The sequence below is a fragment of the Anolis sagrei genome, chromosome Y, assembly GCF_037176765.1.
Source record: "Anolis sagrei isolate rAnoSag1 chromosome Y, rAnoSag1.mat, whole genome shotgun sequence".
Lineage (NCBI taxonomy): Eukaryota > Metazoa > Chordata > Lepidosauria > Squamata > Dactyloidae > Anolis > Anolis sagrei.
Genome location: NC_090035.1, coordinates 74216045 through 74360223, shown reverse-complemented (window position 1 = coordinate 74360223; position 144179 = coordinate 74216045). Strand labels below are relative to the sequence as shown.

At 42.7% G+C, this 144179-nt stretch overlaps 1 protein-coding gene across 1 annotated transcript; it reads left to right on the top strand.

Annotated features, from left to right (window-relative positions):
* Positions 1–63835: 63835 nt before the first annotated feature.
* Positions 63836–143422, top strand: LOC132780610 (homeobox protein meis3). Its single transcript, XM_067461838.1, has 13 exons — positions 63836–65236; positions 74180–74418; positions 91165–91312; positions 97233–97283; positions 100193–100243; positions 107529–107678; positions 118157–118268; positions 130574–130719; positions 136808–136884; positions 138821–138879; positions 140744–140830; positions 140970–141045; positions 142488–143422. The coding sequence occupies exons 1-12, from the start codon at positions 65225–65227 to the stop codon at positions 141017–141019; spliced, it is 1182 nt and encodes a 393-aa protein (XP_067317939.1). The 5' UTR covers positions 63836–65224; the 3' UTR covers positions 141020–141045; positions 142488–143422.
* The last annotated feature ends 757 nt before the right edge of the window (positions 143423–144179 follow it).

Here is a 144179-nt window from a genome sequence, read left to right as displayed (position 1 = left end):
GACAGCCCGGAAAACTCACAGCAACCCATTTTCCCCTAGAGATTGACATCTATAAGCATTGCCTTATTTTATTGCCATTTTATCGGCATCCTCCACTTCACATCTCTAATATCTTTGGTTAAGAGGCAGCGTAAAAGTAAACTTGAGTAACAACAACAATAACAACAACAACAACAGAAGAATACACCTTGGCAAAGTACAAAGCCCAGAGTGTTTGTTGCAAGTTAGCTCTGGTGTCTCTCCTGCCTCCCTCTGGGGAACCGCATGCTCTCAGGCCGTTGTTTTGATATGTTGTTAATCTCTTCGAAAGCACACCCGTCACCTCTGGGTATTGGGAATGTATCGATTGCAATTAAACCCCAATGAACACCTTCCAGAGCTTGTTTATCCCAGACAGGTGGGTTGCATTGGTTCCTAATTAGTGTATTGATCCCACGGCTTGTAATGAGAGCATGCCTTAGCACATGGCAACCCAACTCCTGAGCAGAAGAGGCTGGCTGCGCAAAGAGAAACCAAGGGCCTGCTGGTTGGAGTCTGAACACAGAGTAAGTTCAGGAAAGTAAAGTGATTCTATGATTCTATGATTCTAAGTGGGTGGGTTGATAATCTGCTTGAATGAGAGAAAGAGAGAGGAGGAGGAAAGAGGTGAAGGAGGGAGGAAGGTCACCAGGAGAACATCAGATGCCTTGATATTCTGGGTTATGTGTCTTGGTGGTGGGTCTATAGGTGGTTGTGGAGCCCTATTCATGATCCACATCTTCTTCCGCAGTGAGGACATGGGTTTCCAGGTGGAAGGTGGTCCCGGTCAGGGTTGGCTTGATATGCCTTCCTCTTGGCACATGTCTCCCTTTCGCCCTCCATTCATGCCTCTTCAGATTTTGCAGCACTGCTGATCATAGCTGACTTCCAGTTAGAGCGCTCAAGGGCCTCTTGGATAGACTGCATCAGCTCTAGTTTCTTTGGTATTGTTATTGTGATTTTCTAGAGGTCTTGGTGGTGGGTCCGTAGGTGGCTGTAGAGCCCTATTCATGATCTGCATCTTCTTCCGCAGTGAGGACATGGGTTTCAAGATGGAAGGTGGTCCTGGTCAGGGTTAGCTTTACGTCCCTTCCTCTTGGCACATTCCTCCCTTTTGCCCTCCATTCATGTCTCTTCAAATTCTGCAGCACTGCTGGTCGCAGCTGACCTCCTGTTAGAGCGCTTAAGGGCCAGGCCTTCCCAGTTCTCGGTGTCTATGCCACAGTAAATCTCTTTTCCTGCCCACCAACATTCCGTTTTCCATTCTTGAGTTGGGAGTAGAGTAACTGCTTTGGGAGATGGTGATTGGGCATTCAGACAAGGTGGCCAGTCCAGCAGAGTTGATGGTGGAGGACCATCACTTCAATGCTGGTGGTCTTTGCTTCTTCCACCATGCTGACATTTGTCCGCCTGTCTTCTCAAGAGATTTGCAGGATTTTTCGGAGGCAGCGCTGATGGAATTGTTCCAGGAGTTGCATGTGGTGTCTGTAGACAGTCCATGTTTCGCAGGCATAGAGCAGGGTTAGGAGGACAATAGCTTTATAAACAAGCACTTTGGTATCCCTACGGATGTCCCTGTCCACAAACACTCTCTGCTTCATTCGGAAAAATGCTGCACTCGCAGAGCTCAGACGGTGTTGTATTTCGTTGTCGATGTTGACTTTTGTGGAGAGGTGGCTGCCAAGGTAGTGGAAATGATTAACATTTTCTAATTTACACCATTAAGCTGTATTTCCAGCATTGGAGAGGGATTAGCTGGTGATTGCTGGAAAGCACTTGGGTTTTCTTGATATGCAATGACAGGCTGAGCTTGTCGTATGCTTCTGCAAAGCTGCTTAGAGTGGCTTGTAAATCTTCTTCTGAATGCGCATTATCATCAGCATATTGGAATTCCAATGTTACACCATAAAGCTGTATTTCCAGCATTGGAGAGGGATTGGCTGGTGATTGCTGGAAAGCACTTGGGTTTTCTCAGTATTCAATGACAGGCTGAGCTTCTCATATGCTTCTGCAAAGAGTGGCTTCTAAGTCTTCTTCTGAATGCGCACAGACTATGTTATCATCAGCATATTGGAATTCCAATGTTACACCATAAAGCTGTATTTCCAGCATTGGAGAGGGATTGGAGAGAGAGAGAAGGAGGAAAGAGGTGGTTACCAAGGAAGGTTACCAAGTGAACATCAGATGCCTTGATATTCTTGGTTATATGGCTATGTGGAAGGGCTCTGAGAAGAGAATCTAGTCCCTAATGTCCTCCTCTTTAAATCCAATTCTGCTTCACAGAAACCAGAGCATCAGTTACTTACTTTCTTTCCTTTCGAAATCAAGGTTGCCAGAATGAAAACTGGAAAAGATCTCCTGTTTCCATTCACGGTAAATGATTTTATTTGAAGGTGGAAGTTCAACAGGTGTTGCTTGTTACCTGGTTGTATGAAAAGCAAAACCTGCTGAAATCTCCCCTTAAAAGTGGAGGAGACCTTTCTCGTTTCCTCCCCGGCAACTCTTGCCCTCCAACTCTTGTTGAGTGATAGGAAACACAATGGACACAAAGCCGCTGTAAGCAAGACCCAAATCTGGGCTGGGCCGAGTGTATTGGCAGCCATGCAATTTCCCCAATCCATCTCCACGGCCCTCTTAGCTAATAATAAATCAATCAGGGTGATGGATCACCTTTGCTGCCAACCCTATTATTAATAGATCTGGGGAGGCATCCTTCAACTGGTCGGTGGCTGGAATGGGATCAAACTCCCACCGCCGAGCCCCAGGCAATTCCAATGCTTTTTTATTATGATTATGGTCAGAGCGGAAATGTCTAAAGTTTGCTTAAATGGGAGTCAGGGGCGGGGAGCCAACAAAACAGGCTGTGTTTTCCAATAACCTTTTTTCCACAGCAAGTTCCCCAACATCAGTCAACAACCAGGAAATCTTGGAGCTTAACATCCCTGTTAACATTGCTTTTGGTGTAGCAGCAAAACCTTATTTATTCGACCCCATTGACTTTTGTGTCCCATTTTAGTCAAGTACACTATGACCCATATCCACAGGATTGGTATCAATGGTTTCATTTATTCACATGCAACAAAATATGGCCTCCCAAGGCACTTTCTAGGTCCTCCGGCATGACTCAGTGGCCAGCTTGGTCCCTCCAGGTGATTTGGACTTCAACTCCCACAATTCCTAACAGTCTCAGGCCCCTTCCTTAAGCGGCTGAGGGGGAAAAGGAAAGGGCCTGAGGCTGTTAGGAATTGTGGGAGTTGAAGTCCAAAACACCTGGAGGGACCAAATTTTCCTATGCCTGCTCTATAGCATTATTGGGCCAGAAAGCCATAATAGTTCGGTATTATCTGTAGGTAAAGGTAAAGGTAGTCCCCTGACATTAAGTCCAGTCATGTCTGAGTCTGGGGTGTGGTGCTCATCTCCATTTCTAAGCCGAAGAGCCACCGTTGTCGGTAGACACCTCCAAGGTCATGTGGCCAGCATGACTGCATGGAGCGCCGTTACCTTCCCGCCGGAGCGGTACCAATTGATCTACTCACATTTGCATGTTTTCGAACTGCTAGGTTATCTGTAGGTTTCATATAAAAGGTAAAGGTTTTCATCTGACATTAAGTCCAGTCGTGTCCAACTCTGGGGATTGGTGCTTATCTGCATTTCAAAGCCAAAGTGCTGGCGTTGTCCATAGACACCTCCAAGGTCATGTGGCCGGCATGACTGCATGGAGTGCTGCTACTTTCCCACCAGAGCTGTACCTATTGATCTACACACATTTGCATGTTTTTGAACTGCTTGGTTGGCAGAAGCTGGGGCTAACAGCGGGAGCTCACCCTGCTTCCCAGATTTGAAACATCGACCTTTTGGTTAGTGAGTTCAGCAGCTCAGCAGTTTAACCCACTGTGCCACCAGAAGCTCCAATAACAACAACAACAACGGGTTGTTGTAGGTTTTTCCGGGCTATATGGCCATGTTCTGGAGGCAATTTTTCTCCTGACGTTTCGCCTGCATATATGGCAAGCATCCTCGGAGGTAGTGAGGTTTGTTAGAAGTAGGAAAAATGGGTTTATATATCTGTGGAATGACCAAGGTAATGTTTCAGCTGATCACCTTGATTTGCATTCAATAGCCTGGAAGCACCTGGGGGGAATCTCTTGTTGAGAGTTATTTTATGTGCCTGTTTGTTTCCCCTCTGTTGTTTTGCTGTTGTAATTTTTGAGTTTTTTAATACTGGTAGCCAGATTTTGTTCATCTTCATGGTTTCCTCCTTTCTGTTGAAATTGTCCACATGCTTGTGGATTTCAATGGCTTCTCTGTGTAGTCTGACATAGTGGTTGTGAGAGTGGTCCAGCACTTCTGTGTTCTCAAATAATATGCTGTGTCCAGGTTGGTTCATCAGGTGCTCTGCTATGGCTGATTTCTCTGGTTGGAGTAGTTTGTAACAACAACAACAATAACAACAACAAGGTTTCACATATCCATGTGAAATCTGAGGCTAGATCTACACTGCCCTATATCTGTTCCAAACTGGATTATATGAGTATACACTGTGGTGTAATGTAAAATAAACCATGTGTAGTTCACGTTTGATCACCTCACACACTGCTTTATCTTTCTCTGTCCATGTGGATAAACTTCTTCAACAGCTCATGAAGCGTGAGCTCACTCCAAACTCTCTGCTTTTCTCTTCTTTTCTCTCTGCACTTGCATAGCTCAAGCCTGAACAAAAAAGCTTTAGAGCTGGCGTTGTCTGTAGACGCCCCCAAGGTCTTGTGGTCAGCATGAGTGCATGGAGCGCTGTTATCTTCCTGCGGAAGCAGTAACTATTGATCTACTCACATTTGCATGTTTTTGAACTGTTAGGTTGGCAGAAGCTGGGGCCAACAGCAGGAGCTCACCCTGCTCCCCAAATTCAAAATGCTGACCTTTTGGTCAGTAAGTTCAGCAGCTCAGCGGTTTAACCTGCTGCACCACCAGGGAGCCCTATCCCTGCATATATATAGATAAATAATGGATCTTGATGAATACCTGATTTGGGAAACGGCCAGAGGGATTTGCCCAACCTTCTTGTTCTCATGGAAATACCTCAGCAGGGTTATGGAGAAAGGACTGTCTCTGGGCTACATCATGTTACATTTTATAAGGAAGTGTATATACATTTTATATAAAAGAAAGAGATACAGTACACGGAAAGATACAAGTTACACAGAAAGTAAAGAATCATCTAATGGAGTTTGAAACTAGTAGTATAGATGAGATCTGGGTCCAAAAGGGCAAAAGTCGTTTACATTCAATAAAATCAGTAGTTTAGGGGATGGGAAAAGAGAAGGAATCTTGCCTTCCCAATAATTCTATTTTAATATTTATATATTGCTTTTAAACTCCATTGTTTTTAATGTTGTAAGCTGCTTTGGATCTTGATTAAGCGAGGAAAGTGGAATGATTATAATGATGGCAGACAAAAGCAAACTGTTGCAACCTCTCTTAGCTGCTCAATCTTTCCTAACTCACAATTTCTGCCTTCTTGAGCATACTCTAATGTTGCTTATATCCTGGTTTTCGATAGTGAAATGTTTAAGGCTGCATCTACACTGTATAATGAATGCAGTTTGATGCCACTTGAGCTGCCAAGGCTCAGTGCTATAGAATCTTGGGATTTGTGGTATGGTAAGGCACCAGCACTCTTTGGTAGGGCCTTTCTACACTGTCCTATAATCCAAATGATCAAAGCAGGTAATCCAGATTATCTGCTTTGAACTGGATTATATGAGTCTATACTGCCATATAATCCAGTTCAAAGCAGATAATCTGGATTTTATATGGCAGTGTAGAAGGGACTGTAGCGTAATGCAAAATAAACCATGTGTAGTTCACATTCGATCATCTCACACACTGCTTTGTCTTTCTCTGCCCATGTGGATAAACTTCTTCAACAGCTCATGAAGCGAGAGTACACTCTAAACTGCCTCTCTCTGCTCTTCTCTTCTCTCTCTGCACTTGCATAGCTCAAGCCTGAACAAAAATGTAACAGTATCCAAAAGTCCCAGGCTCAGCCATCTCCCTGGACAATCAGCTTCATGCATCTTATTTTACATCTTATATGAGTCTACACTGCCATATAATCCAGTTCAAAGCAGATAATCTGGATTTTATATGGCAGTGTAGAAGGGACTGTAGAAAAGGCAAGGTTTATATGAGTGTACACTGTGGTGCAATGTAAAATAAACCATGTGCAGTTCACATTTGATCAGCTCACACACTGCTTTGTCTTTCTTTGTCCATGTGGATAAACTTCTTCAACAGCTCATAAAGTGAGAGAACACTCCAAACTGACTCTCTCTGTATTAAAAAAACTCTAAAATTACAACAGCACAACTGTTGGGGTTCAGCCTGAGTTTGAACTTGAACCTGATTCTCTGTTTGTTCCTCCTGATGCTAATGAAAGTATATTTACTGATGCTAGTGGAAATGTACCTTTTGATGCCAATGCTCCTGAAATTAGTGAGGAAGAAACTGCTGTAGGTTTGGAAAATGCCAGTGTTCCTGAAATTAGTGAGGAAGGAACTTCTGTAGATTTGGAAAATGAAAGTACCAGTGTTCATGAGAATGTTTCAGAGGGAGACCTTGAACTTTCCTTCCCTTCTGCACCTGTTAACTGTAATGACAACAGAAGGGGCCAAATTTGGGAAGACAGAAGTAAAACACTCAGTTTGTGTCGATCCTCCCGAATTCAAGAATTAAAAATATTGGCTTCAAAACAGAAGGGCGGTTCACGGAACCGATTCTTGAGTTTTGATTGCAATACGCCAGGCTGATTGCCTCAGTTCAGGCATCGTTTCAGAATTGATGAAGACCTGGGCAGTTCTCCCGGTTCCCTGGCCATAGTTTGGGAAGATTTCTAGGATATCAAGTACGGTTAGTGGATTGCCAACAGATTCCAGTATTTCCCAGTGAGGCTTTTGGTTTTGCTTTGTCCATTTAAATTCATGTTTGCTGATTTTGCTGTGGCTTTTGACTTGCATTTTTTCTTTATTTTGTAACCATTTTTCTTCAATAAAAAAGGATTGTTTTTCACAGCCAAGTGTGGTGGATAGTTATCTTAGGGCCTCGTTCCCTGCTCTGGATTGCAACAACAACAGAGAGGAAACAAACAAGGACATCTAATCACCTCTCAACAAAAGTTTGCTTCAGGTACTGTCAGGCCATTATATGCTAATCAAGGTGGTCAGTTGAAACATTCACAACTAGCTCCAGCAGACAAAAGCCCTTTGTCCCACCCTGGTCATTCCACATTCCTTTTTCCTGGTTCCAACAGACCTCACTACCTCTGAGGATGCTTGCCACAGATGCAGGCGGAACGTCAGGAGATAATGCCTCTAGACCATGGCCATATAGCCCAAAAAAACCTACAACAACCCAGTGATTCTCTCTGCTTTTCCATTCTTATCTCTCTGCACTTGCATAGCCTAAGCCTGAACAAAAATGTAACAGTATCCAAAAGTCCCAGGCTCAGCCATCTTCTTGGGCATTGCTTGACCAATCAGCTTAATGCAACTTATTTTACATCTTATATGAGTCTACACTGCCATATAATCCAGTTCAAAGCAGATAATCTGGATTTTATATGGTAGTGTAGAAGGGTCCGCAGAGAAGGCAAAGGTATTGAGCCATGGCAGTTCAAAGTGGTATCCAACTGCATTTATTCTACAGTGTAGATGCACCCTAAGAGTTTGCCACTCTGCCGGTGCAATGGAAGCCTTTAACCCCTGGCTCTTTTGAAGCAACATTTTCAAAACTTTTTGAGGTTCTTTGTGTGTGTGATGGTGGTTTAACATACTGACACATCTGGGATTCTGTTGAACTGAATCAGCCCATTTGCTAGAATGGCTTGGCATATGGGAGAAAGACGAAATCTGCCAGTCCCAACACTCCAACCACCCCATTACCAATTAGGGAGCAAGTGATAAATTCAACCCAGCTGGAGGCTTGTTTTGCCAATTCTTTGTTGAAATGTACAAAAACCAGATTTCCCATGGTTTGGGGCTCCAGATCAGGCCCGAAAGAAACCACAAAATGGAAAGCAGTTCCCAGCTGTCAATGGGCAGGTAGGATTTAGCTTTAAAAAAGATAGGGAAACTTTTTTTCTCTCTTCTTGGATATCTTTTGTCTTTTCAAGAAAGTTGTAAAGTTTCTACAATTTTTTTTTAAAAAAAGGAATGGAAGAAGAAAAGATGGAAAATAATGTAAATTTGGAAAAGAATGCGTTTGAATGATGTTACTAAGAAATCTGTCACTCGTAATGCAAAGACGGCAGTGGAGGATGTCTTCCCTAAGGTTCTGATGGGCGAAAAATACACTTTCCGACTCTGGAATTAAAATTAGAAGCAAGAAAGGGTTTCCTATTTTTTTTTCAGAGCGGCCTGCATGAATCAGTGCTCCAAATAAGATTGCAATAGCCCTGAGCTTCCCATTCTTTTGGGGCACCACCAGCGAGAGAAGCGAGTGCGAATTCTCCCAGTTTTGTGAGGATTCGCTCTGGATAGAAGGCAAAAGCTCTTTGAGTGAAACTTTCTTAACCTAGAAGAGCAGACTCTCATGACAATTTGCAAGGCTCAATTGTAAAGGAAGTGTATGTATTTATGTAGCACAGTGGTACTCAACCTTCCTAATGCTATGACCCCTTAATACAGTTCCTCATGTTGTGGCGACCCCCAAACATAAAATTATATTCATTGCGACAACTCCAGATCCATCATTGTTTGAGTCCTCAGTGCTCTCTGGAGGTAGGTGAACTACAACTCCCAAACTCAAGGTCAACGCCCACCAAACCCTTCTAGTATTTTCTATTGGTCATGGGAGTCCTGTGTGCCTCATTTGGTTCAATTCCATCATTGGTGGAGTTCAGAATGCTCTTTGATTGTAGGTGAGCTATAAATCCCAGCAACTACAACTCCCAAAAGACAAAATCAAATTTTTTTTTGAGTGATGATCACTCCTTGGGTTAGTAGATATCTTGTGTCCAAATTTGGCGGCAATTTTCCCCGTGGTTTTTGAGTTATGTTCATCCCACAAACGAACATTACATTTTTATTTATATAGATTAGTATTAGTATTATATTTGTATCACATTATAATATTAGCCTCATATAATGTAGACTCATATAATCCAGTTGAAATATAGTGTAGACTCATATAATCCAGTTGAAAGCAGATATGGTGGATTATCTGCCTTGATATTCTGGATTATATGGCTGTTTGGAAGGGGCCTTGGAAATGACTTGACAGGTTACAACAAAGATCCTATCTACACTGCCATATAATACAGTTGTTTTATGTGGTCAGTGTAGACTTGAATTACATAATGTAACATGATGTTTGTTCCTAGGTTATAACTGGCATTTCTTAATTGGATCAATCAAAAATATGGCAAAAAGTGTATTAAACTGCCAAAATGTTGTTTTTGCGGGAGGGACATCCTACAGCACATTTTGCTCTAGTGTTGTTGTTGTTGTTCATTCGTTCAGTCGTCTCCGACTCTTCGTGACCTCATGGACCAGCCTATGCCAGAGCTCCCTGTCGGCCGTTACCACCCCCAGCTCCCTCAAGGTCAGTCCAGTCACTTCAAGGATACCATCCATCCATCTTGCCCTTGGTCGGCCCCTCTTCCTTTTGCCTTCCACTTTCCCCAGCATAATTGTCTTCTCTAGGCTTTGCTGTCTCCTCATGATGTGGCCAAAGTACTTCAACTTTGTCTCTAGTATCTTTCCCTCCAGTGAGCAGTTGGGCTTTATTTCCTGGAGGATGGACTGGTTGGATCTTCTCGCAGTCCAAGGCACTCTCAGCACTTTCCTCCAACACCACAGCTCAAAAGCATCGATCTTCCTTCGCTCAGCCTTCCTTTTGATCCAGCTCTCACATCCGTAGGTGACTACAGGGAATACCATGGCTTTGACTAGGCGGATCTTTGTTGCCAGTCTGATGTCTCTATTCTTTACTATTTTATCGAGACTGGACATTGCTCTCCTCCTGAGAAGTAAGCGTCTTCTGATTTCCTGGCCACAGTCTGCATCTGCAGTAATCTTTGCACCTAGAAATACAAAGTCTGTCACGGCCTCCACGGTTTCTCCCTCTATTTTCCAGTTGTCAATCATTCTTGTTGCCATAATCTTGGTTTTTTTGACGTTTAGCTGCAACCCGGCTTTTGCGCTTTCTTCTTTCACCTTGATTAGAAGGCTCCTCAGTTCCTCCTCGCTTTCGGCCATCAGGGTGGTGTCATCTGCATATCTGAGGTTGTTAATGTTTCTTCCAGCAATTTTCACCCCAGCTTTGCATTCATCCAGCCCCGCACATCGCATGATGTGTTCTGCATACAAGTTAAAAAGGTTGGGTGAGAGTATGCAGCCTTGCCGGACGCCTTTCCCAATCTTGAACCAGTCTCCTGTTCCGTGGTCAGTTCTGACTGTTGCTACTTGGTCCTTGTACAGATTCCTCAGGAGAGAGGGAAGGGGGCTTGGGATGCCCATCCCACCAAGAACTTGCCACAATTTATTATGATCTAGTAGTTCAATGCATATCTCATCGAGCCTCAGCCTGTTCAACCTAGTTTGTGGCAGCCACAAAAACAAAGTTTCTGGAGTGTAACAACTACTTTCAAAGTAAGTACTACACAATTCAACAGGAAATAACATTTTCAAACCAGGAACAGAAAATTGCGTTACATAGTGTAATGTAAAGTTGAGTTATATGTGTTTATGCTTGTATATACTGAGGTTTCAGACTGCTTTATATAGCAGTGTAGATGTGGTGCCCTTTTACACTGATATATAAACCTCAAAGCCATGATATTCCCTGTAGTCACCTTCGGATGTGAGAGCTGGACCTTAGAGAAGGCTGAGCGAAGGAAGATCGATGCTTTTGAGCTGTGGTGTTGGAGGAAAGTGCTTAGAGTGCCTTGGATTGCGAGAAGATCCAACCAGTCCATCCTCCAGGAAATAAAGCCCAACTGCTCACTGGAGGGAAGGAGACTAGAGACAAAGTTGAAGTACTTTGGCCACATCATGAGGAGACAGCAAAGCCTAGAGAAGGGAATGATGCTGGGGAAAGTGGAAGGCAAAAGGAAGAGGAGCTGACCAAGGGCAAGATGGATGGATGGCATCCTTGAAGTGACTGGCTTGACCTTGAAGGAGCTGGGGGTGGTGGCGGCCGACAGGGAGCTCTGGCGTGGGCTGGTCCATGAGGTCACAAAGAGTCGGAGACGACTGAACGAATGAACAACAACATAAACCTCAGTCTACACTGCCATATAATCCAATTTAAAGCAGATATAGGTTTTATACAGCTGTGCAGAAGGGGCCGTGATCAAAGAGGGGTCTGTGAATTTCTGATGCTGGATCTACACTGCCAAATAATCCAGTTTCTGATCCCAGATAATCTGTGTTGAACTGTATTATATGAGTCTACACAGCCAGGTCGAATACATTTTCAATGGTTTTTGTATTCTGTTGATTTTATTTTGATTTTATAATGCTGTTTTAAATGTTTTAAATGTATATTGTGGATTGTTATGACAACAAATTGCTGCCAATTTGTAAGCCGCCTTGAGTTGCCTCCGTGCTTGAGAAAGGCAAGATAGAAATATCGTAAATAAATAAATAAATAAATAAAATCTGGGATCGGAAACCAGACTATACAGCAGTGTAGACAGAGACTGAGGCCTCGCTTTGTGGTCCCCGAAAGCATTCTTGTTCTGCATTGCAAAATTTATCTCGGAGGCCTTGCTTACTGTTGATTTTTTCTTTTTTTTAAATCATCATGTTTTTTTAACAGCTTAATATTTTTTAGTATAACAGACACCATGAATAATATGTGAAGCGAATGTCTTGATTGCTTTCCAGCCATATAAAAACCCACAGGATTTTGGGTGGGGGGAAAGCCTCTGAAATCTGTCTTGTATCCTATCAGAAGTTGGTCTCCCAAAAGCAGTTGCTAAACTCCCAACTCAAGAATGGGAAACATAATGTCGGTGCACAGGAAAAGAGATTTAAAGATGGGCTTAAAGCCAACCTAAAAACTGAGGCATAGACAACGAGAACTGGGAAGCCCTGGCCTTTGAGCGCTGTAACTGGAGATCAGCTGTGACCAGCAGTGCTGCGGAATTCAAAGAGGTGTGAAAGGAGGGCGAAAGGGAGAAACGTGCCAAGAGGAAGGCATATAAAGCCAACCCTAACCGGAACCGCCTTCCACCTGGATACCGATGTCCTCATAGTGGGAGAAGATGCAGATCAAGTATAGGGCTCCACAGCCACCTACGAATCCACCACCAAGATACCAGACTTGGAGGACCATGATCCTTGGGCTACGAGGGATCGCCTAAGTGAAGTGGTCCAAATACTTCAACCAGAGAAGTCAGCCATAGCAGAGCACCTGATGAACCAACCTGGACACAGCATATTATTTGAGAAGACAGAAATGCTGGACCACTCTCACAACCACCATGTCAGGCTCCACAGAGAGGCCACTGAAATCCACAAGCATGTGGACAATTTCAACAGAAGGGAAGAACAATGAAAATGAACAAAATCTGCCTATCAGCATTAAAAAAAAACCTCTAAAATTATAACAGTAAATAAAGAACAAAACTCAAACATAGTGGAACTCCAGACAAGAAACAATTTGGAACACCTAATCACTTCTTAACAAAGGATTCCCCCACGGAGTAACAAGGCACACCTAAAAACTGTCAGGCCTTCAAATGCTAATCAAGGTGGTCAATTGAGACATTCACTCCTAGCTCCAATAAACAAGAGTTCTTTCTAAAACCTGGACTTTCCACAGATATATAAACCCAATTTTCCTAGCTGGAGCTGACAGAGGAAACTCATCCGGACTCTCCCTAGATTAAAACCTGTGACCTGTCGGTCTTCAGTCCTGCTGGCACAAAGGTTTAACCCACTGCACCATAAGGGCCATTCAGCTAACACCTCCCAACAATGGATCCCCCCAGGCAGCAACCAGCCAGGCTTTGAAGCTGCAAGACTATTCAATGCTAATCAAGCTGACCAATTGCAACATTCACAATTGCTTAGACCAGACAAGAGTTCTTTCTCCTACCCTGGACATTATTCTACAGATATATAAACCTCACTTGCCAAGTTTCCAACAGACTTCACAACCTCTGAGGATGTCTGTCATAGATGCAGGTGAAACGTCAGGAGAGAATGCTTCTAGAACAAAACCAGACAGCCCAAAAAACCTAAACAACCCAGTGATTCTGGCTATAAAAGCCTTTGACGATACATTGGTCCAAATACACATAATCCAAGTACCTAAACATCGACGGCAATTGTGTTTATAATAATAATAATAATAATACTTTATTTGTACCCCTCTACCATCTACCAAGGGACTCGGTGCTGCCACTTTTGGACTCTCGCTTGCTGGGGTGTTCCAGAGAGTGTCTCTGTAGATCTTAGATCTACCAAGGGACTCGGTGCGGCTTACATGAGGCCGAGCCCACAATACAACAGTTTCAATTCTTTCCGGCAAGATTTCAGGTGACATCATACATCCCTGACTCTTTCCTCCCAAAATTAGAACTTTGGAAAAGAACCAAAAATTGGAAATCGGAAGGAGAATTCTTATATTCCCTTCCTACCAACATGGAAGATGTTTAAAAACCATGGCATGTGTTGTAGGAGGGTTTTCGCCTTATCTTCCTTCCTTCCTTCTTTTTCTTCTCTCCCTCTCTCTCTTTCTCTGCAGTTCTATCCATCTTTTGCGAGAGATAGTTTATTTTCCTATAGTAACCCTGACACTAATTGTCTTCCTAAATAAACCGGCCTGATAAATATTTAACAGGGTGGCAAACGCCTACACGCCAAGCAAAATGAATGCGTTGGGTTTTTGCAGATAGGGGTTAAAAATATCCTTTGCCGATCTCGCTGGGGAAATGGTGTTATTTTTATTTTATTTTTTCATTTATTCCAAAGGGAAGGAGATTCTGCACAGCGTCATGTCTTGCTAACCAAGTAGCTAAAACTGGTTGAAATGTCACTTTTTTCCTTTTGGAAAAGCCAATTGTCACTGTTTTCAAACTTCATTGCAAAGCACGGAAGCAGCAAGAGGCATTCAAATTTGGAGTGTATTGGATATTTGTGCCAAATTTAGTCCAGTGAATGAAAATATATCCTGCATATCAGAGATTTACATTACGATTCATAACAGTAGCACAATTACAGTTAGGAAGTAGCAACGAAAATAATTTTATGGTTGGAAGGTCACCGCAACATGAGGAACTCTTCGTTCATCTGGGGAGGCCCTGCTCTCGCTCCCACCTCCCTCGCAGGCACAATTGGTGGGGACGAGGGAGAGGGCCTTCTCTATGGTGGCCCCCTGACTCTGGAACTCACTCCCCAAGGATATCAGACAAGCCCCCACATTGGCAGTCTTTAGGAGGAGCCTGAAAACGTGGCTGTTCCAGTGTGCCTTCCATGAATAAAGGAAACAATTCCCTGCAAAATACCTTGAGGAGCACTTTAATTACCCGTTGGGTTGTTCTCCACTTTTGGTTTAAAACCCTCCAAATAGATACATCCTCTGTTCATGTCCAGCATTTATTTTTAAAGTTTTAATTATTGCATCTGGCCTAGCCATAGGTTTTTAAATTCTTGTGTGTGATTTATTTTATTTTTTATTTATTGTGTCATCAGCAACCAGACATTTGTATTACATTTTTAACAAAAACAAACAAACAGACAGACAAAGCTCAGAATTTGCAAGCTTGGTAGTTGATTAAATGTCCTTTGACCAGTAGCTGGCCACTTGGATGCCTCTGGTGTTGCCGCAAGGAGGTCCTCCATTGTGCATGTGGCTGGGCTCAGGTTGCATTGCAGCAGGTGGTCAGTAGTTTGCTCTTCTCCACACTCACATGTTGTGGATTACACTTTGTAGCCCCATTTCTTAAGGTTGGCTCTGCATCTCGTGGTGCCAGAGCGCAGTCTGTTCAGCGCCTTCCAAGTCGCCCAGTCTTCTGTGTGCCCAGTGGGGAGTCTCTCATTTGGTATCAGCCATTGATTGAGGTTCTGGGTTTGAGCCTGCCACTTTTGGACTCTTGCTTGCTGGGGTGTTCCAGTGAGTGTCTCTGTAGATCTTAGAAAACTATTTCTTGATTTAAGTTGTTGACGTGCTGACTGATACCCAAACAAGGGATGAGCTGGAGATGTCACTGCCTTGGTCCTTTCACTATTGGCTGCTACTTCCTGGCGGATGTCAGGTGGTGCAATACCGGCTAAGCAGTGTAATTTCTCCAGTGGTGTAGGGCGCAGACACCCCATGATAATGCGGCATGTCTCATTAAGAGCCACATCCACTGTTTTAGCATGGTGAGATGTGTTCCACACTGGGCATGCATACTCAGCAGCAGAGTACATAGCACAAGGGCAGATGTCTTCACTGTGTCTGGTTGTGATCCCCAGGTTGTGCCAGTCAGCTTTCGTATGATATTGTTTCTAGCACCCACTTTTTGCTTGATGTTCAGGCAGTGCTTCTTGTAGGTCAGAGCACGGTCCAGAGTGACTTCCAGGTATTTGGGTGCGCTGCAATGCTCCAGTGGGATTCCTTCCCATGTGATCCTCAGAGCTCGGGATGCTTGTCTGTTCTTAAGGTGAAAAGCACATGTCTGTATTTTAGATGGATTAGGGATCAGCTGGTTTTCCCTGCAATAGGCAGTAAGAGCACATAGAGCTTCAGAGAGCTTCTGTTCAACCATCTCAAAGCTCCCTGCTTGAGCAGTAATGGCACGATTACTGTGTATTATTGTCTGCTTATGAGTTATATTAACTGTATTGTTTATTTTTGTTTATTGATTGTTGTTTTATTACTGCTTGTTGTTTTTGATGTGTTGCTGTGCTTGGCCCCATGTAAGCCACTCCGAGTCCCTTGGGGAGATGGTGGCAGGGTATAAATAAATTATTATTATTAGTAGTAGTAGTAGTATTGTTTTTACGGGGTTGCAGCATTTGGAAGGTTGAGAAACATGGTATTAGCTGAAGATGCCTGCCATAGATGTGGGCAAAATGTCAGGAGAGAATGCTTCTGGAACATGGCCATACAGCCCGGAAAACTCACAACAACCCAGTGATTGCGGCCATGAAAGCCATCAACAATACATGCAATCGAAAGTTAGTAATTCAGTCTCACCCAATGAGAGGAAAGTATAGGTGTATTTGTTGTTGTTTTTAGACTCATAGGTGTTTCATTCCAGACTTGTACAAAACCAGCGTTATTCCTAGATGTCTAGTTTCCGGATGGTTGGGCTTTCTGTTCCTCCTGCTCTATATTCTCCCTTTGCCTTCTCTCTGCACCGCCGACATTTAGCTGTGATTTATTTATCTCCATTCTCTTCCTCCTGTTTGCATTTACTTGTCCCTCCTTTGCGCAGAGGCCACAGGGCCAGGGGAATATTTGCATCTCCCTTCAGTAAATGGTTTCTGCAAGAAAGTCCTGGCACCTTAAATCCAGTTCTTTAACGCCTTTGAAGGAGAAAGAAAAATCTCAAGAGCGAATAAAGGATTTTTTTATTTGGAGTAGCAGAAATACTGGAATTGGGCAAAAGCATCTAGACGCAGCGGATGGAGTAAAGATATTTTCTTCCTTCCTTTGTTCCAACGTATTTTGTGAAATATAAAATAAGTCAGAGAAGGGAAGCTCAGGCTGGATCTACAGTGCCATATAATACAGATTATCAAAGTAGATAATCCACATTATCTACTTTGAACTGGATTATATGAATCCACATTGCCATATAATCCTGTTGAAAGCAGATTCCAGTAATCCGGATTTTGTACGACAGTGTAGATCAGTGGTTCTTGACCCCTTAATACAGTTCCTCAATTTGTGGTGACCCCCAATCATAACATTATTTTCGTTGCTACTTCATAACTATAATTTTGCTACTGTTGTGAATCATAATGTAAACATGTGATACGCAGGATGTATTTTCATTCGCTAGACCAAATTTGGCACAAATACCCGATACACTCATATTTGAATACTGGTGGGGTTGGGTGGTGGTGGTGTTGATTTTGTCATTTGGGAGTTGTAGTTGCTGGGATTTATAGTTCTCCTACAATCAAAGAGAACTTTGAACTCCAGCAATGATGGAACTGAACCAAACTTGGCACTCCCATAACCAAGAGAAAATACTGGAAGAGTTTGGTGGGCATTACCCTTGAGTTTTGGAGTTATAGTTCACCTACATCCGGAGGACACTGAGGACTCAAACAATGAGGGATCTGGACCAAACTTGGCACGAATACTCAATATGCCCAAATATGAACACTGGTGGAGTTTGGAGAAAATAGATCTTGATATCTGGGACTTTTACTTGCTGGGATTTATAGTTCGCCCACAATCAAAGAGCATTCTGAACCCCACCAACGATAGAATTGGACCAAATTTCCCACACAGAACCCCCATGATCAACAGAAAATATTACTCTCTGGATGTAGGATGAGTTTTGGAGTTATAGTTCACCTACATCCAGAGAGCAATATTTTATGTTGAAGAAGTCTGTGCGCTTTCATTTCAGGCACCAGCATCCTGGGTACCCATCGTGCACAGATGTTCCGATGGCCAAGCAAAGCAATAATGTGACCCATATATTCTTGTGAAATGCCAATTATGCTTGAAATTTCTCTCTGAGTGATACGACAATCTTTCTGAATCAATCTGCCAACCTTTTGCTTGTGAAACTCAGTGGTTGCTGTCACAGGACGTCCAATTCTTTGTTTGTCATGCAAGTCAGATGTTCCCACCTCAACATCTTTAAACTTACTCGCCCAACGATGCACAGTACTCACATCAACACAATCACCATAAACAGCTAGCCTTCTCTGATGAATCTCCTTTGGGGTGACACCTTCTGCTGTCAAGAATTTATTTATTTATTTGACTTTTATACCGCTACTCCCAATTTGGCTCGGAGCGGTATACAGCAGTAGATTAAAACAATACAATTAACTTTAAAATATAATAAAAACAAGAACAGACATAGTCCCGAGTTATTCACCCATCGAAAGCTTGTTGGAAGAGAAAGGTTTTACAGGCTTTCCGAAAAGCAAGCAGGTCTCGGATAGTTTGGGTTTCAACTGGCAAGGCATTCCATAAATAAGGGGCCACAATCGAGAAGGCTCTCTGCCTAGTAGAGGACAGATGATAAGTCTGGATGTTGGGGACGTCAAGCAAATTTTGGTCTTCGGACCGAAGTAATCTCTGGGGTTGGTAGGGGGATAAGCGGAATTCAATGACTGCACATTGCTTAAGTCGCATTGACCGACCGTCTCTGCAGGGTTCCATACTTTGCACTTTAACAACACAACCATTCAATGCTGAGGCTTCCCATCAAAATGGAACTGTAGAGGAGAGTCTACTGAACAAGCCAGTACCTGCCGCATACCAGTACTACCATCCGTTGAGGAGTTACAAAGGTGGAGGCATTACTTTTCATTCAACCCTTCTATATCAGGCATGGGCGAACTTCAGCCCTCCAGGTGTTTTGAACTTCAACTCCCACCATTCATAACAGGCTGTTAGGAATTGTGGGAGTTGAAGTCCTAAACACTTGGAGGGCCGAAGTTTGTCCATGCTTGTTCTATATCCTTCCCATAAGGAAGAAACTGGTCCCATGGAAGACTGAGTATTGGGTTAGGTGTCTTCTTTGGGCTTCCTTTTCTTCTAGTTCTCTTACGCATCTCTTCTTTTTAGTGTCTTCTCTTTCGATTTCTTTGAGAATCCTGGACCCCTCCTTCCTCGCTCCCCCCCCCCTTTCCCTTTGCAGATTTCAAAGTACATGGACTTGTTTGTTTAATTGCCAGCCTGTAACTTCCCATTGCCTTATCAGCCCCGGATCTGAAGGAATTAATTGAGTGTTAACGCATTTTATCTTTGAACAAACGAGGCCCCCAAATCTCTTGCACTAATTGCCTTGGCCTGGCTGAGAGGCGGTAATTATCTCTACATTAGCTGGAAATTTCTCCCCTGACTTCGGAAAAGAGCAAGGAGGGGAGGAGAAAATAACTGTGCAGCAGCAAAAGTGGGGGGAGCAAGGAAATCCAATACATTACTCTATTGAATTTCATATCGAGACAAGCAAGAGCCCTGCTGGACGAGACCAGAACCCCATTTTGTCCAAAATCCCTTTTTACAACCCCATATTCTTGAGAAACCCATTGTTATCATTGTGAAAGTTAATGGGCATTCCATTTCTGGCATATTTTAACTCACAGATAGACTACTCCTGCCTCTGGAGGTTCTACGCATCCTATAATATGTGTAAATAATGGCAATGGGGGGGGGTTGCTTTGAATGATTTAAAGAACTAAATGGAAAATATATCTTTCAGAAGCAGTTGCATTGGCTTTTGGGCAACATATAGAAAATTTGTGCGGAAAATCACACACTGTAATGCAGTGTTTCTCAACATGGGGTTCAGGACCCCTGGGGAGGGTCGCGAGGGGGGTGTCAGAAGAAACGTCAAAGAACATCAGAAAACACAGTTTCTGTTGGGTCATAGGAGCTCTGTGTTGGAGGGAAGTTTGGCCCAATTCTATCACTAGTGAGGTTCAGAATGCTCTTTGATTGTAAGTGAACTATAAACCCCAGCAACTACAACTCCAATATGTCAAGACTTATTTTCCCAAACTTCACCAGGGTTCACATTTGGCCATATTGAGTATTCGTGCCAAGTTTGGTCCAGATTCATCATTGTTTGGTTCAGTTCCATCGGAATTGAACCAAACTTGGCACACATAACTCCCATCACCAACAGAAAACACTGGAAGGGTCTGGTGGACATTGACCTTGAATTTTGGAGTTGTAGTTCATCTACATCTATAGAGCACTGTAAACTACAACTCCAAAACTCAAGGTCAATGTCCACCAGATCCTTCCAGTGTTTTCTGTTGGTGATGGGAGTTCTGTATGCCAAGTCTGGTTCAATTCCAGTATTGGTGGAGTTCAGAATGCTATTTGATTCTAGGCAAACTATAAATCCCGAAATGTCAAGGTCTGTTTTCTCCAAACTTCACCAGTGTTAACAATTGGCCATACTGAGTATCCATGCCAAGTTTGGTCCAGATCCATCATTGATTGAGTCCACAGTGCTCTCTTGATGTAGGTGAATTACAACTCCAAAAGTCAAGAATAATGTTGACCAAACCCTTCCAGTATTATCTTTTGGTCATGGGAGAACTGTGTGCCAAGTTTGGGTCAATTCCATCATTGGTGGAGTTCAGAATGCTCTTTGATTGTAGGTGAACTATAAATCCCAGCAACTACAACTCCCAAATAACAAAATCAATCCAACCCCACCCCCCAACCGGACCAGTATTCAAATTTTAGTGTATCAGTTATTTGTGCCAAATTTAGTCCATATTAGATATTTACATGACGATTCATAACAGAAGCAAAATTACAGTTATGAAGTAGCAACAAAAATAATGTTATGGTTGTCTGTATTCCTTGTCAGTTTCCCATCCAAATAATAACCAGGAATGACCCACATTAGCAGATATTATGGTATTTAGGTCATTTCCTCCTTTACATTGGCTACTGATTTGCTTCTCTGCTCCAAATCCTGATGGAATATCCTTTGAACTGAATCAGATTCTTCCAAACATCCCTAAGTTTGGGGAGGAAGATAACTATTGGGAACTACAACTCCCAAGGTTGTTCTTACCCAAGATGAAGAGGGAAAGAAACACTTGGAATGAGGCTGGACCCATGTGGAGGACCAGCTCTTTCTCGGAAGAGTGTTAAAGAGCCAATGGCTCTGTGAACAAAGGGTTTGTAATGTGTGAATGAGGCCATTTGGGGCCATTTGGCAAAGCAGTCCTGATTTAGCACCTTGTTTGGGGCAAATGACTCTTCCTTCTCATTCCGAACTCTTTGACACTTAGACCTTGTTTGCCAGGGGCTTCGAAAGGGAAGAAGGGGAAGAAGGATACCGGCTTGGATGGAGTCATATTGCAAAGAAATGCATAAAATTCGATGAAGGTATTGAATAGTGCATACATTTTTTCCCTATGCAACGTAAATTCCCTCCCATCTATTACCATTATTGTTTTCATATTTTCTCCCTACTGATCTTATTGTTTTTCCAAGAAAAAGAAAGCATAAGTAAGGTTGCTTCTATACTGTAGAATTAATAATAATAATAATAATAATAATAATAATAATAATAATAGGTAAAGGTTTCCCAGACATTAAGTCCAGTCGTGTCTGACTCTAGAGGTTGGTGCTCATCTCCATTACTAAGCCTAAGAGCCAGCGTTGTCCGTAGACACCTTCAAGGTCATGTGGCCAGCATGACTGCATGGAGCACCATTACCTTCTCACCGGAGTGGTACCTATTGATCTACTCACATTTGAATGTTTTCAAACTACTAGGTTGGCAGAAGCTGGGGCTAACAACAGGAGCTCATGCCCCTCCACAGGTTCGAACCTGTGACCTTTCCAATAATAATAATAATAATAATAATAATAATCCAGAGTAGAAGAGAAAACTGGCGAAAGAAGGCTCTCCATGGACAGTTCCTGGGAAAAATTGAGAGCCAAATTGACAAAGAAAAAACATAGATGTGGCTCACAAATGGAACTCTGAAAAAGGAGACAAAGGAGGGCCTGATTCTGGCAGCCCATGGAAAAATGGAACATGAGCACCTCCCCATGGCCGAAGTGGAGTATTGCCTCCAGGCGCCAGAGATGGAAAAAAGGGGAAGGCCTTTACCTTTCCATTTTTCCATGCATGCCAAGAAAAGCCTGTTATCCATAGATATCTCCGATTGTGTTGCTGGCTTGTCTGCTTATCTGCACGGGGTGCCTTTTTATCTTCCTGCCAAGGCAGTACCTATTGATATACTCACATTGCATGCTTTCGAACTGCTAGGTTGGCAGAAGCTAGAGCTGACAGCTGGGAGCTCACCCCGACTCGCAGCTTCGAACTGTCAACCTTCTTGTCTGTAGCTTTCCTTCAGCTAGCAGTTTAACCTACTTTGCTACCCGTCACCTTAGTTCGCTATTACTTAACTATAGGTGTTCTGGTTTTCCATCTGTGAAATATTGATGGAAATGCCTTTTAACATTTCACAAATGAAATCACAGATATGTAGCTGAGCAACATCAGTGTGTGGCCAGGTATTATTATTACTATTATTATTACAAACATTAATGAAGACTACGACACTAATCTACTGCGTTAAGTTTAGAAATCCTGGAATTTAGGTACTGAGTGTTACCTGTCAAAACCCACCCCACAAAAATGAATGCATTTTGAACTCAGCTTGAAGCAATGGAAGTAAGCTGAGGACAAAGGCGGAAAGTGGAAGGAGGAGAGAAACCGGGACATTTTGAAAGCAGCTGAAAAAATGGGAAGGCAGAGGATTAATTGGGACTTTCCCTGCCAAACTTCAGTACAGTGATAGGGTTTGCAAGAGACGTGATTAGAAAGTATATTTAATTACTATTGATACTGTTAATAATTACACCTATTGACCAATGTTGATTAATCCAGCGCCATTAAAAACATTGCATTTCAATGTATTTGCACATTACCAGTTCCTGAACATAGGTTGAATGGAACGTTGATATAAGTGTGAGATAATTTTGAAATTCAATAGATGAAAGTCTTTTGCTATTTTATTTTCCATTCCTTTAGGCAACAACACAAAAGCAACAGAATAGTTTCGCCAAACAAGGCTCCTTTTTCCTTCTCTGTTCCACTGATGAATTCCAGTCTTACTAAATCGATTAAAGTGAATTAAAATGCCCCTTCAGCAGTCTTGGCAGGTGATTAATATACCATTCAACCTATTAAGGCCTTGTAACTCAAACAATATTAAGAAACTGATGGACTTTGAACATGTGCAGAGTGCCTTTAGTGCAGGCATGCACAACGTTGGGCCCTCCAGGTGTTTTGGACTTCAACTCCCATAATTCCTAACACCCTCCGTCCCTTTGCTTCCCCCCTCAGCTGCTTAAGGATTCCTCCAGGTAGGAAGTACCCAGGCTTTGAAGCTGCAAGGCCATTCAGCTTAAGCAACTGAGGGGGAAAAGGAAGGGGCCTGAGAATGTTAGGAATTATGGGAGTTGAAGTCCAAAACACCTGGAGGACCAAAGTTTGCCCAGCATAGATTGGCTTTGCAGTATTGTTATATACGAGTGATATAACATTATTATATTTATAGATATGGCCGATACAAAGATCTATACCTATTCCAAATGTGTATACACCTTTAACATCTTATAATTCTGGAAAGGTTTTTTGCACACACCCCCCCCCCCCAAAACCCCCCAAAACAAATGTACCTTTCATAAAATTACAAGACACATTTTAATTGAGGTTTACAACTTTGTGCTTCCACAACGTTGCTGTGCAAGGACGATGCTTTGCACGCTTTGCATAAAATCTTAATTTAAGATGGAATTTATAACTCTGATTAAATCGTTATTATAGCATCCATTCTGCATAATAAATGTATTTATTTAGCTTTCAAATAATCCCCCGAGTTACTATGTGCTGGGTGTATACATTCTTGGGATACCGTGTGTGCGTGTATACATCAAGATATATATTAATCCAGGAAATAGTTCTTACTTTGCTTTCGGCATACACTCCATCTCTGCCTTTTTTTTCCTCCTCTTCTTTTGGCATTTTCCTTTAAAAGACATAGTTCTACTATATTCAAATTCCTGCTAAGTCAAAGAAATCCTTTGGTTGTACTTGGACAAGTCACAATCTCTCATCCTCTGAGGAAGGCAATAGCAGCAAACTGCAAGTTGCTTCTGGTGTGAGAGAACCAACTGTCTGCAAGGACATTGCCCAGAGGATGCCTGGATGTTTTACCATACTGGATGAGGGTTCTCTCATGTCCCTGCATGGGAAGCTGGAGCTGACCGATGGGAGCTCACCCTGCTCCTTGGATTCAAACCACCAAGATTTCATCTGAATGGGAGAAAGAACATCTTGAAAGTTGGAGAGTATAGGCAGTATAATTAATTGCTTAAGAACAGACAAGCATCCCGAGCTCTGAGGATTACCTGGGAAGGAATCCCACTGGAGCATTGCAACGCACCCAAGTACCTGGGAGTCACTCTGGACCATTCTCTGACCTACAAGAAGCACTGCCTGAACATCAAACAAAAAGTGGGCGCTAGAAACAACATCATACGAAAGCTGACTGGCACAACCTGGGGATCACAACCAGACACAGTGAAGACATCTGCCCTTGCTCTATGCTACTCTGCTGCTGAGTATGCATGCCCAGTGTGGAACACATCTCACCACACTAAAACAGTAGATGTGGCTCTTAATGAGACATGCCGCATTATCACAGGGTGTCTGTGCCCCACACCACTGGAGAAATTACACTGCTTAGCCGGTATTGCACCACCTGACATCCGCCGGGAAGTAGCAGCCAATAGTGAAAGGACCAAGGCAGAGACATCTCCAGCTCATCCCCTGTTTGGGTATCAGCCAGCACGTCAACGACTTAAATCAAGACATAGTTTTCTTAGATCTACAGAGACACTCGCTGGAACACTCCAGCAAGCGAGAGTCCAAAAGTGGCAGGCCCAAACCCAGCACCTCAATTCATGGGTGATACCAGATGAGAGACTCCCCCCTGGGCACTCAGAAGACTGGGCGACTTGGAAGGCGCTGAACAGACTGCGCTCTGGCACCACGAGATGCAGAGCCAACCTTAAGAAATGGGGCCACAAAGTGGAATCCTCGACATGAGGGTGCGGAGAAGAACAAACCACTGACCACCTGCTGCAATGCACCCTGAGCCCTGCCACATGCACAATGGAGGACCTTCTTGCGGCAACCCCAGAGGCACTCCAAGTGGCCAGATACTGGTCAAAGGACATTTAACCAAATACCAAATTTGCGAAATCTGTGTTTTTTTTCCCCTTTTTCTTTTTAATCTGAGTGTTTGTTTTGCTCTGTTAGAATTGTAATACAATGGTTGCTGATGACACGATAAATAAATAAATAAATAAATAAATAAATTGCTGTGAAAGATTGCTATGTATTCCTTCTCTGGCACTCAGAAAAAGATGGGAAATTACCAATTGGGGATAAAGTCCTGCACTGAGCAGGAGGTTGGACTTGATGGGCTCTAGGGCCCCTTCCCACTGTATTATTTTTTATGGAGCCTCATCTGTTTTATTGGGGGAAATAGGCGTTGTAGTTACTGGCTTCATAAAGAGAAAGTTGTGTTGGGATCCAATTGCAACTTGTTTGGATGGGATTTAGGAAAGAAATGACTTAATGTATTGTCGAAGGCTTTCATGGCCGGAATCACTGGTTGTTGTAGGTTTTTTCGGGCTATATGGCCATGTTCTAGAGGCATTTCTCCTCACGTTTCGCCTGCATCTATGGCAAGCATCCTCACTACCTCTGAGGATGCTTGCCATAGATGCAGGCGAAAAGTCAGGAGAAATGCCTCTAGAACATGGCCATGTAACCCGAAAAAACCTACAACAACCCAGAAATGACTTACGTTGTTACAATCAGAAGTTTATTACGGATTCCATCGTGTTTCCAGATGGAAAACTGGAGAGGGCTCTTCAGCTTTGAATGCTTTTGTAGACAAGAGGATTTGGGCAGGTCTTGCTTGTATGTCAAGAGAGACCTGCTGAGATTCCCTCTTATCCTCAACCATTAAAGGTCAGAAGCACTCTTTGTTTTTTACTTTGGCCACCATAACTTCAGATCCTCCAACATTTAAACATTTTTGTCGTGTCAGGAGCGACTTGAGAAACTGCAAGTTGATTCTGGTGTGAGAATTGGCCATCTGCAAGGATGTTGCCCAGGGGACGCCCGGATGATTTGATGTTCTTATCATCCTTGCGGGAGGCTTCTCTCATGTCCCCGCATGAGGAGCTGGAGCTGATAGAGGGAGCTCATCCGCTTCTCCCCAGATTCGAATCTGCGACCTGTCAGTTTTCAGTCCTGCCAGCACAGGGGTTTAACCCACTGCGCCACTGGGGGCTTCTTTCACAGGTGAATGACATCAAAGTGCAGGGAGGAGGAAGGTGATGAAAAAAACTCATTACAAGACGCTACTTTGCTGGCTTGCAACTCATTAGGTAAAGGTAAAGGTTGTCCCCTGACATTAAGTCCAGTCATGTCTGACTCTAACACCCCAGAATCATGTCTGACTCCGGGGTGTTAGAAATCTCCCTTTCTAAGCCGAAGAGCCGGCATTGTCCATAGACACCTCCAAGGTCATGTGGCCAGCATGACCACATGGAGCACCGTTACCTTCCCGCCGGAGCGGTACCTATTGATCTACTCACATTTGCATGTTTTCGAACTGCTAGGTTGGCAGAAGCTAGGGCTGACAGCGGAAGCTCACGTCGCTCCCTGGAATCGAACCTGCGACCTTTTGGTCAACAAGCTAAGGTCTTGCAAGTCTAAGGAGTTGTGAGTCCTCTCCAACTTTTGGTCTGAAGTTTAACGGAACTTTGCTGAATCTGAATGCAGGGAGACGTTTCAGCACCATGGAAAGTTCTTTTGGGATGTATCATTTTGTCCAATCTTGGGAAATGTTTCCTCTTATCACTTTCTGGAAACATTGACTTGTGTTGGGTCCAATGACCTAAACACAAAGCCAGTCCCTGCTGGAGGAGATCCATTGAATGAATGAAATTTTCCAATTACACTTTGTAACAATATTAGAAACATTTTCTTCTCCCGGGTTGAAAGTGTTATTTCCTGTTTGATTGTCTGGTACTTACTTTAAAAGTATATGGAGCCCCCAGTTTAACAGTGGGTTAAACCCCTGTGCCGGCAGGACTGAAGACTGACAGGTAGCAGGTTCGAATCCGGGGAGAGGCGGATGAGCTCCCTCTGTCAGCTCCAGTTCTTCATGCGGGGACATGAGAGATGCCTCCCACAAGGATGATAAAACATCAAATCATCCGGGCGTCCCCTGGGTGACATCCTTGCAGACAGCCAATTCTCTCACACCAGAAGCAATTTGCAGTTTCTCAGATTGCTCCTGATACAAAAACAAGAACAACTTTAAAAGTAGTTGTTATCCTCCATAAACTTCATTTTTGTGGCTCCCACAAACTAGGTTGAATTGGTTGAGACTTGATGAGACATTGATTGAAAAACTATAGCAACGTGTGCTGCAAGGTGTGCTGTAAAGACAAAGTTTTTGCAGTTTAAAAAACTTTTCCCATGTTTTTTGTGACAGAACCAATTAGGAATAATAATAATAATAATACACTTTATTTATATTGGGACTCCTGGTGGTGCAGCAGGTTAAACCACTGAACTGCTGAACTTGCTGACCAAAAGGTCAACAGTTCAAATCCAGGGAGCAGGGTGAGCTCCCACTGTTAGCCCCAGCTTCTGCCAGGCTTTCCCATGACATTAAGTCCAGTCGTGTCCAACTCTGGGGTGTGGTACTCATCTCCATATCTAAGCTAAAGAGCCAGCATTGTCCGTAGATACCTCCAAGGTCATGTGGCCGGCATGACTGCAAGGAGTGCTGTTATCGCCCCGCGGAGCGGTAGCTGTTTGGTTGTGCATTTAAGTAATCAGATCTAATTGCCAAATAGTCACTGTTAAATGTTGAATATTTTTATATTGTGGAAACGCTATTTTAGACTGTAAGTCGCTCGGAGCACCTTGATGGAGAGCGACTAATTAAGAAATAAAGTGAAGTGAAGTGAAGTGAAGTGAAGCTATTGATCTACTCACATTTGCATGTTTTCAAACTGCTAGGTTGGCAGAAGCTGGGGCTAACAGCGGGTGCTCATGCTCTGCCAGCCTAGCAGTTTGAAAACATGCAAATGTGAGTAAATCAATAGGTACCACTCCAATGGGAAGGTAATGGCACTCCATGCAGTCATGCTGGCAACATAATCTTGGAGGCATCTATGGACAACGCCGGCTCTTCAGCTTAGAAATGGCGATGAGCACTACACCCCAGAGTCGGACACGATTTTGGGTATTAAAGGGAAACCTTTACCTTTAAATACCCATAATCCCAACCCATTTCCTTTCCCAGGTGATTTTAGGTGTAATCCAGAAAGTAACTTTTCCACTGTACCTCAATGTGAAAAAAAATGCTAGCTTTCAACAAACCATTCAAAAAAAGAGAAAGACTTTGTGCAAACTCCAGCTGTTTTGGGAGGGTGGAATAATACTGCTTGAAGTAATTTTCCCCTTGAGTGCCATGGAGAGGTATTGATGGGGGGGAAGAAAAGAAGAAACTCCAGAGAATTGGAAATTAAGCCCTCTTTTTTTTTCTCTCTCTCTCCTTTCCCCACCCCCTGCTCAACATCTTTCTTAAAGCAAATCTCCAGAGGAAGGCCTTTTGGGTATTTTAAGGATTGGATTCCAAAAAGAGAGAGAGAGAGAAAGAGAGAGAGAAAGTCTTGGTATTGGATAATAAAAGTTCAAAGGCTCCTGTCTTTAGTATGGTAAATAGATCATGCAGAGGAATAATCACCTTCCTCGGAGAACAAGGCCACTTTGGGGGGAGCGAAGGAGAGCAGGGGAGGGGATGGAGTTTCATGATCGAACATGTTCCCCATCATGAGATATCTCTGACCTTCGCTCCTCTTTCCTCCTTCCTGGTCTTAAGCGCATTTACTTTGAACTAAGTCCCATTGATTTCAATTATCATGTATTTATTTCGCCAGAGCCTCGGGTGTAATGGGGCGAAGGAGTGAGAGAGGAACATTAGGGGAAGGTGGACAACTTGGGGGGGGGGGGGGGAATGGTTGGAGTGTCGGATCTGGGTTCGAATCCCTACACAGCCATGGCCACACATGAGGTACCGTTGGCAAATCAGCCTCAAGATCGTTGGTGGGGTCCAGAATGCTCTTTGATTGTAGGTGAACTATAAATCCCAGCAGCTACAACTTCCACATGACAAAGTCTATTTGCTCCAAACTCTACCAGTGTTCACATTTGACCAGAGGACGGCGACTAAAATGATAAAGGGTCTGGAGAACAAGCCCTATGAGGAGCGGCTTAAGGAGCTGGGCATGTTTAGCCTGAAGAAGAGAAGGCTGAGAGGGGATATGATAGCCATGTATAAATATGTGAGAGGAAGCCACAGGGAGGAGTGAGCAAGCTTGTTTTCTGCTTCCTTGGAGACTAGGACGCAATGGAACAATGGCTTCAAACTACAAGAGATGAGATTCCATCTGAACATGAGGAAGAACTTCCTGATTGTGAGAGCCGTTCAGCAGTAGAACTCTCTGCCCCGGAGTGTGGTGGAGGCTCCTTCTTTGGAAGCTTTTAAACAGAGGCCGGTTGGCCATCTGTCAGGGGTGATTTGAATGCAATATTCCAGCTTCTTGGCAGAATGGGGTTTGGACTGGATGGTCCATGAGGTCTCTTCCAACTCTTTGATTCTATGATTCTATATTGAGTATCCGTGTCAACTTTGGTCCAGATCCCTCATTGTTTGAGTCCATAGTGCCCTCCAGATGTATGTGAACTACAACTCCAAAACTCAAGGTCAATGCCTACAAAACCCTTCCAGTATTTTTTGTTGGTCATGGGAGTTCTGTGTGTCAAGTTTGACCCAAGTCCATCGTTGGTGGGGTTCAGAATGCTCTTTGATTGTAGGTGAACTATAAATCCCAGCAACTACAATTCCCATATGATAAAATTAATCCCTCCCTCAACCCCACCATTATTCAAATGTGGGTGTATCGGGGGGCGTATTGTTTGAGTCCATAGTGCCCTTGAGATGTACGTGAACTATAACTCCCTGTATGCCGCTCCAGTTATTAACCTGGCCACCTCTACAACTCCAAAACTCAAGGTCAATGCCCACAAAACCCATCCAGTATTTTCTGCTGGTCATGGGAGTTCTGTGTCCCAAGTTTGGTTCAATTCCATAGTTGCTGGAGTTCAGAATGCTCTCTGATTATAGGTGAACTATAAATCCCAGCAACTACAACTCCCAAATGACAACATCAACCCCCCCTCCACCCCACCAGTATTCAAATTTGAGCGTATTGGGTATTTGTGCCAAAGTTGGTCCAATGAATGAAAATACATTCTGCGTATCAGATATTTACATTACGATTCATAATAGTAGCAAAATCACAGTTATGAAATAGCAATGAAAATAATTTTACGTTTGGGGGTCCCACAACATGAGGAACTGTATTAAGGGGTTAGGACGGTTGAGAACTATTGAACCAAAGGTTTAGTTGAGGGATGAGTTGGTTCCACCTTCAGTTCAAACGATAGGGAACGAAAGCAACAAAAAATAAACTCCTTTTAGCCCTCGCCGCTCAACCCAAGCCTCCGCCTTTGCTAATTAAGTGGGAGGTGATGTTACACCGCTGGCATTATGTCAAGGAGGCACCTACACTGAGATCTTGGCAATATGCAAATATGTCGAAAACATCGACTTCGATCAATTCATTAAATTGGGTAAAGGCCGGGGATTAATTGGCTAAAATGGTTTAATGACTAGGGCAGATCAGACCCTTGAAGCAATCAGCAGAGATGACAATACGGGGTTGAAAATAGAGAAATGAAAGGAGATGCTTGCACATCTTGTCTCCAAACAGAAGGGAGCAAGGGCCCTATAATTTTGGGAATAGAGCTACAGGGGCAAGAGGGCAGAATGAGGACACAGCCATGCCTAATTATAATTCTTACCCTTCAAATAAGATTTTTGCGCCCCCAAATTTCCACCTTGACAGAAGTAATCCCCATTAATGGATAATTCCCCTTAATCTTCTGTTATCCCATGTTCAGCTTCACTTTAAATGGGGTTTATATGTCTGAGGAATAATGTCTAGGGTGGGAGAAAGAACTTTTGTCTGTTCTAGGCAAGTATGAATGTTGCAATTGGTCTTGAATGGCATTGCAGCTTCAATGCCTGGCTGGTTGCTGCCTGGGGGAATTCTTTGTTGGGAGGTGTTGGCTGGCCCCTGATTGTTTCCTGCCTGGAATCCCCATTTGAAAGTTGAGAAACACTGCTGTAGACCACTGGTTGTAAGGCCAACTAAGGACAGCTTCAATATGCCCAAATGTGTAGTTGCTGGGATTTTTAGTTCACCTACAATCAAGGACCATTCTGAGTTTGGGAATTGTAGTTCTCCTGCATCCAGAGAGCACTGTGGACTCAAACAATGATGAATCTGGACCAAACTTGGCACAAATATTCAATATGCCCAGATGTGAACATTGGTGGAGTTTGGGGGAAATGGACTTTGACATTTGGAAGTTGTAGTTGCTGTGATTTATAGTTCACCTACAATCAAAGAGTATGTCGAACCCCATCAACAATAGAATTGGACCAAACTTCTCATACAGAACTCCCATGACCAGCAGAAAATACTGTTTTCTGATGGTCTTTGGGGACCCCTCTGACACCCCCCTAGGCTCCCAACCCCCAGGTTGAGAAACACTGCTTTAGTTGGTTAATGCATCCAACCACCAATTAAACTTTGCAGCAATTCTATTATGTCTGCAAATGCATGTATTTTATTCTACTGCAATCTTTGGTTCATCAACCTTGTTTGTCTGTGTCTGGTGGCATCTTCCCTACATTCCAAGTCTGGATTATATGCAATGCCTTTATAGAATCGTAGAATCATAGAGTTGGAAGAGACCTCCTGGGCCATCCAGCCTCCCACAAGGATGGTAAAACATAAAAACAGCCTGGTGTCCCCTAGGCAACCTCCTTGCAGATGGCCAATTCTCAAACAGCAGAAGCAACTTGCAGTTTCTCAAGTCGCTCCTGACACAAAATAAAAGGTGTTAGCTGGCCCTGATTGTCAGATGCATTCATTTATTTATTTGCGGTATTTATATCCTGCCCTCCTCAACCCTGAAGGGGACTCAGGGCAGTTCACAGTGTTCAATGTATTGTTGAAGGCTTTCATGGCCGGAATCACTGGGTTGTTGTAGGTTTTTTCGGGCTATATGGCCATGGTCCAGAGGCATTCTCTCCTGACGTTTCGCCTGCATCTATGGCAAGCACCCTTAGAGGTAATGAGGTCTGTTGGAACTAGGAAAAAGGGTTTATATATCTGTGGAATGACCAAAGGACTCTTGTCTGCTGGAGCTAGGTGTGAATGTTTCAACTGACCACATTGATTAGCATATAATGGCTTGACAGTGCCTAGAGCAAACTTTTCTTGAGAGGTGATTAGATGTCCTTATTTGTTTCACAAGTTCACAGTGTTGGCAACAATTCAATGTCATTAATAAAGTACAGTATAAAACATCAAAATTGACCCTCTCCTAATAAAACATTAAACATTATTAAATATTATAAAATTACATATCACACAAGCCATTGAAATGCACAATTTCAACAGAATGGAGGAAACCATGAAAATGAACAAAATCTGGCTAACAGTATTAAAACCCCCAAAATCAGGACAGTAAAGGCTAGCTAACACTTCCTAACAAAGGATTCCCCCCAAGCAGGAAGCATCCAGGCTTTGAAGCTGCAAGGCCATTCGATGCTAATCAACCTGGCCAATTGCAACATTCACATTTAAATAATAATAAAAAATGGAATAAAATTGAGCTGAATTTGAATGGATGTTTCGCCAATGACAACAATTTTTGCCCTGCAAAGACAAAATAGCTACTTTGCCTTCCATGCACTTAGCTTTTTGAACCAGGCCAAATAATCCTTGAAAAATGCCATTCTCTGTGCTTTTTTTACTTTCATTTTCGAGCCCATCACTTCCAGTTACATATGGAAATGTATAACGTTCCCCCTCCGAATCATAAACTTTACAAAAATGGAAATTACGGCCATAAACCTTTGCCAAAAAGCCACTCTTGGAGGCTGTTAGCCTTTAAAGGTTTCTGTAGCTTGAACAACCTTCCTGCGCTTTTAACCAATTCATCAACTAATTTGCCAGTTCAAATAAATATTACATTATCTCTAGTGATCCTTTAAGGGTGATTTATGATCCCCGGTGGGTTGGTGGAGACCTTGATGATCCGGAGGGATCTTCGGGTTCTTCAGGAAAATATTATGGAAAGGAAAGACCAGAGAAGGGTCCAGAAAGGCATGGACTCTGTTTATCGTATTTATGCAAACACAATGGATCCCTTTGCAACCGATTTGGAAATTTCCATTCTTCATTTACAAGGAGAATAAACACTATCAGGACCTCACTACCTCTGAGGATGCTTGCCATAGATGCAGGCGAAACGTCAGGAGAGAATGCCTCTAGACCATGGCCATATAGCCTGGAAAAACCTACAACAACCCAACGCTTGTCTGTTTGAGGTAGGTGTTAATGTTTCAATTGGCCACCTTGATTAGCATTCAATGGCCCAGTAGTTTCAAGGTCTGGCTTCTGACTGCCTGGGGGAGTCCTTTGTTGGGAGGTGATTAGCTAGTCCTGATTGTTTCTTGTCTGGAATTCCCTGTTTTGAGTGTTTTTCTTTACTGCCCTGGGGTCTCGGGGGGGGGGGGGGGAGGGGTCACAAGGGGGTATCAGAGGGGTCACTAAAGACCATCAGAAAGTACAATATTTTCTGTTGGTCATGGGGGTTCTGTGTGCCAAGTTTGGCCCAATTCTACCATTGGCAAGGATCAGATTGCTCTTTGAGTGTAGGTGAACTATAAATCCCTGCAACTACAATTCACAAATGTCAAGGTCTATTTTCCCCAAACTCCACCAGTGTTCACATTTGGGCATATTGAGTATTTGTGCCAAGTTTAGTCCAGATTCATCATTGTTTGAGTCCACAGTGCTCTTTAGATGTAGGTGAACTACAACTCTAAAACTCAAGGTCAATGCCCACCAAACCCTTACAGTACTTTCTCTTGGTCATGGGAGTGCCAAGTTTGGTTCAATTCCATCATTGGTGGAGTTTAGAATGCTCTTTGATTGTAGGTGAACTGTAAATCTCTGCAACTACAACTCACAAACGCCAAGAGCTAGTTTCCGCAAACTTCACCAGTGTTCACATTTTGGCAAATTGAAAATTTGTGCCAAGTTTGGTCCAGATGCATCATTAAGTCTACAGTGATTTCTGGATGTAGGTGAACTACATCTCCAAAATTCAAGGTCAATGCCCACCAAACCCTTCCAGTCATGGTAGTGCCAAGTTTGGTTCAATTCCATCATTTGTGGAGTTCAGAATGCTCTTTGATTGTAGATGAACTATAAATCCCAGCAGCTACAACTCCCAAATGTCAGTGTCTCTTTTCCCCAGACTCCACCAGTGTTCCCATTTGGGCATATTGAGTATTCATGCCAATTTTGGTCCAGATCCATCATCGTTTGAGTCCATAGCGCTCTCTGGATGTAGGTGAACTACAACTCTAAAACTCAAGGTCAATGCCCACCAAACCATTACAGTCATGGCAATGCCAAGTTTGATTAAATTCCATTGCTGTTGGAGTTCAGAATGTTCTTTGATTGTAGGTGAACTATAAATCCCAGCAACTACAACTCCCAAATATCAATGTCTCTTTTCCCCAAACTCCACCAGTATTCACATTTGGGCATATTGAATATTTGTGCGAACCACAAAATTATTTTCGTTGCTACTTCACAACTGTAATTGTGCTACTGTTATGAATCATAATGTAACTATTGATATACAGGATGTATTTTCATTCACTGGACCAAATTTGGCACAAATAATTGATATGTCCAAATTTGAATAATTGTGGAGTTGGGGAGGGATTGATTTTGTTATTTGGGAGTTGTAGTTGCTGGGATTTATAGTTTACCTACAATCAAAGAGCATTCTGAACTCCACCAACTATGGAATTGAACCAAACTTGGCACACAGAACTCCTATTTACCAACAGAAAATAATGGAAGGGTCTGGTGGGCATTGGCCTTGAGTTTGGCAGTTGTAGTTCACCTACATCCAGACAGCACTGTGGACTCAAACAATGATGGATCTGGACCAAACCAGGCATGAATACTCAATATGGTCAAATGTGAACACTGGTGGAGTTTGGGGAAAATAGACCTTGATACTTGGGAGTTGTAGTTGCTGGGATTTATAGTTCACCTACAATCAAAGAGCATTCTGAACTCCACCGACAATAGAATTGGACCAAATTTCCCACACAGAACCCCCATGACCAACAGAAAATATTGTGTTTTCTGTTGGTCTTTGGCGACCCCTCTGACACCCCCTCATGATCCCCAGATTGAGGAACACTGGTTTGGAGGATTCACTTTTGTTCTTGTTACTTGAGATCAACTTGACTGACTTATGGCAACTCTATGAGCTTGAGAGTTCAGTGGTTACCCCTAAATGGCTCCAAGAGCAAATCAGGCCTGAAGTCTCCTTGGAAGCCAACACAACTACATTAGGGCCATTACATTTTGGGCATCTCATGAGAAGAGAAGGTTCAAGAGTTGCGAAGGAGGAAGGCAGGAGAAAAAGGCCACGTTCCCAATGGATAGACTCAAATTGAAGAAACCACATCTGGTTTTGATTTGTAAACACTGAGTAGGACTGTGGATGATAGGATGGCTTCAAGGTCTCTCTTTCATGGACTCCTCTGAAGTCAAAACCAGTTGGGTTGCTGTGAGTTTTCCGGGATGTATGGCCATGTTCCAGAAGCATTCTCTCCTGATATTTCACCCACATCTATGGCAGGCTTTTTCAGAAGTTGTGAGGTCTGTTGGAAACTAGGCAAGTGGGGTTTATATATATGTGGAATGTCCAAAGTGGGAGAAAGAACTCTTGTCTTAAGTGGCTCTTAAGGGGGGGGGGGGGGGATGAACGGGACTGAGGCTGTTAGGAATTGTGGGAGTTGAAGTCCAAAACACACGGAGGGGCCAAGTTTGCCTGGAAGAGTTCCTTTTTGGAGTACAAACTGTGAAAGGGGGAAAACGTGACCCCGCCAATAAAATTCCACCCCAGGCCATGACAAACCTTCTTTGGAACTGCCTAATTAATTGGATAGGATTCCTCTTTTAATCCGCCGCGTAGTTTGAAATCTATTAATCTAATTTATTAATTGATGGAACCGTTACAGATTGAATCAAATAGAATATATCAACAGCTCATGCGGTCGCCACGTTTGCAGCATGACTTTTGCCCCTTTTGCCGCAAACAGCAGAAGCCTGATTGACAGAAAAATGACCGGCCTAGCTATTCCTTCCCATCGAGTGACTTTGGGCAGGTCACACTCTCTCAGCCTCAAAGGACGCCCATGGCAAACCTCTTTGGGATGGAGAAAAAAGAGTTTTTTCTCCCACTCTGGGCATTGCACAGATGTATAAACTTCACTTGCCTAGTTTCCAACAGACTTCACAACCTCTGAGGATGCCTGCCAGAGATGCAGGTGAAATGTCAGGAGAGAATGCTTCTGGAACATGGCCAAAACATCCCAAGAATCATAGAGTTGGAAGAGCCTGTATGGGCCATCTAGTCCAACCTGCTGCTATGCAGGAACAACACAATCAAAACAATCCCGACAGATGGCCATCCAGCCTTTGTTTAAAAACCTCCAAAAAGGAGCTTCCACTTCACTCTGAGGCAGTGAGTTCCACTGCTGAACATCTCTTTCTTGGAATGTTATTTTGTTCTTGTTGTAATTTTGCTGATGGTGCTTGTTGTTTATGTTCTGGTTTTATTTTGCTGTAACATGTTGTCCGAGCTTGACCCCATGTAAGCCGCTCTGAGTCCTCATTGGGGAGATGGTGGTGGGGTATAAATAAAGATTATTATTATTATTACTATTATTATTATTATTATTATTCTGCCATCTCTCACCCCAAAGAGGACTCAAAGTGGCTTATGACATGGCAGTATTCAGTGCCGCATATACAATCAGATAAAAAGCAATACATCATATCCCAAAATGCAATAAAAACATATAAACAACCGTACAACTAATCAAAAGCCATGATACCAAATCCAAGTGTCATCATTTCCGTTGCCAATTCTCTATTGCAGTGGTTCTTGACCTTCCTAATTCTACTTTTGTAATCTTGCTACTGTTATGAATCGTAATGTAAGTATCTGAGATGCAGGATGTATTTTCATTCCCTAGACGAAATTTGGCACAAATACCCAATATTCCCTAATTTGAATACTGGTGGTGTGTGTGTGTGTGGGGGGGGGGGGGGGGTTTGATTGCGTCAGAGTTTGTCCCAAGCCTAGTCTACACTGACCATATTAAGCATGCTGCAAGTTGCTTCTGGAGTGAGGGAATCAGCCGTCTACGAAGACGATGCCTAGGGGACGCCCGGATGTCTTGCAATCCTGCGAGGAGGCTTCTCTCATGACTGTGCTCTGACCTACAAGAAGCATTGCTTGAATATCAAGCAAAAAGTGGGCGCTAGAAATAATATACAAAAGCTGACTGGCACAACCTGGGGATCACAACCAGACACAATGAAGACATCTGCCCTTGCGCTATGCTACGCTGCTGCTGAGTATGCATGCCCAGTGTGGAATTGCACCACCTGACATCCGCCAGGAAGTAGCAGCCAATAGTGAAAGGACCAAGGCAGAGACATCTCCAGATCATCACCTGTTTGGGTATCAGCCAGCACGTGAATGTCTTAAATCAAGAAATAGTTTTCTAAGATCTACAGAGACACTCGTTGGAACACCTCAGCAAGCGAGAGTCCAAAAGTGGCAGGCTTAAACCCAGAACCTCAATCAATGGCTGATACCCAATGAGAGACCCCCCCCCCCCCCCTGGGCACACAGAAGACTGGGTGACTTGGAAGGCACTGAACAGACTGCGCTCTGGCACCACGAGATGCAGAGCCAACCTTAAGAAATGGGGCCACAAATTGGAATCCTCGACATGCGAGTGTGGAGAAGAGCAAACCACTGAACACCTGCTTCAATGCAACCTGAGTCCTGCTACATGCACAATGGAGGACCTCCTTGCGGCAACACCAGCAGCACTCCAAGTAGCCAGATACTGGTCAAAGGACATTTAATCAACTACCAAGCTTTCAAATTCTGTGCTTTGTCTGTTTGTTTTTGTTAAAAATGTAATACAAATGTCTGGTTGCTGATGACACGATAAATAAATATATAAATAATCATCATAATAACAATAACAATAATAATTGTTTTTAGTGTTAGCCACTTTGGATCTGCATTATATGGATCTAGACCAGACCTGGGCAAACTTTGGTCCTCCAGGTGTTTTGGACTTCAACTCTCATAATTCCTAACAGCCTACTGGCTGTTAGGAATTGTGGGAGTTGAAGTCCAAAACACATGGAGGACCAAAGTTTGCCCAGGCCTGGTGTACACTGACCATATAATAAAGTTCCAAATTAGAATAATAGAATAATAGAATCATAGAGTTGGAAGAGATCTCATGGGCCATCCAGTCCAACCCCCTGCCAAGAAGCAGGAATGTTGCATTCAAATCACCCCTGACAGATGGCCATCCAGCCTCTGTTTAAAAGCTTCCAAAGAAGGAGCCTCCACCACACTCTGGGGCAGAGAGTTCCACTGCTGAACGGCTCTCACAGTCAGGAAGTTCTTCCTCATGTTCAGATGGAATCTCCTCTCTTGTAGTTTGAAGCCATTGTTCCGCATCCTAATCTCCAGGGAAGCAGAAAACAAGCTTGCTCCCTCCTCCCTGTGGCTTCCTCTCACATATTTATACATGGCTATCATATCTCCTCTCAGCCTTCTCTTCTTCAGGCTAAACATGCCCAGCTCCTTAAGCCGCTCCTCATAGGACTTGTTCTCCAGACCCTTGATCATTTTAGTCGCCCTCCTCTGGACACATTCCAGCTTGTCAATATCTCTCTTGAATTGTGGTGCTCGGAATTGGACACACTATTCCAGGTGTGGTCTAACCAAAGCAGAATAGAGGGGTAGCATTACTTCCCTAGATCTAGACCAGTGGTTCTCAACCTTGGGTCCCCAGATGTTTTTGGCCTTCAACTCCCAGAAATCGCAAAAACTGGTAAACTGGCTGGGATTTCTGGGAGTTGTAGGCCAAAAACATCTGGGGACCCCATTTTGAGAACCACTGATCTAGACACTATGCTCCTATTGATGCAGGCCAAAATCCCATTGGCTTTTTTTGCTGCCACATCCCATTGTTGGCTCATGTTTAACTTGTTGTCCACAAGGACTCCAAGATCTTTTTCACACGTACTGCTCTCGAGCCAGGCATCATTTATTTATTTGCTATACTTGTATACCGCCGTTTCTCAGCCTAGCCGGCGACTCAACGCGGTTTACAACAACTTATAACAAACAACAGTATACAGTTTAAAAAGCATAAATACATAATCCACAATACATATATCAATAAACAATCCAATACATCTCTTGACTAAAAACGTGATCCAGTTTCGTCGTCCAAATTGCCAGTCCTTCAATCATTACACTTATTGCACTGGGTTAACCGAACGCCTGCTCGAACATCCAGGTTTTTAGTCTTTTCCGGAATACCATCAATGAGGGGGCTGATCTTACCTCCATGGGAAGGGCGTTCCAAAGCCGCGGGGCCACCACAGAAAAGGCCCTGTCTCATCCCCCATTCTGCATTATATGACGGAGATCCAGCCTAAGAGATGCTCAACCTGTATCCTTTATTGGTCTCCCATCCAAGTACCAACCCGGGGTGACCCAGCTTAGCAGATGGGCTCTGTTGCCTTTGTGGTATTTAGGCCATTCTACCTTTTTACATTGACTCGATTGGGAGTGGGAACAAAGCAAAGTGTATGGCAGAAGAAGGAGGCGTAGAGATGCCTTGAACCCCCTTCTCTTTTTCAGCCCAGGAATGAATTATTGGATCAAGCCAAAAGAGGAGGCGGCAGCGGCGGGGAAGCAGAGAAAAGATTTCTTTTAACTGAAAATTGTATGTAACGAGAGGTCATAAATGTGAGCGCTGCACCTTTAAATTCACAGCTGCCATGCCGTAAATATATTTTACGTGGTGGGGCATTTCAAAGGCGGCATTCCTGGCATGTTTTCTGGCCTATAATGGAAGGGCTGCTTTAACACACCAACATAAACACTCCGGGTCCTGTTGATTTTATGGACTAGCAGCGCTGGTAATTTATGATAAAGTATCCCAGCTCTAGGCAGCTCTGGATGGCTTTCGAAAGGGGGGACATGTTGCCTTGAATAGGAAAGGGGGAGAAAAAAGCAGGGGAGATAAAAGGGGGGCGAGAGTACAAAGGCCCATTACTTGAAATCTGAAACAAAATGAAAGGCTTAAAAAATATCACATACGCAACACCATAATGCGGCCGGGGATAAAATTAAATCATGGTCCTGCGTGGCGAATGCGTGAAACTCTCCGAGGAAGGGATCATTCTGGGATAATTTCGCTCTCAGAAAAGAGCAATTTGGGCCGCTTTCTACCTGCGGCGAGAAAGTCTTTGGCAACTCTGCGGATTTCGAAGTTTGGGATTCGATTCTGTGCCCAATTGGCACATTTTTGTGCAGAAAATCAATTTTTTTCATGCAGAAAATAGGGTAAATCCCCGGTGGCGCAGTGGGTTAAAGCACTGAGCTGCTGAGCTTGTTGATCGAAAGGTCGCAGGTTCGATTCTGGGGAGCGGCGTGAGCTTCCGCTGTCAGCCCTAGCTTCTGCCAACCTAGCAGTTCGAAAACATGCAAATGTGAGTAGATCAATAGGTACCGCTCTGGCGGGAAGGTAACGGCGCTCCATGCAGTCATGCCGGCCGCATGACCTTGGAGGTGTCTACGGACAACGCTGGCTCTTCGGCTTAGAAATGGAGATGAGCACCACATCCCAGAGTCAGACATGACTGGACTTAATGTCAGGGGACAACCTTTACCTTTACCTTTACCTAAATCCCAAACTGTGAAGATTGTCAGTCCAGGATTGTTTTAGAACAACTTCTTCCAATATGAATTCTCAACCTCCATTACACACACACACACACGAGAGTTGAATGAAAAATAATGGCTCCACTTTCGTTACTTGGGTTTGGATGGGAATATTTTAATAAATCAAACACAGAAAATCAAACACAGAAATAATCCAATATGAATTCTCAACTCCCATTATATATATATATATATATATATATATATATATACACACACACACACACACACACACACACACACACACACAACAACAACAACAATAACACACACACACACACTCGAGGGTTGAATGAAAAGTTACTTGGGTTTGGATGGAAATATTTTAATAAATCAAACACAGAAATAATCCAATATGAATTCTCAACTCCCATTACACACACACCACACGCACACATGAGGTTTGAATGAAAAGTAATGCCTACACCTTCGTTACTTGGGTTTGGATGGGAATATTTTAATAAATCAAACACAGAAATAATCCAATATGAGTGGGTTGTTGTAGGTTTTTCCGGGCTATATGGCCATGTTCTAGAGGCATTTTCTCCTGATGTTTCGCCTGCATCTATGGCAAGCATCCTCAGAGGTAGTAAGGTCTGTTGGAAGTAGGAAAATGGGTTTATATATCTGTGACATGACCAGGGTGGGACAAAGGACTTTTGTCTGCTGGAGCTAAGTGTGAATGTTTCAACTGACCACCTTGATTAGCATTTAATGGCTTGGAAGTGCCTGGGGGGAATCTTTTGTTGAGAGGTGATTAGATGTGCCTGATTGTTTCCTCTCTGTTGTTTTTCTGTTGTAATTTTTGAGTTTTTTTAATACTGGTAGCCAGATTTTGTTCATTTTCATGGTTTCTTCCTTTCTGTTGAAATTGTCCACATGCTTGTGGATTTCAATGGCTTCTCTGTGTAGTCTGACATGGTGGTTGTGAGAGTGCAACAGCACTTCTGTGTTCTCAAATAATATGCTGTGTCCAGGTTGGTTCAACAGGTGCTCTGCTATGGCGGATTTCTCTGGTTGAAGTAGTCTGCAGTGCCTTTCATGTTCCTTGATTCGTGTCTGGGCAACGCTGCTGTGTTTGGTGTTCCCTCTGTAGACTTGTCCACAGCTGCATGGAATACGGTAGACTCCTGCAGAGGTGAGAGGATCCCTCTTGTCCTTTGCTGAACGGAGTATTTCTTGGATTTTCTTGGTGGGTCTGTAGATAGTTTGTATGTTGTGTTTCCTCATCAGCTTCCCTATGCGGTCAGTGGTTCCCTTGATGTATGGCAAGAACACTTTTCTCAACTCCCATTATACACACACACACACACACACGGGCTGAATGAAAAGTAATGCCTCCACCTTTGTTACTTGAGTTTGGATGGGAATATTTTCATAAATGAAACGCAGAAATAATCCTTAGAATGTGCTCTTTAACTATCACTATTCACTTTTCCACATAATCACCAGACAATTGGATACATTTCTGCCAACAATGAACAAGTTTTCTGAAGCTGTCATGGAAGAAGTCGACACTCTGTTTCCTCAACCAGCGTCTCATAGTTCTCTCAACGTCTTCATCAGAAGCATAATGATGTCCTCGCAGATCTTCTTTCATTATCGGGAACAGATGGAAGTCAGACAGTACTAAATCTGAACTGTATGGAGGATGCCGTATGGTGGTGAGGTATAGTCTCTGAAGTTTCAAGTCTGTGCGCTTTCATTTCAGGCATCAGCATCCTGGGTATCCATCATGCACAGATCTTCTGATAGCCAAGTAAAGCAATAATGTGACCCACACGTTCTAGTGAAATGCAGATTATGCTTGAAATTTCTCTCTGAGTGATACGACGATCGTCCTGAATCAATCTGTCAACCTTTTGCTTGTGGAACTCGGTGGTTGCTGTCACAGGACGTCCAACTCTTTGTTTGTCACGCAAGTCAGATGTTCCCACCTCAACATCTTTAACCTTACTCGCCCAATGACGCACAGTACTCACATCAACACAATCACCATAAAGAGCTTGCATTCTCTGATGAATCTCCTTTGGGATGACACCTTCTGCTGTCAAGAATTCAATGACTGCATGTTGCTTAAGTTGCATTGATCGACTGTCTGCGCAGAGTTCCATACTTTGCACTTTAACAACACAACTGCTCAATGCTGAGGCTTCCCGCCAAAATGGAACTCTAGAGGAGAGTCTACTGAACAAGCCAGTACCTGCCGCATACCAGTACTGCCATTTGTTGAGGAGTTACGAAGGTGGAGGCATTACTTTTCATTCAACCCACGTACAATGGCATAGGCAAAGATCCGCCAATATATAAAATGGCAAAAGATTTTCCGATTTTAGGGGGAATATTTCAAGTCCTGGATGGTTGAATCTGTGGAAAGAAGGATCTGTGTATTAAATGGGTTTCTAAGGCCTCTTCTACATTACCATATAAAATCCAGATTATCTGTAATGTGGATTGTCTGCTTTGATAATCTGGATTATATCGTAGTGTAGATTTATATAATCCAGTTCAGATAATGTGGATTACCTGCTTTGATAATCTGGATTTTATACTCTGGGTTGTTGTAGATTTTTTCAGGCTATATGGCCATGTTAAATACTCGTTTTAGTGAACCTTCTTCTTAGTGTTAAATATCCACAAGTATTCATGCAAGGTAAATTAGGCTTCTCAGTTGTTAGACTGAAATACCTGATTATTAAAGAACAACAACTCTGGCAATAAGAAGAGTTAAATACTTGTTTGAGTTTACCTTGCATGAATACTAGTGGATATTTAACACTAAAGAGAAGCCTTAGTGTTAAATATCCACAAGTATTTATGCAAGGTAAATAAGGCTTCTCAGTTGTTAGACTGAAATACCTGGTTATTAAAGAATAACAACAACAACAACTCAAAGAACTGCAAAGACTCTGGTACAAGCCAGTAAAGATGGTCCCAGTGGTGACCAACTCACTGGGTGCAGTGCCTAGAAACCTTGGCCTGCACTTAAAAACAATCGGTGCTGAAAAATTTACCATCTGTCAGCTGCAAAAGGGAGCCCCCGGTGGTGCAGTGGGTTAAACCCCTGTGCCAGCAGGACTGAAGACCGACAGGTGGCAGGTTCAAATCCGGGGAGAGGCAGATGAGCTCCCTCTATCAGCTCCAGCTCCTCATGCGGGGACATGAGAGAAGCCTCCCACAAGGATGATAAAAACATCAAATCATCCAGGCGTCCCCTGATCAACGTCCTTGCAGACAGCCAATTCTCTCACACCAGAAGCGACTTGCAGTTTCTCAAGTCGCTCCTGACATGACAAAAAAAAAAAAGAAAAAAGCTACAAAAGGTCACCCTACTCAGATCTACACGCATTATTCACCAATACATCACACAGTCCTAGACGCTTGGGAAGGGTCCGACGTGTGATTCAATACAACAGCCAGCATAGTGTGCTGTGTACTAATCTTGTTGTGTATATAATAATAATAATAATAATAATAATAATAATAATAATAATTTATTTGTAACCCACCCTATCTCACCGAGGGTACTCTGCTTTGATAATCTCGATTATATGGTAGTGTAGAAGGGGCCCATGACTACACTGCCATACTTACTTACTTACTTACTTAGGCGATCCCTCATTGTCTGAGTAGGATAGTCTTCCAGGTTCAGTGTCCTGGTGGTAGATCCGTAGGTGACTTGGTGCCCTATTCTTGACCTCTATGTTCTCCCGCAGTGAGGGCATCGGTTTCCAGGTGGCAGGCGGTCTCGGTTGGGGTTGGCTTGACGCGCCTACTTCTTGACGTTTTTCTCTATCGCCCTCCATTCGTGCCTCTTCAAATTCTACAGGACTGCTGGTCGCAGCTGACCACCAGCTGGAGCGCTCAAGGGCCAGGGCTTCCCAGTTTTCAGTGTCTATTTATTTATTTATTTATTATTTATTTATTAGCTGCATTTGTTGACCGCCGTTCTCAGCCCTTTAGGGCGACTCACGGCGGTGTACAACATATAAAAGGCAATTTACGAAAGGCAATAACAAAATAACAACATATCCATAATACAACAGTTATATTAGTTACACTAAAAAATCCGCTCTGTCTCAAGTAGAATCGTAACCAATCTCATAATCCATATTCCGTTCCAGTCGTCCAGACTATGCCAGAGTTTTAAAGGTTGGCTTTGAGCCCATCTTCAAATCTCTTTTCCTGCCATATAATCCAGTTCAAAGCAGATAATCTGGATTTGATATGGCAGTGTAGAAGGGTCCATTGTCCCACATTATTCGTTTTTGGTCAGACCTCACCTGGAATAAAAATATATGGAGTTCATCAACACTCATTGGCAGAAAAGGCTACAGACCTTGCAAACTACAACTCCCATGATTGCATAGCCTTAAGCCATGACAGTGAACGGTGATGCCAAACTGCATTACTTCTACAACAATGTAGATGCACCCCTAGTCTAGAGCAACGCACACAAACGTCACGAAAGTGCATGAGCATTACATGGGAATGGGGGTCTTCTTCCTATCTGGTTGTTGCTCCTCTGGGCTGTTTGGAAAGGCTCCCTCTTCCTCCCCCTCCCCAACCGCATCCCTTCTCCTCCTCCCCTCCAGATGTGATCCCAGCAGCTGGCAGAGCTTCAGGAGGGAGGGAGAGGCTGGGATGCTCTCTCATAGCAACAGGGGTGAGGGGTGCAAGGGAGGGTCATTAATCATTTTTGCAGGGAAAAGCCCAACAGCCGTCTGCTCACCGCCTGGCACCAGGAGCAAGGGAGGGGAGGAAGGGAGGAAGGGAGGAGGAGTAGGAGGAGGAGGAGGAGGAGGAGGTAGGCCTGTTTTGGTGATGTGGCAAAGAAGACTCAGGCCTCCTCCACACTGTCATATACAATACAGATTGTTGGCTTTGGGCTGGATTATATGGCAATGTAGAACCAGATAATGTAGATTATCTGGTTTGATAATCTGGATTATATGGCAGTGTAGACCTCCCCCCCCCAGTCAAAGGTAAAAGGTAAATGTTGTCCCCTGACATTAAGTCTAATCATGTCTGACTCTGGAGGTTGGTGCTCATCTCCATTTCTATGCCGAAGAGCCGGCGTTGTCCATAGACACTTCCAAGGTCATGTGGCCAGCATGACTGCATGGAGCGCCATTACCTTCCCACCAGAGTGGTACTTATTGGTACTTATCCACAGAGAATGACCTTCTGAACAAGTGAGTGGATCCAAGAGCAAACCAAGTCCCCCTAAAATATGACAAATCTGTGGCAATCATTCTTTAGACATATCATAAGACCTACAATAAAAGATGATAATGCTTGGTAGGGTTGACAATAGTATTTACTTACTTACTTACTTACTTAGGTGATCCCTCGTAGTCCAAAGATGTTGGTCCTCCAAATGATGTGTCTTGGCGGTGGATCCGTAGGTGACTGTGGAGCCCTATTCTTCATCTGCATTATCTTCCGCAGTGAGGGCATTGGTTTCCAGGTGGAAGGCGGTCCCGGTCAGGTTGGCTTAACATGCCTTCCTCTTAGCACATTTCTCTCTTTCGCCCTCCATTCGTGCCTCTTCAAATTCTACAGCACTGCTGGCCACAGCTTACCTCCAGTTGGAGCACTCAAGGGCCAGGGCTTCCCAGTTCTCAGTGTCTATGCCTCAGTTTTAAGGTTGGCTTTGAGCCCATCTTTGAATCTCTTTTCCTGTGCTCCAACATTTCATTTTCTATTCTTGAGTTCGGAGTAGAGTAACTGCTTTGGGACAGTGGTTGGGCATCCAGACAATGTGGCTGGTCCAGCGGAGTTCATGGTGCAAGAGCATCACTTCAATGCTGGTGGTCTTTGCTTCTTCCAGCGCGCTGACATTTATCCACCTGTCTTTCCAAGAGATTTGCAGAATCTCTTGGGAACGCTGATGGAATCATTTCAGGAGTTTCATGTGACGTCTGTAGACAGTCCTCATTTCGCAGGCATATAGCAGTGTCAGGAGGGCAATAGCTTTATAAACAAGCAGCTTGGTGTCCTTACGGATGTCCCGGTCCTCAAACACTCTGCTTCATTTGGAAAAATGCTGCACTCACAGAGCTCAGGCGGTGTTGTATTTCAGTGTCAATGTTGATTTTTGTGGAGAGGTGGCTGCCAAGGGAGCAGAAATGGTCAATATTTTCTAATGTTGCACTATTAAGTTGTATTACTAGCATTGCAGATGGGTTGGTTGGTGACTCTTGGAAGAATACTTTGGTTTTCTCAATGTTCAAAGGTGTTTAGAGTCATTTGTAGGTCTTATTCTGAATGCGCACAGACTATGTTATCATCAGCATATTGGAGTTCTATAACAGATGTTGCTGTGACCTTGGTTTTGGCTTTCAGTGTGGATGGGGCTTGAGACATAAGTCCCATCTCCAAGAAATCCCAAACGTTACACCATTAAGCTGTATTTCTGGCATTGCAGATGGGTTGGTTGGTGAGTGTTGGAAGAGCACTTTGGTTTTCTCATGTTCAATGACAGGCCGAGCTTCTTGTATGCTTTGACAATAGTAGGAAAAGACACATTGCACATGGGTTGATTTCATCAAAGAAGCCCCGGCCCTGACTTTGCAAGACCTGAGAAGATATGACCGAAGTTCTTAGGAGTCTCTCATTCGTAGGATTTGAATGAGAAGAAGTTGACTTGACTGCAATTAACAACAAGAAAGGCAACTAATCACTTTCTAGAAACATTTGCAATGTCTTATCATAATGAATTATTTGGATATAATAAGCACAAATTACTTCTGATCTTGGAAGCCAGACAAGAGTCAGCCCTGGCCATTACTTGGATATAATATCAGGTTATATTTCTGGGAAAGGCAATGGTAGACCATCTCTGGGTTTTCCAATGATATTGATGGTGTTGCTATAGGCTAACAGGCGACTTGAAGGTCATGATTAGTCCTCTGTCATCCCATTTTGCAGTTAAAATGCAGTTAAAATTTCACCTTCTCCTGTTGTGGTGGCTATGTGCCTTCAAGTCTTTTCCAATTTATGGTAACCTGGCAGGAAGGTAACAGCACTCCATGCAGTCATGCTGGCCACATCACCTTGGAGGTGTCTATGGACAACGCCGGCTGTACGGCTTGGAAACGGATATGAGCACCAACTCCCAGAGTTGGACACGACTGGACTTAATGTCAGGGGAAAACCTTTACCTTTTTAAAACAAACAGGGTGGCACAGTGGGTTAAACCACTAAGCTGCAGAACTTGCTGACCAGAAGGTCGGCGATTCGAATCCACAGACAGGGCAAGCTCCTGTTGTTAGCCCCAGCTTCTGCCAGCCTAGCCATTCAAAAACATGCAAACTTGAGTAGATGAATAGGTACTGCTTCTGCTGGAAGGTAATGGCGCTCCATGCAGTCATGCTGGCCACATGACCTTGGAGGTGTCTACGGACAATGCTGGCTCTTCAGCTTAGAAATAGAGATGAGCATCACCTCCCCAGAGTCGGACCCTACTAGAGTTAATGTCAGTGGAAACCTTTACCTTAAAGTAAACATATTACAGGGTTTGGTTGTTGTTGTTTTTTCGGGCTATAGGGCCATATTCTAGAAGCATTCTCGCCTGACGTTTCACCTACATCTATGGCAAGCATCCTCAGAGGTTGTGGGATTGACATAACTCAAAAACCACTGGATGAATTGACACCAAATTTGGACATAATACACCTATCAGGTCAAAGAGTGACCATCACTCATAATAACACTGAAAAACACAGCAGAAGGGACTTAAAAGCCAAAAAACACAAAGATTACATTACAACGCATGCACAAAACCACATATATATATGCAAACATACATATACACAAATATATACACACATATATACACACACAAAACACATATACACAGACTGGGCCACAGCAACGTGTGGCAGGGGACAGCTAGTGTAGAATAAATGCAGCTTGACACTCCTTTAATGCTATGTAAACATTGGAATGGTAGGTAAAGGTTGTCCCCTGACATGAAGTCCAGTCATGTCCGACTCTGGGGATTGGTGCTCATCTCCATTTCTAAGCCGACGAACTGGCGTTGTCCATAGACACCTCCAAGGTCATGTGGCTAGCATAACTGCATGGAGTGCTGTTACCTTCCCACCAGAGTGGTACCTATTGATCTACTCATATTTGCATGTTTTTGAACTGCTAGGTTGGCAGAAGTTGGGGCTAACAATGGGAGCTCACCCTGCTCCTTGGATTCGAACTTGCAACCTTTCTACCTTTGGAATGGTAGACGAAGCTGGGTTGTTGTAGGTTTTTTCAGGCTATATGGCCATGTTCTAGAGGCATTCTCTCCTGATGTTTCGCCTGCATCTATGGCAAGCATCCTCAGAGGTAGTGAGGTCTGTTGGAAGTAGGAAAATGGGTTTATATATCTGTGGAAAGACCAGGGTGGGACAAAGGACTCTTGTCTGCTGGAGCTAGGTGTGAATCTATGGCAAGCATCCTCAGAGGTAGTGAGGTCTGTTGGAAGTAGGAAAATGGGTTTATATATCTGTGGAAAGACCAGGGTGGGACAAAGGACTCTTGTCTGCTGGAGCTAGGTGTGAATGTTTCAATTGACCACCTTGATTAGCATTTGATAGCCCGGAAGTGTCTGGAGCAATCTTTTGTTGAGAGGTGATTAGATGTTACTGATTGTTTTCCCTCTGCTGTTTTGCCTTCTCTGCCAATGAGTGTCTCGCCAAGCTACAACTCTCTGGATTCCATGGCAAGTAATGTGGTGCCAAACCGCATTAATTCGACAGTGTAGATGCACCTTTGAGAGAGCTTGCAATGCCAGGGAACCTGCTGCTGGAAAGGAACCAAAGCCAAGAAAGTTACAGGTTTCTTCCTTCGGCACATTCTTTCTCTCTCTCTCTCTCTTCAGGAATGGCTTTTAATTGGCACTTTTGTTACGTAAGGCTTCATTAGGGGGGAAAGCCAAGGCAAGGTAATTTGTCACTAATTGCTCAATTATCTTCCCTGAGAGGAGGCTTAAGAAGAAAGCATTTGAAGTACTCCTTTTTTTTCCTTCTTTTTTGGTGCAAACTTTAAGGTTAAAATATTATTAATCCAGGGAAAGGAGAGAGGAGTTAAACATCAATTTTCCTAAGTTTGACAAGAGAACAAGAAAAACGAGGAACGAAATTTAAGACGAGGCAAGGCTCGAAAAATCTGTAATTGGAGGGGCTTCTTGGAGGGGTTGACGAACAGAATTCCCGGAATCGGCTTCTTTTTTCTTTTCTTTTCATAGAATCCTAGAGTTGGAAGAGACCTCATGGGTCATCTAGTCCAACCCTATTCTGACTGTGAGAGCCGTTCAGCAGTGGAACTCTCTGCCCCGGAGTGTGGCGGAGGCTCCTTCTTTGGAAGTTTTTAAACAGAGGTTGGATGGCCATCTGTCAGGGATGATTTGAATGCAATATTCCTGCTTCTTGGCAAGGGGTTGGACTGGATGGCCCATGAGGTCTCTTACAACTCTTTGATTCTATGATTCTATTCTGCCAAGAAGCAGGAAAATTGCATTCAAAGCACCCCCGACAGATGGCCATCCAGCCTCTGCTTAAAAGCTTCCAAAGAAGGAGCCTCTATTTTTTTATTTTTTTATTTAAAACTTTTATATCCCTATCTCAACTTCCGTAGAGGGACTCAGACCGGCTTACAGCAAGGATTCAATGCTAATAGTACAATATAAAAACATCAAATAATAACAAGTTAAAATACATATTGATTAAAGTTACAAATAAGCCAAATCACCATTATAAAATAATGTCCAACTCAATAACTTTGTTCTGTAGCCCGTTTCAACCATTACTCTGGGAATGCTTCCTTCCATAGCCAGGATTTCACCAGCCTCCTGAAGGATAGGAGGGAGGGGGCAGATCTGATCTCAATCGGGAGAGAGTTCCATAGCCGAGAGGCCACCACAGGAAAGGCCCTGTCTCTCGTTCCTGCCAGATGCGATTGCAAAAGTGGCGGGACCGAGAGCAGGGCCCTACCAGAAGATCTTAATTGTCTTGGTGGTTCATATATCTGTGTCAAAGAGAACTCACAACTTCCGAGGATGCCTGCCGTAGAAGCAGACGAAACGTCAGGAGAGAATGCTTCTGGAACACGGCCAAAAACTTACGGGAATGCTTCCTTCCATAGCCAGGATTTCACCAGCCTCCTGAAGGACAGGAGGGAGGGGGCAGATCCGATCTCAATCGGGAGAGAGTTCCATAGCCGAGGGGCCACCACAGAAAAGGCCCTGTCTCTCGTTCCCGCCAGATGCGATTGCGAAAGTGGTGGAACCGAGAGCAGGGCCCCACCAGAAGATCTTAATTGTCTTGGTGGTTCATAGGGGAGAATACATTCGGACAGGTAAACCGGGCTGGAACCATATAGGTTAAAACCAGCACTTTGAATTGTGCTCGGAAGCTAATTGGCAGCCAGTACAGGTGGACTAATTGCAGCTTCCGGGCAGTTTTCAGAGGCAACCCCACGTAGAGAGCATCGCAGTAGTCAATACGGGCTGTAACTAGAGCGTGGACCACCGTGGCCACACTTTGAGGCAGAGAGTTCCACTGTTGAACAGCTCTCAGTCAGAAAGTTCTTCCTAATGTTCAGATGAAATCTCCTTTCTTGTAGTTTGAAGCCATTGTTCAGCGTCCTAGTCTCCAGGGAAGCAGAAAACAAGTTCGCTCCCTCCTCCCTATGACTTCCTCTCATGTATTTATCCATGGCCCTCATCATGTCTCCTCTCAGCCTTCTCTTCTTCAGGCTAAACATGCCCAGCTCTTTAAGCCACTCCTCATAGGGCTTGTTCTCCAGACCCATGATCATTTGAGTCGCCCTCCTCTGGACACATTCCAGCTTGTCAATATCTCTCTTGAATTGTGGTGCCCAGAATTGACACAATATTCCAGGTGTGGTCTAACCAAGGCAAAAGAGCATGGGTAGCATGACTTCCCTGGATCTAGACACTAGACTCCTATTGGTGCAGGCCAAAATCCCATTGGCAGAGTCTCGCTTATCCAACCTTTGCTCATCCAACACTCTGTATTATCCAGCGCAGTCTGCCTCTCGCCCGGATCCACAGCTGTTTCAATACATTGCAATGTTTTGGTGCTAAATTCGTAAATAGAGTAATTACTACATCTAATCACCTCTCAACAAAAGATTGCTCCAGGCACTGCCAGGCAATCAAATGCTCATCAAGGTGTTCAGTTGAAACATTCACACCTAGCTCCAGCAGACAAGAGTCCTTTGTCCCACCCTGGTCATTCCACAGATATATAAACCCATTTTCCTAGTTCCAACAGACGTCACTACCCCTGAGGATGCTTGCCATAGATGCAGGCGAAACGTCAGGAGAGAATGCCTCTAGAACATGTCCATATAGCCCGAAAAAACCGACAACAACCCAGTGATTCCGGCTATGAAAGTCTTCGACAATACATGACCATATAGCCCGGAAAACTCAAAGCAACACAGTGATTCCAGCCATAATAATTCAATTTTTTTCTTAGTTAAGACGAGGAAAGAGCAGGAGGATTTTAATATCTGAACGAGGGAGGAAGCAAATCTGATAGATCTCCAAAAGAAAAGCGCCTTTCGATAATTTAAACGGGAGGTGATTCAAGCCTGGATTGCTATTGCTAGACATTTATGATAGGGAAGCACCGTAAAAGGTTCCTGTATGCGCGAGAGAGAAAATGAAGGGGAATGGATATGGATATGCTCTTGCACACATCAAGGCACCCATATCCACAAAATTATGTGTTTCGATTCCCACTCCGAAGGCCTGATTTAAATGCCGCCGATCCATCCGTTCACTTACTAATAACGGAGTATCGGGTGATCAAGTGATTTTGTAGATAATATACATATAATATATATCCTAGGAAAGAGATTTCCATGGCCTCACGCAGGTGTCTCCCATGCTTTTCCTCCAACGATGTTTGGATGAAAGACCCAAGTTTGATTACTGTTATCCATCACGGAGCCTTCAAGCCCCAAACTAACAATCTTGGATAATCATCGCATCAACCCCAGGCTAATTTCGCCTTGACAAACCTTCCTGTCTCCCTCGCCCAAAGGACAAAAAAGGAGAAAAGGGGAAGAAGGAAAGGGGGAGAGATCTCTTTTCATTCACATAACAAGATAATATTTGTTGGGAAAAGGGATTTGGTTGACACGTCTTGCCATTTTTTTGTATGTGGCAAGAATAGAAAAAGGTCCTGTCCTCTGTTTCCCAAATGATAGGTTTGATGGTTATTTCTAATGCAATATTTCAATGAGTGAGGATTGAGAAAGAAAGAGAGAGAGAAAGAGAAAAGGAAAGAAAGAGAGAGAGAAAGTGAGAAAGAAAGAAAGAAAGAAAGAAAGGGAGAAAGAAAGAATGAAAGAAAGAAGGAAAGAAAGAAAGGGAGAGAGAAAGAAAGAAAGAAAGAGGAAAAGAAGGAAATAGAGAAGAAAGAAAGAAAGAAGAAAAGAAAAGGAGAGAGAAAGAAAGAGGAAAGGAAGGAAATAAAGAAGAAAGGAAAGAAAGTGAGAAAGAAAGAAGGAAAGAAAGAAAGAATAAAAGGAAAGAAAGAAGGAAGGAAAGAAAGAGAGAAAGTGAGAAAGAAAGAAGAAAGAAGGAAGGAAAGAAAGAGAGAAAGTGAGAAAGAAAGAAGAAAAGAAAGGGAGAGAGAAAGAAAGAAGGAAAGAAAGAGAGAAAGAAAAAGGAAAAGAAGGAAACAAGGAAGGAAAGAAGAAAAGAAGTAAAGAAAGAGAGAGAGAAGGAAAAAGAGAGAGAGAGAGAGAAGAAAAGAAGTAAAGAAAGAGAGAGAGAAGGAAAAAGAGAGAGAGAAAGTGAGAAAGGAAGGAAAGAAAGAAAGAAGAAAAGAAGTAAAGAAAGAGAGAAAAAGAAAGAAGGAAGGAAAGAGAGAGAGAGAAAGTGAGAAAGAAAGAAAGAAAGAAAGAAAGAAAGAGGAAAAGAAGGAAATAAGGAAGGAAGGAAGGAAAGAAGGAAGGAAGAAAAGAAAGAAAATATGAAAGGGTGAATATCCAATCTGGAAACTCTTTGAGGGCAGGTTCCTGCACATATAGTCATTGTATTTTATGGGTTGGTAGTATTTTATTGATTGATTGATTATGTTGTCAAAGGCTTTCATGGCTGGAATTGGGTTGCTGTGAGTTTTCCGGGGTTTAGGGCCATGTTCCAGAACCATTCTCTCCTGACATTTTCCCACATCTATCGCAGGCATCCTCAGAGCTGCAAGTCGCTTCTGGTGCAAGAGAATCAGCCATCTATAAAGACATTGCCCAGGGGATGCCGGAATGTGTTGCAATCTTTATAAAGATCTACAGAGATACTTTCAGGGAACACCCCAGCAAGCGAGAGTTCAAAAGTGGCAGGCTAAAACCCGGAACCTCAAGCCATGGCTGATACCAAATGAGAGACTCCCTCCTGGGCACACAGAAAACTGGTTGACTTGGAAGGCACTGAACAGACTGTGCTCTGGCACCACGAGATGTAGAGCCAACTTTAAGAAATGGGGCCACAAAGTGGAGTCCACGACATGCGAGTGTGGAGAAGAGCAAACCACTGACCACCTGCTGCAATGCAACCTGAGCCCTGCCACATGCACAATGGAGGACCTTCTTGCGGCAACAACAGAGGCACTCCAAGTGGCCAGATACTGGTCAAAGGACATTTAGTATAATGCCACGTTTTTAAAAATGTGTTGTTGACGGCTTTCATGGCTGGAATCACTGGGTTGTTGTAGGTTTTTTTGGGCTATATGGCCATGTTCTAGAAGCATTCTCTCCTGACGTTTCGCCTGCATCTATGGCAAGCATCCTCAGAGGTAGTTTGTGTTTTTAAATACATTACGAGTGTACCCTTGGTTCGCTTCTGATACAATAAATAAATAAATATCCTCACAACCTCTGAGGATGCCTGCCATAGATGTGGGCGAAACGTCAGGAGAGAATGCTTCCGGAATATGGCCATACAGTCCGGAAAACTCGCAGCAACCAAGAATATTGATTGTGATGAAATACATGCGGTGACATATGCAACCATTAATTTTATTCCTCTTACTACACTGTAATTGCATGAGGGAAAATAAATCCAAATTCTTCCCTTGGTTCCCCTTCTCCTCCGCATTTATTCTTCTGATGGATTTGTCATGTTTAAATGTCGGATTTTGGTGCAAAATACCATGCACATTAATGTTCTCTCTCTTTCTTTCTCATAGATCTTAACAAGCGCCAAATCCAACATGGAATTCAAAGAAAGCCAGGTAGCTTGACCATGCAAAATCCAATTAGACTGACAAGGTAGGCAGCATTTTTTACAGTATTCTCACCTGAAGAGTTGTCCGCAAACACCCGCCACCTATTATAGACAGAGAAAAGAAAAATACTTGCATTTATTTATTTATTTCACAGTTATAGAAACCTCACTTGCCTAGTTTCCAACAGACCTCACAACCTCTGAGCACGCCTGCCATAGATGTAGGCGAAACGTCAGGAGAGAATGCTTCTGGAACATGGCCAGACAGCCTGGAAAACTCACAGCAACCCATTATTGTTCTTGATTAGCAAAAAGGAAAGATTGGCACAACTCATAAGAAACGCATTGTATTGAAATTATTGTATATACTTGAATATAAGCCTAGTTTTTCAGCCCTTTTTTAGGCTGAAAAAGCCCTCCTCAGCTAATATTCAAGTCAAAGCTATTTATTATTTTACTCTGTTGTTATTATTATTATTACATTTATTATTTTACTCTATTTATTATTACATTGACATTATTTTACTCTATTTTTATTAAATAAAATTATTTTATTCTATTATTATTACATTTGTTATTTTGCTCTATTTATTATTATGTGACTCTATTTATTATTGTTATTATTACATTTATTTGTTTACTCTTATTTATTATTACATTTATTTTTTACTCTATTATTATTTTACTCTATTTATTATTGTTATTACATTTATTCTTTTATTCTATTTAATATTATTATATTTATTATTTTACTGTATTATTATTTTTATTACATCTATTCTTTTACTCTATTTATTATTGTTGTTATTATATTTATTCTTTTACTCTATTTAATATTAATATATTTATTTTACTCTATTTATTCTTCTTCTTATTACATTTACATTTTTACTCTATTATTATTTTATTACATTTATTATTTTACTCTATTTAATATTAATATATTTATAATTTTACTCTATTATATTTATAATTTTACTCTATTTTTCTTCTTATTATTACATTTACATTATTTTACTCTATTATTATTTTATTACATTTATTCTTTTACTCTATTTAATATTATTATATTGATTATTTTACTTCATTATTATGTTTATTATTTTACTCTATTTATTATTGTTGTTATTACATTTACATTATTTTACTGTATTATTATTTTTATTACATCTATTCTTTTACTCTATTTATTATTGTTGTTATTACATTTATTCTTTTACTCTATTTATTATTATAGCTTATTTTTTTACTCTATTTAATATTAATATATTTATTATTTTACTCTATTATTATATTTATTCTTTTACTCTATTTATTCTTATTATTACATTTACATTATTTTACTCTATTTTTATTAAATAAAATTATTTTACTCTATTATTATATTTATTATTTTGTTCTATTTATTATTATTTGACTCTATTTATTATTATTACATTTAGTCTTTTACTCTATTTATTTTTATTATTACATTTATTCTTTTGCTCTATTATTATTATTTTTCTGTATTTACTATTATTATTACATTTATTCTTTTACTATATTTAATATTACTATATTGATTATTTTACTCTATTATTATTTTTATTACATTTACATTATATTACTCTGTTATTATTTTATCACATTTATTCTTTTACTCTATTATTATTACATTTATTATTTTACTCTATTTATTCTTCTTATTATTACATTTACATTATTTTACTCTATTATTGTCACTACATTTATTCTTTTACTCTATTTAATATTAATCTATTTATTATTTTACTCTATTTATTCTTCTTATTATTACATTTACATTATTTTACTCTATTTTTATTAAATAAAATTATTTTCCTCTATTATTATATTTAATATTTTGCTCTATTTATTATTATTTTCCTCTATTATTATATTTATAATTTTCCTCTATTTATTTTTCTTATTATTATTACATTTACATTACTTCGTTCTATTATTGTTTTATTACATTTATTCTTTTACTCTATATTATTCTATGTTATTATTACATTTTTACTCTATTTATTATTATTATTATATTTATTATTTTACTCTATTTATTATTATGCTGCAAGTCGCTTCTGGTTGCAAACCACAGACCACCTACGGCAATGCAACCTGAGCCCTGCCCCATACACAATGGCCAAAGGACATTTAATAGGATACCAAGTCTGCAAACTTTGTGTTTTGTTTGTTTGTTTGGAGTCCAAAGCACCTGGAGGGCCCAAGTTTGCCCAGGCCTACTTTAGAATATTTCCAAGCTTTGTGGATATTTCAATGGTATAGATGTAAATAATTTGTAACATTCGCAGTGAAAATATAATGCAAAAGGAACTTTACAATTGAACATTAAGGGGGGGAAAAAAACATCCACAGATTATTTGCAGAACTCTTAAAGTGAACGATGAAGTCATCAAAATAACCCTAAGATTTGGAAAGGAGTTAGGCGAGATTCTCAGATTTAAAGATATACCATCAAATAGCAAATTTGGAATTATCCAGGATGTAATATTTCCAATTTCCAGTAAGTGTGTTTGGGAAGAGAATCGATGCATTTGGCTTCAAACTACAAGAGAGGAGATTCATCTGAACATTAGGAAGAACTTCCTGACTGTGAGAGCCGTTCAGCAGTGGAACTCTCTGCCCCGGAGTGTGGTGGAGGCTCCTTCTTTGGAAGCTTTTAAGCAGAGGCTGGATGGCCATTTGTCAGGGGTGATTTGAATGCAATATTCCTGCTTCTTGCCAGGGGGTTGGACTGGATGGCCCATGAGGTCTCTTCCAACTCTTTGATTCTATGATTCTATGACTGAACCAAAATAACTAAACCGAGGCTGTCATACTTTGGCCATTTCATGAGACAACATAGGAGACCCTAGTGGCACAATGGGTTAAACCCTTGTGCCAGCAGGACTGCTGACTGAAAGGTTGGTGGTTTGAGTCCAGGGAGCGGGGTGAGCTCCTGTCCTGCAGCTCCAGCTTCCCATGAAGGGAAATGAGAGAAGCATCCCCTGGGCAGCATCATTGCAGATGGCCAATTCTCTCACACCAGAAGCGACTGGCAATTTCTCATGAAAAAAAAGGTTGGAGGTTCGAATCTGGAAAGACCATGGATGAGCTCCCTCTGTCAGCTCCAGCTCCCCATGCTGGGACATGAGAGAAGCCTCCCACAAGGATGGTAAAACACCAAAACATCCGGGCATCCCCTGGGCAATGCCCTTGCAGCTGGCCAATTCCCTCACACCAGAAGCGACTTGCAATTTCTCATGAAAATAAAGGTTGGAGGTTCAAATCTGGGAAGAGTGCGGATGAGCTCCCTCTCTCAGCTCCAGCTCCTCATAAGGGGACATAATAGAAGCCTCCTACAAGGATGGTAAAACATCAAAACATTAGCGCATCCCATGGGCAAAGTCCTTGCAGACGGCCAATTCTCTCACACCAGAAGCGATTTGCAGTTTCTCAAGTTGCTCCTGACATGAAAAAAGGTCAGAGGTTCAAATCCAGGGAGAATGTGGATGAGCTCCCTCTGTCAGCTCTAGCTTCCCATGCGGGGATAGGAAAGAAGATTCCCACAAGAATGGCAAAACATCAAAACATCTGGGCATTGGCTAGGCAACGTCCTTGCAGACAGCCAATTCTCTCACACCAGAAGCGACTTGCAGTTTCTCAAGTCACTCAAGAGGCAACATGACCCACAAGGAAAAAATATCCTGCAAGTTCAAAGAAAAGGACGAACAAACACAATCCTGGAAGCTACGGCTCTGTGTTTCCAAGGCCTGAGCAGAGCTGTTCATAACAGAGTGTCTTGGAGGTCTCTCATTTGCATCCGAAATTAGAGCAATTAATAACAACGCATTACAACGATGACAACATATTAGCCTGCGCAGAGCCAAAGAGGCTTACGTTATTTAGTGGCTAAAATTACCAAAATTTGGTGCATTTCAGGAACAGTAACAGAAACAATGAGCAGTATCATAAAGTGGGTTGTTGTAGGTTTTTCCGGGCTATATGGCCATGGTCTAGAGGCATTCTCTCCTGACGTTTCGCCTGCATCTATCATAAAGTCTTTATCAGGGTTCATTTGACAAACTAACAAATTGCTAGAGTCAAAGAAAAAGTATACCAAATAAAACATTTTAAGCTTTTAGAGGCATTAAGGTTCTTATTTTATGGGATGCACAGCAGGAATCTAAGCCATGGATATAAGAATATAACCTACTGTTTCCTGTCATTCCCAACCAGAATCCCATATGCCTGGCTCTGGAGGATTTTCCTTCTTAGCTAGAGGTAGACTGCCCCTGAATAAGGAGTTTCCATTGAGCCATTCCTAGGAATGGGGCATCTATAAACCTGACCATAAACAGAGCTGTTCAGCAGTGGAACTGACTGCCGCAGAGTGAAGTGGAAGCTCCTTTTTAGAGGCTTTTAAACAGAGGCTGGATGGCCACCTGTCGGGATTGTTTTGAGACTAGATGGCCAATACGGGCTCTTCCAACTCTATGATTCTTGGGGTGCTGTGAGTTTTCTGGCCATGTTCTAGAAGCATTCTCTCCTGATGTTTCGCCTGCATCTATGACAGGCATCCTCAGAGGTTGTGAGGTCTCTTGGAAACTAGGAAAATAGGGTTTATATATCTGTGGGAAGTCCAGGGTGGGAGAAAGAACTCTTGTCTGTTGGAAGCAAGTGTGAATGTTGCAGTTGGCCCCCCTGATTAGCATTGAATGGCCTTAGAAGCATTCTCTCCTGATGTTTTGCCTACATTTATGGCAGGCATCCTCAGAGGTCTGTTGGAAACTAGAAAAATAGGGTTTATATATCTCTGGAATGTCCAGGGTGGGAGAAAGAACTCTTGTCTGTTGGAAGCAAGTGTGAATGTTGCAGTTGGCCCCCCTGATTAGCACTGAATGGCCTTAGAAGCATTCTCTCCTGATGTTTTGCCTGCATTTATGGCAAGCATCCTCAGAGGTCTGTTGGAAACTAGAAAAATTGGGTTTATATATCTTTGGAATGTCCTGGGTGGGAGAAAGAACTCTTGTCTGTTGGAAACAAATGTGAATGTTGCAATTGGCCCCCCTGATTAGCATTGAATGGCCTTAGAAGCATTCTCTCCTGATGTTTTGCTGCATTTATGGCAAGCATCCTCAGAGGTCTGTTGGAAACTAGAAAAATTGGGTTTATATATCTCTGGAATGTCCAGGGTGGGAGAAAGAACTCTTGTCTGTTGGAAGCAAGTGTGAATGTTGCAATTGACCACTCTCATTAGCATTGAATGGCCTTAGAAGCATTCTCTCCTGATGTTTTGCTGCATTTATGGCAAGCATCCTCAGAGGTCTGTTGGAAACTAGAAAAATTGGGTTTATATATCTCTGGAATGTCCAGGGTGGGAGAAAGAACTCTTGTCTGTTGGAAGCAAGTGTGAATGTTGCAATTGACCACTCTCATTAGCATTGAATGGCCTTAGAAGCATTCTCTCCTGATATTTTGCCTGCATTTATGGCAGGCATCCTCAGAGGTCTGTTGGAAACTAGGAAAATAGGGTTTATATATCTCAGGAATGTCCAGGGTGGGAGAAAGAACTCTTGTCTGTTGGAAGCAAGTGTGAATGTTGGAAGCTTTTAAAAAGAGGCTGGATGGCCATCTGTCAGGTGTGATTTGAATGCAATATTCCTGCTTCTTGGCAGGGGGTTGGACTGGATGGCCCATGAGGTCTCTTCCAACTCTTTGATTCTGTGTTTCTATAATTGGCCCCCCTGATTAGCATTGAATGGCCTTGACGCTTCAAAGCCAGTTACTTCCTGTCTAAGGGAATCCTTTGTTGGGAGGTGTTAGCTGGCCCTGATTGTTTCTTGTATGGAATCCCCCTGTTTTATGGTCTTGTAGCTTTCAGTACACCTGAGGTTCCTTAATATTGGGGACATTGAAGTATCTAAACCACCAGTTTGTATATCTATATGTATATATGCATATATGTAAACACACCTTCACATGCATATATGAGCACATAAATAATGAGAGAGGAATAGAGAATTGGAATATCCATTTCTGACTCAATCGCCTTTGGTTTTAACATCCATAACTAACATGACTATTGATGGGAGAAAGAATGCTTGTCTGTTTGAGGTAGTTGTGAATGTTTCAATTGGCCACCTTGATTAGCATTCAATGGCTCAGTAGTTTCAAGGTCTGGCTTCTGACTGCCTGGGGGAATCCTTTGTTGGGAGGTGATTAGCAATAACACCAGTATAAAACATAAATGCATAAAAAGTTAAAAACAGTAACAATTAGTTATATCATCACCCAATCACATAGTCACACATCCAATTCCAAATTATCATAACTGTCATCAAGTCCAGTTCCATGTTCAAAGTGCTGCTACACCCAGTAGCCAAAGGCCTGGTTCCATAACCACGATTTTAGTTTTTTTCCTGAAGGAAAGGAGGGAGGACGCTGATCTAATCTCGCTGGGGAGCGAATTCCACAAGCGGGGGGTCACCACCGAGAAGGCCCTGTCCCTCGTACCCACCAGACGCATTTGCGAAGCCGGTGGGACCGAGAGCAGGGCCTCCCCAGCAGATCTTAGACTATGAGGTGGAACGTAGAGGGAAATACATTCGGATAAGTAAGCTGGGCAGCGGATTCCACAGGCAGGGGGGTTACCACCGAGAAGGCCCTATCCCTCGTGTTCACCAAACGCGTTTGCGAAGCTGGTGGGACCGAGAGCAGGGCCTCCCCAGCAGATCTTGGACTATGAGGTGGAACGTAGAGGGAGATATGTTCAGATAAGTAAGATGGGCAGTGAATTCCACAGGCAGGGGGGCACCACCGAGAAGGCCCTATCCCTCGTCCTCACCAGACGCGTTTGCGAAGCTGGTGGGAATGAGAGCAGGGCCTCCCCAGCAAATCTTAGACTACGAGGTGGAATGTAGAGGGAGATATGTTCAGATAAGTAAGATGGGCAGTGAATTCTACAGGCAGGGGGGCACCACCGAGAAGGCCCTATCCCTCGTCCTCACCAGACGCGTTTGCGAAGCTGGTGGGAATGAGAGCAGGGCCTCCCCAGCAGATCTTAGACTACGAGGTGGAACATAGAGGGAGATACGTTCGGATAAGTAAGCTGGGCAGCGAATTCCACAGGCAGGGGGTCACCACCAAGAAGGCCCTATCCCTCATCCTCACCAGACGCGTTTGCGAAGCTGGTGGGACCGAGAGCAGGTCCTCCCCAGCAGATCTCAGACTACGAGGTGGAACGTAGAGGGAGATACGTTCGGATAAGTAAGCTGGGCAGCGAATTCCACAGGCAGGGGGTCACCACCGAGAAGGCCCTATCCCTCGTCCTCACCAGATGCGTTTGCGAAGCTGGTGGGATTGAGAGCAGGGCCTCCCCAGCAGATCTTAGACTACGAGGTGGAACGTAGAGGGAGATACGTTCGGATAAGTAAGCTGGGCAGCGAATTCCACAGGCAGGGGATCACCACCGAGAAGGCCCTATCCCTCGTACTCACCAGATGCGTTTGCGAAGCTGGTGGGATTGAGAGCAGGGCCTCCCCAGCAGATCTCAGACCAAGAGGTGGAACGTAGAGGGAGATACATTCGGATAAGTAAGCTGGGCAGCGAATTCCACAGGCAGGGGGTCACCACCGAGAAGGCCCTATCCCTCGTCCTCCCCAGACGCGTTTACGAAGCTGGTGGGATTGAGAGCAGGGCCTCCCCAGCAGATCTTAGACTACAAGGTGGAACATAGAGGGCGATACGTTTGGATAAGTAAGCTGGGACGGAACTGTACAGGGCTTTATAGGCCAAGACCAGTAACAATTAGTTATATCATCACCTGATCTAAACTCGCTGGGGAGCGAATTCCACAAGCGGGGGGTCACCACCAAGAAGGCCCTGTCCCTCGTCCCCACCAGATGCGTTTGCGAAGCCGGTGGGACCGAGAGAAGGACCTCCCCAGCAGACCTTGTGGAACGTAGAGGGTGGAACGTAGAGGGAGATACATTTGGATAAGTAAGCTGGGACGGAACCATATAGGGCTTTATAGGCCAAGACCATCACTTTGAATTGTGCTTGGAAGTGGACCGGCAACTAGTGGAGCTGACATATCAGGAGGGGTGGTGTCACCAAAACAATGACAGCAAATCAGGAGGGAGGATGCTGAACTAATCTTGCTGGGGAGCGAATTTCACAAGCAGGGGGTCACCACCGAGAAGGCGCTATCCCTCGTCCCCACCAGAAACATTTGCGAAGCTGGTGGGACCAAGAGTAGGGCCTTAGACTACGAAGTGGAACGTAGAAGGAGATACCTTCGGATAGGTAAACTGAGCCGGAACCGTATAGGGCTCTATAGGCCAAGACCATCACTTTGAATTATGCTTGGAAGTGGATCGGCAACTAGTGGAGCTGACATAACAGGGGGGGGGGGGGGTGTCACCAAAACAATGACAGCAAATCAAGAGTGACACAGAAACAGATGCCGGAGAAGAAGCCCGGAGATGAGGACAATGCTGGGTGGTGCGAGGGATGGAGGAAGAAGCCAGGCCAGGGATGCGATGCTGGCAGAAGGTCTCCATCACCATCGTCTTCTGCCCCAGTCCATGCATCCGATGCCTTCACCTCCAAGCCTGGACTCCCTAAGAGCCAGGCAGGGAATGGGTTAATGTGTAGACCCTTCTACTTCCGGATGTGTTCATAGCTCAGGGCTGTGGAGCTGGAAGAGGAGAGCATCTTTCTTTCTCTGCCTCCCCTCCTCCTCCTCCTCATCTTCATCTCCCCATCTAGATAGAATAGAAAGGAGAGCATCCAAACAGAAAGAGAGAGAGAGAGAGGGTGCCCAGAGAGGAGGATAAACACACACTAAATACAATATTATCCAAATGATGGGTATTGTCATCTTCGCCCCAATCTTTATTTTTTTTTTTCAACCGCTCTCCATAAAGAATTAGGTTGACAGGTCACTTGGGTCCCTTGACTCCCCACATCCAGGCCCCCCATCCCTCTCCTGTCCAAGACCTACGGCTGCTTTAAGAGGAGGAGGAGACCAGGAGAAACTGACAAGCCCATCTTGTGTGTGTCTCTCTCTGTGTGCGCCTCCTCCTCCTCCTCCTCCTCTGTCTCTCTTCCCCCCCATCCCTGACTGGCCGGCCCTCTCTGTTTGCCAAGGAGAAGGGGGCTCCATAGGGGTGGGTGGGAAGGCAGGCAGGCGAGAAACCCTCCTGGGTGAGGGGGGGCTTTGGGGACCCTCGGAGGAGCCCCCCCACACCTCCTTTCCCACCTTCTCTCTTTTCTCTCCTCCTCTTTTCCACCCCCCTCTTTGCTTCTTTTTGTGTATGTGTGTGTGTATGTGTGTGTATACATCCCTTGCATCTTGGCTTTGATAGGATTGAAACCACAACCATTTAAAAGCAAGGAGGAGGAGGAAAGGGGGAGATAGTGGATGTGATGTCCATGTTTTGAAGGAGGGGGGAAAAAAAGAAAGAGAAAGAAATCAAGGCGGAAGAGACAAGAGTGTGAGAGTGTTTTGGAAGAAGGGGTGGCACTGGGTCATCATCACACATCCCTTCTCTCTCCTCCTTTCTAATTACTATATATATATATATTCTACAAGGACCATCACTTATATCCGTTCAGCACTTGATGGACAGCCCAAATCTGGAAGATAAGAAGGTCTACTTGGAAGAAAAGAGATTTCTACAAGCAAGGAAAGAATAATCCCTTCTTTTTCTTTTACACACACACATATCACATTCATGGGAATCTCATGCCGGCATCAAACTCGCTTTCCTGCTTAGCTTTCTCTTTGGCTGAATTATTTGTTCTTGTTTTTGTTTACATTTTCCGAAATTGTTCTTCTATGGACCGTTTGAACTCTTGAGCAAACTGTTCTTCCTTTTGGAAGGATTTTTAATATTTTTTTGGCCATAGTTTTTTTTTCTTTTGGTCCTCCCTCTCTCTTCGATTTGGCTGAAATGATGGGAAGCAGAATGAAAGACCCCTTCTTTGGGAAAGAGTGAAGTTTTCCTGGAGTCCCCAAGAGGAGCCGTCTCCCCCCAAAGCGGGGGAGAAGCCCAAGGAAAAGGAAACCTGGAGGGAAAACTTTGGAAGATCTGATGGCACAAAGGGTAAGGTGATGATGCTCCAGATGCCTCTTGTTTCCCCCCTCTTTTCCCATGCCTCTTGTTGTCGTTGTGACTTGGAGTTTTCTTTAAAAATGACATTGTAAACAAAGAATCCCTGACTTGTTAACTTCCAAAGTCAACTCTCTTTCAGGCTCTTTTTGGTCCTATTTTGGAGAATGAATTCTTTTCCTGCGTGTCTTGATTCTTAAGTTTTACAGAAAACTCTTCTACTTTAGGTTTTGAATTTGTTTTGCTTCCTAAACTCCATTTCCCCTTCCATCCGCAAAACATAAACAATTCACTGGGTTGTTGTGTGTTTTCTGAGCTGAATGGCCATGTTCCAGAAGCATTCTCTCCTGATGTTTCGCCTGCATCTATGGCAGGCATCCTCAGAGATTGTGAGGTCTGTTGGAAACTAGGAAAGTTAGGTTTATATATCTATTCTTTCTCCCACCCTGGACATCCTTCCACAGATATATACTAGTTTCCAACAGACCTCACAACCTCTGAGGATGCCTGCCATAGATGCAGGCAAAATGTCAGGAGAGAATGCTTCTGAAACATTATACAGCCCAGAAAACACATAACAACCCAGTTGATTCCAGCCATGAAAGCCTTCGATAATACAATAAATAATTCAGCTCAAACTTTTGCTTTGTCAATATGTTATTGTACTTTCTTCCCAACTTCATCATCCGAACCATTCTGATTTGTAAATATTTTTCTTTCTTTCCCATTCAAACCTTTTAGTTGGCAAGTGTCAAGTGGAATTGGGAAAGTGGGCATACAGTGGAAGGAGAGAGACAAAAAATATGCCTTTCCCCCCAAAACTTTGAAATTATCCCCTTCTTCCGAGGAGAAATAATAGCTCTTGTGTCCGTTTCCCCCCAAATACTATTTGGTCCTATTTTGGAGAGCAAAACAAACAAACAAACAAGAATGAATTATTTCCCTGTGTGTCTTGATTCTTAAGTTTTACACAAAACTCTTCTACTTTGGGTTTTGGATTTGTTTTGCTTCCCAAAGTCCCTTTCCCCTTCCATCCGCTAAACATAAACAATTCAGCCCAAACTTCTGCTTTGTCAATGTGTTATTGTACCCTTTTATTTCCCACTTCATCATCCGAACCATTCTGATTTGTAAATATTTTTCTTTTTGTCCCATTGACACCCTTTAGTTGGCAAGTGTCAAGTGGAATTGGGAAAGTGGGCAAACAATGGAAGGAGGGAGAGAAAAAAAATATGCCTTTCCCCCCCAAAAAACTTGAAATTACCCCTTCTTTCAAAGAGGAATAATAGCTCTTTAAGAATGTTTGTGTCCGTTCCCCCCAAAATACTATTTGGTCCTGTTTTGGAGAGGAAAACAACAATAGCTTTTTAAGAATTTGTTCTGGTCAGTGACCGTAATAAAGTTTTGTATTGGATTGTAAGGTTTGTGTCCCGTCTCCCCCAAATACTATTTAAAATGATACAGATTTGGCTCAAAATCCAACCCCATATTTAGGAGATTTGTGAAAGTCTCCATAGCAAAATAGAGGCACAGGGTGTCTTTGAGGAGGGACAAAACCCCTCCCCAAAAGTCTCTCTTTTAGGGCAAACTCTTCCTTGACTTTCCTCGGCCCTTTGGCTTTGATTCGGGGCTGCTCATTTCAAAGCCTCAATGGGGCTGCTTTGTGGCATTTTGTGATGCCTTTCTAAAGTTTTTCCACTCCCTTATTCTCCTTTGACCCCCCTCCATGGAGCCGCAGAAAGGGACTGGCCCCCTTGAAAGGCCGGGGTTAATGTGTCTTGAATGTGGCCGGTTGTAAGAAATCCCCAAAACTTTCTTTTCTTTCTCTCTCTATGGGACGCTAAATTCCCAGCCATCACCATGTAGTTATATACATATATATACACATATAGAGAGTTGCAATTTTTTTTTAAAAAAATGTTGCAACAAACCTATTTTGAAATCCAGCTTTGCAAAATGCAATGCAACGACGAGATTCCCGAGCGACACAAAATTTTGTAAATGTTTTTTTCTGCAAGGAAATTGTTTTCTGATGCAAAGTTTTGTAAGCCGTTGGGAGATAATTTTCCCAACTTTTTTTCCCCATTGAAAGGCAGTGTTTGCCTATAATGTAATATAATATAATATAATATAATATAATATAATATAATATAATATAGATAATTTCCCCAACTTTTTTCCCCATTGAAAGGCAGTGTTTGCCTATAATATAATATAATATAATATAATATAATATAATATAATAATATAATATAATATTATAATATAATATAATATAATATAGAAAGTTTTTTTAATTATAGATATATTGGTAGAAACATACAATCTTCAAAAATACAAGTATTTTTCCTCAATCCCACCATCTCTCCATTCCCTCCTGAGAACTTCTACTCTTGATTTCTCATTTCATAATACAAAGGTACAGAAATACTATTAAATATTTATATCTCAGGATGTTTTTCTATTATTATTATTATTATTATTATATATTATATTATTATAATCAATTAATTCCTCAAAGTCAAAGCAAAAGGATGGGAAGCGCTTTCAAACTTCTTGTGCTAAATTGACATGATGCAAAACTTTATTAGAATTCGAACTTAATGGAAATGTGTTTTTTTTCTGCATCCAAGGAGTTTAGCAATCCTTTTTGAGAACCTCCAAAAAAAACCCCACTTATCTCTCCCCAAATAATTAAGAAATTGTTTTAAATCTGTAGTTTTGAAAACTACACTTTTGTCAAAAAAAAGAAAGATCTATGGAGCTGAAAAGTGAGGTTTCGCAGATGAAGGCAGAGAGAGGTTAAATGCTTCTGTCCTTCTGTATACAAAGCAGCCGAGATAAAGGCGAGATTTAAATAAGAATAGTTGGCCGGGTAGGAAAATGTCACACTTTTTTTCCTGGGGGGGGGGGGGGGGGGGGGGAAGAGAGGGAGATGTGGGGCCAGCAAAGGTTTTCTTTAATCTCAGAGTTGAATGTGCTTAGTGGAAGTTGGATGAATGATTGTAATTAATGTAATATTTAAAATACTAATAATACTTTATTTATATACCACCTTATCTCCCCAAGAGGATTCAGGACGATTTCCAACATAAGGCAAAACATTCAATTGCCATACAACACAATTAAATATCATAAAGCATAAACATCAAAATTCTACAATCAACCAAAATGTAAAATCCAGTTTCAATATATAATATTTGTTTCACAAATTTCCTTTAAAACCAAGGGAAAAGAATGGAGGAAGAAAGAAATGCCAAAGACATGGATGAATGGTGACTCTTTTAGTTTGGGAAAGTCTGAAGAAGGCTGGGAGGAAGTTAATTCATATATTTTAGAGGAAGGAAACTGGCCAATCCAGCTCCTTTAGAGACCCCGATGCATTTCATGGTGTCGCCATAAGTCCACAGGCAACTTGAAAGCACATACGCATGATACCCATTTTCTTTTTCCAAAACCAGAACCCCAGTTTCAGAAGTATTGCAATTGAACTTGCTTGAGAGGCCATCGAGATGTGCAGCGTCCGAATCCCAGCTTGGAAAACCTAATGTGTGTGTTTAATCCCTCTGTCTGGAAAGTTCAGCGCCTTTCCAAATTCCCATGGCTTTCGAAGTTTGCCGAGCTCTCTCTTTCTCTTGTTCGTTGACCAAAAACACAACACATTTAATAAATTAACTGATGGGATCATTTTGAAGAGGAAGAGAAGTTTTGCAGATGGGTTTCCAAAAATCAGGAGCAAGATCAGCAACTCTGCCGGTTGGTTAGCAAGGAATTGTGTGCATGTTAGGAAAGAGAGAGAGAGATTAAATGATGAGGATGTTTAGATTCCCTTTTGGATTTTTATCTCTCTTCACACAAGGCAGCAAATATTGTTCTGATGAAGAAGGGGGGAGTTTGAAATTGACGAGTCGGAATGGTGTGAAATTGCCTTAAGTGGCAAAAAGTTTGCCCAAAAAGGAAGAAAGAAAGAAAAACAGGAAGACAGACAGAGAGAGAGAGAGAGAAGGAAGGAAGGAAGGAAGGAAAGAGAGGGAGGGAGGAAAGAAAGAAAGAAAGATGAAGGAAAAAAAGGAAGGAAGGAAAAAAGAAAGAAGGGGAAAGAAAGAAAGAAAGAAAGAAAGAGGAAGGAAGGAAGGAAGGAAGGAAGGAAGGAAGGAAGGAAGGAAAAAGAAAGGAAGGAAAGAAGGAAGGAAGGAAGGAAGAGGGAGAAAGAAAGAAAGAAAGAAAGAAAGAAAGAAAGAAAGAAAGAGAAAGAAAGGAAGAAAGACAGGAAGAAAAAGACAGGAAGGACAGGAAAGAAGGAAGGAAGGAAGACAGGAAGAAAGAAAGAAAAAAAGAAGGAAGGAAGAAGGAAAAAGAAAGAGGGAGAAAGAAAGAAAGAAAGAAAGAAAGAAAGAAAGAAAGAAAGAAAGGAGGGAGGGGGGAAGGAAAGACAGAAAGAAAGAAAAAAGGAAAGAAGGAAAGAAGAAAAGGGAGAGAGAATGAGAGAATGAGAGAAAGAAAGAAAGAAAGAAAGAAAGAAAGGAATTAAAAAGGAAGGAAGGAAGGAAGGAAGGAAGGAAGGAAGGAAGGAAGGAAGGAAGGTAGGATGGAAGGAAGGAAAAGAAAAGAAAAAAAGAAGGATGGAAGGAAGGAAGGAAGGAAGGAAGGAAGGAAGGAAGGAAGGAAGGAAGGAAGGAAGGAAGGAGAAGATGGAAAATGTCAACTAAAGAGGATGCTGAAGTTTGGGGTTAGGGTGTTGAATGGTTACAAAAAGAAATAGTGACCATTGTCCTTATATTATGGGTTTTCCAAGCCAGGATGTGGATGGAGATAGATAGAAATTAACATTATCTGGAGTTTGAGGTTTGTGGGAGAAGAAGGACGAGCAAACCAAACCAGGATGCGGGAAAGAGGAACCAGAGATGGCCGCGTTAGGGACAACTGTAATAGGCTAGAGGGCCAATTTTTTGACCACCAATTCATTTAAAAAATAAGAATATACTCCTGGTTTTGAAAAAATAATTCAACACTTTGGGGGAACCCTGTGATTCATCTGAATTGATGTTCTTACAGAGTCCTGACAAAGTCTATTTTTGAGCAGGAAACAAAATTTAAAAAGAAGGAAATCTAGATGATGATGATGATGATGATGATTGTGTTTATTTATATCCCACTTTTTCTTTCCTCCATGAGACTCAAAGATTGGGAAAAATGTGTCGCATATGGCCTGTGATCCCCTTACTTTATCCATCTGTGTCCTATAACTTTATTTGCTCTGTGCGGACACATGTTTATCACCAGGAGCGGGGAGAGCGTCCCAAGCAGTCTATAACTTACTGTTTTATTTCCGCTTCCTCGGGCACAATTTCCCACAATTTCTCATCTCATACCAGGACCACAGAACTTTTTTGAATGTGAAGAGTAACCCCGAAATTTGTAGGAAGATCATAATGAATATTGTATTGTCAAAGGCTTTCATGGTCGGAATCACTGGGTTGTTGTGAGTTTGACCATGTTCCAGAAGCATTCTCTCCTGATGTTTCACCCACATCTGTGGCAGGCATCCTCAGAGGTTGTGAGGTCTCACAATCCCTGAGGATGCCTGCCATAGATGCAGGTGAAATGTCAGGAGAGAATGCTTCTGGAACATGGTCATACAGCCCGGAAAACTCACATCAACCCATTATGAATATTACTTCCATGCCTATTTTTACCAAACAGATGTATAGAGTATAGTGAATCATAATAACAATAGTAATATAATACAGCTTTGTCAACTAATGCAGCCAACAGTATCGGAAAGGCAAGGGCCAAAGAGTCAACACACAGGAATATTATTAAGGAAAAAACAGAAGAGTTACGGAATCAATTCATAAATGGACACTTGTGATTGGTCGTTCCTCTGGGAGATCAACTACACTTGAGTTTTTGGCGTCCTGAAAGCATCGACCTCTAAATAAGTATTCTTCCCCATGACATATCCCTTCGTTGCGTGAATTCCCAGCAATGCGGAAAGTGAGGCATTAAAAACCATTCATTCCCCTTTAGAACTATAACTCTTCCTATCTTTGCTCAGTTCTCCTTGGTTGGGTCCCTTTGCCCCCTTTCCGTGAGATGCCGGCTTCAGTGTCTAAACCCTGAAGTGGCTGTAAGGGTGAGGCGTTTGGGGGGATATTCCACAGGATTCTTATTTAGGGGTGCAAGACCCCCATGTCACCCTCCTTGTCTGTATACCCCTTTCCTAGGGTCAGATTTAAATAAAATACCCCTGATTTTGGTGATATGCTTGTAGTGGAAATGGACAGATTGGGGCATCTATATAGGACGGCAGGGAAGGAAGGGGCACGACCCTCATTTCCTCCTGATTACCTTATGATTTGCGTGTGCGTGTGTGTGTGTGTGTGTCAAATCATAGCATCATAGTATCCTGGAATCATGATATCATGGAATCGTGGAATTATAGCATCATAGAATGGAATCATAGTATCCTGGAATCATATTATCATGGAATTATAGTATCATAGAATTGTGGTACCATGGAATCATAGAATCACAGAATCATGGAATTATAGTATCATAGAATTGTGGTATCATGTTATCCTGGAATCATATTATTATGGGATTATAGTATCATAGAACTGTGGTATCATGATATCCTGGAATCATATTATCATGGAATTATAGTATCATACAATTGTCGTAACATGGTATCCTGGAATCATATTATCATGGAATCATATTATCATGGAATTATAGTATCATAGAATTGCGGTATCATGGAATTATAGTACCATAGAATCATAATATAACGGAATCACGGCATCATGTTGTCATAGAATCAGAGAATTATAGTATCATGGAATCACAACATCATGGAAGCATAGAATCACAGAAACATGGAATTATAGTATCATAGAATCATGGCATCATGCTATCCTCGAATCATATTATCATGGGATTATAATATCCTAGAATTGTGGTATCATGATATCCTGGAATCATATTATCATGGAATTATAGTATCCTAGAATTGTGGTATCATGGTATCCTAGAATCATATTATCATGGAATTATAGTATCCTAGAATTGTGGTATCATGGAATCACAGAATCATGGAATTATAGTACCAATAGAATCATAATATAATGGAATCATGGCATCATGTTGTCATAGAATCAGAGAATTATAGTATCATGGAATCATAACATCATGGAAGCATAGAATCACAGAATCATGGAATTATAGTATCCTAGAATTGTGGTATCATGGTATCCTGGAATCATATTACCATGGGATTACTACCCTGTGTCGCCTTCGGGCTGAAATGGGCGGGATAGAAATAATGTAAATAAATAAATAAATAAATAAATTATAGTATCATAGAATTGTGGTATCATGGAATCATAGAATCACAGAATCATGGAATTATAGTATCATAGAATCATAATATAACAGAATCATGGCATCATGTTGTCATAGAATCCGAGATAGTATCATGGAATCATAACATCATGGAAGCATAGAATCACAGAATCATGGAATTATAGTATCATAGAATCATGGCATCATGCTATCCTGGAATCATATTATCATGGTATTATAGTATCATAGAATCGTGGTATCATGCTATCCTGGAATCATATTATCGTGGGATTATAGTATCACGGAATCATAATATCATGGAATTATAGTACCATAGAATCATAATATAACGGAATCATATCATCATGTGATAGAGTCAGAGAATTATAGTATCATGGAATCATAATATCATGGAATTATAGTATCATAGACTCTTGGAACTGTAGTATCATAGATCCATGGCATCACAATATCATAGTATAATGGAATCATAGTCCCATGATATCATGGAATCATAGTATAAATCATGGAATAATAGTATCTAAGGGCACTTCCACACAGCCATACAACCCAGAATATCAAGGCAGATAATCATAGAATCATGGTATCAGAGGCCACTTCTACACTGCTATGTAATCCAGATTACCAAAGCTTTGAACTGGATTATATGAGTCTACACTGCTATATAATCCAGTTCAAAGTGGATAAGGTGGATTTTATATGTCAGTGTAGAAGGGGCCCTAGTACTATGATTCCAGGATACTATATCATGGAACAGTATCATAGAATCACAGACGTGTGGAATTATAGTAACATTATGGAATCGTGGAATTAGAGTATGATGGAATTATAGTATCATAGAATCATGGAATTATAGTATCACTGAATCATTTATAGCACCATACAACCACAGTATCATGGAATCATGGAACAGAAACATGGAATCATGGAATTATAGTATCATGGAATCATAGTATAGCCCGAGTCAAGAGGGGTGGTATATAAAAATAGTAAATAAATAAATAATGGGATCCTAGTATCATAGAATCATGGAGTTGTAGTATCTTGGAATTACATTATCATGGAATCATGGAATCATAGAATAGAATCAGAGTCACAGAACCATGGAATTATAGTATCACAGAACCCTTGAAGTGACTGGACTGACCCTGAAGGAGCTGGGGGTGGTGACGGCCGACAGGGAGCTCTGGTGTGGGCTGGTCCATGAGGTCACGAAGAGTTGGAGACGACTGAACGAATGAAAAAAAAAAGAACCATGGAATCATTGTTTCATGGAATTATAGTATCATAGTATCATGGAATTATAGAATAGAATCAGAATCACAGAACCATGGAATTATAGTATCATAGAATCATAACAGAACCATGGAATCACAGTATCATATAAGTAAAAGTATCATGGACTCATAGAATCATTGTATCACGGAATTATAGTAACACAGTATAATGGAAGCCTAGTGTCATGGGATCTTGAGAGCAAAGTCCTCCTGGGCATCCCTTTGGAAAGTTCTTGGGATCCGTGGGAAAGGGATGGTTGTCTCTCTAAACTCCCTTCTCTCTTTCTTCCTCCAGTATGATGAGCTGGTCCACTACGCGGCCCTGGAGGGGGTCTCCCTGCCAGGAGGGGCATCAGGGACGCCGACGGGGGCCTTCGGGGAGCCCCACCCGGGTGCACGACCCCTGCCCGCCCACCACCCGCTCGCCCAAGGCGCACCCTACGGCTCGGCAGGGGTCAACAGCCACCGGCCTGGGATGCCCCCCGGAATGGGGGCCGGAGACGCCCTGAAGCGGGAGAAGGACGAGATCTACGGGTGAGTGAGTCCCCAGCAAGGGATCGAGGCCATTGGGCTGGAGGGGGACTTCCAGAAATGTCGTTGCTCCGACTTACGTACAAACCCAAGTTCAGAACCAACCCTACAGACCCAATCTGGGGACTGCCTGCTTGGATAAGGCTAGGGAGGGAGGCCGTGGAGTAGAGTACAAAACCCAGCTTTCATTGACACTTCCTTTAAATCCTACTCTTTAATCCCATTTTAAGGTTTGTATGTTTTTTTCAAAAGTTTTGAACTGTATATTGTACCGTTGGGACTTTTTTTCTGAAATTTATTTGTTTATTTATTTATTTTATTTGTCGTGTCAGGACAACCAGTCAAATTATATTACATTTCTAACAGAACAAAGCAAACAAGCAGACAGACACTTTCCGAAAGAGAAAGTGGGATATTACAACAACTATTTTTGTTATTATTATTATTATTATTATTATTATTATTATTATTATTGTGGGATATTACAACAACTATTGTTGTTGTGTTATTGTTGTTGTTATTATTATTATTGTTATTGTAGGACACTACAACAATTATTATTGTTATTATTATTGTGGGATATTACAACAACTATTATTATTGTTGTTGTTATTATTATTATTATCAATGTGGGATATTACAACAACAATTATTGTTATTATTAATATTAATGTGGAATATTACAACAACTATTATTATTATTATTATAAATGTGGAATATTACAACAACTATTACTGTTGTTATTATTATTAATGTGGGATATTACGACAACTATTATTGTTGCTATTATTATTAATGATAATAATAATAATGATAATAGTTGTAATAGAGAAAGTGGGATGTTACAGCAACAACTAATGTCATCATCACCAATTTTAGTAATGATAATAATTGCTTGAAAGAGAAAGCGGGATATTATAATAATAACATCTGTTATTAACATCATCATCAATTAGTCTCCATATGGAGAGATTAAGTGGGATATAAATAAATAAATGATATTATTGATAGTAATAGCTTGAAAGAGAGAGTGGGATATTACCTCAACAACTATTGTCATCATCTTCATCATCATCATCATCAATGATAGTAATGATAATAATAGCTTGAAAGAGAAAGTGGGATATTAAAGCAACAACTGTTATTAACATCATCATCAATGAGTCTAATAATAGCTAATAATAGCTTGAAAGAGAAAGCCAGATATTACATCAACAACTATTGTCATCACCATCATCGTCATTATTAATGGTTCCTTTTCATGTCAGGAGCGACTTGAGAAACTGCAAGTCACATCTGGTGTGAGAGAATTGGCCATCTGCAAGGACATTACCCAGGGGACACCTGGATATTTGATGTTTTCCCATCCTTTGATGTTTTCCCATCCTTCTCTCATGTCCCCACATGGGGAGCTGGAGCTGACAGAGGGAGCTCAGCCAGCTCAGCCGGCTCTCCCCAGATTCAAACCGCTGACCTGCTGACACTAGGGTTTAACCCATTGCGCCACCAGGCAAATATTATATTATATTATTATATATTATTATATTATTATCAATGATATTTTTTTTGGTCGTGTCAGGAGCGACTTGAGAAACTGCATCAGAAGCGACATTATTAATGATGATAATAATATAATAATTGTTGTAATAGAGAAAGCTGGATAGTACAAGAACTATTACTCTTATTATCATGATTAATAATGAAAATAATAATAGTTGTAATAGAGAAAGCAGGATATCACAACTATTATCATCAGCATCATCAATGATAATAATAGATGGAAAGAGAAAGCGGGATATTACAACAAATATGATTATAATTATCGTCATATCATTAATATTATGAATGCTCATAATGCTAATAATAGTTGTAATAGTAGAGAAAGTAAGGTATTACAACAACTATAATCATAATCAATAATAATAATTAACAATTTTAATAAGAATTAATAATAATGATAATAATGATAATTGTTATTGCTGTTGTTGTTGTTGTTGTTGTTGTTGTTGTTGTAATAGCCTGCTTTCTCTTTCGGAAAAGAGACCCAAAGTGGCTTACAACACAAAGATTTAGTAAGTATTATTATTACTTACTATTATTTAGTAAGTAATAATAATAATAAATATTTTAATAAGAATTATTATTATTAATAATAGTTGTTGTTGTTGTTGTTGTAATAACCCGCTTTCTCTTTCAGAAAAGAGACCCAAAGTGGCTAACAACACAAAAAAGTTGCTTGTTATTTAATAAGTAATAATAATAATTAATAATTTTAATAAGAATTAATAATAATGATGATAATGATAATTGTTGTTGTTGTTGTTGTAATAGCCCGCTTTCTCTTTCGGAAAAGAGACCCAAAGTGGCTAACAACACTAAAAAAAGTTGCTTGTTATTTAATAAGTAAGAAGTAATAATAATAATAATAATAATGGGTTGTTGTAGGTTTTTTTCGGGCTATATGGCCATGTTCTAGAGACATTCTCTCTTGACATTTCGCCTGCATTATGGCAACATCTATGGGACATCTAATCATCTCTCAACAAAAGATTGCCCCAGACACTGCCAGGCCATCAAATGCTAATCAAGGTGGTCAGTTGAAACATTCACACCTAGCTCCAGCAGGCAAGAGTCCTTTGTCCCACCCTGGTCATTCCATATAAACCCTTTCCCCTAGTTCCAACAGACCTCACCACCTCTTAGGTGCTTGCCATAGATGCAGGCGAAACGTCAGGAGAGAATGCCTCTAGAACATGGCCCTATATCCCGAAAAAACCTACAAAAAACCCAGTGATTCCGGCTATGAAAGCCTTTGACAATAATAATAATAATAATAATAATAATAATAATAATAATAATAATAATAATATTGTTTCAGGTAGTCAGATGTACGTAAGGGAAATTTCACAGAATTCATCTGTAGGGTTGCTTTTCAAAAATACTCCCATCTTTCCCCTTGCATCCCTTTCGCAACTTTCTTCCACCTCTTCTTCCCCGTTATTTATTATTTTATTGTTTCCATAAATCCATCCCATCCAGAGCGAACTCCCTCCTGCAATTCTTAATGGGAGCTCTCTCTGGATTCCTAGCGGCTCGGCCATCCTTCATATCATCCTGTTCAAGGTGATCTCCTGAATTTAATAGATCTTCTGCTCAGAATTCTATTTAAAAATGTCTTTTTATCACTTTGAAAAGCTGTTTTTTTAATTTTCTTTCCATTGAGCTCTAGTCTAATGGGTCTGTTCTCACTCAAACTCCATCCAGAGCTGCCTGTGATTGATAGAGCATCCCCGCTCTTTGAGATTCCTTTGGATTTGGGGCCGGATTCCTTCTCATCTGTTTTTCTTAAGAGTTCTTTAGATCTAGTCTGTGCCTTGCAAATCCACCTCTCTTCTGTCCTTGGCTTCATGCAAATACATTTGCATTTTCATCCATTTAGTTCTCCGGCCATCTTTTCCTAAATCTGAGATGGATCTTAGACGAAAAGGTCTTTTGGTTTCCTGAATGTTTCAACACTGTCGTTTGTGGATTCTGCACATTTTAAATTCTAATATGTGTCGCGGCTTATGCCAACCTTGTGGATTTAATAGGGTTTTCTTAGGCAAGGAATTCTCAGAGGCGGTTTTGCCACTTCCTTTCTCTGAAATAGAGCCTGAATGGTCTCCCATCCAAGAACTAACCAGGGGCTGACCTTGTTTAACCTCTTGAGATCTGACAGATCTGTTGGCTTATTGGTTTCCATAAATCAGAAATTATTTGAAGACAGAAGCAACAAACCTTACTAGGCATGGCAGTTAGGAGAGCTTCCAGTTTCAGAGGAAGTATATCTTGGTGTTATTACTATTTTATTGACACAAAAACACAGTATGACACAGCAAACAAGAGAGATATATGCTGAATTTCGTATCACAAAATCACAAGTCAAACACTTCCGAAGCATTTAGGACGTATGATGTATGATGTATTATTATTATTATTATTATTATTATTATTATTATTACTATACAAGATTAGTACACAGCAAATAAGATCACTGTGGTGGCTGTTGTATTGGATCAAACGTCAGACACTTCCCAAGAGTTGTTTTGCCAGAGCACGTCTTCCCTCTTTAAAGATTTCAGCAGGGATCCCATCAGGTCCGCTGGCTTTGTTATTTTTTTGTTGACTGATGGCATTGCTGACTTCATCCAAACTAGTCAGTGCTGCAAGCTCATCCTTGGTTTGTTGTTGCAGGATGATGATGATGATATTATTATTATTATTATTATTATTATTATTATTATTATTAGAAACACAACAAGATTAGTTCACAGCAAAGAAGATCACTCTGCTGGCTGTTGTATTGGATCACACGTCGGACACTTCCAAAGTGTCTAGGACTATGTGATGTATTGGCGCATAATGTGTGCAGATCCTAGTAGGGTGGCCTTTTGCAGCTGACAGATGCTAATTTTGTCAGCGCCAATTATGTTTAAGTACAGGCCAAGGTCTTTAGGTACTGCACCCAGTGTGCCGATCACCACTGGGACCACCTTCACTGTATTGTGCCAGAGTCTTTGCAGTTCAAGCTCATCACTATACTCCACAATCCTCCATGTTGTAATTTCATCTCATTTTATGAAACTTATTACTTAATCAAGTTTTATTCTGTTTTAATTTATTTTAGGTATCCATAACAGGAATTTTAAGATAGTGATTAGTTTTTATTTGTTTGTGTATTTTTTCTCCTTCTGAGCTCTTCCCTTAGTAACACATTCTCCCCCAGACACACAATCCTCTTCTCTCACCCAAGGTTTTACCAATTTTATCAATTTTATTCTTAGCACATTTGGCCCATCCCGTGTTCCATCTCTCTATGATGTTATTTTGTTTATTTTATTTTGTCATTTCATGTGTTTATTTTGACACTATTTTGTTTCTTTGAACTTTGTTTTGTTTTATTGTTATTTTTGGGCTTAGCCTGATGTTAGCTGCCATGAGTCTCCTTTGGGGAGATGGTGGTGGGGTATAAATAAAGATTGTTGTTGTTGTTGTTTACTTATTTTATTTTGTGTCAAAAGTATTGCATACATAAGTCTAAAAAGGATAAAAATAGAAGGAGCACAAGCAACTAAATAATTTTACAGCAAAAACGGGCAACAGCGACCGCATTGCCTGTAGCTTTAAACAGTTCTTCCTCTGTGCATGAGGCAGGGCATTGTGGGCAAGCATGCAGATGCAGAGTTGTTCGCTCTGCTCCACAGTCACACAAGGTGGAGGATTCTTTTAGGTTGTGCCATTTTGCCAGGTTGTCTTTTGATTTGCCAACTCCACTTCTTTGTCTGTTCAGCGATTCCAAGTTGCCCATTCTTGGTTTATCCCTGGAGGAAGACCCTTGTTGGGGTGGGGGGCATCCAGTGGGATTTCCTGGTTTAGCTGCCCAGAGAGATGCTCTTGCTGTTGCTGGAGGAACATTAAGAGGAGTGGTGGTTCTCATGAAGCTTTGCCTTGATTTAAGTCTACCGAGAGGAGGCTGATAGCAATGCAGTGGGTGCCTTTCACTGTGTCCAACATTATTTGTCTCACAATTGTAGGCAACTTCCCATCACACATTGGAGGAGGGGGGCAATGCCAGCTAAGTTATAGAGTCTATCAACAAGTGTAGTTTTGAGACATCCTGTGATTATTCTACATGTCTCATTTAGTGCTATATTCGCCTGCTTCGTGTGGGCAGATTTATGCCAAACAGGGCAGGCATACTCATCAGTTGAATACGACAATGCCAGGGCTGATGTTTTCATTAATTTTGGGTCTGCACCCCATGTGTTGTCAGTAAGTTTCTGCAGGATGCTATTGCATGAAGCTACTTTGTGCTTTGTGTTCACACAGTGTTTCCTAAATGTTAGCGTTTGATCTAAGTTGACGCCGATATATTTAGAGTGGGAACAGTGTTCAAGGTCTTGGCCTTCCCAGGTAACCTTCAGTTTCTGGTTGACTTCACGATTACGTAGGTGAAAAGCACACACTTGTGTCTTGGCAGAGTTAGGCTTCAGGTGGTTAATATTGTTTTATTATCCACTTCACCTTGCAGCTTGAAGTTGAGTACAGCATAAAAACAGAGAGAAAAAACACAACACTATTAAAATATACACAATACAATACAGGATACACTCATGTAAAAACGCAGGTTAGAATTCACCTATAATACACAGGTTAAAATTAGCAAAAAAAAAATGCAGGATGTATTTTCATTCACTGGTCCAAATTTGGCACAAGTACACAAACGCCCAAATCTGAATACTGGTGGGTTGGGGGGGGGGGGTTGATTTTGTCATTTGGGAGTTGTAGTTACTGGGATTTAACCTATTATCAAAGAGCATTCTGAACTCCAATGATAGAATTGAACCAAACTTGGTACACAGAACTCCCAAGGCCAACAGAAAATACTGGAAGGCTTTGGTGGTAGTTTTGGAGTTGTAGTTCACCTACATCCAGAGAGCACTGTGGACTCAAATAATTGGAGAAAATTTGGCACACATACTCAATATGCTCAAATGTGAACACTGGTGGAGTTTGGGAAAATAGACCTTGACATTTGGGACTTTTACTTGCTGGGATTTATAGTTCACCTACAATGAAAGAGCATTCTGAACCCCACCAACGAAAGAAGTGGGCCAAACTTCCCACACAGAACCCCCATGACCAACAGAAAATACTGTGTTTTCTGATGGTCTTTGGTGTCCCCTCTGACACCCCCTCATTACCACCTTACTTACTTACTTAGGCGATCCCTCATTGGCTGAGTAGGATAGTCTTCCAGGATCAGTACTCTGGTGGGTCCGTAGTTGACTTTGAAGACCTATCTTTATGACCACCCCAGGGGTCCCGACCCCCAGGTTGAGAAATGTGGCTCTACTTCATTGAACTGCATTGTATGCATCTACATCAGGCATATGCAAACTTGGGTCCTCCGGGTGTTCTGGACTTCAACTCCCATAATTCTTAACAGCCGGAATTGAAGTCCAGAACACCTGGAGAGCCCAAGTTTGCATATGCCTGATCTACATTTACCATATCATGAAATTCCAACCTGCATTAATTAAATGGCAATGTAGATCCATCTTCAGATTCCCCAAATTTCTTCATCCTTGCTGGGATGATTATAAACAAAGCACTGGATGAATGTTTTGTTGATGTTTTTGGGTTGACATGAAAGTTCTTAACAATGCCAATAAAATTATTGGAAGGTGCGAATGTGAGGAACAGCATCGCAAAGATTAGTTTCTCTTTGTAGTCTTGTTGTTTTTCCTTCCTTCAGTGGGAAGAGGGTTGTATTGTCCAACTCTTTGCAAATTGCTTGGGTTGCTTTTCTTCCCAACTCGCCATTTGGCGCAATCGGGGCGTTGAAGGGGAACAGGCAGCTGTACCACTTGGCCATTTCATCCCAGTGCGGACAGATGTGTTTGTGAACAGAGCGCACGGATGCCTTTGTGAGCTCCGTGGCGCTTCCGGGATGTGGCTTCGCTCGCCCGGGAATTTTAGAGCTATGCTGACCTTCAAACAGAGCACTTCGAGGGATGCAAGTATTTTTTAAAGGATTAATATAATGAAAGAAGAGTTCATTCATTTTTCTTTGATGGTACTCCAAAAAAATAATAATCCAGTCCCTGAGGAAGTCTCTTGTCCCATTGAAGAAGGTGATGATATTTATTTATATCCAAAGTGTGTCTTGATCACTACATTAAAAAGCAACGCAATGCAAAACCTGCAATCAACAAATATTAAAATAGGATTAAACTTAGTTAAAAGCACCTATGGAAATTTAGAAAGAGACGTGCCTCTACTATTACATTTCTGTTCTGTTCAGCTTTGTAGTCATGCACCTTCAAGTCATTGTCGAAAGCTTTCATAGCCAGAATCACTGGGTTCCTGTGAGATTTCCAGGCAGTGTGGCTATGTTCCAGAAGCATGCTCTCCTGACGTTTCACCCACATCTATGGCAGGCATCCTCAGAATCTGTTGGAAACTAGGCAAATGGAGTTTATATATCTGTGGAATGTCCAGGATGAGAGAAAGAATTCTAGTCTGTTTGAGGCAGCCAAGCTTTGAAGCTGCAAGGCTATTCAGTGCTAATCAAGGTGGCCAATTGCAACATTCACACTTGCCTCCAACAGACAAGAGTTCTTTCTCCCACCCTGGACATTCCACTGATATATAAACCCAAATTGCCTAGCTTTTCACAATCTCTGAGGATGCCTGCCATAGATGCAGGCGAAACGTCTGGAGAGAATGCTTCTGGTGGTTTCCAACTTATCGCAACACTATCAAAAAGGTTTACATTACAAGATACTGTAAAGTTTCACTTACCTTTGCTCGTGAAACGGTCTGTATTATCCAGTGGAGCCTGCTTCCTGCCTGGATCCACAGCTGTTTCAATACATTAAGCGGCTGAGGGGGAATTGTTAGGAATTGTGGGAGTTGAAGTCCAAAACACCTGGAGGGCCGAATACTAATATTGTTCTAATATTAGTATATAATATTGTTATTATAATACTAATATTGTTAAACCTTTGTGTCCTGCTGGCACAAGGGTTCAACTCATTGCACCACCGGCAGCTCACAATATTATGATCAATATTATATGTACATACAATATTTTATATTATTAGCATAGAACAATATTAGTATTGTTGTTTATTCGTTCAGTCACTTCCGACTCTTCATGACCTCATGGACCAGCCCATATTATAATTATATATTATTATAATATTAGTATTATATGTTACTATATTGTACTATAACACTATACTGCAATATTATTAGTAATATTACATGTAATATATAATAAATAAATAAACTTTAATAAACTTTCCTCATTTTATTAATGATAGAACCAATTAGGAAATGGCATTTATAACCCAGAAATTGTGTTACATGGTGTTATTGTGTACCTTCAAGTCTTTTGGCAACCCGAAGATGATGCTATTAGGATATTCTTGGCAAGATGTTTTCAAAAGGGAGAATGCCATAGCCTTCCTCTGAGGCTGAAAGAGTGTGGCTTGCCCAAGGCTACCCAATGGGTTTCACAACCAAACAAGAATTCAAACCCTGGTCTCCCATTATCCCTATGCGCACTTTATCTGGATGTGCCCAAAGTCTTTCCATCTCTTCTCATCCGCCAACCTTTTCCACATCTCAGGTCTTTGATCCGATGGAAAGATTTATGGTCTGGTCTCAGGGCGCTGTGTCTTGTCACTCCTACACTTCGGTCAGTTGACAGCTCTGTCATTAGGAGGAGAAAGGTGGCCAGGAGAAGGGGATCTGACCCCTTTATAGCACCCCCCCTTCCCCAATCCATTTGTTTTTGGAAAGGAAATGCTCTGGGTTTCCTCACATTCCCCTCCTTCTTTCAGCTTTTTCCTACTTAGATGATGGGGGACATCCTATTTCAGAGTCTTTCCGCCAATGGTTGAATATTTTGCTGCATTGAGTTATTATATAAAGATTGTATTTCATCAATATACAGAATATATATATATTCTGTGATACCAACTTTAGACATGACCTCTGAGCTCTCTCCCCATTTCCCACCATCATTCTGAATCCCTATTTGTGAATAAGTCTCAGGCCTCTTCTACAGCGCCGTATAAAATCCAGATTATCTGCTTTGAACTGGATTATATGACAGTGTAGACTCATATAATCCTCTTCAGAGCAGATAATGTGGATTATCTGATATGTGGATTATCTGGATTATATGGCACTGTAGATGGGCCCTAAGAAGCGCTCTTGGTTAGTCTGCACCAGGCCTGGGCAAACTTCAGCCCTTCAGGTGTTTTGGACTTCAATTCCCACAATTCCTAACAGGCATCCTCAGAGGTTGTTTGCTCATTTATTGCATTTGTACGCCACCATTCTCAAAAAGTGGGGCCCAAGGCAGCTTTTGACACAATTAAAAGACTGGGGGTCCTTAGTTATAGTGAGGTTCTGTTCCTGACAAACACATTAGGATTAAACAAAGGGTGGATGGCCATCTGTTGGGAGTGCTTTGATTGTGTCCCTGCACATGAGAAGTGAGTTGGACGGGATGGCCCTTGGGGTTTTTTCCAACGCTATGATTCTGGGTTGCTGTGAGTTTTCTGGGCTGTATGGCCATGTTCCAGAAGTTATTTCTTGACGTTTCGCCCACATCTGTGGCAGGCATCCTCAGAGGTTGTGAGATCTGAGGTTGCCTGCCATAGATGTGGGCAAAACACAAGGAGAGAATGCTTCTGGAACATGGCCATACAGCCCGGAAAACACATAACAACCCAGGATTGATTGATTGATTGTTGTTGTTATAGAGCCCCCAGTGACGCAGTGGGTTAAACCACTGAGTTGCTGAACTTGATGATTGAAAGGTTACAGGTTTGAATCCAGGGAGCAGGGCGAGCTCCCGCTGTTAGTCCCAGTCCTGCCAACCTAGTAGTTCGAAAACAGGTGAATGCGAGTAGATCAATAGGCACCACTCTGGTGGGAAGGTAATGGTGGTCTATGCAGTCATGCCGGCCACATGACCTTGGAGGTGTCTATGGACAACGCTGGCTCTTCGGCTTAGAAATGGAGATGAACGCTAACCCCCAGAGTCAGACATGACTGGACTTAATGTCAGGGGAAAACCTTTACCTTTACTTTACCCTTATTGTTATTAGTTTAGTAACACAAAAACACAGTATGACACAAAAAAATGAGATATATATGCTGGATTTCGTATCGCAAAATCACAAGTCAAACACTTCCTAAGAGTTTAGTACTGCGTGATGTATTTTCGATTTTTTTGGTCGTGTCAGCAGAGACTTGAGAATCTGCAAGTCACTTCTGGTGTGAGAGAATTGGCCGTCTGCAAGGACGTTGCCCAGGGGATGCCCGGATGATTTGATGTTTTATCATCCTTGTGGGAGGCTTCTCTCATGTCCCCGCATGAGGAGCTGGAGCTGCTAGAGGGAGCTCATCCACCTCTCAAATAAGATGGCCTTTTGCAGTTGAGAATCATTATTATTATTAGTAGTATCATTGCCATCATCTCCAATTTTACTCCGTGTGATGTATTTTCGATTTTTTTTTGTCGTGTCAGGAGAGACTTGAGAATCTGCAAGTCATTTCTGGTGTGAGAGAATTGGCCGTCTGCAAAGACATTGCCCAGGGGACGCCCGGATGATTTGATGTTTTATCATCCTTGTGGGAGGCTTCTCTCATTTCCCCACATGAGGAGCTGGAGCTGCTAGAGGGAGCTCATCTGCCTCTCAAATAAGATGGCCTTTTGCAGTTGAGAATCATCATCATTATTATTATTAGTATCATTGTCATCATCTCCAATTCTACTCCGTGTGATGTATTTTCGATTTTTTTTGTCATGTCAGGAGAGACTTGAGAATCTGCAGGTCACTTCTGGTGTGAGAGAATTAGCCGTCTGCAAGGACGTTGCCCAGGGGATGCCCGGATGATTTGAAGTTTTATCATCCTTGTGGGAGGCTTCTCTCATGTCCCCACATGAGGAGCTGGAGCTGCTAGAGGGAGCTCATCTATCTCTCAAATAAAATGGCCTTTTGCAGTTGAGAATCGTTATTATTATTATTAGTATCGTTGTCATCATCTCCAATTCTACTCCGCCTTTCTCACCATAGGTACTCAAAGAGGCTACCAATGCTATGACATCCTGGGAATTGCAGTTTTACAAGGTCTTTAGCCTTCTTTGCCAAAGAGGACAAACTACAACTACAATTGCAGATTTACAAAGCCTTCTTTGCCAAAGAGGACAAACTACAACTCTTGGGATTCCATAGTATTGAGCCATGGTAGTTTAAATAGTGCCAAACCACATTAATTCTACAGTGTAGACACACCCTAACTTCTAATTCTACGACGACAGATGAATCAGTAAATCAAACATTTGTTCCCTTCTTCTCCAGCAAAACTATTCCGTAGATCAGGGAAAAATCTGATGCTGGTTGGAAAAAGGTTTGACGGAGCAAAACATGATGGGGTCCCCTTCTTTCGGCCTACAGTTGGAGACTTTCCAGCCATCTCAAAACAAGACTTATTTTTCCAGTAGACCCTGAAATACTCAGCCTGCATTCGCTTCGTTTTCCAACAAATCCCTGCTTACAGTTAGCCATGGTTTTAATTTGCCATTTCCCTCCTCTTTAAAAAGGAGGGCAGCAGTGGAATTATTTTGGCATTTTGCTTCTCTCCCCACCTTATTTTTTGGAGGGGGGGCATCTTTGTTTTGTTTTGCGTAGGGGGATCTTAAAAGTTCTGCGGAGACGCTCACTTAGCAGTTGCGAGGCGCTGGGCCTCAGCTACAAATATTTGTGTAACATATGGTGCGTGAACTTGTGTAATGTATGGCTGGGAACACTCTGTCTTTTTCGCTATCCATCCAAATCTGGCGGATGGGAAGGAAAAGGGGGAGGATGGAGGGGTGGACCTCGACTAGTCGGAGCTTGGAGTCCCGGAGACGTAAATCACAGTAAGTCACGGAGCAGGAGGGAAGTGGGTTTCCACCCCGATGGAGAGCTTTGAAATAACTGAGCTTTTGCAGAGCAGAGTACTGGTTTTGGCCTCCCAAGTATTTCCTTCCATGGTTTGGACTCCGGATTTGACTCATTGATTGCTCTGATCTTAATACTTACTTTACTTACTTAGGCAATCTTTCATAGCCTGAGGATGATGAACCTCTTGACAGTAGGTCCATAGGTGGTTGTGGAGCCCTATTCTTGATCCTCATGTTCTCCCACAGTGAGGACATCAGTTTCCAGATGGAAGGTGGTCCTGGTTCGGGTTGGCTTGATGCACCTTCCTCTTGGCACATTTCTCCCTTTCGACCTCCATTCCTGCCTCTTTGAATTCTGCAGCACGGCTGGTCACATCTGACCTCCAGCTAGAGCACTCAAGGGCTAGGACTTCCAGTTCTTGGTGTCTATGCCACAATTTTAAAGGTTGGCTTTAAGCCCATCTTTGGTCACTTCTGGAGACATCTGCCCTTGCGCTATGCTGCTCTGCTGCTGAGTATGCATGCCCTGTGTGGGACACATCTCACCATGCTAAAACAGTGGATGTGGCTTGTAATGAGACATGCCGCATTATCACGGGGTGTCTGCGCCCTACACCACTGGAGAAACGACACTGTTTAGCCGATATTGCACCACCTGACATTCGCCGAGAAGTAGCAGCCAATAGTGAAAGTACCAAGGCAGTGACATCTCCAGCCCATCCCTTGTTTGGGTATCAGCCAACATGTCAATGACTTAAATCAAGAAATAGTTTTCTAAGATCTACAGAGACACTCGCTGGAACACCTCAGCAAGTGAGAGTCCAAAAGTGGCAGGCTCAAACCCAGAACCCCAATCAATGGCTGATACCAAATGAGAGACTTCCCCCTGGGCACACAGAAGACTGTGCGACTTGGAAGACGCTGAACAGACTGCGCTCTGGCACCACGAGATGCAGAGCCAATCTTAAGAAATGGGGCTACAAAGTGGAATCCATGACATGCGAGTGTGGAGAAGAGCAAACCACTGACCACCTGCTGCAATGCACCCTGAGCCCTGCCACATGCACAATGGAGGACCTCCTTGCGGCAACACCAGAAGCACTCCCAAGTGGCCAGATACTGGTCAAAGGACATTTAATCAACTACCAAGCTTGCAAATTTTGTGTTTTGTCTGTCTGTTTGTTTTGTTCTGTTAGAAATGTAATACAAATGTCTGGTTGCCCCTGACACGATAAATAAATAAATAAGCCCATCTTTCAATCTCTTTTCCTGTTCACCAAAGTTACGTTTCCCATTCTTGAGTTGGGAGTATAATAACTGCTTTGGGAGATGGTGATCGGGCTCTGATCTTAGACCAAAGTCCAGCACATTCAACACGACACCGATTTTTATAGATTATCCATTGAGTGTCTTCCCTTCCGTTCTTATTTTTTGTGGGTAGGAGTACCCACATCATATGCAGCTCCCTTGGGGATATTCTACATTGCGGAGTTAATGCATGCAGTTTGGCACCACTTCAACTGCCATATCTGAATGCTATGCAATCAGGAGAGTTGTGGTTCTACTTTAGCCTTCTCTGCTGAAGAGTTACAACTCCCAGGATTCCATAGCATTGAGCAGTTAAAGTAGGCTCAAGCCTCATTAATTCTATAGTATAGAGCAGGCCTGGGCAAACTTGAGCCCTCCAGGTTTTTTGGATTTCAACTCCCACAATCATAACAGCTTCAGGCCCTTTCCTTTCATCGTTCAGCCACTTAAGCTTATGTTCCTGTGTGAAATGCAACTTGTAAGGAAGGTGCCATATTGGCGGTTGTTGCAATAATAATAGTAATAATAATATTTATTTATTTATCGTGTCAGGAGCAAACCAAAACAGTTGTATTGCATTAAAAACACACAAACAAAACACATTTGATATTCTATTAAATGTCCTTTGACCAATAGCTGGCCACTTGGAGTGCCTCTGGTGTTGCTATAAGAAGGTCCTCCATTGTGCATGTGGCAGGGCTCAGGTTGCATTGCAGTAGGTGGTCTGTAGTTTGCAAGTCGCTTCTGGTCGCTTCTGGAGTGAGAGAATCAGACGTTTATGAAGACGTTGCCCAGGGATGCCCGGATGTCTTGCAGTCCTGCGAGGAGGCTTCTCTCATGTCCGCCATAGTAGTAGTAGTAGTAGTGATAGCAGCAGCAGCAGCAACAACAACAACAACATTATAGTGCCATTGCTGTTTATGTCTTTTACCAGCCTCCTCAAAAAACTAATTTCCTACCCATAAAACTAATTTTCTGCCTGCCGGGGGAGCTGTCGCTTTCATCGTCCATCTGCGACGCTGATGAAGCACTTCCGCATTCCCCACATACTTCCCCGCTGGAATGCTTTTGCTGGAGTCTTCTTTATGGCCTCATAAATCAGTTAATTTAGCCTGCCCACACTTTAAGGTGGTACCTAATTTTCCTACTTGACAGATGTAACTGTCTTTCGGGTTGCAAAGGTCGACAACAGGCTACACACAATTGGTTGGAAACCCACTCCAACCTGGGCTGGCTTCGAACTCATGACCTTTTGGTCAGAGTGATCTTAATGCAGCCAGCTGCGCCACAATCCCGGTGCTCTGTGTGTAAAATCCGCATTTAGACTGTTCTGGTCACAACATTTTGATTTAGGTGATCCTTTAGAGCAGGCACGGCAAACTTGGGCCCTCTAGGTGCTTTGGACTTCAACTCCCACAATTCCTAACAGCCCCATGCCCTTTCCTTTTTGTCCCTCAACTGTTTAGAATTGTGGGAGTTGAAGTCCAAAACACGCGGAGAGCCAAAGTTTGCCCGTGCCAGCTTAGAAATGTGAGAGGATGTTTCTTTGTAAGCCAATCCAATGAACGGACACCAAATAGTCCCAAATGTGTCCTTTTCTCTGTATCCACAGACTTGTTGGATTCTTGAAATCAAACACTAATCCAGTGGTTCTCAACCTTCCGGATGCTGTGACCTCTTAATACAGTTCCTCATGCTGTGGTGACCCCCAACAATAAAATTATTTTTGTTGTTCCTTCATAATTGTATTTTTGCTACTGTTATGAATTGTTATGTAAATATCTGACATGCAGGATGTATTTTCATTCACTGGATCAAATTTGGCACAAATACCCGATACGCCCAAATTTGAATACTGGTGGGGTTGAGCAGGGATTGATTTTGTCATTTGGGATTTGTAGTTGCTGGGATTTATAGTTCACCTCCAATCAAAGAGCATTCTGAACTCCACCAATGATGTAATTGAACCAAACTTGGCACACAGAACTCTCATGACTGAGAGAAAATACTGGAAGGGTTTGATGGGCATTGACCTTGAGTTTTGGAGTTGTAGTTCACCTATATCTAGAGAACTGTGGACTCATACAATGATGGATCTGGACTAAACTTGGTATGAATACTCAATATGCCCAAATGTGAACACTGGTGGAGTTGGGGAAAATAGACTTAAGGAAGATGTACTTCACCTACTTCCAGGGAGCACTGTGAACCCAAACGACTATAGAGGGACCAAATTTGGCACAAATACCTGATACGCCCAAATTGAACCAAACTTGGCATACAGAACTCCCATGACCAATACAAAATACTGGAAGGTTTTGGTGGGCACTGGCCTTGAGTTTTGGAGTTGTAGTTCACCTACATCTAGAGAGAACTGTGGACTCATACAATGATGGATCTGGACCAAACTTCGGTTGAATACTCAATATGCCAAAATGTGAACACTGTTGGAGTTTGGGGAAAATAGACCTTGACATTTTGGAGTTGTAGCTGCTGGGATGTATAATTCACCTTCAATCAAAGAGCATTCTGGGCCCCACTAAGGATAGAATAGGGCCAAACTTTGAACACAGAACCCCTATGACCAAACAAAATATACAGTGCTTTCTGATGGTCTTTGGTGACCCCTCTGACAACCCCCCTCAAGACCCCACCAGGTATCCTGACCCCCAGGTTGAGAAATGCTGCATTAGTCAATGCTGTGTCTTTGTTCAATAATTTTCCTTTATTTTGAATGACCTGCGATCACCAACAAACAGGAATCCTTAAGTATCAGTCGGTTCTGATGGTATGAGAGGTTGAGAAATGGAAAAACTCATCAGGCCAAGGTCCTGTTCCTTGCTCTAGCTCCTAGTTTCCCTGGTTTCTCTACCAAGCTGCTATGTTTGCATTTGTGCCATTTGCTCAGCCTTTTTCTCTCCTGCGGCAGGCACCCCCTGTTTCCGCTGCTGGCCCTGGTCTTTGAGAAATGTGAACTGGCAACCTGCTCTCCCAGGGATACCTCTGGCTCCTATCCAGGAGGAGACGTCTGTTCCTCGGATTCCTTCAACGAAGACATTGCCGTCTTTGCCAAACAGGTTGGTTTTGGGAGAACGGACCAAGGGAGGTGGAGGATTTCACCATTGAGGAACGCTTGGGGGTTGAATAAGAAGTGAATCTTCTCGGTCACTCAACAATACGCTTTGCTAAGCCACCTGACCTCTCATACTTATCAAACTCACAACTTATAAATACATTAGTAGAGTCAATCCAAATTTATTTGGCCTTAAGAGTCATAAAATCATAGAATCGTAGAGTTGGAAGAGACCCCCCAAAGGCTATCCCATCCAACCCCATTCTACCATGCAGGAAAATACAATCAAAGTCCTCCTGACAGATGGCCTTCCAGACTCTGCATAAAAGCCTCCCAAGAAGAACACTTTATCAAAGTATTTTGATTAAGACTTTGGTCTCTTGATAGAACCAGGAGTTGGGTCCATAGTAGTGGATAACTATTCACGAGGAAGAACTTCCTGACTGTAAAAGTCGTTCAGCAGTGGAACTCTCTGCCCCGGAGTGTGGTGGAGGCTCCTTCTTTGGAAGCTTTTAAACAGAGGCTGAATGGCCATCTGTCAGTGGTGATTTGAATGCAACATTCCTGCTTCTTGGCAGGGGGTTGGACTGGATGGCCCATGAGGTCTCTTCCAACTCTTTGATTCTATGATTCTTGTCATCAGGAGATTGTATTTTTCTCTAGAGCAGGGGTTCACAGACTTTTTCAGCAGAGCAAAAGTTTCTCATGGAGCCCCAAGAAATGTTTATATATTATATTATATATAAAATGTATATACAAAATGTATATGTGTGTGTATGGCATGTGCAAATTTTTTTGACCAATAAAAACCTAACAGTGTTTCACTGGAAGACCCCAGGGCCCATTCAGTTCAACAACGCTCTGTAATGCAGGAGAAGCACACTTAAAACAGCCCCAACAGATGGCCACCCAGCCTTTGTAAAAACAACAACAACAACAGCAACCCTACGGGCTATTCAGTCCAACCCCCCTCCCCTGACATGCAGGAGAAGCACAATCAAAGCACCCCCAATAGATGAAATAACAACAACAACAATAATAATAGTAATAGGAGCAACCCCAGGGGCCATCCAGTCCAACCCTCTTCTACCACGCAGGAAAAGCACAATCAAAGCACCCCCAACAGATGGCCATCCAGCTTTTGTAGTAACAACAACAACAGCAGCAACCCTAGGGGCTATTCAGTCCAACCCCCCCCCCTCCCCGCAGACATGCAGGAGAAGCACAATCAAAGCACCCCCAATAGATGGCCAGCCAGCTTTTGTAATAATAATAAACATAATAATAGTAATAGGAGGAACCCCAGGGGCCATCCAATCCAACCCCCTTCTGCCATGCAGGAAAAGCACAATCAAAGCACCCCAACAGATGGCCATCCAGACTTTGTAGTAACAACAATAACAGCAACAGCAACCCCAGGGGCCATCCAGTCCAAGCCCCTTCTGCCATGCAAGAGAAGCACAATCAAAGCACCCCCAATAGATGGCCACTCAGCCTTTGTAATAGTAATAATAATAATAATAATAATAATAATAATAATAATAGGAGCAACCCCAGGGGCCATCCAGCCCAACCCCCTTCTGCCATGCAGGAAAAGTACAATCAAAGCACCCCCAACAGATGGCCACCCAGCCTTTGTAATAATAATAGTAATAATAATAATAGGAGCAACCCCAGGGGGCATCTAGTCCAACCCCCTTCTGCCATGCAGGAAAAGCACAATCAAAGCACTGCCAACAGATGGCCACCCAGCCTAATAATAATAACAATAATAACAATAATCGTCTTCATCATCATTTAATTGCAAAGAATTGCAAAGAATCTGGCATAGACCAGTAAAGGTGGCCCCACTGGGTGTAGTGCCTCAAGACCTTGGCTTGCACTTAAAAACAATCAGCACTGACAAAATTACGATGTGTTGGCTGCGAAAGGCCATCCTACTCGAGTCTGCACACCTTATTTGTCAATCCATCACACAGTCCTAGGCACTTGGGAAGTGTCTGACGTGTGATCGAATACATAGTGATCTTGTTTGGTTTGTACCAATCTTGTTGTGTATCAAATAAATAATAATAGTTATAGGAGCAACCCCAGGGGCCATTCAGTCCAACCCCCTTCTGCCATGCAAGAAAGACTTGAGCCATGGCAGTGAAAGTGGCATCAAACTGCATTAACTCAGCAAGGTAGATAGATGCACCTCTGTGTGTAATCTAGTCCCTAACAGTGGCAACTGATATCTTCTGAACTTTAAAGGCGCTGTCCAAAGTGCTGAATCCCACACCTTTAATAGCTCTTAAAAGACTGATTAAAAACAAGGGCACCTACTGCTCTTATTATGGAGTGCAGCTCCACTGTAGCATTAATGCATTTTGATGTCACTTTAACTACCATGATTCAGTGCAGTGGAATCACAGGAACAGCATTTGTAGTTTGTTTTGAACTACAAATCCCAGGATTCTATAGCATTGAGTCATTGAGTAGTTAGATGGATCCCGTCTCCAAACCATCTCCTTATTGTGCATGTATACACAAATAGGGATATTTTCCAAAATCCAAAAACACTTCTGGACCCGAGCGTTTAGGATGGAGGCTGCAATGAAAGACACACACACACACACACACACACACACACACGGCCGAGTATCTTGATCTACATACCTGTATGTAAACTCTGGAGTCTTGAAGGAATAATGTTTGGAGTTATTAAACCTTAAATGCTCCCCAGGATGATCAAACAGAGTGACATTTATGGCTTAGAGGCCATCAAATCACTCAAGCAGTAAGACCGAGTACAGAGTATTAAAATTTGTGAGACGCGGATCGTATTGAATGGAGATAAAATCCCTTTCTTCAGCGATTCAGATTGCACAGGTTGGGATATGGATATAGATATCTTTGTGTCGTGTAATACAGAGCATTGCCAAATTCATTTTGAAACAAATCGTGGCTTGGCCCTCCAGGCGTTTTGGACTACAACTCCCACAATTCCTAACAGCCGGTAGGCTGTTAGGAATTGTGGGAGTTGTAGTCCAAAATGCCTGGAGGGCCCAAGTTTGCCCATGTCTGGTGCATAATCTGACCTTGGAACCCACTGTCTCTTTGTTTCTTTTAATTTTACAGAAATCAGGGCAGTATTGGTCCAAACATTTTGACATTCTGACTGGGGATGATGGGAGTTGCAATCTAGTATGCCTGGAGGGAATCAGAATGGGGGAAGAGAGGCCTCTGAGTGAAACAATAGCTTTTGAGTCTCACCAAAGCTTGAACAAGGTCCCCTCAAATGATCTGGCAAACTTGGACCACCAAAAGTGTATCCGCACTGAAGAACTGCTGCAGTTTGACTTCACTTTAACTGCTACGCTTCAATGCTATGGAGTCATGGGTTGTTGTAGTCTGATGAGACACCTGTCTGGTAGAGATCTCTGAAGACATTGTAAAATTACAATTCCCAGAGCATTGAGCTGTGCGAGTTAAAATGGTGTCAAACTGCATTAATTCTGCAGTGTAGATGCACCCCAAATACTCCTACATTGTTGACCCAGATATGAAATGGCCAATCAGAAATTTCCCAAATTACCATAATATTAAGGCAATGAAGTTTGGCGGACCTTTCCAGGAAAACAAAAGACAACTTCCAATCAAACCCATGCTGTTTTACTTGGGATAACAACAACAACAACACTTAATTTGTATTCTGCCCTATCTCCCTGAGGGGACTCAGGGCGGATTCCAGCATATACATTCAATGCCATGAAACAATGAAACACAGATACACAGATAAAGGTAACGGCTTCCCCTTCATCTCTGGCTCTGGGGAGTAGTGTTCATCTCTATTTCAAAGCCGCAGAACCTGAGTTGTCTGTAGACACCTCCTAGATCAGTGGTTCTCAACCTGGGGTCCCCAGATGTTTTTGGCCTATAACTCCCAGAAATCCCATCCAATTTACCAGATTTCTGGGAGTTGAAGGCCAAAAACATCTGGGGACCCCAGGTTGAGAACCACTGTCCTAGATCATGTGGCCTGCATGACTGCTTACCTTCACACCAAGACAGTATCTATTTGATACACAACAAGATGAGTACACAGCAAACAAGATCACTCTGCTGGCTTTTGTATTCGATCACACATCGGACCCTTCCCAAATGTTTAGGATTGTGTGATGTATTGGCAAATAATGAGTGGAGATCCGAGTAGGGTAGCCTTTTGCAGCTGACAGATGGTAATTTTGTCAGCGCCAATTATTTTTAAGTGCAGGCCAAGGTCTTGAGGCACTGCACCCAGTGTGCCGATCACCACTGGGACCACCTTGACTGGCTTGTGCCAGAGTCTTTGCAGTTCAATCTTTAAATTCTCATATCATGTAAGCTTTTCCAGTTTCTTCTCATCAATTCTGCTGTCACCTGGGATTGCAGCATCCACGATCCATCCTTTGTTTTTTCCCACGATTGTGAGGTCAGGAGTTTTGTGCTTCAAAACTCTGTCCGTCTGAATTGGGAAGTCCCAGAGTAGTTTGACATTTTCATTTTCTGTAATGTTTATTATTCCGTAACTTACTATTTTATTATTCTGTAACTTATTATTTTATTACTCCGTAACTTATTTTATTATTCTCTCGTAGCTTGACCTATAAAACCTTAAATGGTTCCAGCCCCGCTTACCTGACCAAACGTATCTCACTCTACAAACCCCCAAAGACCTTAAGATCATCTGGAGAGGCCCTGCTCTCGATCCCACCCCCATCGCAGTCATGATTGGTGGGAACGAGAGACAGGGCCTGCTCGGTGGTGGCCCCTTGGCTGTGGAACTCTCTCCCTAATGAGATCAGATCTACCTCCTCCCTTATGACCTTCTGGAAGAAGCTCAAACCCTGGTTATGGGATCAAGATGGTTTTAATGGACTTTTTAGCTCTCAGAATCTGGGATGCTCTTATTGTCGCTTTGACAAGAGAGAGACAAGAGCTGATGGCAGTGGATTGATCTGGAAGACGACATGAAACAGCAAAGTGTTTTAATGTATCTATAATTGTTTTTAATGAAGTTTAATTGTATATTAACCTTGTTTTATTGTTTGGCACCGAATGGTGCCTGTTGATAGCCGTCCTGAGTCCTTCGGAGGCGAGAAGGACGGGATAGAAATGCTCCAAATAAATAAATACACTTATGTTATTATTCCGTAACTTATTTTATTATTCGGTAAATTATGTTTTTATGTTTATGTTTATTTATACCCCACTCTTTCTCTCCACAAGTAGACTCAAAATCAAAGTCCAAAGGATATCCCAGGCATAGGCAAACTTTGGCTCTCCAGGTGTTTTGGACTTCAACTCCCACAATTCCTAACAGCCTCAGGCCCCTTCCTTTTCCCCCTCAGCCGCTTAAGCGGCTGAGGGGGAAAAGGAAAGGGCCTGAGGCTGTTAGGAATTGTGGGAGTTGAAGTCCAAAACTTCTGGAAGGCCAACATTTGCCTATGCCTGGGATATATCCATGGACCATTGACAAGAGAGGGATTTATGTTGGAAAGACGACTGGGTCTGTTCAGTGCATTGCAACCACTTAGCACCAGGACTTTGTCTGGAAAGACAGCCATGTGGTGGAAAACTGGCCTTGGGAGGAGGGAAGGAGGAATGCGGAGGAATTCGAAAAGCGGAGGGGGCTTCCAGGGGGAGAAGCGGGGAAGTTGCAAACTCTTGAAAGTGAAATATACATCCTCCTGCCAGCTGCATCTCTCCGGGGACGAGAGAGCGAGAGAGGGAGGGAGTCGCATTTTTTGTTGTTAACTTTCCAGTTTCTGGGAAAATGAGAGAAACAGATTTTTCAACCGATGCGCATCTCAGACTTCCCTCTGTCGTGTTTTGCCCCCTACTAACGCTCCGTCTCTTTCCTTCTCTTCCTCCCTCCCCACTCCCCAAATCTCTATTTTTAGGTTAGGACAGAAAAGCCCTTATTTTCTTCCAATCCTGAACTGGATAATTTGGTAAGGATGCCTTCTTGTTTTCCGATCTCTCTTTTGTTGCCAGTGGAAACATAAAGTACTATATCCGTGTTCCTTGTGGATCTGACATCCTTTTCTGTTCCATAAGGGACTGGGGAGGTCTTTCTGTCTCTTTTGTTGGTAACTCTCCTCCTGTTCCTACCTACGTGCCTCACTTTCCCCAATGTCCTTGGGTTGCTTTATCCCACAGGTCTGGAACTGGCAGCCAATGGGGGCCAAACAGAGTTTAGGAAGTCTTTGTTGGTTCAGGATTGTCCAAAATCCTGAAGTTTCTCATCCAAATGAGAAAAGTGTGGCATAAAAGAAACCACGTGTAGTTCACGTTTGATCAGCCCACACACTAGAGCCCCTGGTGGCACAGTGGGTTAAACCCCTGTGCCGGCAGGACTGAAGACCGACAGGTCGCAGGTTCGAATCCGGGGAGAGGCGGATGAGCTCCCTCTATCAGCTCCAGCTCCTCATGCGGGGACATGAGAGAAGTCTCCCACAAGGATGATAAAAACATCAATTCATCCAGGCGTCTCCTGGGCAATGTTCTTGCAGACAGCCAATTCTCTCACACCAGAAGCGATTTGCAGTTTCTCTAGTCACTCCTGACACAACAACAACAACGAAAAGCCCACACACTGCCTTGCCAGGGAAAGAAAATATGCCACACAGATGAACAATCTATATAAATAAAAATGTAATGCTCGTTTGTGGGATTAACAGAACTCAAAAACCACTGGATGAACTGACACCAAATTTGGTCACAAGACACCTATCAGGCCAACGAGTGACCATCACTCATAGCCCCCCCCCCCAAAAAAAACAGCGGTAAGGACTTAAAAATCCCAAAAAGCAAAATGACAAAAAGCCAAATGACAAAACAGAAAAAAGAGAAGGAAGAGGGAGGGAAGGAAGGGGAGAAAGAAAGAAAGAAAGAAAGAAAGAAAGAAAGAAAGAAAAGAGGGAGTGAAGGAAGAAGGAAAGAGAAAAGGAAGCAAAGAGTGAAGGAAGAGAAGAAAGAGGTAGAGAAGGAAGAAAGGAGAGAAAGCAGAAGGAAAGGAAGAAGGGGGAGGGAAGGAAAGGTAGAGAAGGAAGGAAGGACGGAGAGAAAGAAAGAAAATAAGGGAAGGAAAGAAGGAGCGAAGGAAGACAGGAAAGATGAGAAAAAGAGGGAGGGAAGGAAAGAAGGAAAGAGAGAAGGAAGGATGGAAAGAGGTAGAGAAGGAAGAAGAGAAAGATGAAGGAATAGAAAAGGAGGAATGAAGGAAGGAAAGAGAGAAGGAAAGTAAAAGGAATGAAGGAAGGAAAGAGGGAGCAAGAAGGGAGGGAAAGAAGGAGAGAAAGAGGGAGGGAAGGTAGGCCACAGCAACGCATGGCAGGGGACGGCTAGTCTATATAAATAAAAATGTAATGTTCGTTTGTGGGATTAACATAACTCAAAAACCACTGGACGAATTTACACCAAATTTGGACACTATACCCCTAACAGGCCAACAAGTGACCATCACTCATAAAAACACTGAAAAACACAGCAGACGGGACTTAAAAAGCCAAAAATAAAAAAATGCATTACAATGCATGTGCAAAAACACATATATACACAAACACACATATACACAACCATACACACACACATACACACACACAAAACACATATACACAGACTAGGCCACAGCAATGCATAGCAGGGGACGGCTAGTCTATATAAATAAAAATGTAATGTCCGTTTGTGGGATTAACAGAACTCAAAAACCACTGGACGAATTGACACCAAAATTGGACACATGACACCTATCAGGCCAACAAGTGACCATCACTCATGAAAACACTGAAAAACACAGCAGAAGGGACTTAAAAATCCAAAAAAGCATAAAGACACTACAGTGCACGTGCAAAAACGACTCCCCCTGGCAAACAAAACACACAATAGCACATCCACACTCTCTTCTGGACTACAGTTCATAGCATCCCCTAGACAAGGCCCTTTAGGAGAGGAGAATGATCCAAATGCATTGCTTCCAAGATGCAAGATTTCTTCTCCTTGGAGAGCATCCCAATCCCTGCGTATTTCCAATTTCCTATTCCTGGACAACAACTCCCAGCAATCCTCCAGATAGACAAGACAGACAGACAGACAGACAGACAGATAGATAGATAGATAGATAGATAGATAGATTAGATAGAAGTAGACAGGTAGGTAGGTAGATTGATCAGGAGTACCGCTGGGAGTTGCAGCCCAAAAATTAGGTGGAGAAGGAAGAATGGGGAGAAAGAGGAAGGGAAAGAAAAGAGTGGGGGGGGGGGAGGAAGGGAAGAGGAAGAGAAGGAAGGAAGGAAGGAGAGAATCAAAGAAAAAAAGGGAAGTAAGGAAAGAAAGAAAGGCGGAGAGAAAGAGGGAGGGGAGGTTGGTCACAGCAACACGTGGCGGTTACAGCTAGTGAAGAATAAATAATTTATTCTTTGTAAATCAGAACAACAAATTTCCAATCATGTGATCAGCCCACACGTCCTTTTATGACATTATGTGAGTCAACGCAACTGATCACATGATTGGAAATTTGTTGTTCTGATTTACAAATGGTCTTTCTTCGTCCATGTGGATAAACTCCTTCAGCAGCTCATGAAGCGAGAGCACACCCCAAACTCTGTCTCTCTCTACTTCTCTCTTCTTCTCTCTGTGCTTCTCCCCAAGCATGTGCATAGCTCAAGCCTGAGAAATGTAACAGTAACCAAAAGTCCCAGGCTCAGCCATCTCCCCGGGCATAGCCCGACCAATCAGCTTCATGCATCTTATTTTACAGTAACGGATTTCTTGCATGTTCCAACAAAAAAGACAACAACCCTCAATCAGGACTTTGGCAACCAACCTTTTTATTTTAATTCTTTTTTTTTTCAAATTTCAGATGATCCAGGCCATCCAAGTGCTGAGATTCCACCTTCTGGAGTTAGAAAAGGTTTGCTTTCAGATTTCGTTGGATCCCTTTCCTCTGCCTTCATCACTATTTATTACTATTAATTCTATTAATTACTATTTATTAGGAGTCCCCAGTGGCACAGTGGGTTAAACCCCTGTGCCGGCAGGACTGAAGACCAACAGGTCGCAGGTTCGAATCTGGGGAGAGGCGGATGAGCTCCATCTATCAGCTCCAACTCCTCATGTGGGGACATGAGAGAAGCCTCCCACAAGGGTGATAAAACATCAAATCATCCGGGCGTCCCCTGGGCAACATCCTTGCAGACGGCCAATTCTCTCACACCAGAAGTGACTTGCAGTTTCTTAGGTCGCTTCTGACACGACAAAAAAAAATCACTATTTATTGATTTACTAGCTTGGGAACCCGGGGGTGCCCGGATTATTTGAGAAAGGCATTGTTTGTTTTTTGAAGTTTGGTAATATCAGTTAGGTAAAGTATAACACAACATTAGAAAAAAGCCAGCCTTTCCTTTTGTTTTTTATGAATGCTCCCAATAGGAAAACACATAAGGATGTGGGTGAACTACACTTCCCAGAATCGTGGATCAATCCTTCCCAAACCCTGCCATTATTCAAAGTTGGCCACACATTTTCACTTTTATTATGTGTATAGATAAGATAGATAGATAGATAGATAGATAGATAGATAGATAGATAGATAGATATTATGTGTATAGCTTTACTGTATCAGAAGCAAATTGAGGGTACAATTATAATGTATTTAAAACACAAAGAAATTTAAAAAGGAGATTCCATCTGAACATAAGGAAGAACTTCCTGACTGTGAGAGCTGTTCAGTAGTGGAACTCTCTGCCCCGGAGTGTGGTGGAGGCTCCTTTGGAAGCTTTTAAACAGAGGCTGGTTGGCCATCTGTCAGGGGTGATTTGAATGCAATATTCCTGCTTCTTGGCAGAATGGGGTTGGACTGGATGGCCCACGAGGTCTCTTCCAACTCTTTGTTTCTATGATTCTGTGATTCTAAAAACTTGGCATCATACTAAATGTCCTTTGACCAGAAGCTTGCCACTTGGAGTGCCTCTGGTGTTGCTGTGAGAAGGTCCTCCATTGTGCACATGGCAGATCTCAGACCACATTGTAGTAGGTGGTCTGTGGTTTGCTCTCCTCCACACTCGCATGTCGTGGACACCACAACCTCTGAGGATGCCTGCCATAGATGTGGGCAAAATGTCAGGAGAGAATGCTTCTGGGATATGGTCATACAGCCCAGAAAACTCACAGCAATCCAAAAGAAAGAACATTTTAAAATATTCAAGGATGCCCATGTTTTTCAATTGTTGAGAAGGATCTTGGGATGAGAATAATAATAATAATAATAATAATTATTATTATTATTATTAATAAATAATAATAATAATAATAATAATAATAATAACACTTTATTTGTACCCCGCTACCATCTCCCCAAGGGACTCGGTGTGGCTTACATGAGGCCAAGCCCAAACACAACAATACAAGCAGTAATCACAACAATACAAGCAATTAAAAATAAAGAACATGGACAATAACATACAACATTATCAATAAGACAACATACAATTAAAACTATGGGAAGGCCAAATGTAAAACTAAAATTGGAAATAAACCATTCTGGATTAATTTTTTAAACAAAATCTGCTTACGGTTGTTTTCTTTGGAAAGTGTTTTCTTTGCAGAAAGAAAACTGCATTTTGGGATTTGTTCTGCACAAAACTTGCATTGGTTGATTTGCTTGGAAAACAGCATTTTGCCCCCCAGAAATCCACCTTTGCTATTCTGCAGAAGCAGATAACACTCTGTAAAAACATTTGAATTTTTTTCCTGTTTCTGCTTTGAAAGTGTTATTCTTGTTTAATTGTGTGGCACTTAATTTGAAAATAGTTGTTCTACTCCAGAAACTTCTTTTTTTGTGTCTGCCACAAACTATGTTGAATTGGTTGAGACTCAATAAGATATTCATTGAAAAACTATAGCAATATTTGCTATAGCAGGATGTCCCTCTCGCAAAAACAACGTTTTGGAACTTCAATAAACTTTTCTCATGTTTTTATGATAGAACCAACCAGGAAATGGGTTGTTGTGAGTTTTCTGGGCTGTATGGCCATGTTCCAGAAGCATTCTCTTCTGACGTTTCTTCTGCATCTATGGCAGACATCCTCAGAGGTTGTGAGGTCACAGATATAGAAACCTCACTTGCCTAGTTTCCAACAGACCTCACAACCTTTGAGGATGCCATACATGGCCATAACAGTCCGGAAAACTCACAACAACCCAGTGATTCCAGCCATGAAAGCCTTCGACAATACAATTAGCAAATGACATTTATAACCCAGGAGCCTCCGGTGGCGCAACGGGTTAAACCCATGTGCCAGCAGGACTGAAGACTGACAGGTCGCAGGTTCGAATCCGGGGAGAGCGCGGATGAGCTCCCTCTGTCAGCTCCAGCTCTCCATGCAGGGACATGAGCGAAGCCTCCCATAAGGATGGTAAAGCATCAAAACATCCAGGCGTCCTCTGGGCAATGTCCTTGTGGACGGCCAATTCTCTCACACCAGAAGCGACTTGCAGTTTCTGAAATCGCTCCTGACACGGAAAAAAAAACCCAGGAACAAAAATAATGTTACATAGTGTGATAGAAAGAATAGAGGTCCTTTCTCAGTGGGAAAGGAAAGTATTTCAGATAATAACAATCTTTCCTTTTTCATGATGGAAAATGCGCTTTTCCCAATGCAAAAAAAGAAAGTGTGAATTTTGTGCAGAATGTACAAATGTGAGATTGTATGGATGTGAGAGCTGGACCTTAGGGAAGGCTGAACGAAGGAAGATGCTTTTGAAGTGTGGTGCTGGAGGAAAGTGCTGAGAGTGCCTTGGACAGCGAGAAGATCCAACCAGTCCATCCTCCAGGAAATAAAGCCGGACTGCTCATTGGAGGGAAGGAGACTAGAGACAAAGTTGAAGTACTTTGGCCACATCATGAGGAGACAGCAAAGCCTAGAGAAGGGAATGATGCTGGGGAAAGTGGAAGGCAAAAGAAAGAGGGGCCGACCAAGGGCAAGATGGATGGATGGCATCCTTGAAGTGACTGGACTGACCTTGAAGGAGCTGGGAGTGGTGACGGCCGACAGGGAGCTCTGGCATGGGCTGGTCCATGAGGTCACGAAGAGTCGGAGACGACTGAATGAATGAACAAATGCAAATGTGTCTCAAATTGCAAACATGCCTTGACAACTGCATGGCTTTTGTAGATTTTCTCGCATCGCTAAGATTTATCTTTGCTCTTTCAACTCTGGTCTTGTTTTGCAAAGTCCTATCTAACATGCTAAAGCAGCCAGTCTGTGAAGCTGCAAGGCCATTCATTTCTAATAAAGGTGGCCAACTGCAACATTCACACTTGCCTCCAGCAGACAAGAGTTCTTTCTCCCACCCTGGACATTCCACAGATATACAAACATCACTTGCCTAGTTTCCAACAGACCCCTCAACCTCTGAGGATGCCTGCCATAGGTGTGGGTGAAACGTCAGGAGAGAATGCTTCTGGAACATGACCACACAGCCCAGAAAACTCACAGCAACCCAGTGATTCCAGCTATGAAAGCCTTCGACAACACATGCTAAATCGTATTCCTTATAATAGATTTTGCATCTTTGATAAGTTTTTCGAAGTTTGGTCTTTAACCCAGAACATATTTTCTCTTCGGCTGACAACTAGACTGTCAAGTCCTATCAATTCCCATACTTCAGGGATCACTCACACAACTTTCACTCCTATTTTTGCAACCATGAGGGACAGAAACTTGCATTTTTGTTTCCCCAAAAGCAAACTCGGTTTCTCTGGCCACACTATTTGAGGTTGACTAATGCTTCGTCCCAGACATTTTTTCGGCGCGAACTTCATTAAAGCCTGAGGTGGTCCTTGGAAAAGGAAAGAGACAATCCAGAGTCTCCTCCTGGGAGAAACCCCAACAATAGAATTCAAAACCAAACAAGACCCAAACTATCCTCCAGCCAAGAATAAAAGTCGTTGCAAATAATTTCCCTTTCTCACTTGGACAGAAACAGCTGGGTCCAATTTTGAAGTATCTCCTCATATGGGAGCAAGTGGGGAAAGGGGAAAGGAGACGTTGTAAAAATAGACTCAGAGCCCAGTACTTTGCGTGGTTCCATAGTCTTTACCAGGACCATCACTAGGATTTGTGGGACCATGAAATCTTAGGATGCCACTGCACTGCAGTTTGACACCACTTTGGGTACCGTTGTTCACTGCTATGGAATCCTAGGACTGTAGTCTGATGAGCCTGCAGTGCTCTTTGGCAGAGAAGGCAAAGACTTTGCAAAATCACAACTCCTATAATTCCACAGCATTGAATTGTGGACATTAAAATTGTTGTCAACTGCATTATATAGTGCGGATAAAACAACAGAGGTAGGCTATGGAAATCCATTGGATGTCCTTAGGTAAATCACACTCTCTCAGCTTTAGAGGAAGATAGTGGAAGCCAATTATATGACCTCGATCACACTTTCTCACCCTAAGAGGAAGGCAGTGGAAACCCATTGGATGACCTTAGAGTTGCACTCTCTCAGCCCCAGAGGAAGGCAATGGAAACCAATTGGATGCCCTTAGAGTTGCACTATCTCAGCCCTTGAGGAAAGCAATGACAACCCATTAGATGACCTTAGAGTTGTACTCTTTCAGCCTCCGAGGAAGGCAATGGCCACCCATTGGATGACTTTAGAGTTGCACTCTCTCAGCTGCAGAGGAAGGCAATGGAAACCAATTGGATGACCTTAGAATTACACTCTCTCAGCTGCAGAGGAAAGCAATGGCAACTAATTGGATGACTTCAAAGTTGCATTCTCTCAGTTCCAGAGGAAGGCAATGGCAACCTGTTGGATCACCTTAGAGTTGCACTCTCTCAGCCTCAAGAGGAAGGCAATGGCAACCCATTGTATGACCTTAGAGTTGCACTCTCTCAGATTCAGAGGAAGGAAATGGAAACCCATTGGATGCCCTTAGTGGTGCTCTCTCTGCCTCAGAGGAAGGCAATGGCAACCAGTTTTATGAACGTAAAGTTGCACTTTCTCAACCTCAGAAGAAGGCAATGGCAACCTGTTGGATGACCTTAGAGTTGCACTCTCTCAGCCCCAGAGGAAGGCAGTGGAAACCCATTGGGTGTCTTTAGAGTTGCACTCTCTCAGTCTCAAGAGGAAGGCAATGGCAATCTGTTGGATGACCTTAGAGTTGCACTCTCTCAGCTCCAGAGGAAGGCAATGGAAACCCATTGGATGTCTTTAGAGTTGCACTCTCTCAGTCTCAAGAGGAAGGCAATGGCAACCTGTTGGATCACCTTAGAGTTGCACTCTCTCTGCCTCAAGAGGAAGGCAATAGCAACCTGTTGGATGAGCTTAGAGTTGCACTCTCTCAGCCCCAGAGGAAGGCAATGGAAACCCATTGGATGTCTTTAGAGTTGCACTCTCTCAGCCTCAAGAGGAAGGCAATGGCAACCCATTGGAAGACCTTAGAGTTGCATTCTCTCAGGTTCAGAGGAAGGGAATGGAAACCCATTGGATGCCCTTAGAGGCGCTCTCTGCCTCAGAGGAAGGCAATGGCAACCAGTTTTATGAACTTAAAGTTGCACTTTCTCTACCTCAGAAGAAGGCAATGGCAACCATTTGGATGCCCTTAGAGTTGCACTCTCTCAGCTCCAGAGGAAGGCAATGGAAACCCATTAGATGAATTTTGAACTCTCTCAGCTCCAGAGAAAGGCAATGGAAATCTGTTGGATGACCTTAGAGTTGCACTCTCTCAGCCTCAGACGAAGGCAATGATGAAACCCTTGTGAACAAATCTTTCCAAGTAAACCCTGTGACAGGCTTTCCATAAATCAGAAAAAAAAGGCACAAAACAAGGACTCTGACAATCCTTTGCTGGGCATGCTGGGATTTGTTGTACCCAGATTAACTCCCCTAAGCTTTGGGGAAAAAGTGAGGGGTAGGAAAAGGGACTCTTTCTCCCCCCCCCCCCCTTCAATTCCCCTAAACAGAGGTGCCAGTTTGACCCGGGCCACATCCGCCAAGCCCACCAGCTTCTATGGAGAAGGTCAGACCTGAGTCCCCCTTTTTGCCGGAGTAATGAGCTCGTTACCCGTACAATAAAACCCTGTGTTTGTAACCTGATAAATCCCTCGTTAATGTGATAATTAACCCTTTGATTCGCACAGAGGGCCCCTGCTGGGCAGCAGCGGAGTCCAGAAGCTGGGGTTGAAATCCTTTATCCTGGGGAAGGAGGAAAAGGTGGATGGAGTTCAGAAGAGGGCTCTCCAGTCCAAGGCTCTGCCTTCTTCTGATCTTCATCCCCCTTTTCCTCTTTCCCAGGATAAAGGATTTTAAACCCCAGCTTCTGGACTCCGCTTCTCGGAAGGACATCCCCACCCAAGACACCCCCCCCCCCCCAATAAAGAAACCATTCATCTCTTTCCATCTTTTCCAAGCAGCTCCAAACTAGGTCAAGCCCTGTCCCACTACAACTGTTTTCCTAGAGACTCAAAAGAGTGTAGAGAACCGGCACCATGGCCTCCCCCAGGCAAACCAAAAAAAATATTCTGAGATTTGAAGTTTTCGAATCTAGAGAATCTCAGGTGTCCAATTAAAAAAAAGAGAGAGAGAGAGAGAGAAAGGCAACTTTCTGGATCTCAACGCTGCAGGCAAAGGTTTGAAACAAACTCTGATATACGGGAGAGGAACCAACGTTTTATATCTCCTGTTATTTCTTATTTCTCGACGCCCGCAATGTCTTACGGCTGGAAGAATCAAATAGAAAAAAAGGAGATCGCAGGCTGTATGATTCCAAGTAGAAAGTCAGAAAGGGAAGAGTATATGGGGAATGCTTCCCTTTGGGGGCAAAATGATCATCAATGTTTTCTTGATCACTTGGAGGCCTTTCCACACGATGCAATTATAGCACTATTGCCTGACTTTAAATTACCATAGCATTTTAAATGGTATTAAAGTGATATAATTATGATGGCCAGATATGCCCCATATTTGGAAGTGTGTTTTTCCCCCCTTTACAGTTATCCAGATCCCTTGCCAGATCCCTTGGCTGAAGGATTTTGGGGAGAAAATAATAATAATAATAATAATAATAATAATAATAATAATAATTTTCTCCCCACAATCCTTCAGCAACTCTAGCTTGCTGAAATCCTAAGATATTGTGGTGTTGTTGTTGTTGTTTTAACTTGTGCCCCTTTGTGAACTGGCAACAGGTACATGACCTCTGTGACAACTTCTGCCACCGCTACATCACCTGCCTCAAGGGGAAGATGCCCATCGACCTGGTCATTGATGACCGAGACGGCGGCTCCAAGTCCGATCTGGAAGATTTCGGTGGGTCTTGTGCCAGCCTCTCTGACCAGGTAGGCCACTGTTTAGTCAAGATAGATGTTTGCGTTGGTGGATGCAGTAGAAATGGTCGAAATACCATACGCAACCTGCTCTTCACATTTGCAGGGTCAACTCTTGGGGAATTAATTCGTTGCTCATCATTATCAGCACTTTAGACAATTCTGTCTACTCTCGCTAGCCTACTGAGAGGGATTCTACGAAGCTGGCATTGTTTTCAGATCAGTGCTTGTATGGGATAAGTAAAGTTTGTTGATTCAAAGGCCCCTTCCACACAGTTGCATAAAATCCACATTGAACCGGATTATATGGGAACGTGGATTTATCCAGTTCAAAGCAGATGCTGTGGATTATCTGCCTTGATATTCTGGGTTATATGGTTGTGGGGAAGGGCCCAAAGAAAGGCCACTGAGCTACAAAATGTTTCAAGGGAAAGGTAAGGCACCTATTTATTCTGTCCAAACCAATCCCATTGCAAGATTTTATTGGCAAGATTTATTCAGAAGGGCTGAGAGAGTGTGCCCAGCAGGGATTCAAGCCTGGTCTCCAAGAGAACAATATTAAGACCACATATGATAACAACCACCTAGGTTTAAGGGTCCTACATCCATCCATTCATTTATTTAGCTATCTAGTTATCCTTCCACCCACCCGTCCCTCTATTATTGATGTACATTGGCAACCACCAAGGTTTAAGGGTCCCAGCAATATCTATCTATCTATCTATCTATCTATCTATCTATCTATCTATCTATCATCTATGGACATATATTGGTAACCACCAACATTTAAGGGTCATCTATCTGTCTGTCTGTCTGTCTGTCTGTCTGTCTATCTATCTATCTATCTATCTATCTATCTATCTATCTATCTAACTATCTATCTCTATGAACATAAGTTGGTAACCATCAAGGTTTAATGGATCTATCTATCTATCTATCTATCTATCTATCTATCTATCTATCTATCTATATCATCTATGGACATATGTTGGTAACCACCAAGATGTAAGGGCTATCTATCTATCTATCTATCTATCTATCTATCTCTATCATCTATGAACATAAGTTGGTAACCACCAAGGTTTAAGGGTCCCCCCCTCTCTCTCTATCATTGATGAATATATGTTGGCAATAACCGAGGTTTAAGTGTCCCAGCTCTGTCTGTCTGTCTGTCTGTCTGTCTGTCTGTCTATCTATCTATCTATCTATCTATCCATCCATCCATCCATCCATCCATCCATCTATCATCTAAGAACATATGTTGGTAACCACCAAGATTTAAGGATTATCTATCTATCTATCTATCTATCTATTGTATTGGAATGCTTTTAATATAAGCTGCTTTGTGTTCCCTTTGTGGAGAGAAAAAGTGGGATATAAATAAACATAAGCATTAATATAATAATAATAATAATAATAATAATAATAATAATATCATTGATAAACCACCAAGGTTTAATGGTAATGTCTGTCTATCTATCTATCTATCTATCTATCTATATCTATCACTGATGAATATATGTTGGCAATCACCAAGGTTTAAGGGTCCCAACTCTATCTCTCTATCCCTCTATCTATCTATCTGTCTGTCTGTCTGTCTGTCTGTCTATCTATTGTATTGGAATGCTTTTAATATAAGCTGTTTTGTGTTCCCTTTGTGGAGAGAAAAAGTGGGATATAAATAAACATAACCATTAACATAAACATAATAATAATAATAATAATAATAATAATAATAATAATACAGGGTTAGTCAAAATGCATAGGCCAATAAGCCATGTATATTGATGAATATATGTTGGCCACCACCCAGGTCTAAGCGTCCCAGCTCTATCTATCTATCTATCTATCTATCTATCTATCTATCTATCATTGATGAACATATGCTGTGTTCAAAAGAGTGTCTGTATAAATAGTTTCCTCATTTGTTAGACTTAGGCTCCTTCTCCGCTATCCTTATATCCCAGGATCTGATCCCAGTTATCTTCTTATCCCAGATTATATGGCAGTGGAGACGCATATAATCCAGTTCAAAACAGATAGCCTGGGATCAGATCCTGGGCTATAATTGCAGTGTAGAAGGGGCCTACACTGTCGTTATAAGACTTTGTTTTTATTTGAATGGCATTCTGCCTACAAATGTGGCTGTTCCTTAAGCTACCATGGTTAGTTAATATTTCCAGCGTGTGTCTGGTGGAATGCCTGGGTGCAAAATCCCAGGACCAACAGGATACTATAGGAAGTGACGTTTCTTTCACTTGGTGCTACTTTCAATGCTAAGCCTTACTTGAAGGAGAAAGGAATGGGTGATTATAGGCAATAAATCCTTCCTCTGCTTGTTTTCCGTCCCCTCCATCCCAAGCCACCTTTCTTCCTTTCCCTTCCTTGCAAGCGCTTCTCTCCTTGCAACATTCATGAGTTTGGAAGAAAAGGGTCGGGCGCTTGGAAAATAATTGTCCCTGACAGTTTGCTGGTAATGAAGGAGACGCGGTCGCCTTTTGCACCGGCCCCCCAATCTCCCCGCACGACCTCCCCCCTCCACCTCCGCACAACTTTCTCGTTTTTTCCCAAGCGCCGCTAATGCAGTCGACTCGTTCATTTGCCTATAGCAACTTCCCTGCATTTTTAATGTGCCTCCAGGCTATTGGGGCTGGGATCTCCTCCACAGTATGGAGGTTTTTGGGGTTGGGGGGGTTGTTGGTGGAAAGAGAAAAAGAAGATAGCGGGATGGGGGTCTAATCCCCACAAGGCCAGAATTGCACATCTAAGGACTTCTTTGTAAGGGGGGATTTGGGAGTTCCTTTTCCCTATTGCGCCCAGGACATCCACACATTGTGTCATCTCCAAAGGTAAATATGTCATGCTCTTTGGAGGGCAAGGAGGCAGTGGACTTCCCTTGTTGTTGTGTGTCTTCCACGCATTTCTGACTTACGGTGACTCTGAAGCATGTGCTTCTGCCTTATGGCGACCCTGAAGCAAACCCATCATGGGGTTTCCTTGAAAAGATTGGTTCAGAAGAAGCTTGACATGCCCCTCGTCTGAGGCTGAGAAAGTGTGACCTATTCAAGGTCATCCAGTGGGTTTATGTTGCTGTCCATCGCTCAAGCCACCAAGCAAGCTCCCTCTTCCATCAAATATAAATTAAATCAGTTTCAAACAGAATTCATCCAAAACACAATCACAACTCTAGGGCATTGTTCCTCAACCTGGGAGTCAGGACCCCTAAGTAGGTCACAAGGGGGTTTTAGAGGGGTCGCCAAAGACCATCAGAAAACACATATTTCTGATGGTCTTAGGAACTCTTTTGGCAAAGAAGGCTGAAGATCTCTCCACCTGTCCTTTTCTTCCTTTTTGACATTGGTGAACTACAACTCCCAGAATTAAAAAACACCCCCACTAATCCCACCAGTATTCAATGTTGGCCATGTCGGTAGTGTGCCACGTTTGGTGCAGATTCATTGTGGGCTGGGTTCAGAGTGCTCTTTGATTGTAGGTGAACTATAAATCCCAGCAACGACAACTCCCAGATGTCAAGGTCTATTTTCCCCAAACTCTACCAGTGTTCACATTTGGGCATATTGAGTATTCGTGCCAATTTTGGTCCAGATCCATCATTGTTTGAATCCACAGTGCTCTCTGTAGGTAGCTGAACTACAATTCCAAAACTGAAGGTCAATGAGCACCAAACCCTTCCAGTATGTTTCTGTTGGTCATGGGAGTTCTGGGTGCCAAGTTTGGTTCAGTTCCATCACTGGTGGAGTTCAGAATGCTCTTTGATTGTAGGTGAACTATCAATCCCAGCAACTACAACTCCCAAATGTCAAGGTCTATTTTACCCAAAATCCACCACATTTAGGTGGAATGAGTATTCATACCAAATTTGGTTCAGATCCATCATAGTTTTGAGGCCAGTGCTCTCTGGAGGCAGGTGAACTACAACTCTAAAACTGAAGGTCAATTCCCACCTAACCCTTCCAATATGTTCTGTTGGTCATGGGAGTTCTGTATGCCAAGTTGGGTTCAGTTCCATCATTGGTGGAGTTCAGAATGTTCTTTGATTGTAGGCGAACTATAAATCCCATCAACTACAACTCCCAAATGAGAAATCAATTCAGCCAATGCCACCAGTATTCAAATTTGGGCGTATCGGGTATTTGTGCCAAATTTGGTCCAGTGAATGAAAATACATCTTGCATATCAGATATTTACATGACAATTGATAACAGTAGCAAAATTACAGTTATGAAGTAGCAACGAAAATAATGTTATGGTTGGGGTCAGCACAACATGAGGAACTGTATTAAGGGGTCGCGGCATTAGGAGGGTTGAGGAACACTGATCTAGGGTCAATACTTACAATAATAGATAGTCGAAGTCAAGCATCCCTGATCTGAAGCCCAAAATACTCTACAATCCCAAATCATCCGAGGCCCCTTCCACACAGCTGAATAAAATCCCACATTATCTGTTTTGAATTGGAATATATGGCAGTGTGGACTCAGATAACCCAGTTCAAAGCAGATATTGTGGGATTTTCTGCCTTGATATTCTGGGATATAGGGCTGTTTGGAAGGGCCCTGAGATAGTGACACCTTTGCTTTCTGATGGCTCAATGGTTACAAACTTTGTCTCATGCGCAAAATCATTTAAGTGTTTAGTGTCTAAAACTACCTTCAGGCTGTGTGTGTAAGGCATCTGTGAACCACACATAAATTTTGTGTTTAGAGTTATGTAATTACGAATATGCAAATATTTCAAGATCTGAAAATTCTACGGTCCCGAAGTGTTTTGGTTTGTGGGTTTTTCCAGCATTGGAGATAGAAATGTTTACCTATTTGTTTGCCTATTCGTACCTTGGATGTGGGAGCCAAGTGGAAACATGAGCATTATTTGTTTCGTATACACCTTATACACTAGGCATGGGCAAACTTGGGTCCTCCAGGTATTTTGGACTTCAAGTTTTTCCAGCCTGGAACATCCTGGCTTCCTCTCAGTTCCTGGCAGATGTTGACTTTGCTTAATGTAATGTAAACGTAAGGAGCCTTGTGTTGGCTTCCTTCTTAACATAAGGAACCTTGGAAACATTTCCTTAATTTAAAGAGCCATTGTCTCTGATAATGTAAACATGTTTTTTCCCCAAAAGTTAACATTTTCATAGGTCATCGGCAACTTTTAATTACAGTCCATGAATTCTTCACCTCCTTCTTGTAGTTTTCCAGGAAAAGGGGATTGAGGCTGTTAGGAATTGTGGGAGTTGAAGTCCAAAACACCTGGAGGGCCCAAGTTGGCCCATGCCTGCTCAAAACCACACAATGTGCGACTTAGAACACATTAGAAAGCATACTAACATTAAAATACAATCAATCATAGGACTTATAGTTCACACCAAGTTTGATTTTTGATATATGAGTATCAGAGGGATTGGAAAAGGGAAAGCACCCAAGATGAGTTGTCCTTGTGCCGATGAGTGGCAGCATTCCTTGAGTGCACATCACATGGACTCGAAAGAGTATTCGTTTTGGGAAGTCTGCACATTGATCTCAATTTTATTTATTGATCGATCCTTGCTTCTCCCCCCCCCCCCCAACAGTTTGAGGATCAAAACCTTGATTTTCTTGGTTCAGAGGCTGAGTATTCTTGGATTTAGTGATATCTTGTTCTTGACAAACATTGGTATTAAGCAGATGGTGGATGACCATCTATTGGGAGTGCTTTGATTATGTTCCTGAATAGGAGAAGTGAGTTGGACTGGATGGTCCTTGGGGGTTTTTTTTCCCAACACTATGATTCTGGGTTGCTGTGAGTTTTCCGGGCTGTATGACCATGTTCGGCAGGCATGTAGCCAGGGGGGGGGGGGGCTTGAGGGGCTTCAGCCCCCCCCCCCCCGAAATTCTCATGGTGGTTCACGAAAAGGCCTTACTGGTGCATTATTTAAACTGTTATGTTTATTTATATCATGATCTGATCACCATACTCAATATATCCCATATGCATGGGGGTATTGGGGTAATGATACAAAAGGTTTGCTAGGGTAGACCCTCTTTCACTCAGACTCAGCCCCCCCCAACCCCCCCTGAAAAAAACTCAGCCCCCCCCCCAAACGAAATCCTGGCTACGGGCCTGATGTTTGGCATAGACAAGAGACAGGGCCTTCTCAGTGGTGGCCCCTTTTAACATTCCAGAAAAAAAGTCAAGACGTGGCTTTTTGAACATGCATTTGCAAATGCAGAGTAACTGACATAGAAAAATGGAACGACTAGACAGTGAGTACAGACAACATTTTAACAAGGAGACACTATGAATTTATATTTTATTGATTTGTTTAGTTTTTATTATATGTTATGTTTTTAATTGTATTCATAACATTGTAAGCATTTAATTTTGCTCTGTTAACCGCCTTGAGTCACCTATGGGTTGAAAAAGGCAGCATACAAATAGAGTAAACAAATAATAAATGTTCCAGAAGCATTCTCTCCTGACATTTCACCCACATCTATGGCAAGCATCCTCAGAGGTTGTGGTCTATTGGAAACCAGGCAAGTGAGGTTTATATATCTGTGGAATATCCAAGATGGGAGAAGGAACTCTGCTTGAGGCAAGTGTCTTTGTTGCAATTGGCCACCTTGATTAGTATCGAATGGCTTTGCAGCTTCAAAGCTTCAAGTGAAGTGGAGGGCCAAAGTTTGCCCAGATATCAAAGGCAATTTTCTAGAATATTTTAATAATATTGAAGTCATGAGAACAGTTTTAAATTGGGAGCATTCTGGATTTTGGAATCCTGGATAAGGGATGCTCAACTTGTAATAGGAGAAGGAGGAGGAGGAGGAAGAGGGGGAGGAGAAAGCATAACACATAAATAGTTAGGACTAGTTAGGACTTTCAAGCCTAATATTCCTGATCCCAGTTAATCTGGATAGATGTGAGGGATTTTTGGCTGGGGACCCAGATTTCCCAGCCCTGGCTTTGACTCCTCCGAAGAAGCCGCCTTTGGGGCGGAGGAGGTCTGCTCCTCATTAAGGACCGAGAGTGTCAGCTTGGAGAGCCCTCCAGAGCCGTCCCCTTCTCCCCCCCCCCCCCACCCCTCCCAATGCTGGCTTGGGGTGGCTTACAAGTGTTGGGTTCTCTTTGGAAATCCTCAGCTCCTTAACCCCATGAACCCCGAGGCCTCCCGCTTGTGGGGCGCCTCTGATCAAGGCGGCCAGGTTAATCAGGCAGGGCATGGGCAGGGCAAGGCAGGAAGGGAGGGGGGGGGCTTTGTTTTGGTCCCAAGGCGGGTGCCGGGTGCAACCTGAGCCCCTTCGGTAGCTGGGCCTTTGAACTCTCCTTCGGTTGGGCCAAGGGCAGGGGAGCGGGTCAAAATAATTACAGTCCCAGCAGAGGCAGGGTGGAAATCCCCACTAACCCCAGGCCTCCTCCTTAAAGGATTTGCGGGAGTGTGGATGGGCAGAGGACAGTCATGGGTTCCTCAACCAATGGTTTAGCTACCCGACAGGCGTAAATTCTATAGGTGAAACTGCCACAGAGCCAAAACCCACTCCTGCACAAACTAGTGGTCAAACTGGGCTTATCATAGAATCATAGAATCAAAGAGTTGGAAGAGACCTCATGGGCCATCCAGTCCAACCCCCTGCCAAGAAGCAGGAATATTGCATTTAAATCACCCCTGACAGATGGCCATCCAGCCTCTGTTTAAAAGCTTCCAAAGAAGGAGCCTCCACCACACTCCGGGGCAGAGAGTTCCACTGCTGAACGGCTCTCACAGTCAGGAAGTTCTTCCTCATGTTCAGATGGAATCTCCTTTTTAACTTTCTTTGTGTTTTAAATACATTATAATTGTACACATAATATCTATCTATCTATCTATCTATCTATCTATCTATCTAACTTATCTATACACATAATAAAAGTGAAAAGTGTGTGGCCAACTTTGAATAATGGCAAGGTTTGGGAAGGATTTCTTGTAGTTTGAAGCTATTGTTCCGCGTCCTAGTCTCCAGGGAAGCAGAAAACAAGCTTGCTCCCTCCTGCCTGTGGCTTCCTCTCACATATTTATACATAGCTATCATATCTCCTCTCAGCCTTCTCTTCTTCAGGCTAAACATGCCCAGCTCCTTAAGCCACTCCTCATAGGGCTTGTTCTCCAGACCCTTCTAAGGGTCTTTCTCCACATGTCCTAAAAGACGGAAGAAACCAGAGTAAAAGTGGTGGTGCTGGTTGAATGATGTTTCGCGAAAATGTGCACAGATTTGGATTAACATCTGAAAAACATGTCATTATTTTAAATTATTATTAAACTTTATTTGTACCCCGCTAGCATCTCCCGAAGGACTCGATGCGGCTTACAAAGGCCAAGGCCTCAATACACAACATAACAATACAAAACCTAAAGCAAATTAAAACAGTTAAAGCAATATTAAAAACAACAAAAACAACAAGCAATAAACAATACACCAAAACACAATAAAACTGGGCCAGGCCAGAGTAAAGGGTACAGAATTAAAAGTGCTGATGTGACAGGTAAAATGTAAGGCTTATAGGGCAAGTGCAGTGTGCAGTGTGCAGTAATCTAATGCTGGTAAAGAATCATAGAATCATATGGGAAAGAACTTGCGGGGCATCCACTCCAACCCCATTCTGCCAAGAAGCAGGAAAATTGCAGTCAAAGCACTCCCGACAGATGGCCATCCAGCCTTGGTTTTAAAGCCTCCAAAGAAGGAGCCTCCACATCTAAAGAACCCCCTTATCCTCCTTCAAGGCCATTCTTCCACTTGCCTTGTTCACTGGAGTTATCCTTGCTGAATCTGGATTCAGAAACTGGATTATATGGCAGTGTAGATGGGACCTACAATAGTAATGCTTAATGTATTTGTGTGTTTGTGTATATATGTGGGTTTGAGCATGCATTGTAATGTATTCTTTAATTTTGGACTATTTAAGTCTCTTTTGCTGTGTTTTTCAGTGTTTTTATGAGTGATGGTCACTCATTGGCCTGGTACGTGTATTATGTCCAAATTTGGTGTCAAGTTGTTCAGTGGTTTTTGAGTTATGTTAATCCCACAAACGAACATTACATTTTTATTTATATAGATTTATACCGTGCTTTGAAAAAAATATTTAAAATTAAAATTAATACACATTAACCCAAGAGATCACCTCTCTGGAAATCTCTAGCTGTTCCAGCACAAGTCAGTGGTGAACTTCCACCACTGGATGACCTATAAATGCTTAGAGAAGTGTTCTGTGGTCAGCTTCTGCTGGTGTTTGACCACAGTCTTGTCCCAGAGAACCTTGAGATTCCTAGAGATAATGTATTAACCAGATCTGTGAATAATCCTAGAATCCTAGGGTTGGAAGAGATCTCGTGGGCCATCCAGTCCAACCCCATTCTGCCAAGAAGCAGGAAAATCTCATTCAAAGCACTCCCAACAGATGGCCATCCAGCCTCTGTTTAAAAGCCCCCAAAGAAGGAGCCTCCACCACACTCCATGGCAGAGTTCCACAACTGAACAGCTCTCCCTCACAGTCAGAATAATGGAATCTCCTTTCCTGTAGTTTGAAGCCATTGTTCCAAGTTCTAGTCTCCAGGACAGGAGAAAACAGGTGCACTTAAACCCGATTTTCGATGGAAATTTTACATATCCGCATCACTGTATATCCATGCAGTCAAGGAAAACATGTGACTTTTATTTTTCTATCCTGATGTGGACTGCTCCAATGCAAGTCCACATTTTAAAATCCCAAAACAGCTGATCTGGGCTGTAAACAAATGGAGCCACAGGCACACAGGTGGCTAAATGGAAGAACAGTTGGAAAACAATTGCAATGAGAACTCCCTGCAACCATTACTTTGTTCATGAAATTAAACAGAGCTTGAATTTACAGAAGGGTGAGGAGAGATAAGAAGACATCTGCTTGTGTGTACGTTTAGATATTCACATGAGCACATATGAGGTCCAGCGCATCTTGGAGAGTCAATTAAAAACAAGAGTAAACTTCCAGCAGATGTCCCCATCCATTCTGCGGATTTCTAAAATGCGCTACAAAGGAAGGTGTCAGGATGGCAGGGGAGCCTGTGTTTGGACTGGCTGTCAGGTCCTGCGACATTTTGCCCCACTTCTTTGTCCTGCATTTTGGTGCTGTCTGGAAGCATCCTGAGCCTTCAACAGTCACCTAACAGATAGAAATTCAATATCCACGAGATAGGCCAATGATAAAAATGTGGGCATCACTTTCTGTCAACTGCTAGCCCTGAACATTGGTGGCTGGGTGTTTCCATGTCAGAGGGAGACTGAATCAGTTTTGGGGTTTTAGTGCAAGCTTTTAAAAAGTGCTGAACCCTATTCTCAACTTGAAAGTTCAAGTTGAAACCAGACTAAAACCTAGAATGGGTTGACTGTCCTACTGACTTACGAGTTGGAGCAAAAGTGTGGCCTCTATGGAGTCTCTTCCTTATCTAACTGCCTTTTTGTCTGGGTTTTCTTGGCATATAGAACAACTCCTGGATCCGGGACCACGATGAGACAGGATCCACGCATTCGGGAACGCCGGGCCCCTCCAGTGGTGGAATTGCATCGCAAAGTGGAGATAACTCCAGTGAGCAAGGTAAGTGGAGAAGTGGCCTTGGAGAAGGAGAAGGAGATTCTTTAGATGTGGAGGCTTCTTCTTTGAGGGCTTTTAAGCAGAGGATGGATGGCCATCTGTCGGGGTGCTTTGATTGCGATTTTCCTGCATCTTGGCAGGGGGTTGGACTGGATGGCCTACTACGAGGTCTCTTCCTATTCTAGGATTATGTGATTCTATGCCTTAAATCATCCCAAAAAGGAGTGTAGGAATTAATTTTCCTGGACACAAGCTCATATCTGACCTTGGAAGCTAAGGAGGGCTAGCCCTGGCTCATACTTGGATAGGAGACCACTAATGAAATGAATCTCAGATGTTATAAGCTCTAGGAGAACCTCCTGTGAGTATTCCTCATCTAAGAAAACCCTATACAGTTAATGGGGTCACCTTAAAGCAACAAGCGACATGAAGGCACATGGACACACATACATTTATATGTTAAGCTAGGGCTTAGATACTATTATATTTTGAGCTAGGGTTGGAACCTGGAGCTGTTGGAGAATCAAATATGAAAAGATTACACTATGCAACACCATTTTTGCTCCTGGGTTATAAATGTCATTTCCTAATTGGCTCCATCATAAACATCAGACAAAAGTTTATTAAACTGCCAAAACTTTGTTTTTGTGGGATGTCCTGCAACACATATTGCACTAGTTTTTCAATGAATATCTCATTGCATCTCAACCAATTCAACCTAGTTTGTGGAAGCCACAAAACAACAAAGTTTCTGGAGTCATAACAATTCCTACCAGAGTACATATCACACAATTTAATAGGAAATAACAACTTTCAAATGAGGAATAGTATTTTTTTCAAATGCTGTTACATAGGTCCCTTCCACACAGCTGTATAAAATCCACATTATATGGCAGTATGGATTCAGATAACCCAGTTCAAAGCAGATATTGTGCATTATCTGCCTTGATATTCTGGGTTATACGGCTTTGTGGAAGTGTTATTGTACATCTTTGGCATAGTGAAGCTTGAGTGTAATTTACATGTTACATGGAGTCTACTTTGCACATAGGATGAAGTGCATACAATTTCATGGCAATGGGGAAACGCAATAAGGTTTCCAAGGGCCCTTCCACACAACCATATAATCCAGAGTATCAAGGCAGAAAATCCCACAATATCTGCTTTGAACTGGTTATCTGGTCCAAACTGCCAAAAATTTCAGTTCAAAGCAGATAATGTGGGGTTTTATTCAGCTGTGTGGAAGGGGCCCTAATCTGAAGAAAGCCTACATCGGCATTTCTCAACCTGGGGGTCATGAGGGGGTGTCAGAGGGGTCACCAAAGATCATCAGAAACACAGCATTTTCTGTTGGTCATGGTGATTCTGTGTGGGAAGTTTGGCCCAATTCTATCGTTGGGGTTCAGAATGCTCTTTGATTGTAGGTGAACTATAAATCCCAACAACTACAACTCCCAAATGACAAAACCAATCCCCAAACTATACCAGTTTCCTCAAACTCCAGCAGTTTTCACATTTGGGCATATTGAATATTCATGCCAAGTTTGGTCCGGATCCATCATTATTTGAGTCCACAGTGCCCTCTAGATATACGTGAACTACAACTCCGAAACTCAAGGTCAATGCCCACCAAACCCTTCCAGTATTTTCTGTTGGTCATGGGAGTTCTGTGTGCCAAGTTCGGTTCAATTCCATTGTTTGGTGGAGTTTAGAATGCCCTTTTATTGTAGGTGAACTATAAATCCCAGCAACTACAACTCCCAAATCTCAATGTCTATTTTCCCCAAACTCCACCAGTATTCACATTTGGGCATATTGATAATTCGTGCCATGTGTGGTCCAGATCCATCATTGCTTATGTCCACAGTGCTCTCCAGATGTATGTGAACTACAACTCCAAAACTCAAGGTCAATGCCCACTAAATCCTTCCATTATTTTCTGTTGGTTATGGGAGTCCAGTGTGACAAGTTTGGTTCAATTCCAACATTGGTGGAGTTCAGAATGCTCTTTGATTGTAGGCAAACTATAAATCCCAGCAACCACAACTCCCAAATGACAAAATCAACCTCCCCCCCAAACCCACCAGTATTCAAATTTGGACATGTCGTGTATTTGTGCCAAATTTGTTCCAATGAATGAAAATTCAGCCTGCATATCAGATATTTACATTTTGATTCATAACAGTAGCAAAACTACAGTTATGAAGTTGCAACAAAAATAATGTTATGGTTGAGGGTCACCACAACATGAGGAATTGTATTAAGGAGTCATGACATTAGGAAGACTGACCTACATGGTCCTTTTCCTGTAGTCTTCACAAGGCTTTCCTCCACGCATCCAAAGCCAGAAGGAAAGGCAAATTCACATCTTCCCCATCTGGGTGCTCTGCATCTCTGCGCATGTGCAACGAGGGTGCGTGGACGCCCATGACATCTGCGTGCATGTGTTGCCGAAAAGCTGGGGATTGTGGTTATGCTAATTATAGTGTGTGTTTATACACACACACACACACACATACACACACAGGGAGGGCCTCTGCATTCCTGCACTCGCCATCTGTTGAGTAAATACCCTGAGAATGGGGGCATGCAACGGAAGAAAGGAAGGGAGAAAAGGAAAGTGGGGGGACGGGGAAGGGAGATGGCGGCTCTGAAAGCTGGGGGTCACGTTGGGGGTCACCGCTGCCAGGCTCCAAGACGCCCCATTGAATCTCCTCAGGGTTGTCAGACATTGCCTGGGCTCAAAAGTTACTCTTTAGGAGAATGGGGAGGGAACCATACTGATTTTGATCTGGGAAAATCTGGAATTGCTGCCGTCTTCGGGGCAAAGGAGGGTCAGGATGGGCAACCCTGCTTTGGAGTGTTCCTTGTGGAAGAAGGAACATTGATAGCGCATCTCCACTGTGGAATTAATGCACATTGACATGACTTTAATTGCTACGGTTCAAGGCAATGGCATTCTGGAAGTTGTAGTTTGGTGAGGTATCAGGACTCTTGGGGAGAAGGCTTAAAGATCTTGCAAAATTCCAACTCCTATGCCATTGAGGCCTCTTCTACGCTGCCATATAAAATCCGGATTATCTGCTTTGAACTGGATTATATGGCAGTGTGGACTCATATAATCCAGTTCAAAGCATATAATGTGGATTATCTGCTTTGATAGTATGGATTATGTGGCAGTTTAGGAGGGGCCTGAGTCATGGCAGTGAAAGTGGAAGCAAACTGCATTAATTCTACAGTGTAGATCAGGCATAGGCTGAAGTGTTTTGGACTTCAACTCCCACAATTCCTAAAGCCTTAGTGAAAGTGGAATCAAACTACATTAATTCGACAGTGTGAGTGAAGTCTTAGTCCCCTTCTACAATGTCCTTATATCCCAAGATCTGATTCCATCAGTGTTCACATTCGGACCTGTTGAGTATTTGTGCCAAGTTTGGTCCAGATCCATCATTGTTTGTGTCCACAGTGCTCTCTGGATGTAGGTGAACTACAACTCCAAAAGTCAAGATCAATGCCCACCAAACCCTTCCAGTATTTTCTGTTGGTCGTGGGAGTTCTGTGTGTCTAGATTCGTTCAATTCGTTCAATTCCATCATTGGTGGAGTTCCGAATGCTCTTTGATTGTAGGTGAACTATAAATCCCAGCAACTACAACTCCCAAATGTCAATGTCTATTTTCCCCAAACTCCATCAGTGTTCACATTTGGGCATATTGGGTATCTGTGCCAAATTTGGTCCAGTGAATGAAAATATATCCTGCGTATCAGTGATTTATATTACGATTCATCATTGGTGGAGTTCAGAATGCTCTTTGATTGTAGGTTAAATATAAATCCCAACAACTACAACTCCCCAAATGACAAAATCAATCCCCCTCAATCCTACCAGTATTCAAATTTCGGTGTATTAGGTATTTGTGTCAAATTTGTCCAGTGAGTGAAAATACATCCAGCATAGCAGATATTTACATGACGATTCATAACAGTAGCAAAATTACTATTACAAAGTAGCAATGAAACTAATTTTATGCTTGGGGGTCAGCACAACATGAGGAAGTACATTAAGGGGTCATGGCATTAGGAAGGTTGAGACACACTGGTGTAGATGCATCTTGAGTGGCTCATGCCACACTTTGGAACTATTCCTTGGCAGCTAAAGTAGGATTAAAGTGGATTGTTGTAGGGTTTTTTTGGGCTGTATGGCCATGCTCTAGAAGCATTCTCTCCTGACGTTTTGCCTGCATCTATGGCAAGCATCCTCAGAGGTTGTGAGAACCTCACAACTTCTGAGGATGTCTGCCATAGATACAGGCGAAACGTCAGGAGAGAATGCTTTTAGAACATGGCCATACAGCCCAAAAAACCTACAACAGCCCAGTGATTCCGGCCATGAAAGCCTTCGACAATACAACAAGATGAGTCCACTCTGCTGGCTGTTGTATTGGATCATATGTCGGACATTTCCCAAATGTCTAGGATTGTGGGATGTATCAGCGGTTAAAGTGCATTCATTCTATGGAGTTTTAATAGAGGGTGGAGGGATGGTATAAGGTTGTCAACAAAACTGTTTTGGAGACCTCAATTTCCAAAACACCCTCCAAAACTAAATGGCCAAAGGGGAGACCCTTGTTGCTTTGAGTACCCCAAAACATCCAATCAATGGATCAATCAATTCATTCCATATTCTCCAAAAAGTGGGACTCATAGCACTGGTTCAGCAATGTAGACCACAAAAGGAGCCAGAAATCAGGCATTGCAACCTTTTTGCCAGAAGCGTTTGACTTTTTTGGGGAGGGGCATTCATTCTACTAGCAAGAAAAGAAGCCAGGCCTGGGGGGGCTGTCCGGTCCCCTTCCATTCTCTTCCCTTCTTTGCTGAATGGCAAAATTCCTCAAGGGTCATCAGGTCAGGCGCTGCTCCTCGGACAAGAGGAGGAGGGCAGATGACTTTCTGCAAAAGGAGAATGGAGGGCAATATGTGAGTATTTGTGTGTGTGTGTGTTCTTATTCACACATGGAGATGCCCTTCCATGTGTGAATGGATGTGCAATACCAGGGGCTGGAAATGCAGCGTTTTTGTCCCCAATGGGACGTCTTGGTGGCACAAAGGCTAGGAATGGATAGGCACCCCATGACTATTTATAAGGCAATGGATGTGAAATACCAGCTTGCAGGTTTGTATTCATGTTATCTACTTCCAGGTTCAGTCAGTCCTCCATCTTTCTCAGGGTTCAGGCATGGCAATGAAAAATCTATATAAATAAAAATGTAATGTTCGTTTGTGGGATTAACAGAACTCAAGAACCACTGGACAAACTGACACCAAATTTGGACACAAGACACCTAACAACCCAATGTATGTCCTTCACTCAAATGACCTTGTCATTTGGGATTTGTAGTTGCTGGGATGTATAGTTCACCTACAATCAAAGAGCATTCTGAACTCCACCAAGGATGGAATTGAACCAAACTTGGCACACAGTTCTCCCATGACCAACAGAAAATAGTGGAAGGGTTTGGTGGGCATTGACCTCGAGCTTTGGAGTTGTAGTTCCCCTACCTCCAGAGAGGACTGTGACAATCAGAAAACACAGTATATTCTGTTTGTTATGAGGGTTCTGTGTGGGAATTTTGGCCCAATTGTGTCATTTGTGGAGTTCAGAATACTCTTTGATTGTAGGTGAACTATAAATCCCAGTAATTACAACTCCCAAATGACAAGGTCTGTTTTCCCAAACTCCCCCAGTGTTCACATTTGAGCATATTGAGTATCCATGCCAACTTTGGCCCAGATCCATCATTGCTTGAGTCAACAGTGCTCTCTGGGTGTAGATAAACTACAACTCCGAAATTCAAGATCAATCCCTGCCAAACCCTTCCGACATTTTCTGTTGGTCATGGGAGTTCTGTGCACCAAGTTTGATCAATACCAGGGTTGATGGAGTTCAGAATGCTCTTTGATTGTAGTTGAACTATAAATCCCAGCAACTTCAACTCCCAAATGACAAAATCAATTCAAATTTGGGTGTATCGGGCATTTGTGCCAAATTTGGTCCAATGAATGAAAATGCATCCTTCATATCAGAGATTTATATTACAATTCATAACAGTAGCAAAATTACAGTTATGAAGTAGCAATGAAAATAATATTATGCTTGGGGGTCACCACGACATGAGGAACTCTATACCACCAGTATTCAAATTTGGGCTTATCAGGTATTTGTGCCAAATTTGGTCCAGTAAATGAAAATACATCCTGCGTATCAGATATTTACATGACGATTCATAACAGTAACAGAATTACAGTTATGAAGTAGCAACGAAAATAATGTTATGGTTGGGGGTCACCACAACATGAGGAACTGTATCAAGGGATCATGGCATTAGGAAGGTTGAGAACCCCTGCTCCACTATGAGTTGGTGAGACACTGCAGGTATTGTACACCTCTCCGTGCAATGGGAAAGCTCCTGCCATTGGGAACGATCAACCTGACATTCGGAGCCCCTTGATTTGATGCCACTGCTTTTCAGTTGTGTGCTTTGGGGCGCCTGTGTTTCCCCCTCCTCGGCATCACAGAGAGCCAGCTGAGTTCTAGCACAGGAAGACAGTGGAGGTGGAGATGTGCATATATGTATTTGCAATGGGGAGGGAGGGGGAATGAAAAAGCAGGGTGGGGCCCATGATCAAGTGGGGACACGGACGATGGCTGCTTGAAGCCCCCGACAGCAGCGTTTTCTCTGATGCATAATTTACGTCCCCCTCCGGGCAGGGCTTTTAAGCTGCCTTTTAGCCGGAGGATATAAAAGCGTAGCAGCTGTTCCATTGGGGTAGGACTGGCGGGTTGTGGGGGGGGGGGGGGTTGCTTAGAAAGAGGAGAAGAAATAGGATTTTGCATTTCTTAGACCGAAGGAGGAAAAGAGGGGATGGGCAAACTAGGGTTCCACATTTCCTCTTCCGTTTTAGGGCCAACATATGGGGAGCCTAGTGAAGCTGGGCAGGAATCCTAGGTTGTGCCAGTGAAATAATGTGTAAGGAAAAGAAAGGTGTAGAACAGTGTTTCTCAACCTTCTTAATGCCATGACCCCTTAATACAGTTCCTCATGTTGTGGTGACCCCCAACCATCACATTATTTTCATTGCTACATAATAGGAATTTTGCTACTGTTACGAAGGAGAGTCTGAGGCAACCCACGCCACTCTCCAATAAGTTCTTCCTAATCTTGTCAACTGAATCTCTTTCCCTGCCATTTGAAACCATTGCGGTCTTGTGTTCTGGTCTGTAGGGAAGCAGAAAGTCGGTTCCCTTTCCCGCTCCTCAATGGGACACTCTTTTAGATCTTGAAACATGGTTCTCCTTTCCCTCTGCACCGTCTCTTCTCCCAGCTAAACATCCTGCAGGAGGAAAGGAGGAAGGAAAAAGAGAAGGAAGGATGAGAGGGAGGAAGAGAAGGATGGGAGGAAATAAGGGTGGAAGGGAATGGAGAGAGGGGAGGAAACAGAGAAGGAAAGAAGGAAGGAGGAGAAGGATAGAAGAAAGAAAGGGTAGAAGGGAATGGAGAGAGGGAAGGGAGGAAACAGAAGGAAGGAAGGAAGGAAGGAAGGAAGGAAGGAAGGAAGGAAGGAAGGGAAGGATAGAAGAAAGGAAGGGTGGAAGGGAATGGAGGGAGGGAGAGAGGGAGGGTGGGTAGAGAGATGGAAGGAAAGGCAAAAGGGAAGGAAAGAAGGAAGGAAGGGGGGGAAAGGAAGGAAGGACAAAAGGGTAGAAGGGAAGGATGGAAGGTATGGAAGGAGGGAGGAAAGAAGGAAGGAAGGAAGGATGAAAGGGTGGAAGGGAAAGATGGAAGGTAGAGAAGGAGAGAGGGAAGAGGGAAGGAAGGAAGGAAGAAATGGGGAAGGAAGACAGGGGAAGAGAAGGATGGGAGAAAGGGAATGAGGGAGGAAAGAGGGAAGGAAGGAAGGAAGGAAGGAAGGAAGGAAGAAGAGAAGGATGGAAGAGAGGAAAGAGGGAAGGAAGAGAAGGGGAAGAGGAGGATGTAAAGAAGAAAGAGAAGGGGGAAGGAAATAGGGAAGGAAGGAAGGGGAAAGAGAAGGATGGAAGAGAGGAAAGAGAGAAGGAAGGAAGTAAAGAAGGAAGGAAGAAAGAAAAGGGGAAGAGAAGGATGGATGGATGGATGGAAGGAAGGAAGGAAGGAAGGGGGAAGAGAAGGATGGATGGATTGAAGAAATGAAGAAAAGGGGAAGAGGGGGATGGAAGGAAGGAAGGAAGGGAAGGAGAAAGGAAATAGGGAAGGAAGGTAGGAAGAAAGGGGGAAGAGAAGGATGGAAGGGAAGGAGAGAGGGAAGAGGGAAGGAAGGATGAAAGGGTAGAAGAGAAGGAAGGATGGAAGTAGAAAGAGAGAGATAAGGAAGGGACATAAAGAAGGAGGAAGAAAAGAAAGAGAGAAGGAAGGTAGCATAGGATAGTGTGAGAGACGAGGGCCAGAGAAAAGAGCCCTGGGCCTGGGTTTGCCCATATCTGGTTAGAATGGGAGAAAAAGGCAAGGCCAAGGGCACAGGACAGAGTGTAAATACAAATGTGTGTCTCCTTTCCGATCCCTCCTTTAACTCTCCTATGATATTGATTCTATAATAGTTATCTATATGTTTCTTATGTACCTTTTAGTCTTAGGCAACTTGTAAAATAGCCCTTCATTGTGGGCTTGCAGCAGCCTGCCAAAGTGGCAAAATAAAAATAAAATAGAGTGGTATCAACTTGGTATAGTGTGGATGCACTGAGAAAGATCAGGCAAGTCGGTGTTACCAGTGGAATTGACATAAACTAGGACTGATATAGGCTCTCTTGGAATTTAGATATAGTCTCTACATCTGAAACTACATACTTACATATTTCTTCCAAATTCAGAAATTGTAGTGGCTAGATCTAGGCCATTTGACCACCTATGAGTATGAGAGAGGTAAAGTGAGTCAGATGAGGAAGTACAGCAGTGTTGTTGTGTGCCTTCAGGTCATTTACAACATATAATGAACCAATGATAGGATTTTTGGGGGCTGAGAGTGTGTGACCCGCACAAAGTAAGGTTTTGTGGCTGAGCAGGGTCTCAAACACTGCTCTCAAGAGTCATACACCAGTGCACAAACCATTACACCACTCTGGTTCCAACAATAGCCCTAGTTAGTTACTCAATGTCCACTCAAAATTGTGCTTTCTTCATCCATTTCCATCTCCCAACGATGAAATTCTTCTATTCGCCTCTAGGGGGCATTTATTTAGCTGTTCAGAATACTTTGTCTCCCTCTAGTGGTCACATTAGGTATGATTGTAAAACTCAGTGTTGGGTTGCTGTGAGTTTTCCAGGCTGTATGGCCATGTTCCAGAAGCATTCTCTCCTGACGTTTCACCCACATCCATGGCAGGCATCCTCAGAGGTTGAGAGATCTGTTGGAAACTAGGCAAGTGAGGTTTATATATCTGTCGAAAGTCCAGAGTGGGAGAAAGAACTCTTGTCTGCTGGAGGCAAGTGTGAATGTTGTAAATGGCCACTTTGATTAGCATTGAATGACCTTGCAGCCTCAAAGCCTGGCAGTTTCCTGCCTGCGGTAATCTTATTTATTTATTTACTATATTCTCAGCCTTCTGACCCTTTGTTGGGAGGTGTTAGCTGGCCCTTATTGATTCTTGTCTGGGATTCCCGTGCTTTCTGAGTGCTGCTCTTTATTTACGGCCCGGAAGATGCACAACAACCCAGTGATTCCAGCCATGAAGTCTACTCAGTCTTCTCTTTTTTTCAGAGTGTGTTCAGTTCTCTTCATCTCAAGTGTTGAATTTTTTTCACTTTTGTAAATTAATATTTTAGTTTGATTTTTAAAAATTATTATTACGTGTCTTGAATTCAATCTTCAGAAAAAGTTCAATCGAAAAACCAATTGTTGTTTTATTCTCTGGACCTCTTATCATTCTTGCTGCTGAACCTGTCCAAACTTGAGTGTATCCTTTATAAAATAAGTCATCTAGAAATGGACACAATACTCCAGATGAGGCCTAACAATCATGGAATGTAGTAGGACTATTTCTGCCCTTGTGTTTTGAAACTATAGTCCTATTAATGCAGTAATGCCACGACCCCTTAATACAGTTCCTCATGTTGTGTTGACCCCCCAACCATAGTATTATTTTCATTGCTACTTCGTAACTGTAATTTTGCTACTGTTATCGATCATGATGTAAATATCTGATATGCAGGATGAATTTCCATTCACTGGACCAAATTTGAATACTAGTGGGGTTGGAGAGGATTGATTTTATCATTTGGGAGTTGTAGTTGCTGGGATTTATAGTTAACCTAGAATCAAAGAGCATTCTGAACTCCACCAACAATGGAATTGAACCAATCTTAGCACACAGAACTCCCACAATCAACTGAAAATCCTGGAAGGGTTTGGTGGCCATTGACCTTGAGTTTTAGATTTGTAGTTCACCTTCATCCAGAGAGCACTGTGGACTCAAACAATGATAGATCTGGACCAAACGTGGCACGAATAATCAATATGCCCAAATGTGAACACTGGTGGAGTTTGGGGAAAATAGACTTGACATTTGGAGATGTAGTTTCTGGGATTTATAGTTCACCCCAAAACAAAGAGCATTCTGAACTCCACCAATGATGGAATTGAACCAATCTTAGCACACAGATCTCCCATGACCAACAGAAAATACTGGAAGGGTTTGGTGGCCATTGACCTTGAGTTTTGGAGTTGTAGTTCACCTACATTGAGAGAGCACTGTGGACTCAAACAATGATGGATCTGGACCAAACTTGGCATGGATTCTCAATATGCCCAAATGTGAACACTGGTGGAGTTTGGGGAAAATAGACTTAAGGGAGATGTAGTTCACCTACTTCCAGGGAGCACTGTGAACCCAAACAACTATGGATATGGGCCAAATTTGGCACAAATACCTGATATGTCCAAATTGATCCAAACTTGGCATACAGAACTCCCATGACCAATAGAAAATACTGGAAGGGTTTGGTGGCCATTGACCTTGAATTTGGGAGTTGTAGTTCACCTATATCCAGAGAGCACTGTGGACTCAAACAATGATAGATCTGGACCAAACGTGGCACGAATATGCCCAAATGTGAACACTGGTGAATTTTGGGAAAATAGACTTTGACATTTGAGAGTTGTAGTTGCTGGGATTTATAGTTGACCTACCATTAAAGAGCATTCTGAACTCCATGAACGATAGAATTGAGCCAAACTTGGCATACAGAACCCCCATAACCTTGAGTTTTGAAGTTGTAGTTCACCTACAATCAAAGAGAATTCTGAGCCCCACCAACAATAATTTATTTATTTATCGTGTTAGGAGTGAACCAAACAATTGTATTGTATTTTTTTAAAAAACCACACACACACAAAGTTTGCAAACTTGGCATTCTATTAAATGTCATTTGACCAATAGCTGGCCACTTGGGAGTACCTCTGGAGTTCCCTTTACTTACTTACTTACTTACTTACTTACTTAGGCGATCCCTCATTGCTACTTCACAACTATAATTTTGCTACTGTTATCAATGTGATCTTGATCTTCCAGGATCAGTATTCTGGTTGGTCCATAGGTGACTGTGGAGCCCTATTCTTGATCTACATCTTCTCCCACAGTGTGGGCATTAGTTTCCAGGTGGAAGGCGGTCTCGGCTGAGGTTGGCTTGACATGCCTTCCTCTTGGCACGTTTCTCTCTTTTGCCCTCCATTCGTGCCTCTTCAAATTCTTCAGCACTGCTGGTCACAGCTGACCTCCAGCTGGAGTGCTCAAGGGCCAAGACTTCCCAGTTCTCGGTGTCTATGCCAGAGTTTTTAAGGTTGGCTTTGAGCCCTGGAGTGCCCCACCAACAATAAAATTGGGCCAAACTTCCCACCCAGGACCCCTATGCCTTGAAGGGACTCGCTGGCAGCCTCCCTCTTGCTTCGCATGCTCTCCCTTGCCCATACATGTGCAGAGCATGCCTGCTCTCCCCATTCAGAGTGGAGGAGGGCTTTGGATGGAAGGATTTGCCGTCTGTTTACAAAAATGAAGAGAAGGACAGGCAGAAAGATCTTCAGCCTTCTCTGCCAAAGCGGTTCCTAAGATAATCAGAAATGTGTTTTCTGATGGTCTTTGGTGACCCCTCTGAAACCCACTCACGACCCCCTCAGGGGTCTCAACCCCCAGATTGAGAAACACTGTATTAGTGCAATCTTATTTGCCTTGTTTGCTGCAGCGTTACGCTGTTGGCTCACATTTTCCTTCCCTTTCTTCCATAGGGGACTGTCTAGACAACAGCGTGGCTTCTCCCAGCACAGGAGATGACGACGACTTGGACCGAGACAAAAAAAGGAACAAGAAGCGAGGGATCTTCCCCAAAGTGGCCACAAATATTATGCGCGCCTGGCTATTTCAACACCTGTCGGTAAGAAGTGGAAATGTTTGCAGCAACCAAAGTTTCAATGTTGGGAAATGGTGAGGAAAAGACAGGAAAGGGTTAGAGGTGAGCACAAAAGGTGATGGACATAGTGGGGATTATGGGAATCAAGACCCAAAATATAACTTTCCATGCTCTATCCCTTCTTTGGAATATCCCAAATGAGAGAGGCAGGGAAATTTGTGTTGTGGAGTGATATTCCTCTCTAGATACTCATATTCCTCTCCTGTAGTCTCAGGCAAAAGCAAACTGCTGCATCCTCTTCTCACTTATGTATCCTGTTTGGCCACAAAAGTCTCTGTTTCAGTCTATGAAGTATTTCAGGGTTGGGTGCAGTAATTGCTGCTAGTTTACCACTCATTGCTCGTCTTCTCTGCCCACCGGCAGCTGTTTTCCGAGCAGCGGGCAGGCCGCTTGCTCTCTCGGTGGGCATTTTTCCATGCCCGCCACCCAGGCGTTCTCCCTTCCCCGGCCTTGGCTCTCTGTGCCGCCCGCTCGCAGCGCTGCCAGGCAATTAGGCAGGGCCTCTCCCTGGTTAGTTAAACAAAGGCGAGTTAATGAGCGCTGGCCAATTAGTGGCTAATTGAAGGAGCTATAAAGCTATTAGAGGCTGGTGAAGGGTAATCAATTCTAGCCAATTACCCTGAACGTATTGGCAGGGAGGGAGGAAGGGTATGGAGGGGGGCATGGTGGCTTTCGGAGGCTGAGCATCGATGGTGAAAGGAATACAGGGGAAAGTGTCCTATATCACATTGTCCAGTCATGGGATAGCTCGGAACTGTCTCTCTGTCTATCTCTCTGTCTCTCTATCTCTCTATCTCTCTATCTCTCTATCTCTCTATCTCTCTATCTCTCTATCTCTCTATCTCTCTATCTATCTATCTATCTATCTATCTATCCTTTTCTCCAAGAGCTTAAGGTGGCAGGACCCTACCTACCTATCATATAATCCAGGAGCTTAAGATGATATCTCTCTACCTGTCTATCTACCCTTTTCTCCAGGAGCTTAAAGTGGCAGGACTCTACCACCTTAAGCTCTATCTACCTACCTTACCTACCTACCTACCTATTAATCATATACTTCAGGAGCTTAAGGTGGTGTCTATCTGTCCATCCATCCATCCATCCATCCATCCATCCATCCATCCAGGAGCTTAAGGTGATGTCTGTCTATCTATATCTCTCTGTCTCTCTCTGTCTCTCTCTGTCTCTCTCTCTCTCTAACTATCTATACATCTGTCTAACTATCTATCATTTTTTTCAGAAGCTTAAGCAGGCAGGGCTCTACCTACCTACCTACCTACCTACCTACTCACCTACCTATTAATCATATACACCAGGAGCTTGAGGTGGTGTTTGTCTGTCTGTCCATCCATCCATCCATCCATCCATCCATCCATCCATTTTGAGGTGATGTCTGTCTGTCTGTCTTTCTGCCTATCTATCTATCTATCTATCTATCTATCTATCTATCTATCTATCTATCCATCCATCCATCCTTTTCTCCAGGAGCTTAAACAGGCAGGACCCTACCTACCTACCTACCTACTTACCTATTAATCATATACTCCAGGAGCTTAAGGTGTCTATCTGTCTGTCTACCTACCTACCTACCTACCTATCTATCTACTTGCCTACCTATCCTTTTCTCCAAGAGCTTAAGCAGGCAGGACCCTACCTACCTACCTACCTACCTACCTACTTACCTACTTACCTACATAGTAATCATATACTCCAGGAGCTTAAGGTTGTATCTATCTATCATCTATCTATCTATCTATCTATCTATCTATCTATCTATCTATCTATCTATCTATCTATCCTTTTCTCCAAGAGCTAAAGGTGGCAGGACTCTACCTACCTACGTACATACCTACCTACCTATCTATTAATCATATACTCCAGGAACTTAAGGTGGTATCTATCTATCTATCTATCTATCTATCTATCTATCTATCTATCTAATTATCTATCTATCCTTTTCTCCAAGAGCTTAAGGTGGCAGGACTCTACCTACCTATGTACATACCTATATCTATTAATCCCATACCTATATCTATTAATATTATACTCCAGGTACTTAAGGTGGTATCTATCTATCTATCTATCCATCCATCCATCCATCCATCCATCCATCCATCCTTTTCTCCAGGATCTTTAGGTGGTGTCTATCTATCTATCTATCTATCTATCTATCTATCTATCTATCTATCTATCTATCATCTATCTATCTATCATCTATCTATCTATCTATCTATCTATCATCTATCTAATTATCTATCTATCCTTTTCTCCAAGAGCTTAAGGTGGCAGGACTCTGCCTACCTATGTACATACCTACCTACCTACCTACCTACCTACCTATTAATCATATACTCCAGGAACTTAAGGTGGTATCTATCTATCTATCTATCTATCTATCTATCTATCTATCTATAATTCTCCGAGGCATGTGTCTATCTGTCTGTCTATCTATTGTTATCTATTCATCTATCGATCAATCAATCTATCTATCTTTATCTATCTATCAGTCTTTTTCTCCAGGAGCTTAAGGTGGCAGAACTCTGTCAGTCTGTCTGCCTGTCTTTCATATTCTCCAGGAGCCTAATATGATATCTATCTGTCTATCTATCTGTCTGTCTGTCTGTTTATCTATCTATCTATCTATCTATCTATCTATCTATCTACCTATCTATATTTTCTCCAGGAGTTAGATATTGCCACCTTAAACTCCTATCTATCTATCTATCTATCTATCTATCTATCTATCTATCAGTCATATTCTTCAGGAGTCTAAGGTGGCAGATATCAATCTATCAATCAATCATTTTCTCCAGGAGCCTAAGGTGGCAGGTATCTGTCTGTCTGTCTGTCTATTTTATTCCCCAGGAACCTAAGGTGAAAGGTATCTATCTATCTATCATTGACTGGGACATTTGATTACTCCTTTGTCATCCCACTTTCCCAGCTGCTTTTAGAATGTCCCAGTTTCTCACTCCTCTTCCCTTTTACTCCCTTTGTCCTCAGTTGACCTCAGTAGCTGCAAACAAAGTACAAAAAGTAATTAGCACTCAACCTGTTAAGGGAGAAGTGGAGAAGAAGAAATATCAAGTCTTACTCTTCCCAGTAAACTCAGGCAAAAATTGATCATAGGATCACATTGCGGGCTCTAGAGAATATTATTAACCAAATCTATAATCAAATCCGCAAAAGTCAAAACTGTGGAGGGAGGACTGTATGTTCAGGAGTACAGACTTCTTCAAGATGGATACTTTTGTGTGCCAGGGTATTACCAAAAATGCAGGAAGGGCACAGGGCTTTCTTGGGAAATTGGTTCATCCCTCGTTGCAGGGTAATGGGATCATCAGTGGAAGCTTTGGTCTCATGGGAGGGATCCCAGCTGGGTCAGGGGCTCAGGGCAGGTGGGAACATTAGTTTCCATGGCCTCCTAGGTGCTTTTGAATCCGGGGGCCCTTGCCCTGTGCCTTGTGACCTGGGAGGCTGGGCGAGACCTTGGCTCATCCATCATTGGGATGTCAGAAGGAGGCCTTGCACCGAGGTCCAGCTGCTTGACCTGCTGGGCAAAGGGCTTCCCATCCATCATCTGAAGTGGCAGGGAAGAGGCCAGAGAAGTGGAATGGGTGGGACCTGGGAGCAAGAGGTTCCCACCCAATGAAGAAGACAATGGGAGAAGGAAAAGGAGAGCTTTCTAAATTGAATATCTGCTTGAGAGCTTGGAGATGGAGTGGAATGAATAATAAACAGAATATGCACCACATATTTGATTTTCACCAAAAGGGCAAGATGTGGAATATGCTGCTTCAGAGAATGGTGAAGTCTCCTTCTCTGGAAGCTTCTAAGCAGAGGCTGGATGGCTATCTTTCAGGGGTTCTTTGATTGTGTCTTCCTGCATTACACAATTGGGTTGGATAGTTTGGATGGCCTTTGGGGTCCCTTCTAGCTCTAGGATTCTATGATTCTAAGTGACCTGAACTGATGATTCACTAATAATTATTTTTCAGGTTCCTTTTTCATGAGGCCACTTTAGCCTCTTGTTTTCCCAGAAGCTAAGCAAGGTCAGCCCTGGTTAGTACTTGGATGGGAGGCCACCAGTGAATATTTCAGAGGCAGGGCTTGGCAAAAAGTCTTGTCTGAATAATACACATTAAGTTATTGTATGTAAGACATGGAAAGCAGGTGCAGGATTTCATTAAAATTATGTGCCACCATAAGTTTGCCCAGATACACAACCGCCATCTAAATTTGAGTTTTGGAGACTTTTGAGGTTTAAGACTGACACCTTCCAAAGCCAGATACACATTCACCATCTAAGTTTGCCCAGATACACAATTGTCATCTAAGTTTGAATCCTAAGTTTTGGAGACTTTTGAGGTTTTGGAGTGACACCTTCCAAAGCCAGATGCCACCATCAAAGTTTGTAGAGATTCACAACACCCATCTAAGTTTGAGTACTAAGTTTTGGAAACTTTTGAGGTTTTGGACTTACACCTTCCAAAGCTACATACCCAACCACCATCTAAGTTTGAGTTTTGGAGACTTTTGAGGTTTTGGAGTGACACCTTCCAAAGCCAGATGCCATCATCTAAATTTGTAGAGATGCACAACCCCTATGTAAGTTTGAGTACTAAGTTTTGGAGACTTAACAAGGTTTTGGACTGACACCTTCCAAAACCACATACACAGCTGCCATCTAAGTTTGAGTTTTGGAGACTTTTGAGGTTTTGGAGTGACACCTTCCAAAACCAGATGCCACCATCTAAGTTTGTAGAGATACACAACCGCCATCTAAATTTGAGTACTAAGTTTTGGAGACTTAACGAGGTTTTGGACTGACATCTTCCAAAATCCAGATACACAACCGCCATGTAACTTTGAATCCTAAGTTTTGGAGACTTTTGAGGTTTGGGGGAGACACTTTCCAAAGCCCAGATATACACACCGCCATCTATGTCTGAAGCCTGTCAGTGTCACTCCACAATATGAGAACATAAATCCAACCCAAGAGGAAAAGACAATATCATCCGGGTTCCCTTCGCATTTGATGAATTTTGTGGGGGACTTTGCAAGAAGATGAAGAAGAAGAAAGTCCAACTTGTAGGTTGTGAAGTCTGGGAAAATTTTGGCAAATGGGAAAAAGTCCCTTTGTGTGTGTACCTAATGAAATGTGAAGAGTGCTTGGATTGTGCATTTCAATAAAAGTTGGTTTTGAGCAAACAAACAAACAAACAAACAAAAAACAAAAACTAAGGCCTTCCTTCCTTCCTTCCTTCCTTCCTTCCTTCCTTCCTTCCTTCCTTTGTTACAACGTATTTTGTGAAATATAAAACAAGTCAGAGAAGGCAAGCTCAAGCTGGATCTACAGTGCCATATAATCCAGATTATCAAAGCAGATAATCCATATTATCTGCTTTGAACTGGGTTATATGAGTCTACACTGCCATATAATCCAGTTCAAAGATAATCTGGATTTTATATGGCAGTGCAGAAGGGGCCTAAGAGGGTGGTTCTTGTAGTTTTCACTAAGCACCCCCTATATCCGCCATTTGAATTCCAGTGTCATTGTGGTTAGGTAGGAGTCCGTCTCTCAGTCTTGTAGAGTGATGATGTGGTTTTGTAGCAACAATATAGAACTGCAGCTTTGTAGATCCAGATTCAAGACCCTACTAAGCCATGAAACTTCCCATATGACCTTGGAATAGTTCTCTTCCTACTTCCCTGGCTGGTCTACCTCATAGGATTGTTGTTTTGAGGGTAATACATAGAATAATAAGAGTTGGAAGAGACCACATGGGGTCATCTAGTCCAACCCCCCATCATGTAGGAGGCGAATCTTGAGCTCACTATAGGAAAAGTGGAATGTTGGGCTAAGTCTAGAAAAATAATAGAGGACTAACATGAGATAATGAGGTTTAATAACCCCACAAATGGCTATATATAACCAAGGTTTGGTTGCTGAATGTCTTTCTCTTATAGCTGAGCCACAAACCCTCAAATTCTAGAAATAATAAACACTGATTTTTAAATTTATTTTTATTCCCCTTTTCGCTTCCCACAGCATCCCTATCCCTCGGAAGAACAAAAGAAACAATTAGCTCAGGATACGGGACTGACGATCTTGCAAGTGAATAACTGGTAAGGGTCTCAGCGGAATGGACTTCGAATTCTTTCAGATTAATCTTTTCCCCCAAGTCTTACACTTGGTTGTTTGAAGAGTCCATTCTGGGCATTTTTATCACAGCACATAAGACCAGGGATGTTTGATTGCTCTTCTCCACAATTATGAAGTTTTGCAATAGTAGCACGATATAGAACTGTATTAGAGAATTGTGACAATGCACAATGGGACAATGCAGACAGTGACCATCCCTTGCTTTCCATTCTGAGATAGATAGATAGATAGATAGATAGATAGATAGATAGATAGATAGATAGATAGTGAGATAGATAGATAGATAGATAGATAGATAGATAGATAGATAGATAGATATGTAGATAGGTAGATAGATAGGTAGATAGGTAGATAGATATTTTAGTCTGCTTTATATCTAAATAACTCAAGCAATGGGTTAAACCCTTGTGCCGGCAGGACTGAAGATCTGCTGGCACAAGGACTGAAGACCTGTTGGAGGTTTGAATCCGGAGAGAGTGCAGATGAGCACCCTCTGTCAGCTCCAGCTCCCCATGCGGGGACGTGAGAGAAGCTGCCCACAAGGATGATAAAACATCCGTACATCCCCTGGGCAACGTCCTTGCAGACAGCCAATTCTCTCACACCAGAAGCAATTTGCAGTTTCTCAAGTCATTCCTGACACACACACAAAAATAATCTAAAGACCTCAAGGTTGCTTACTTTCAAATCATTTTGTAACAATAAATAATGTAAATAATGTCTAAATAGGGTGGAATACAAATAAAATATTATTATTATTATTATTATTATTATTATTATTAACACAACAAGATGAGGGTTGTTGTAGGCTTTTTGTAGGTTGTGACCTCACTACCCCTGAGGATGCTTGCCATAGATGCAGACAAAACGTTAGGAGAGAATGCCTCTAGAATATGGCCATATTGCCCCCAAAAAAACCTACAACAACCCAGTGATTCTGGCCATGAAAGCCTTCGACAGTTATGTGGTTACTTCCAAACTACATAGACTTTTTGAAAAGGCTCTCTCAGCCATTCTTTGCTCTCAGCATGAATTAGAAGTGTATTTCCTCTCCTTTTGCGCATGCAAAACTGTGTCCAACTGAAAGGTGTGTCATAGGTGTGATCACAGCTTTGCCTACAGGATCCGGTGCAGAAAAAAAACACCTTCCTGAGGAATGACACAATCTCACACCCACCCACACCTATAGACTGAGTTTGTCTGGCACAATGTTGGGTTGGGAGGCCAAAAGAGAGGGAGAAAGGATGAGGAAAGCGTATTGGGTGGAGATGGTTTGGAACAACCAAAGCAGCAAAAGATTAGGCATCGAATAGAAGTCAGTTTCTAAAAAATTCTGCTATGGCTTAGGATTCTGGACACAGAGCAGCAGTATTCAAAACCTATCTAAATCTGACTTTATTTGGTAGGAGCAGAATGAGAGGGAAAAGAATTGAGCAAACTCTTAAGTATAACCTGAGTAATGGGAGCATAGCTGAGTTAGGTACAGTTTCCCATCTGTCCACAGATGAGTCCACAGCAAACAAGACCATTCTGCTGGCTGTTGTATTGGATCACACATCGGACACTTCCCAAGTGTCTAGGACTGTGTGATGTATCGGCGAATAATGCGTTCAGATCCCAGTAGGGTGGCTTTTGCAGCTGACAGATGGTAATCTTGTCAGCACCAGTTGTGTTTAAGTGCAGGCCAAGGTCTTTAGGCACTGCACCCAGTGTGCCGATCACCACTGGGACCACCTTGACTGGCTTGTGCCAGAGTCTTTGCAGTTCAATCTTTAAATCCTCATATTGTGTCAGCTTATCATTGTCGTTAGTTGGGTGGGTTCTAGGAACTATAGTTGAACAGGGGTTGGCTAGTTTTTCAAGAGCCCTGAGACTCATGGTGTCTTCTGTTTCTTATAGGTTTATTAATGCCCGACGGCGCATAGTTCAGCCTATGATCGACCAATCAAATCGGACAGGTAGGATATTCTGTCTTCAAATGGGTGAAATTCCATTTCTTTTTCTTCTTTCATCCTGCTGAGCTGGCAGAGTGTGAACTACTTCTTGGCACTTTGGACAATTGAAGCAAGAACAAAGGAGGGAGAGGAGAGAGACTGTCGTGATGGGATTTGGGCATTTCACCATAACAAGGGAGTTTGTTTTCCGGGTTTTTAAAAAAGGGGACTTGTTAGAACTTCCTAATGCCGCAACCCCTTAATACAGTTCCTTTTGTTGTGGTGACCCCCAACCATAACATTATTTTCGTTGCTACTTCATAACTGTAATTTAGCTACTGTTATGAATCGTCATGTAAATATCTGATACGCACGATGTATTTTCATTCGCTGGACCAAATTTGGCACAAATACCCAATACGCCCAAATTTGAATACAGCTGGGGTTGGGGGGGGACGGACGGACGGACTGATTTTATCATTTGGTAGTTGTAGTGCTGGGATTTATAGTTCACCTCCAATAAAAGCGCATTCTGAACTCCACCAATGATGGAGTTGAACCAAACTTGGCACACAGAACTCCCATGACCAGAAGAAAATACTGGAAAGGTTTGGTGGGCATTGACCTCGAGCTTTGGAGTTGTAGTTCACCTGCATCCAGAGAGCACTGTGCACTCAAACAATGATGGATCTGGACCAAAGTTGACATGAATACTCAATATGCCTAAATGTGAGCACTGCTAAAATTTGAGGAAAATAGAGCTTGACATTTTGGAGTTGTAATTGCTGGGATTTATAGTTTACCTACGATCAAGGAGCATTCTGAACCCCACCAACGATAGAATTGGGCCAAACTTCCCACACAGAACCCCCATGACAACCAGAAAATACTGGAAGGGTTTGGTGGGCATTGACCTTGAGTTTTAGAGTTATAGTTCACCTACATCCAGAGAGTGCTGTGGACTCAAACAATGATAGATTAGGACCAAACTTGGCACGAATACTCAATATGACTAAATGTGAACACTGCTGAAGTTTGGGGAAAATAGATCTTGACATTTGGGAGTTGAAGTTGCTGGGATGTATAGTTCACCTACAATTGAAGAGCATTCAGAACCTTACCAATAACAGAATTGGGCCCATCTTCCCACACAGAACCCCCACGACCAACAGAAAATACTGTGTTTTTGATGGTCTTTGGGACCCCTCTGAGACCCCCTTGTGATGGATCTGGACCAAGCAGTGATGGAACTGGACCAAACTTGACACAAATACTCAATATGTCCAAATGCGAACACTGGTAGAGTTTGGGGAAAATAGACATTGACATTTGAGAGTTGTAGTTGCTGAGATTTATATTTAACCTACAACCAAAGAGCATTCTGAACACCACCAACAATGGAATTGAACCAGACTTGGCAATCAGAACCATGACCAACCGAAAATGCTGGAAGGGTTTGTTGGGCATTGATCTTGAGTTTTGGAGTTGTAGTTTATCTACACCCAGAGAGCACTGTGGACTCAAACAATGATGGATCTGGACCAAATGAATACTCAATATGCCCAAATGCGATCAGTGGTGGTGTTTGGGGGAAATAGACCTTGACATTTGGGAGTTGTCATTGCTGGGATTTATAGTTCACCTACAATTAAAGAGCATCCTGAACCTCACCAATAACAGAATTGGGCCAAACTTCCCACACAGAACCCCCATGACCAACGGAAAATAGCGTGTTTTTGGATGGTCTTTTGCGACCCCTCTGAGACTCCCTCGCCACCGCCCCAGGGGTCCTGACCCTCAGGTTGGAAAACACTGTGTTAGAACCTGCAAAGAGACTGAAAATAGGGAAAGAGTTCTTCCTGACATGGTCTTCCTCCTTTCTGGACAGGTCAGGGTGCACCGTACAGCCCCGATGGGCAACCGATGGGGGGCTACGTCATGGACGGGCAGCAGCACATGGCGATCCGTCCTCCAGGTGAGTGGAAACCTTTGAGAGGTGAATAGGGGTCCATGGGAGGGAGAAGGGGAATGCCCATGGACAACTGATAGCTTGAGCTGGGGAGGGTTCCTTTATGCAGGAAGGCATTTACCTCTCTTTCCCCCTCTCTTTCCAGGACCAATGGGAATGGCAATGGGCATGGAGGGGCAATGGCACTACATGTAAAGCTCACTGCTGGCACCGGAGGGGAAGTGAGTATTGGGAGTTCATCCATAGGCATTTGATGAGTTTTCCAGACTGTGGCAGCTTCCTCCAGGCAGTACCGCTATACTTCAATATTATTAGTAATATGACATGCAATATAAATATATATAATTGTTATGTAATTGTTATATTGTATTATTATATTGTATTGTAACATTATGATCACTATTATATGTACATACAATATCTATGCTATCGAAAGCCTGCCCCCCCCCCCTCCCTCTATCTCTCCATGGTGTCCAAAGCGCGACCCCCCCCCCCTCTATATATACACACATACACATAGAATCATAGAATCAAAGAGTTGGAAGAGACCTCATTGGTCATCCAGTCCAACCCCCCGCCAAGAAGCAGGAACATTGCATTCAAATCACCCCTGACAGATGGCCATCCAGCCCCCGTTTAAAAGCTTCCAAAGAAGGAGCCTCCACCACACTCCGGGGCAGAGAGTTCCACTGCTGAACGGCTCTCACAGTCAGGAAGTTCTTCCTCGTGTTCAGATGGAATCTCCTCTCTTGTAGTTTGAAGCCATTGTTCCGCGTCCTAGTCTCCAGGGAAGCAGAAAACAAGCTTGCTTCCTCCTCCCTGTGGCTTCCTCTCACATATTTATACATGGCTATCATATCTCCTCTCAGCCTTCTCTTCTTCAGGCTAAACATGCCCAGCTCCTTAAGCCGCTCCTCATAGGGCTTGTTCTCCAGACCCTTGATCATTTTAGTCGCCCTCCTCTGGACACATTTCAGCTTGTCAATATCTCTCTTGAATTGTGGTGCCCAGAATTGGACACAATATTCCAGATGTGGTCTAACCAAAACAGAATAGAGGGGTAGCATGACTTCCCTAGATCTAGACACTATGCTCCTCTTGATGCAGGCCAAAATCCCATTGGCTTTTTTTGCCGCCACATCACATTGTTGGCTCATGTTTAACTTGTTGTCCACGAGGACTCCAAGATCTCGTGGACATATACATATATATATAGGGGAACTCACAGCAAAACAAACACCATAGGGAGTTAATCCTTCTCCATGCTAGCCAAAGCCTCCTCATATCTATCACACACAGATATGGCTAGAATTACACTTAAAAATGGACTTGTTTCAGCTTACATACATACAAACAAACAAACAAACAAAGAACCCATCTTGTTTGTAACTTGGAGACTGCCTGTATATAATAAAATCCCAACTCTACAAAACAGTGATACTTTCAGCGGGACAACTAAAATGCAAAGAGTATATTGTGCAAAGTTTGGAATCTTCGCTGGCTTCTTGAAAATGTTAAAACTTCTGTTATTTGTAATATCCTTGACTGAGCTAGGAGCCAATGAAGCTTCATGCCAACGTAAGTCATGCACAGGATGCCAGCCTGATAGAAGCAAGACCATCCAAGTGGCACTCACAGTCCTCTTCTCTTTTGGTTCCCCCAGGTTTCCGGATTCAGTGAGGGGTGCTGGCCAACCCACCCCACCAGGTTGAGGGGCACGCGACCTGTGGCCCTCGGGGTCCGGCTTGCCCTTCCGCCTGGCTCTTCCCGCGCTCTGCAAGACCGTGCCATAGACTGCCCTCCTTCCCGCATCCCCTCTGCAGCCACGAAGCACGGCCACCGTCCGCACTGCCACACTTGACCCCCAACCCACCACCCAGACGGATCAAATATGGACAGAGCGCATCCTGTTTTATCACCCCCATCCCTCCTTCACCCCTTTTTTTGCCAAACGAAGAGCCAATCCGACATATCTGAGACCTCAAGACTTCCGAACTTCCAGTGGCATTCCGCCCAACGAGCTTTTGGGACCAGATTACAATAAGTGAGCCGGACTCAGACGGAAAGGGATGCCTCCCTCCCCAAGCACTGAAAGAGACAGATAGCTCGAAGAAAAGAAATGTGGGGAAGGGGAAGGCTGAGGGGTTAATGCTGGACTTGGTTGGGGGTCTGTTCTGTATTTCGTTTCCCTTCACCCACGGACCATGAGCACGTTTGTACACTCTCTGCGACCACAAAGGAGGACGGACTCCGCTCCAGGCCTCTTTTTCCCTCCTCTACGGACTTCTTCTTTTCCAAACGAGACGATGTTCAAAGCAGGGTTTGGGCTTTTTTTCCTTCCCGTTTTGGTTCATTTTCCCCTTTCCTCCTCCTCCTTTCTTCCTTCCGGAGGTTTTAATTATTAATTAATTATTGGTGTCGACGCTCAGAAAGGGGAAGTAAATTAAATGGTACGTTTTATTTTCCTTTCGGGTTTCTTTTTTGGTTTGTTTTTATTTTTACGTGTTTTGTTTTATTGGGTCTTTTTTTTTTTTTTACAAAAAAAAGGAAAAGAAAATGAGAATAATTCGAGAAAAAAAGAAAACCAAAATGAACTGATGTTGCCCTTTGGTGTGTGTGTGAGTTTTTGTCCTTCTTGATGTATGACGGAGATGAAGGCGTTTGCTTGGAGGTGAGGTGCCCGACTTTTAGACATAGAGGGGCAATTGCCTCAGGCAGGAAATGCTGGAATTTCCAATCTGTGTGTGCCACAGGTTCATAAAGAAACTTGCAACTCAGGTACAGTGGGCATAGCGACTGTTGGCATCTCATAATGGAAGCACTCAGGTAAGACAAACCTGCCAATCAAGCTGTATTTGGACGCACTCGGGGGTGAAGAGGTTAAACCCCTTTTCCTACTTCCAACAGACCTCACTACCTCTGAGGATGCTTGCCATAGATGCAGGCGAAACGTCAGGAGAGAATGCCTCTAGACCATGGCCATATAGCCCAAAAAAACCTACAACAACCCGGTGAAGAGGTTGTTTGAGGATTTCTAGGGCGCAGCCTATCCCACCCCCAAAAAAGTTATAGTGTTTTTGAGCAGATTGAAATAAAATAAAAACACTCAAAATTCATAATTCAAATTACGAATCAACCTCTGGAATCTCGCACACCCCTAATAGCCAGATGCCTCTTTGATCCTGCCCAGGGTGGCTCCAGGGTGTTTTAGAAAGTTGGAAGGTGATGTATAGAAGGAAGGGAATATTAACTTTCACTGTCCCCCAAAAGCACACCTGCACTAGTAAAGTAATAATAATAATAATGTATTGTTGAAGGCTTTCATGACCGGAATCACTGAGTTGTTTGAGTCCAC

Bases quoted from the DNA above. Each gene is read 5' to 3' on its own strand.
- LOC132780610 (XM_067461838.1), top strand. The intron at 91,313-97,232 runs GTTGGTTTTGGG...CTCTATTTTTAG, and splicing joins TTGCCGTCTTTGCCAAACAG to GTTAGGACAGAAAAGCCCTT. The intron at 107,679-118,156 runs GTAGGCCACTGT...CTTGGCATATAG, and splicing joins GTGCCAGCCTCTCTGACCAG to AACAACTCCTGGATCCGGGA.